This window comes from Peromyscus californicus, unplaced genomic scaffold (assembly GCF_007827085.1).
Source record: "Peromyscus californicus insignis strain IS unplaced genomic scaffold, ASM782708v3 Scaffold_3__1_contigs__length_106647218, whole genome shotgun sequence".
NCBI lineage: Eukaryota > Metazoa > Chordata > Mammalia > Rodentia > Cricetidae > Peromyscus > Peromyscus californicus.
Genome location: NW_026294551.1, coordinates 76,319,674 through 76,463,852, shown reverse-complemented (window position 1 = coordinate 76,463,852; position 144,179 = coordinate 76,319,674). Strand labels below are relative to the sequence as shown.

Here is a 144,179-nt window from a genome sequence, read left to right as displayed (position 1 = left end):
AAACCAAGTATTTTATTGATGGTGATTCACTGTGAAAATGCTTTTTCTTTATGAAATAAATTAAATATAAATATGGCCTGAAGACAGTTATAAATTAGGAACTCTGAATGAAACCAGTGACAGTCTCAAACATTGGAAGCCCTAGAATAGAACTTCTCTCAGGCAGAGAGCCTGGGTCCTGCTCCCCTCTTCCCCCTTCATTTCTGCATTGTCTCCTTCCAGCACCTAATTCAGAGCCCAGTGGGTGAGGACAGGACACTGAGCACTAAGTCAGACTGCAGTGAAAACAGCACTAATGAACTCAGTCCTTGGTCCATTATTTTCTTCCCTGATGTCTGCCTGGTCCATTCTTACCATGGCAACCTCTCCTGACATGAAGCACCTGTCCTTATCCTAAGATCATCTATATAATAATGAATTAGATGCCATATGTCATAAGCCATTAGAAAGCACACACACTTCTCAACTCCCATTTATCTACCAAGTTAAACCTGCAGTTCCCATGACTTAATTCCCTTGGTGGAAAGTGAGGAAAACAGCGTTTTGAGTTACAATAAAACATAATCATGAAGTACTTCCAAATTAAGTCTTGCCCTCTCCACTTTTATTTTATTTTATTTTTACTTTTAAATCCTCTTCCTGATGGATTTAGTACCCGAGATAGAAGGTCATTTCCTGCATTACCAATGATTGTCTCTCATAGATACAACTTATGGCATCTAAAGAACACAAGAAATTCTAAAGTATTGGTGCCTGAGAGAACACTCCCCAGTGTGTGACAAGACAAAGCATTATATTAACAGTGACTATGCATATGAACTACTAGAGGGCCATTCTCTTTACTCCTGCTCCAAGTGGGAACATCAGATGAACTGCCACAGAACAAATTTAACAGTGTGGTTATATCCCAATACTTTCTTCTGCAGAAGAAGTATATCCCATTACTTCTTCTTGGGATGATGGCCCCTCAGAGGACAGCTAGGATTTAATCCTTGAATGAACACTGTCATCAACAATGTCAAACTTGTCCACGGCTTGGGGATGCACTGTAGATTGAAAAGTCTCATTCTGGTAAGCATGGAAGACGACTGAGCTGTGGAGAGAGTTGTTGAAAAAAGAACAAGCAAGTCACTTTTCAGGTCTGAGCAGAGTTTTCATTTATGATTTAGCAAGACTGGGTATTCAGGAGGGCAGGAGCCCCATTCCCAAAACGGTAACAGGGAATGAATAGCACCATATAGGGACCTGATATTAATTCATAGAAAAGTTTGCTTAATAAACATCAGACAAATTAAGAAACATTAAAACAAAAATAATTCATATTGGCATCAATCTGGATACTCATGTAATAGAACACAAATGTGGAAAATCTAAAAAGACAGAGACCTAACATCAAACTGAGTTACCTGATCAAGATATGCATTTTGGAACTGGGCTAAGAACTGAATGACTCATGTATTTACAGCTTAGGATTGTGACACTTTAGAAAGGGTTAGGAAGGTCTGGTGACCCATGCTAGATCCCTGGATCCTTGGAAAAGTGGAAGGAGAGAACCTCCTTCACAAAGTTGTCCTCTGGCCTACACAGGTGCCATGGAACCTGTGTGTGTACACACACACACACACACACACACACACACACACACATACACACACACACAGCCACCACCACCATCTCCTACCACAATAAAAATAAATAAATTCTTGTTTAAAAAAAGAAATGGTTTTGAAATCTGCATAGCATCTGCATGCTCTAACACTAACACAGATGGAGAAATATGTAAAGCATCAAAGCAGGGCCTTTCCACAGGGGCTGGTGGTCTGGGAAATGGCTACAAAGTCTACAGTACAGTGCACACTCATATACATCACTTGCACAAAAACATCAGGCATAGTAGGGAAAGGAACTAATTTGGAGAGAGAGCTGCTGGTGTCTGTGGACCGTCCTTTCCCATCAGTTGGGAGAGGGGCTTTTACTCTGGTAGACACGGAGGCTGCTGTGTGAGCTTCCTACAGCTCATGAAGCAGCAAATCAGAGAAGAAAACAGACTGACTAACTCATGGGCAGTGTTTTGACAGAGTGGAGTTTTGTCTTTTATATAAAGGCCATCTCTGCTACTGAAATGTAGAGCCAATGGCCATCTCTACTACTGAAATGTAGAGCCAATGGCCATCTCTACTACTGAAATGTAGTCTCAACGGCCATCTCTACTACTGAAATGTAGAGTCAATGGCCCTCTCTACTACTGAAATGTAGGACCAGTCAGTCACATGAAGAACACCTGTGCAGAGAGTTACAAAGAAGATGGGACAAAGCTTTTCTTTGAGTGGGTCAATAGCACATGGACAAGTATGGAAACAACTTAGGGTCAGAAAGCTCAGATGAGCCAATGTGACAACTGACAGAAAACAGTCTTTTTATTTTGTTTTGTTCTTCATTTTTGTATTATGGGTTTTATATGTTTTCCCCCCTTTTGTTGAAAGAGAGAACATAACGTAGGGTGGGTAGGAAGTGGTGTCATCCAAGAAGAGTTGGTGGGTGGAAAGGAACATGATGAAAATAAGTAATATGAAAAACACTTTAATTAAAAATAAGTAAATAGGGCTGGAAAGATGGCTCAGAGATTAAGAGCACTGACTGCTCTTCCAGAGGTCCCGAGTTCAATTCCCAGCAATCACATGGTGGCTCACAATCATCTGTAATGAGGTCTGGTGCCCTCTGCTGGTGTGCAGACATACATACAGACAGAACACTGTATAAATAATAAAAAAAAGAATAAGTAAATAAAAAAGGGAACAGAATGGGTGAAAGAGGAGGAGAAAAGGAAAAGAAAGAAAGGAACACGGAGAAATCTACAGACTACAAGTTCCAAAGCAGTGGACATAAGCCAAGACAACTTACACTTCTGGCTTCCTCTTCTTTCTCATGTGTCTGCACTCTGAAATGGAGTGAGGGGAGTTAGGAGGAGTGGAAAGGGAAATTGAACATGTCATCAAAAACATTCATATTTTTTTCTAATCAAGGGTATTGTTTTTAATTGAACACTTCCCCAACAACCATGGGAGGCTCATTCATTCCTGTGCCCCACAGGAAGTATCTTCTTCGTTCGAAGATTGGTGCACTCACCCATATAGCATTCCTAACTCTCTAGAATGGCACTGGTAAATTGTCTTTCACTGAAAAAGATGAAGTCTAGGTTTGTAAATTAGCTGCTGGAGAACAGGCTAAATGTGAAATCTCCAGGTGACCTGAGACACAAGGTCCTATTAGTGATCTCTTCCATCAAGGACCCTTTAAAAATGTCACTAAAGCAGCACTATACTGGCCTTGGCTCCTCCCATAATGTTGCTCAGGAAGTGTGTACCACTTATTCCTCACTCTCCACTTCCTGTCAAAGACTCCCAGTAGCCACACTCCCTCAGGGGTGAATAAACAACTTTGGGCTAAGAAAGTGAATGTATCTGTAGTATTTTATGCAATTTATATTCCCTTTTTAGACATTATCTTACGACTTTAGGTTAAGCTAGCCATGACCTGTGATCTTTCCGTATCAGTAGCCTGAGTCCTGGGATTATAGGCAGATGTCCCCAGGACCAGATTAAATGATCATTATGAATAAACAAGTTCTAAATATTGGAGGGAATCATCTTGAAAGCTGGCAGCCATATTCTTGTTCTCTATTTTCGGTCCAGTCATGGGAAACAGGGCAGTAATGAGCTTATGTGTGGGGTCTTGAACAGTTGACAGCTGGAGGTATTACACAGGGAGTGGACTACGAAGACATAAACACTGGTCATGAGGTCTGGCTTCCATCCTCAAAGAACTCTGGTTAGCATTAGTCATGTAGTTTCCTCTCCTAGTGTTTCATTTGCCTCTTCTATTAAATAGGTGTTCCAGAACACTCATAAATATCATCATGGGGAAAAAAACAGATTCCAAGGCTAGGAGAAAGTACAGCCTAGGTTTTGTAATGATCTGTTGCCATCCAGATTTCATCCTGTGCCACAAACTATTGTTCCACAGTCTCTAATTTCTTTTTCTTTGAAGATCTCTCTCTCTCCTCTCTCTCTCTCTCTCTCTCTCTCTCTCTCTCTCTCTCTCTCTCTCTCTCTCTCTCTCTCTGTGTGTGTGTGTGTGCGCGCGTGTGTGTGTATGCTAGAGCACTCAAGTGTGCCTGTTCCTGTGCAAGTATGTGCACTAGAGTTCAGAATCCTAATAAAATAGGAGGTATCTCATGGAGGCATCCAATGGAGCTGTAGTTAAGGCAGTCATGACTCAACCACGCAAGAGCTGGGATGGAACTCACATCCTCTGTAAGTGCAATACATGGTCCTAAGTGCTGAACCATCTTTCCAGGCCCATATTAAATTTATTTAAGGAAAACTTGAGTTTAATTTTTCTGTTGACATGACCAACAATTGAAGCATAAAACATAAGGTTGTGAGCACAGCTCATGGATGGTGGTGGAAGAAGGATAAAAAGGCCAACACTGGTCTCAGCTACACTGTAAGTTCAATGCCAGCCTGGGATGTACAAGACCCTGTCTCAAAAACTCCAAAGGAAACAAATCAAACAAACAGTGGTACTTAAGAAAAGAGCCACCAGTATTTACATTTTATAATTTATATGAAACAGGAATCTTGATGATACTGTAACAGTACTCACTGAGCATTTCACAAATGTTAGAAACAATCTCAGTGCACAGTAGGTTCTAACATATCCCTGTGATCCAGGGGGGACTACAATATATACCTTAGATTGGGGAACACAGAGGAGTCGTGTGAAATGTGAACTCCATGGCATATGGAGTTGCTTGAAGGCCATCAGAGTGGCTGAGAATCCTTGTTCTAGTTCCTTGATCTGGGAAACCCACATGAAACATACTGTCTTCTAGCAAAGGGCTAAAGAAGACAGAGGAAGTGCCATCTTGAAAGAAATGTGGGAAGACTCCATTGGCAAGAAGAGCTATGGAGTTAGCATTTTCCTAGGGTCAAAACCTATGCCATTCTCCCTAGTCACTGCACTGCTTTATATGGCCAGTCTCAGAAGAAAGTGAGGACCAAGCTCTAAGCACTCGGAGACAGGCACAGGACCTCTTTGCTTTAGAGGTGAAAGTCCAACAGGACCCCCACTTTGCTCGGTGGATTTAAAGAGCCTTTGCACCATGCTCCAGGGGTAAAAGATTTTGCTCTGTCAACCTTCCTTGGATTTTGTCATCATTAATCAGGAAGACCCACTCCCATTGCTAACACTGAAAGCTCGGTAGAGTTACTCACTTATGATCATCAGGATGCTTGTGAGAAGAAGCAGCACAACAGACACAGCGATGCCAATATAGAGGCCCTTGGTGTGGATCTTCAGGGGGTTTGGTGTGGGGACCACTTCCTAAAGAAACATCAATCATTGAAGAGGCACCAAATGAGATGAGCAGAAAACCTGTCCTGGCCCTCAACCTAGACTTTTCCCTCCATTTTCTGTGACTACTCTAGAATATGCAAGTAAGTGGGAGTGTGCATCTGGACTCCCAGTATTTGACAGGCAGAGGCAGAAGACCATCTGAGAGTTCCAAGGCAGTCTGGTCTACATAGCAGTTCTGGGACAGCCAGGGCCACGTGGAGAGAGCATGTGTTTAAATAAAATTGAGTAGAACATGCCAGTAAACTCAAACAACCTCAACTGTTACTAAGCTGTGCAATGTTAGACAATGCAAACTTCCAAGTGTCTAGAAGGATGAAAATGTTTTCTATGTGGTTTGAGGTAACAGCATGGTTGCATAGCTTGTGAGGGATTACATCTGCATTAATATTCAGTAGGTTATTCCTCCATTGAGAAAAACAGTGGCTCCTATCTAAGTCAATGCTCTGGTGTTGCTCATATGTGCTCATTTGCTGAGCCTGGTCTGTCCTCACAGATCCTAATTGTCTTGTAAAAAGCAATTCTGGATTCTTTTTTTTTTCTCTCACTTTGTAGCCATAGGTAGCCTGGAACTCTCTATGAAGACCAGGCTGGATTCTAACGCTGCGATACACATGCTTCTGCCCCCTAATCCATGGGTAGGATTAAAGCCATGGGTCTCTATGCCTGGCAAAATCAACATCTTTATAAACCATTCAGAAGAAGTTGCTTCTGGATGCAGCCTGATTAACCCCACGTGATTAGACAGAAATGCCGAATCTCTCCTAGTGCCCTGGTGCAGGTGATCAGGGATCAGCATATACTAGAATAAGCAGGAGACAGGCTGGGCAGCAGGTGAGGCCCCTCTAATGGCTTAGCACTCATCTACCAACCCTAAACAGAGCCCATGGGATGGATTTAACTGCAGGGAAAGGGAGGACCAGAGACCAGGTCTTTGCCCATGTATGAGCCTCGTCTCTGGAGTCACAATTCTGGCTCCTCTGCCTAATCAGGGAGACCATGGACAAGTTAGTTAAGCTCTGTGAACACGGTCTCTACATCCTCAAACATGTTCAGTGGGAAAGGGAATTCTCAGTTCCTTCTTGACAAACACTGTGGGGATATAAAATAATGTGTGTTGGTTTTGAGAGAGGGTCTCATGTATTCTAGGCTGGCCTGGCACTCACTATGCAGCCAATATGATGAACTTCTGATCCTCCTGCTTACATATTCTGAGTGCCTGGATCACAAGCAGGTCCACCATGCCCACGCAGACATTTACTTCATAACATTTTCCTGATTATGAATGGCAGCAGTGGTTATTCTTTCTCAATTATCTTCTCATATGTTTGTTTTCAATCTCTTCATGAAATAGAATCCAGGAAGTTGATCTACAGGTTTAAAATGTATACTGCTGTTGCTAGGCATGGGAATGCACATCTGTAATCCCAGGACTTGAGAAGTAGAGACCTGAGGTCCTAGAGTTCATGATCATTTTTAACTCCATAGAGCATTTAAGGCCAGCCTGGTCTCCAGGAGCCCCTGTCTCAAAAACAAACAAACCTGAAACCTAGACCCAAGCACACAAATGTGTCTCTGTGCACTGTTCTCACTGCACCTAGAGCCAGACTGACAGCTTCAGATCCAGATGTTGCTATTTCTTGTTTTGAATTTAATTCTAAAGTATTTCTTCTTGCTGGTAAAGATGCCTGCACTGCAGTTAATCGAGCTCAGCTGCAACTTTACCATGCAGGGTTGTGTTAAAAACAGTACAAGTCTGCTCAATTAGTAATACTTTCTACATGGCCCGATTGTTTCTGATACTGCACTAGAATACAAAAATACATGTTAATTTATTCTCCTCTAGTTAGCTCATTCTTTTTATTTTAACCATTAGAAAATCAGTCAGTTTCTTTCTTTCTTTGTCCTTACCTTCCTCTATTGCTTTGTAAAATATCTTTTATTGGATATCTCTAACAAAGTTGCTTCCTAACACCATTTTTTAGAGTCAAATTCTTCTCTTCTTTTCAATGTATTTATTATCATGCATTTAATACTGTCTGTCTGGGATCTTTTCTTTTTCTCCAGAGCTGAGGACTGACCCTTACTAGGCAAGTGCTCTACCACTGAGCTAAATCCCCAAACTCCTCTCTGGGATCTTTGAGACATGGTATCTCTAAGTAACTCAAGCTGACCTGGTAGTCCCGGCCATCCTGAAACTTGGTATCTCCTGTGTCAGCTTCCTGAATCCTATGATGAAGGAATAAACAACTATGCCTGACTCTTTTTCTTTTCTTCTATTTTTTTCTTCTTCTTTTGAGACAAAAGTCTGCGAACTAAATTGATTTACAAAGTCTTTAAATGCAACATGATTCCAGGAAGACAGACAAGTGAATCTCACTATTAACACAGGGAGGGATATGCTTACGGTGTGATTATTCCAAGGGCGGTGTGAAGATGTCACAGTATCGGTGTAAACTGCTCAAAAAGAATGAAAATTGTCATTAGAAAAATGTTCGATTTGCATTATAGACACTACACATATTCACAATAGCTTCTATGATAGATTGAAACTTAAATAACATGATCAAAAACCACAGACACGCAGAGATCACAATAAATACTAGTATTTTGTTAAATTTATCTAGGAAGTTGTATATCTTAACCTTTCTGTTCTGGCTTCATGGAAAACTCTCTCCTCTCCTCCTCCTTCTCCTCCTCCTCCTCATTCTCTTCTTTCTCCTGCTCCTGCTCCTCCTCCTGCTCCTCCTCCTCCTCCTCCTTCCTTTCTCTTCTCTCTCTCTCTCTCTCTCTCTCTCTCTCTCTCTCTCTCTCTCTCTCTCTCTCTGTAGATAATACATGTAAATGCCCATGTATATCTACAAATTTAAGGGAACCAGAGCACTTAGTTTTGGAACAGTCTAAGGTCTCACCTTGTCTATACTTCCATATTAGCTAAGGATAGTAAGTGCACAAAGACCATACACACACACTGAAAGGTCAGGATGACTCTGCTCCGAATCAGTGGAACTACCATGACATCCATAACAGCTTGTGTGTATTCTTATCCAATGTATCAGTGTGCCTTGGCTTGGATCAGAATTGCTTCAGCAGTCACTTATAATATATCACCCACAAGTTGACGTGTCACACATGATGTGAAGATTGGGATTTCGTGTGGCAGGAGAGTCACCAAACTCCATTCACATATTGGGGTGTTTCTGAGATACCATTTTTTTAGAACAAATTATAATTTTTATGCTTTCTAAAATCTATATGTACAGCATTCTTATTCTGTTGAATTACAGCAATAAACAAATGCTTTACATCCTAACAGTAAGCCCCCAGGTTTCATTTTATTCTTGAAAAAGCACATGTCAGATGATTATACATTTGCAATTTTAGCAAATGACAGACATATCTGTTAGCAGCACACACATACAGGATGCCCAAACAATGAGTGAAAGTAGTGCAGGTCTATGAAGTCCCAATTACTGCCAAGGGCTTTGCCCAGCGTGAGTGAAGTTGGATGACTCATAGGCCTCCTCAGTTCTCACATTATAGTGCTTACATTTTTACTCACTGGAGGCTTACTTCCAAGGAGCCAAAGGTAATTACTAGGTTTAGGTACCATCTACAGTCTGAGCTCTGCTTGTGACCTAGGACCTTAAGTAAGACCTTCCAGGTATAGGAAGAGTAAGTGACTCAAATATGAAACAAGATAAAATTTTAATTCAACACTGGCAGGCATGGTGGCAACCACCTTTTATCACCAGAGGCAGAGGCAGGAAGATCTCTGTGATGTCAAGGCGAGCTTGATCTACATCATGAGTTCTATACCAGCCAAGTTAAGATCCTATCTCAACAAAATAAAACTCAGAGAATACTGCCCCAGCTGGTCACATGATCATGTCAGCTGTCACTACTTTTCTAAATCTCTGTTTTCCATGAAGTCAGTAACTTATGCATGTTTTCCAAACTCAGCCCACGATCCCATCCTCTGAAGCAGACAGAAACTAAGCATTGAAAAGTTCTGTCAATCCTGAGAGATCTCGCAGTTCTCCAGTGTACGCAGCTGCCTGCAACAAAGTGGTTTTCTCATAAATCCTATTCTCTAAAATCCCAATTATATCCTAAAGCCTTCTGTAACCTCAGCTTGTAGCCCAGTCCCTCAGAGTCATCCTGGTTGATGTACCCACAGGCCAATGGGAGGCAAGGAAATCAACACCTCCCACCAGATAGCAAAACAAAACAGAAAATCGGTGACCCTTTGGCTGCTCACAGAATCCAGCTTTAACCTCAGGGGACGGATGGGTTGTAGGAAGCTTTATGTGCCTCTAACTGCTACTTTATCTTCCCTCCTGGATGTAGAAGATTTGGACCCACCTTGTCTTTGGATGCCAATCTTTTTCCCATCTCTAAAAAACTATCCATTGCTATTAAGTCTAAATTCATTTCTGTGGGAATTTGAAGTATGAACTTTAGGGTACTGGCCAAAGCACATGCATAAAATTTATTTTATATTAAATTGCATGTATATGCATATGCCACCTGTGTATAGGTTTCTGCACTTAATTGCAAATGCTTATGAAGACCAGAGGTCTCAGATCCCCTGGAAGTGGAATTACAGGCATTTGTGAGCTGCTCAACATGGGTGCCTGGAACCAACTCAGGATGTCCTCAAGAACAATACTTGCTTTTAGCTATGGCGCCATCTCTCCAGCCCAAGCTTGAACATGCCACCTTTCCTAAGGACTTTAACTCTAATGTGTAAAATCATCAGTATAAAAAACATCTTTTTGAATTTTCCTGTTTCACAAATAAATTAAAAGATCCTTGAAGCAAAAGGGAGACTTATGGAGTCTTCTTCAGTGAAGATTTGAATACAGGGCAAACCTTCCAAACATAAATCTCAGAGCCCATGGCAGGAGGTCTGACCCTGGACTCAGAAGAACCAGCTTCCAACCCAAGTGAACAGGGACACAGTCTGAGCCACTTTCTGTCTTTATAACTTCCACCATGAACTTTCTGACTCTGTCAGTTCCTGTCACTATAAAATAGGGACAGGTCACAGCTATATAGGACACAAGTGTCTGAGAATTAAGCACAGCATCATAAAGCAAGTAGTATACTGCTTAATGCTCAGGAAATACCAAATAATAGCTTCCCTGAACTATGGCCTCAGCTGGATGGACGAATTCCAGAATGGATGTAAAGGGTCAAGAGTCTCCCTACCCTGACACTAGTTCTCAGTCATTCTTTAGTTTTTCATCAGAAAGTCATATCCAGTTGGACCAGATTCCCACCATCCTCATCAGCTATCCTAGATCAATTATCTACCTGTTTGGCTAATAGTGAATCCTCAGAGAATCTCATATAGAGAGACAGGTGTCCTCCATGTTCAAATTCTTACAGCAGAGCAGAGGGCACATGTAAAAAGTTTGGAGAATCACAGGCATTGTGAAGTCATTGTTTGGAACCCATCTGAGAACCCTTCACCTAGATCATACTTATGACTGCCTTGCTGTCCAGTATGTCCTACATCACCCCAGGAGAAGGCCTCTGATTGCTGAACCACATTGGGTTTTACCTGGTTTTGGAGTCTGTGTGTTTGCTGGTGGTGGAGGAGTAGAAGTAGAGATTCTGGTTGATTTTGGAGCATTTGTAGGTCTTGTTGAAGCAGTTGTGTGTTTTGTGGTAGTTGTGGATTTGATGGTTGTTGAGGGTCTCCTTGGGGTAGTTGTGGGTTTTGTGGTAGTTGAGGGTCCCCTTGGAGTAGTTGTGGGTTTTGTGGTAGTTACTGGTCTCCTTGGAGTAGTTGTGGGTTTTGTGGTAGTTGCTGGTCTCCTTGGAGTAGTTGTGAGTTTTGTGGTTGTTGCTGGTCTCTTTGGAATAGTTGTGGGTTTTGTGGTAGTTGCTGGTCTCCTTGGAGTAGTTGTGGGTTTTGTGGTTGTTGCTGGTCTCCTTGGAGTAGTTGTGGGTTTTATGGTAGTTGCTGGTCTCCTTGGAGTAGTTTTAGGTTTTGTGGTAGTTGCTGGTCTCCTTGGAGTAGTTGTGGGTTTTGTGGTAGTTGCTGGTCTCCTTGGAGTAGTTGTGGGTTTTCTGGTTGTTTTTGGTCTTCTTGGAGTAGTTGTGGGTTTTGTGGTAGTTGCTGGTCTTCTTGGAGTAGTTGTGGGTTTTGTGGTAGTTGCTGGTCTCCTTGGAGTAGTTGTAAGTTTGATGGTTGTTGAGGGTCTCCTTGGAATAGTTGTGGGTTTTGTGGTAGTTGCTGGTCTCCTTGGAGTAGTTGTGGGTTTTCTGGTTGTTTTTGGTCTTCTTGGAGTAGTTGTGGGTTTTGTGGTAGTTGCTGGTCTCCTTGGAGTAGTTGTGGGTTTTTTGGTTGTTTTTGGTCTTCTTGGAGTAGTTGTGGGTTTTGTGGTAGTTGTGGGTTTCCTAGGAGTAATTGTGGGTTTTTTGGTTGTTTTTGGTCTTGGAGTAGTGATGGGTTTCCTTGGAGTAGTTCTGGGTCTCTTTGGAGTAGTTCTGGGTCTCTTTGGAGTAGTTCTGGGTCTCCTTGGAGTAATTCTGGGTTTCCTTAGAGGTGTTATGGGACTCATTGGAGTAGGTCTGGGTCTATTGATAGGTTTGAATCTACCTGTAAGTCTCCTTGAAGAACTTGTTGGAACTCCTGAATTTAGAAATCAATGTGAAAGTAAGGGTCAGCCAAGCAAGAAGAAAGAAGAGCCTTCACTCCACCCACTCTCTAACACACCAGGGAGAGGCTGTCCCCAGAGAGGCTCGTCTCCTGCACTTCTGTTCTTTGTCATTGACCAACTAGGATGGGGCAGGACGGGGCACTGGAGATAGGCTCATCAATAGGAGGCAGCTGCACAGACAACATGGAGCTGAGCACAGAGCCCATGTTCCTAAGGACACACTGTATAAATGACAGGTGTCAGGTCCTCAGATATCTCTAAGCATCTCTGTGACACTGAGAGGGTATGGAGGACTGGGACTGCTCTCAGTGGTGACTGACTTCATCCACAGACTACAGACTCAGTGTGTTCAATGCAGTCAGTTCTGAGAGGACACACCACATAGCATTGCATCATAAGGCTAACTAGGCTAGTTGGCCCATAGGAGTTCCCGTGCAAGGCCCAACACTAAATGATTTGCACATTTGTGTAGAGAAGAGACACAGTCATCTATGGTTTCTTCCAATCTAAGAGAATCAGTGTGAATATTCCTTATCCAAAAATTTTTGGTACCAGGAGTTTCAGAATTTGGATAATTCTGAAAATTTTATAAAATTTACGTATAGCTCACAGACAGGACTCAAGTCTAAATGTGGATAGATGTAGCATTCATATGCATATACTTTATATGCATAGCTTATAGCTTATAGGTAGGTTTATAAACTATTGATATTCTGTGTATGAACACTTCATGGCTTTGAATTTTCCAGGTAGATTACCAAGGCAATGCCCAAGAGGTTTCAGATCTTGAAGCACTGTAGATCTGATAGTGAGACAAGGCAGGTTTAACCTGTAATTCTCAAATAAGAAAAATCACAAGTGCTGAGTGAATCCAAACAGCTTACTGGTGTTCTGAGAGTGCACAGAAATCCCAGACTGGAATTCAGGGAAGGCAGTGCTAGGAAGGACAGTCCGTGGAGAAGTCCAGAAGGTACCCACAGTACTTTTGTCAGCCGACAGTTTCCACCTAAGCAGCTTCTGTCCATCCTAACTCTGCCAACTACAAAATAAAACCCCAGGAACTGGGAATAACTCCTTTGAATTGAGTTTTCTCTTTTTTTTTTTTTTTTTTTTTTTTTTGGTTTTTTGAGACAGGGTTTCTCTGTGTAGCTTTGCACCTTTCCTGGAACTCACTCTGTAGCCCAGGCTGGCCTCGAACTCACAAAGATCCGCCTGGCTCTGCCTCCCGAGTGCTGGGATTAAAGGTGTGCACCAAAAGGAATGTGTTCACTTGTTACATGCAGGAAACTAGTGGAAGTACAGTTCAGTCTGCTTTTAAAATTTAAAAAAAATTGTATTTCTGTTGCTCTCCCTGTCTCTGTCTGTCTGTCTGCCCAGCCCCCCGCCCCCGTGTGTGTGTGTGTGTGTGTGTGTGTGTGTGTGTGTGTGTGTGTGTGTGTAATTTTCCATGGCCAATGTGTTAAGGTCAGAGGACAACTTGAAGGAGTTGGTTCTCACCTTCTACCAAGTAGGCTGTAAGAACTGAACTCAGGTAATCAAGCTTGACCAAGGCACTTTTACCCACTGTTGTGGTTTGAAAGAAAATGGCCCTCAAAGGGAGTGGCACTATTAGGAGGTGTGACTTTGTTGGAGTAGGTATGGCCTTTTTGAAATAGGTGTGGCCTTGTTGGAGGGAAATGTGTCATTGTGGAGGCAGGCTTTGAGGTATCATACCTATGCTTAAGCTACACCCAGTGAGATAGTTGATTTCCTGTTGCCTGCCTGCAGGTCAAGATGTAGGACTCTCAGCTCCTCCTCCAGTACCATGTCTGCCTGCGCATCATCATGTCACACCATGATGATAATGTAAGCAACCCCAATTAAAAGTTTTTCCTTTATAGGAGTTGCCATGGTTATGGTGTCTCTTCAGAGCAATAGAAACCATAGCTAAGATACCCACTGAGCCATCTCACTGGCCATCAAGCCCCTTTCCTATAGAGGGCCAGATAGTAAGTGTCTTGGACTCAGGAACTGTCAGTCAGCTTGAAAATCACTGCTGACAACTTAGCAAGGAGTGGGTGTGGCTGTGCTGCAGTAAAACTATTCACACTATTGGTTTCAAACTATCAGATTGCTGAACCAGTCTAACGTGTGGGCAGAGGCCTGAGCACAGTACACACCTTCCCTGGAGAGTATAAATCTCTGAAGTGGAGAAAAGCAAGCATGTGAACAATCTAGTCAGATCACTATGAGAACAAACCCAGGAAAGAATCACCAGCTCAGGACCTTTCCTTCTCTTGCTCTGGGGCATTTTTTCTCCCATGTAGATGGGAAAATCTAAAGGAGCTGATGAGGGTCCCAGGACACCTGAAGAGGAAGCTCGTTGTGTTAGAATCACAAGAAATTATTTTTTAAAAAACGGTGGTTAAAAGATAAAGCAGAGTGTCATTTTTGAACCCCTTGACTAGCCAGAGGACTTTTAAACACTGGCCTGTGAAATAATTTCTACACTTGAGAACAGCTCACTGTAAGTAATTTCAAGCAGCTGGACATTGTGGAACAGGCTTTTGATCCCATGGGTCAAAAGATAGGCAGTTGGATCTATGAGTTAGGCTAGTCTGACCTACTTGTGGAGATCCTGACCCTCTATACGACACGGTGAGATTCAATGTCAAAAATAAATAGATACTAAATAAGAAAGTAAGTAAGAAACTGAAGAGGCTGAACAATTGCAAAATGATATTGTGGATTTTAAAAAACGGAGGCAAGTTAGAATGGATGTCTATTGTCAGTGTAAGCCAAGGAGGTCAGGGAATATCACCAGAAGGTACATCCTCATGATTCAGCTCCTTCTATGAAAAGGGTGTTCACATCAAAAAGGAAACTTTAAGAACTGGGGCTTTTATGAATTTCTCACTAGTAATCACTGAACAGGTGTTGGAAGACAAATACTTTCCCTTGTGGCCATTTTTGTGTATAAAATTTTTGTAACATGATGTGAGGACTCTTTTTAAAGCTCAAGGCAGGGCAGACATGGAGTGGAACTCTCCATCTATGATGTAACCTGCTCTCAGTAAGGTCAGCTGACCTTCGTTGAAGCCAGCTCATCTGCACAGCAGCATCCTACATTGCGTGCTTTTCAGGTCAGCTGTAAAGCATTGTTGTGCTTTACAGTGTTGAGGACAGGTATTTTGGCAGGGTGTGGTAACCCACGCCGCCAGTACTTGGGAGGCAGAGGAAGGTAGATCTCTGTGAGCTCCAGGCCAGCCCAGTCTACAAAAGGAGTTCCAGAACAGCCAGGGCTACACAGAGAAACCCTGTTAAAACAAATAAACAGAAACAGGAGTTTCAATATCACAAGATAGTAACTCAGAGGCAGAGGATCCCTTTCATTCAAGTCACTTCGGCTTAAATGAAGTTCCCCACAGACGGAGTGGAGGCAGTTTTATGGACCAACATGACTGTCCCAAGTACAGTTAGGACCTGGGTCCTGACTTAGCTCATGATCTTGAATTAAGGTTGATTTTAGGGCTTAAACAAATAAATAAACAAGTTGGTGGTACACAACTGTATTATCAGGACCAGAGTGCTATAGGCTAAAGAAGAACCAGGAGGGCATGGCCATCAAAGGACAGCCTGAGATACATGAGACTATGTCATTAAAAAAATAATAAAAAGCAAGTGTTTGATCACAAGCATGTTTATAAGAACCTTTGTTTCCTTGTTCTAGGAAAAGAACAAATTACTAGCAAAGCAACAAGGCACACTTACCTGGTTGAACTTGCAGTGAGGTGGTCAGTCTCTGTACACCATTCCACCCCTTCATTTCCACCCGACAGCAGTAGAGACCACTGTCACTCTCAGTGACATTCTCTATCATCAAGGACACATCTCCTTGAAGAAGCTGCCCCTTCAGCTGGTAGCGATTGTTTGTCCGATAGTAGATTCTGTGGCCATCAGTCCGGATAAGTGTTTGTCCACATGTGTCAGAAGCACATGCCCCTCGGCCCCAACACATGGATGAGAGTCCATTAGACACTGGATAAGTACACGGCAGTGTCACAGGGTGACCCACCACTCCGTGCACTTCTGGGAAAGAATCCACGGCAGCTGTGATCAAAGGGTGGAATTGGAGAATGAGTACTCAACAGTTTCCTATAATTGATTCTACTTCTTCGATTCTTTCCCATTTTCCTTTTTTGGCTCAACTGGGGACTAAACTTGGGGCATAGATATGGGAGATAAGTGCTCTATCACTGTGCTCCAACACCAGCTCTTCTTTGCATTTTTCTTTGTAGAGTTTTTATAGCTTAACCTTTCCATGATAAACCATTTTCTGTTAGCTTATTCTTCTTCAGTGTGATTATGTAATGGTCATGTGTGTGGATAAAGCAACTTACTGCACTGTATTATATTCACACTGTATCTTTTTAATTCTTTTTGTATTTTCCTTTCTTTCCCTTCTTTCTTTCTTCTTCCTTCCTTCCTCCTTTTCTTTCTTTCTTCCTTTCTTTCTTTCTTTCTTTCTTTCTTTCTTTCTTTCTCTGTCTCTCTGTCTCTCTCTCTCTCTCTCTCTCTCTCTCTCTCTCTCTCTCTCTTTCTTTCTTTCATTCTTTTTTCTTTTTGTGACAGAGCTCACTAGGTAGTTCTCACAGGCCTAGAACCCTCTATGTAGAATAGGCTAGCATAAAACTCATAGAGATCCACCTAACTTTATCTTCTGACTGCCAGAATTAAAGGCATGCACCACCATGCCTGACCTGTTGGTTTATTTTTAGACAGGGTCTTGCTCTGTAGCCCAGGCTGGCTTGTACTTTTACAACTGCTTTCCCAGAAGCTGTGCATGATGATGGGTGCCTGTCAAACTGGAATTCTAAGGTGAAGTCAGGAAACTAGTGAATTCAAGACCAACCTGAGCTTATGAGACCGGCTCTCAACACCCCCAGCCCCCCCCCCCCCACCGCAACTTCCCTCAGTGCTACTGACAATGAAATCACTGACTTTAGCCACCTCTCCTGTACAAAGAGCAGGGCCCAGGGTTTGTTTCCAGCATTGTGGGTAAATGGCAGAACTTTACCAACTTCAAAATCAGTTTTCAGAATGGCTTTTGTTTACTCACATGGTTTTCATTGGTTTTTTGAGAGAAGGTCTTGCTATGTAACCCTTGACTGGCTTCAGTATTTAGAACTCTGTGTGTAGACCAGGCTGCCTGAATTCACAGAGATCTGCCTGCCTCTCCTTCCCCAGTTCTGGGATTAAAGATGTGTACCCCCAGGGCAAGCTCAGGATGGGTTTTGTAATACCATCAGGAGGACCGGGGCTTTAGCATCAGTTCTTTAAAAAATTAAGGAAAAAAACTGAACAAGGACCCCATCTTATACGTTGGTAACATTCCAGAAACTGAACAACATTCACTTGTAAAGTGAGACCACAAAATTGGAATGTTAAATCAAGAAATAAACCATACAGCTTTTAAACCTAAAATAATAGTTTTAATATGTATCTGTTGAGATGATCGATTAAAGTCTCTGTTTCCAATTGCCTCCAGTAAGGGAGAGCTGAGGGCTGAAGAGGCAGCTCAAGGGTACCAGGCTCTCCTTACCCATGACAGCCCCTGGTTGGATCTCAGCACAGGAATAAACAAATAAGCAAACAGCACAAAACTGTGAACTGCGAGATTCACTCACTAGTCACCTATATTCAGGCCTAGGTCATGAGTGTGGGATCTAGTTGGAGAAAGCACGTTCCTTATTCTATAAAATTAGTGTGTGACAGGTGTACATATCTCACTAGGACACTAATTACTTGATTTTGCCTAATACTTTTTTTAGGATCAGAAATATAACACATGCTATCAAAAGAAAACTATAGAAATTTCTGATAAGAATTAACAACCTTCCACAATCTCACTTCCTAGAGGTCAGATTGTAAAATTTGGAATATATAGCATGTGTAGAGAGACTCACACCTATAATCTTAGCTGTTGGGAAGCTTGAGGTTATTCTCAGTTGTCTATTGTGTGTGGGGGCAGCCTAGGCTACCTTAGACCTTGTCCCAAAAGAATTAATATTCAATTCACTATCTACCCCTACATCATAGAATTTTTTCAATTAGGATTTTTTAATTAAATAATTGAAAATGAATGTGTTTTTCTTTTTAAGGTATATAGGCCAAGTGAAGGTTTGGTGCTCTTTCGTGTCTTTTCTTTAGCTCTCAGGCTTTGACTATAGCATGCACATACATGTACTCACCGTTACTTGAATGTAACATGCATGTACATATATTCACCCCTTACCTGACAGACTCGTGGATCTTATTTTTTAGTCATAAATTTTGAAATTCATGTAGGTTAAGATATTTCTTTGGAGTTGCAGTTTCATGCTGGTTTTTTAATCACTACATAACCTGTAATATAGAGCCCAGGGAAATGTGTCTTCTGAACCTCTGTCCTCCTAGCCATCCCCTAGTTCACCTCTCACTTACCTGGGAGAAGGAGTAAGAGGACTGAAATGAGGGCTTGAGGATGCATCATGATGTTGACCTGAAGGACAATGAGAAGACACTCTGGTTGGCTGTCACTCAACCACACTGTGTCTGAGGTCTCTTATCCTGAATGTATGAATCACATAGGCCACGGTTTGGAGGAGATATTCTGGGTTTGAATCATGTTAGTGTGCAATATCGTTGGGACTCAAAGCTGAACTTGAACTCCTGATCCTATGACTCCATCTCCCAAGGGCTGGGATAGAAAGTATTTGCCAACATGCTAAGGTTTATTTCTTTCTAAGTTTAAATGATAGAAGTACCAGTTGTGGGAGCTGGGTATATGAGCTGGTAGACAGCGGGCTAGTGTTTTTGAACCCCTAGTTCCATCATCCACATCAAATCAGAATTGTGCTGTATGGCTGTAATTTAAGAACTTAGGAAGTAGAGGATCAGAACTTCAAGGTTATCATTAGGTACCTCTCAATTTGGAGGCCAGTCTGGGATACACAAAGGCATGTCTTAAAAGAAAACAAAAACATAAGACCTAAGGATTTTATGTATGTCATATTAGCAATCAGTAGGCTAAGAAAAGAGGATTGCAATGAGATTCAGGCCAATCTCGGCTGCAAAGTAAGTGTCCAGCTCCAAACTGAACAGAAATCCCGTAACAGTGTGTGTATGTGTGATCTGAAGAGTATTCAAGCTAGTATTGAATTCACCATCCTCTCGCCTCAGCTCTTGAGCTGCTTTCTCGACAAAGCAGAAGCAGAGTTTTACTGAGCAATGGAAGGGTGGAATCCAGGACCTAAGAAAATGGTGTTGGCTCAGACATGAGTGGGGTCCCAGGGTGTCTGCAGAAGCTGTGGGCTGATGGCTTCCACACTGAAAGAAGAAGCTAACCAAGGGCCAGAGAGATGGCTTAGTGGGTAACGCCACTTCCTGCTAAGCTTCACAGCCTGAGTTAGATCTTCCCCCAAGTACTGATTGGCAAAAGAATAGAATAGACTCCTGAATGCTGTCCTTTTACACACACACACACACACACACACACACACACACACACACCTGAAATAAGAAGAAAGTTCAGAGTAAGACTTCACAATTGTGAGGATCTAATCAGTATCCACTGGGGCATATTTGCTATACTATATGACTTGTTTTAAGGTCCCATTATGCACAGGGGAGGGTTGGAGGGGTGGGAGGGGCTTCAGGACAGTGAAAATACAGCCAGCAGCACCTGGGTGGTGAGAAGCACATGTCAGGACAGACAGACAGCCCAAGAAGAAGGACCCCAGCCACCAGCAGCTCCTGCCTTGGGGAGGAGTGGAGGAACCCCTTTAACAGATATAAACATTTAAAATACAGTTTTAAAGCTTTTCTCTAAAATTTCCCCCATAGTTAAAGAATTCAGTGACTTCCCAGTCATTGGACAGCAAAGGCCAAGTCTAAAAGCAATTTATCTTCCGGGACAGACACTCCTTTCGCATCTCCAACATTCCAACTAAAGCAAAATTTAGTTACTCCTGCCCTTGGCTACCTCACCGTTAACACAAAAGTTCAAATGTCTGCAGCCAACTGAGGTTCTTCCTCACACTGCATACAGATATTTTGAACAAAATCTAATCTGCAAACCAGAAGAGTCAATGAAGAACACTGCAATATATCTATGCCCTCACCTCCCTGGTCCCATTTCTATATTCTATATTATGTATTACTTATACAGACCAGGAGTACCAAACTGCTTTCTACAGTTTTCTTCTTATCTCTCATATTAACTTTGCTTAAGAAGGCTTTAATAATAGCTCATCTATGAAATTCCATTATTCCATTTAAATGAGGATCCACCTTCCAAGAATCTGAAGAACTCTATTGGATGCTAAGTTGCCCTAATGTCTAGAGACTCGCCCCCCCTCCCCCGTTGTCCTAATGTCCCACATACAATCCCACATCATCCCATATGTACTTCCATATGGTACAGAAACTCCACAGAGCACTATCCTGATTGTCCAGCATGAGTCTATAGAAGACCCGGCTTACCTGTTAATTAAGAAAGAGTGGAAACTTCTTGTCAGTTTGTCCTTCCAGTCCTCTGATGCTGAGGCATGTTTCCAGAACTATTTATGGATAAAGAGGAGGCTCTCTTACAATTCCATCCTTATCTCTTGGCCACAGTTTCACCTGTTCTGTGTGAAATTGAGTCTCTCCAGTTCCCCAATCCACCTACTAGATAGCATCTACTCACTGATACAAACAGACTAGAGGAGGACATCAGTGGGTGGGAGCATTGCTAATGTGGCCCTGAGCTGTGTCTCAAGCTGCAGCAAAGATCTTCACTTGAGGTGTGACTCTAGGCCTGGGGACCATGCTGCTTTGGAGATGGCTGGGGAGTGGAGGGACTTTAACACCTGGACCAACCCTCTCAATTTACAGCTGAATAAAGTGCTCCAGAAAGAAAAATTAACTGTAGAAACCAGGAGTCCTTGGAGCAAGAGCAGAAGGGACACCTGCTCTTATTGTACCCATTGGTCTGCCCTTCAACTAACATCTTTCTAATATGTTTACTAGCAGCCCGTACTCAGAATGGAACAGAAGAAAGAATACATCCAGCCCACTGTGTACAACTACTTCCCCATCCAGCAATTAGAGAGCAAAATGTTGTTCAAGCAAGTGTTTCTAGAAGCAATTATGAATTTTGAGGCTGTCCTCACTCCTGAAAATCAAATAAGCAAATTAACTAACAACCAACCAATGATGAATGATCTTCTTAAGACTCTGAGAACAAGGGCACAGAATTGTTTGGGGCTAAAACTTCTGGCCCATCACCATCTATGTGGTGTAAGATGCTGCCCCCACACCCATTGTGGGGGAAGACAGATGAGTCACAGGGATTTAATAACATAGGCATAACTAAATGGAGTTAGGACAATCATTTCAGTTTTAAGTTGGGTGTTGGTTTTTTTTTGTTTGTTTGTTTCTTGTTTTGTTTTGAAACAGGTTCTCACTATGCAATTCAGGCTGGCCTGAAATTCCCTTGTAGTCAAAGATGATCATGAACTGATCCCTCTCCTCCATTGCTGCTGGATCACAGGTGTGTGCAGCCTCCCTAGGATTGTGTTGTACTGGAGATCCAATCCAGGGCTTCATGCATGCCTGGAAAGTCCTCTAAAACTGAGCTGTTTCAGTCATATTGCCTTCCTGTCTGCTTCTAGGATTTCTCCTGGTCCGTGCACCTATTCCATGGCTGTTCTGTTTTTTAGGACACTTCTCTCTGATGATTTGAAAAGCTGCCTCATATCTTTCAGTCTCCAGCTTAAATGTGTTGTCTATAACAACAAATCCCTAGTCCAGTTACTGTCATTACAAAATAACTCTTATCTCAAAAGTGGTCACTAATAGCATGCCACACCTTAGGAGCCTACACAAGGCTTCACTTGGGGCTTTTATGTGTACCAAATGGGAAGTGTACACTGAATTCACAAGACTTAAAGTGGAAGAATGTGAACATTTCTTAGTGATTTGCCTATCTAGTCCATGTTGAGATTAAAATACTTATAATGCATATGGATAATGCTGTCTAGACTCCAAGGCCTCCCACAGCTCCTGAGCCCTCAGCTGATGCCTGGAACACCTGTACAAAGTGTATGCTGTAGTATGTCAAATAGTCTTGGATGGGGACTTTACACAAGGTCCATCTGCTTAACAACAATATATATTTATGAAGAATATCTGAATTTTACTGGTACTATGTTATGTAAAATATTTTCAAGAAATACAAGTGAAAAAAAATAACCTATTTCCCAGGAACCCAGTTTTGTAAAATCATCACAACTCAATGGCAAAACACATACATGCATATGTTGGTATGTTTGAATGCCATGGAAAGAGTCCACCAAACTCTTTAAAGTATTAGGTAGTGTAACAGAATGAAAGAAAGTTTTTAGTTTGAAGCTCTATTCTCTTCTTCTATATTTGTGAAAAAATTAATTTATTTATGTGTGTGTATTTGTGTGTGTGAGTGTGCATGTGTGTTTGTGTGTGTGTAGTTTAGTATATGCATGTGCACCACATGCTTGGATGAGCTCACAGATATCAGAAGAGGGCCTTGGATTGTCTGGATCTGGAGGTACAAACAGTTTTAAGCTGTCATGAGGGTGCTGGGAACTGAACCTAGGGCTCTCTATCACCGAGCCAGCCCTCCATCCCTGAAGTTCTATGTTTCTGTATCATTCGAATATTTGAGAAGACTCACTAATATACTAACATAGCTTAAATACAGGTTTCATTTTTTAAGATTTTTAAATACATGTATGTGCTCTTGTGTGCATGTGTGCCTGGTGCCTGTGTGCCTGGTGTGTGTGTGTGTGTGTGTGTGTGTGTGTGTGTGTGTGTGTGTGTGTGTGTGAGTGTGTGTGTGCCACAAATATGAATTCCTTTGGAGGTCATAAGAAGGCATCTGTTTCCTTGAAGCTGGATTTACAGGACATTTTGAGTCACCTGGTGCGGATGCTGGGAGAACAGGTCATTTCCTCTAAAAGAGGGACAACTGCTCTGAGGTGTGAGGACAGATCTCCAAAGCCATGGTAAGTACTTTAAGCTTTAAATAAACACACAAACGAGTGGCCCCTTGCCCCAGGCTAGAGTCTGTTCTCAATGAAAAGCAAACTGAGCAACAGCACGTGTCACTGACTGCTCCCTGACACACGTGCAATGCCATCAGCTGTCTCACTCAACTGCCCTCGTGTGTCTCATATGATGGGCTGTACCCTCCAACTAAGAGAAATTTTTATTTCTCCCTTATAGAATTAAAACAAAATAATTTTTTTTTAATTTATTTTGCAATACAATTCAGTTCTACATATCGGTCACGGATTCCCTTGTTCTCCCCCCTCCCGTCCCCCTCACCTTCCCCCCAACGCCCCCCCCCCCCTTCCCATCTCCTCCAGGGCAAAGCCTTCCCCACAGACTGAGGTCAACCTGGTAGACTCAGTCCAGGTAGGTCTAGTCCCCTCCTCCCAGGCCGAGCCAAACAATCCTGCATAGGCCCCAGGTTTCCAACAGCCAACTCATGCAATGAGCACAAGATCTGGTCCCACTGCCTGGATGCCTCCCAAACAGATCAAGCCAATCAACTGTCTCACCCGTTCGGAGGGCCTGATCCAGTGTGGACCACTCAGCCATTGGTTCATAGTTCATGTGTTTCCATTCATTTGGCTATTTGTCCCTGTGCTTTATCCAACCTTGGTCTCAACAATTCTCGCTCATATAAACCCTCCTCATTCTCGTTGATTGGACTCCCAGAGATCCACCCAGGGCCTAGGAAGAAGCAAAGTGCTAGAGAGGCCCACAGAAATCCACAAAGATACCCACACAACAGACTGCCGGCAATGGTCGAGAGACAGCCCGAACTGACCTACTCTGGTGATGGGATGGCCAAACACCCTAATTGTTGTGCTAGAAACCTCATCCAACTACTGAGGGATCTGGATGCAGAAAACAAAATAATTTTTAATGGCAAGTCTCTCGACTATGTATGCATTGTTACAAAGAAGGAAGGTCATTTTCATTAGCATGGTGGAGTTTTCTAAGCTTAATTCCAATCCTCCCCTTCTTCTAGGAAGACAGATTATCCCAGGATGACATCAGCAAGCTTGTGGAAGGACGGAAGATTCCATGAATACAAAGGCTGCACTGAGACACACATATTCTCAACCAGTAGAAATGCCTTCAGTCACCATGTTTTATCTGGGGCACGGCTGTCATGTGTATCCTTCCGGGATGTCCTCAGTTCATTTGTTTTGAACAACTGCTCCATCTGACCATCCTTCTTCCACAAGAGTCTGTTGAATTTAAGCAACGGTAAGGCCAAGGATTTGTGTTTCTAGAGAAAAGGGAAAAGGAGGACAAGTTCAAGAACTCCTCCCTGTGTCCCTCAGAATGTAGTGGCAGCAGGGCTGCTCCTTGCTCACTGGGTTTTGCTGCAATCCCTTTCTGGGGACTTGAATTCCCTTCTGCATTCTGACTTCCTAGAGGGAAAACTTCATGACTTTCTATCGGTGGTGCACAGCTTGGGTTTGCAATGCAGCAGGCCTGTGCTCATCCTTCCCATCCCAGCACAGACCCTGGTTTTACCAACTGTGAGTCAAGCTTTGTGTAGACTCCTAGGGTATGGCATGGTATTAGTGACTAATTTTGATACGAGGGGTAGATTATAATAAGCTATCCAAGAAATAAACTGGACTAGGGATAAACAGATTGTTGCTATAGACAACAAATTTAAGATGGAAAGTGAAAGATACGAGGCAGGTCTTCAGACCATCAGAGAGAAGGATCCAAAAAAGGGAACAGGCATGGAATAGGTGCAGGGACCAGGAGAATCGGGCTGTCCTAGAAGCAGAGAGGAAGCCAGCCAGTGTCGCTGAAACAGAGAGGATGAGGAGGGGTTGGCAAAGGCAGGACAAAGGCAGTCCCTCCAGGCAATGGCTGAAAGGTCCTCAACAACGGAGAAGGTGAATGTGATTGATAATCTTTTTGTTTGTTTGTTTGTCTTGGAACTCACTTTGTAGACCAGGCTGGCCTCTAACTCACAGAGATCCTCCTGCCTCTACCTCCCGAGCACCACCAACACCTCGCCTGATAATCTTAGAGAGTGGAAATTCTTAGGCTGCCTTGTGACAAGTAAGGACAATTAGAAGACCAAGATAGAGTAGAGGCCCCCAGTTAGGACACTGATTCCTAGAACTGGGAGAGAAGAAAGGAGTGAGATGAATGGACATAAAAATTGCTGGGATTCCAACAGAAAACTCGTGAGAAATGCTCGGCCTAGATGATTTACTTGATGAGATTCCACTTTGGGCATCTGTTGTTGTTGCTTGTTTGTTTATTTTTTTGCTCTGCAGCTCTGCTCCTCATGCACCAGCCTCCTGACTATTAGACTACAGGTGTGCACCCTCATGCCCACTTTAATAGGATTCTTCAAACAAACTTGAAAAGCAAAACCAAAATTGAAAGGACCATGCTGAGATAAAAATTCAGATTTCTAGGGACTGGAGTGTAACATAGTAGAGTGTCCAACATGGACCCAGTCCTGGGTTCAATAGCATGGTGGTCCCCACCTGTAATCCCTGGTACTTGGGAAGTAGAGGCACATTATCAAAAGATCAAGGTCAACAGGGACTACAAAAGACTTTGGGGACAGCATGAAGAATAAGAGACACTGTCTCAGAAATTTTGTTGGTTTGATTTCTAACATGATTGCTTTGTAAAAACATATGCATCTAGGTATATACTCACTGCTGCATTTGTTTAAAATATGTTATTGTTTCATAGTTATAGTGTTTTAAAAAGTATCACACTCATTGACAAACCAAGTTCATCTCTAGAATTCTAACCTCAATAACATTTAAGTGCGCATAGGCTTGGTATATAGCATATATCTTTCAACCACATTGAAATGGAAAAAAAAAAACCCAAAATATCTATGTATAGGGAATTGGTTGAATAGACCACATACATTTATTTTACCTCACACTACATATTCATTTAATGAAATATGCTATCCAAGAAAAAAAGGGGAAGCTACAGTATGTGATCATTTTGGGGTAAACAGACAAACAAAGGCTTATGGGAGGTGTGCTGTGGGTCACAGGATCTAATAGATCCTAGCCCCATGTGTCTGCTGAGTACAGTGAAGTAGCCAGTCAGGGTTGAGATGTTATAAATGTGAAATGCACATTGAATTCCCAATGCTTGCAATGAACGAGTGTGGATTCTTCCTAGTGAATTTTCTCTCTACTCCGTGTTGACGTGACCAGACTCACAATGCACTCTGAATTAAAGAAAGTCTGTTTTTAAAAGTAATGGCACCTATTTCTATTTATAGATATTTATTTATTTGTGTGTGGATTAAAGTGGGAGTGGATGCACACGTGTGTGCATGTGGTATGGATACCTGCAGATGCAAGACAGATGAGGGTGTCTAGTGTTCTCCTCTATCACTCTGCCTATTGCTTTGAGTCAGGATCTCTTCCTGAACCAAGGCCTCCTGAGTTTTTGATCACACTGGAAGCCAGAAAACCACCGGGGTTTCTGTCTTCCCCTCTCCACTTTAACATTGGTATTCGGATGTTCCTGGGATTGGGTCTTCTTATGTGGATGCTGCGATGCTCAGTCTGGTCTCCATCATTGTGAAGCAAGTACAAGGAACTGCTGAGCAATCTCTCAGGAACTATAGACTGTTTGCTTTCAAAATGGATAGTAGAAAATTAAAACTGCTTACATGTAGTCCTCATTGTGTTAGTATTAGAAATAGTCTAGAAGTACAAAGCAATTCCATAGATCTCTCTTGGTGGGTGAGGGGATGCTAAATGGGAAAGACAGAGAATGAAGGGATCCCAATTAAAGTAAAACTCTATCTTTTTTGGAAGTTTGCTTGGCTGTTTTTTAATTATTTTGAGATAAGATCTGTTGTAGCCCAGGAACCTCAGTCTCTGTGGCTGAGGCTGATCTTAGACTCTTGATCTTCCTGCTCTGAAGCACCTGATTTCAAGTATGTTTGTCTTTTTACTGTATTTTGTATTTTTTTAATATTTCAGTATAGATTAGCATAATCTTTGCATGTTACTTATTTAGTTACCTACTTTTATCTACTTATGTATATTATGGAACTATGTTCCCACTCCTGGTGTTTATTTCAAATGAGTCTCACTATGTAAACCAGGCTGACACCATACTACCAATATCTCCACCTAGTGCTAAAATTTCACTCCTGTGCTGGTACTATACTCATGTGCAGTCACACCCAGTTAAAACATTCACACTTGAGAAACCAATCCCAGGACAGCCAGTAAGGAACATGGTTCAGTTAAAAGTATCATGCTACTCTCTTTCATATAGATCACGGTTCCATGGGGTGTACGATGCTGACATTAGAGAAAACTGGACGATTACAGGGACACTTGCAAATTTGCTGCAGATCCAAATTATTTCAGGATAAAAAGCTGAACAACAGCAACAAGAAAATAAACAATCCAAGGAGATCTGTATCTTCCCAGGCTACTGTAAAGCAATTAGCTTCCATCAAGCTGCCCTGCCCAGAGTGTCCTTGTGACACCTTGACTGGAAAGAAGCAGCTAGAACGGTGTGAAGTGTCAGATTTCGGAGTCCTTACCTGAACTTCCAGGATGGTGAGGCTGCTGCGAGTGTATGGGGAACTTTTAGCCCTAGGAGGATGGTTGATGTCATTGTTGGAAGGAACAGTGAAAACTGCAGAGAACTTCACTGAGGCCTGGAGCAGACTGGCCTTGAGGCCCCTCACCCTCAGCACTGAGCCTTCCGTCCACCACAGCTTAGTCAACAGCAGGTCAGGAGAGTTCAGCTAAAGTCTATGGTGAACTTTCCCATAACCAAATTACTCCAGCCCAGCAGGGGGTGATGATGTAGAAGTCTACTGTAGAACAAACACATAGGAAACCGTCTTCCTAGATCTGCCCAGTCACTTTCACTTTTTACTGAAGAGTTTTATGTCACGTTCAGCTCACAGCTGAGCAGTAATGACATCTGTATGTCACAGATGGCAGGAGGGAGACACAGGGATGGTCATAGCAATGATGCTTATAACAGCACATGTTGGCAACATGCTAAATGTCTACCTGTGGGAAACTAGTAAGCAAATGTGATGTATCCATGATATAAATCGTGAACCTGATTGATCAACCCAGTGTAAAATACTCTCAGCCACAACGCTACTAAGAAAATCAAGGTGCAGGGGGCTGGAGAGATGGCTCAGCGGTTAAGAGCACTGGCTGTTCTTCCAGAGGTCCTGAGTTCAATTCCCAGCAACCACACGGAGGTTCACAACGATCCGTAATAAGATCTGGTGCCCTCTTCTGGTCTGCAAGCATGCATGTAGGCAGAACACGCATAATAAATAAATAAATCTTTAAAAAAATGAAAATAAAAAATAAAACCAAAAGAAAAGAAAATCAAGATACAGATCCATACATGTAAAAAGGCTCTTCTATGTGCCTATATTTCCATGAAACAGCAAAGTGTGCAGAAGCTTTTTATTTTTGAACTTTAGGAGGGGGGAACATGGGAATGGGAATAGTTGGGAAAGGCAATCATAATTCCATACACATCTTACATGGCTTGACTGTTTTCCTATATAGTCATTTACATATAAATTCATTATAAAGTAATTAATATTAAACAATAGAACAAAATGAACAAGCTTCTTATTTGTCAAGTGTCTTTATTCACTGTGTTGAGAGAGACAGAGACACATACAGACACACACAGTGAGAACCACACAGACAGAGATTGATTGGTTGATTGGTGACTCCATTTGGGCTAGAAAACAGACCATATGATCAAATCCCAGATAGGTAGGTCATTTTTCAGGACAACAATGCCCATTTTTATGACTGTCAGCTTCCCTTATCCCTGTCATTCTACATTCACAGAACTGGTCCACAATTCTCCCCACCATGGTGGTTCTGCACAGGAAGACTCAGGACACAATGCATGGGAACTGGGAGCAGCACAATCTCACAGATTCTGACTCCAACCAACAAGCCTGGAAGCGCTGCAGTTCTCTGCATCCAGTCTGACCTCCAACTAATATCATACAACCCAGGCTGGGATGGAAATCATGGCAGTCCTCCTGCCTCAGCTTCCTGAGAGCTAGGATTACTGGTTGAACCATTATCCCTGACATGTTCGTTTTTTGAGAAAATGTCTCATTGCTCAGAATGACCTGGAAATTGCTTATGTAGCTCAATCTAGCCTCACCCTTTTAATTCTCCTGTCTCAACCTCCTGAGTTCCAGGTTTACAGCCATGTGGAATCTTAGTAAGTATTAGGTGCATATTATATACAACCACATAATAATGAACCCTATTTCCAGAGCCGTGAGAAAGCATACACACCTCTAATGGTGACATTAGACTCGACTCCCATCTATTTATCTATGAGAAAAATTAAAACTTGGATTTCCCATGATTTCATTCCCTCAGGGAAGGGAAGAAAAGTGACATTTTGAGTTATAATAAAATAAACATGATATAATCACAAGGTGCTTCTAAATTAAGTTCCCTCTTTTAATTTTATAATCCTATTCTGTCTTAGAGATGGTTTTAGTAACCAAGACAGAAATCCATTTCCTGAATTACCAATAGTTGTCTTTCATGGACACAAGGATTATAGCTCTAAGGAAAACATCAAAGTCTAAAGTGTCCATGTTTGAGAGAAAACTCTCCAGTGTCTTGAGAGACTATCATGATGTCAACAGTGAGTGTGAGTTGAGACAGCTCCAGGGCCATCCTCTCCACTAATGGTGGCAAGTGGGGACACCAGATGAGCTGACACAGAAAATAGCCCTGGAGATTAAAGGGTGTCCAGTGTGGTCATATCCAGTTGCTGTCTGGTGCAGTAGCTCAGGACTTGTACGTGCCACCCAGTGTGACCCTACATCTCAAGTGTCCACTAGCAAATATTGAAAGTACCCTCTGCAAAGGGAGGCTATTCTATATTGTTCATAAATGTATTGTCCCATTCTGTGGGCTCTCTTCATCTTATTTATTTATTCATTCATTTATTTATTTTTTGTTCCTCTTTCTACTTACTATTGTTATACTTAAAATATTTTATTTTTAATTTATTCCTTGGTAACTTCTTACATGAATACAATATTTAGATCCTATTTGCTTCCCTTTCTCACACTTCTCTAAAATTCCTACTCATCCTTGAATTCTTCAGGACCACCTGATCCTCTTTCCACTTCATGTCTTTTGTTTTACTTTTCAAGACAGTTTCTCTGTGTAGCCCTGGTTGTCCTGGAACTGTCTTGGTAGACCAGGCTAACCTCAAACTCAGAGATCCACCTCCTTTTGTTCCCCAAGTGCTGTGATTAAATGCATGTGTCACCACACCCAGCTTCACATATATTTTTATTAACCCAGAGGCTAATTACTATGGTCCATTTGCACATGCATACGGGGCCATCCACAGGAGAATGGATAACCTACCGGGTGCTATACAACTGAAGAAAATTGACTCTCCTTCCCTAAGGATTTCTCAAATGCTCAAAAGCTCAATTGCTCATGGGCTTCAGGCATCTCTCCCTGGCCATGCTGGCTTGGTCTCATGCAGGTCTTGTCAGGCAACTACAGTTGCTGTGTCTCCTAAGTGAGACGTCTCCGTCACATTTAGAGGACACTGTCTTGCAGCAGTCTGCCCCAACCTCTAGCTCTTACAATCTTTCCATCTCCTCTTCCACAATGTTCTCTGAGCCTTGGGGAGAATGGGTGTGATAAAGATGTCCAGTTGAGGGCTGAGCTGCACAGTCACTTATTTCCCTCACTTTAACCAGGTGTGAGTCTCTGTATAAATCACCATCTTAATACTAAGTCCCTTTGAAAGAATAGCTGTAGGTTTCCCCAAGGACCTAGAATTTCCCCAGCCATGGGTTCTTAACCAGGATTACAATACCACCCTCTCCATATTCTTGATAGCATTCTTTGACACACTAAAGGTTTACATTTTGACAAAATCCAACTTAACTATTATTTCAGTTGTTCATGCTTCCAGTATTATAACCAAGAACCATTTCATAATCAAAAATATTGAAATTCTTCCTTAAAAATCTAAACCCTTCTTGTATGGAAAATACAAAATAAAAATCAAGTGAAAGCTTTAATAAATGTTGGGTAGATCAGTGGCAGTACAAAACAAATCCAGGCTGCTGTAAGCCACCTTGCCCTCTGTGCTGGCTACCCTGCCAGTACCCCGGGCATGCCCACAGGCAGCACTGTGGCCCATGCTGACAGCACTGGACTAGGGTGGCATTTTGGCAAGGCTGTCAGGTGGTAGATGACCAGCTGTAGTGAGCAAGGACGTGCTCCTTTGTTCAACAGGGCATCTCTCCCATACGTGCTGCTGCCACTGCATATCCAGTTCTCTCCACCATGCAAGCTGCGCCATTCCATCATCTTTTTGCCCCCCTTGCTCCACAGCGTGAAATTTCTATCTTTAAAAAAAATCTTTTTATTTACTTATGTATTTATTTTATGGATGAGTGCTCTAACAGCATGTATGCATTTATGCAGCAGATGGCATCAGATCCCCCTAGAGATGGTTGCTGAGAATTGAACTCAGGACTTCTGGAAGAGCAGCCAGGGCTCTTAATTGTTGAGCGATCTCTCCAGGCCTATGAAGTTTCTGTCTTAAAAAGCAGGGGCCTGTGAGGGCAGGAGAGATGCTCAAGTGGGTATCATACACAGCCTGGAAGTTCCAAATCCCCAGTCTTTACAACAATGAACAATAGATGCCCCCAGGTTCTGCCCCACCCACTGGCTCAGACTCAGTAGTACCAAACTCCGGTCTTATTGATAGTTGATGAGGTCTGTCAGGACTCTGAGGCAAGGCTCCCTCTCTCCCCTTTCTTTCCAGCCTGAACTCAGCCTCTTGATGTCTGTACCAGTCAGTGCTTGCCTGGTCCTCATGCTTTCCACAGCTGTATCTCTGGGCCTTCCCTCACTGTAGACTGCAAGGCTAAACTGAGACCTGTGTTTCATGATGGCTCCTGGCTGAGGGACTCTGAGTCATAAGGTGGGCAAAATGGGATTTTTATCTACCACTGAGCCATCTGCCAGAGGAATCAGTTCAGTCAAAACCCACAGCTGTGTTTGAAGCTTGTGAGGGCTATGGGCTTGTCCTGTGGAATGACAGATTATCTCTCCTCTGGCTTTCTTTTGGAAGCAGTTTCTACTCCCTCTCCTCACCAGGAAACTGCACAGCTGAGACTCACGGTTTCCATACTTCTCTATATTGCTTGCCCTTCTCATTTTCCCTTTCAGAGAACCTTTCCCTTTCCCGGTGGACTTCTGAAGCCATGTATTTCCTTATTTGAGATAAAGTTTGTTTTTTATTATTGTAATTAACTTCTTCACAGGCTCACAAGGATGTAGTCTCTAGTTGACCATCTAACCCGGAAGTCCCTCCACTCCTTGATACTTACCTAAAGCACTTGAAAATCAAACAAACAAACAGCCTGCACCTGAATATTTAGAGCAGCTTTGAGTTTCCAGAACTTGGAAGTCCCAAACCGTCTCTCAACAGCAGATGAATCAATGGGCTTTAGTACACTCAGACAATGAAATTAATGTATTCATCTATAAAATCAGCTGTGCTGGGTATGGCCATGCATACCTGTTACCACAGCACTGAAGACTCTGAGGCAGGAGGATCACAAGGTACAGGCTAGCCTACTATATAGGAAGAAGCCATGTCAAAACAGTAAAAGCCCAGGGTTGGAGAGGGCTCAGCAGTCAAGGTAACTTGCTGTTCTCACAGGAGACACTTGATTATATTTTCAGCATCCACATGAGGTGGATTCACAGTTCCAGAGGATTCCATACTGTTTTCTGGCCTCCTTGGGCAGATGTGTGAACACCCATACCCACATACACATTAATAAGAATAAATAAAAAATTTAAAAATAGAAGGACCAAACAAACAAGAACCACAAACAAACATAAAAAAAGAAGAAAAATGATGGTAGAGATTTAGGAGAGGGAGGGATGACTGGGTGGAACACAGTGTTTCCAGGCCCGTCACACTGTTCTCCATGAGGCAATAGTAGTGGACACTTGTCATTATACAATTGTCAAAACTCAGGACGCACTACAGCAAGAGAAAGAAGCCATGGACTTCCGTTGACAGTTGTGCCTATGTTAGCTCATCAGTTGTGATATATACCATGATGACGGGGATGCGGATGCCAGCAGGGCTCTCTCTTCTCTTCCCCCTCCGACTCCTCCCCCACGCCAGTGATGAGTCTGTCTGTGTGTATTGGATGGGGAAGGTGGGTTTATGGAGAATCTCTGTCCTTTAAACCCAGTTTTGCTGTGGGTCTAAAACTATTCTTTTTTTTTTTTCTTTTTGTTTTTATGTTTTAAAAGACAGGGTTTCTCTCTGTGTAGCGTTGGAGCCTGCCCTAGAACTTGCTCTGTAGACCAGGCTGGCCTCAAACGCACAGAGATCCACCAGTCTCTGCCTCCTGAGTGCTGAGATTAAAGGCATGTGCCATCACAACCCAGCCTAAAGCTATTCTTAAGAAACAAATACTATTAAAAATATGACTTGATCATCAAAGTATTTTTAGGCTCCTACAGGTGCAGGAACTGGTGAAGACAGCCAGTCCGTATTAGCATTCTGCAAAAGAGAATACGGGTAACCTTTGAGCATTTCATCTAGCACAGTAGGGATTTTCTTTCTTGCTTTTCTTTTAATGATTTTTATGTAGAAACATTGAGTTCTTTGAGGGCTCAGGGACGGAGTCAGCTAACAGCTGTGCCTCAGCTTCTTGGCAAGCCTCACAAAGACACGGGAACATTTAGACTTTTCCAATACCACCTCCTGAAAGTCAGACATGGGACAGGTCTGCTGTCACAGGCTTCATGGCCTTTCCCCTACTTGGTTGTACACCTGTCCTCACCCGTTGTTGATATTGTCCTGTTTCATGTTGTGCATTTTATGTTCTTCTGCAGGACCTAACTGAGACATCCTGAAAGCATTCTGTCCTCAGTCCTCTCCTCTCCCAGGCTCCCTAGATCAGTGGATTTTTCTCTGAGCCACACACATAAATCATCTAAAATGAAACACTCAGGACACCAACAGCTGGCATCTGAGATCCCAATTACTGGGTCAGTGGGCAGTTTTCAGCTCTCCAGGTGACTCAGCTGAGCAGCCAAAGTTGCAAACTACAGGTCTTGATGAGCCCTTGACATTTCCCCAAACTTCTGCACTCTCCTCCAGATAAACCACAAAAGCAAAGTGACATGAATGTATAAAAGAGAATCATAAATACAAACACATGGAAAAATTAAAATTAAATAAATAATATTTATAAATATTATTAATTTATATATTTTAAATAGATAAATAAAATTAAACAAATAAAAAATTAAATAAATAAAAAGTATAATACTACTTTTAAAACCAAGTTGTAGACCATCATAACCCCTATACCATCATCACCCCAAAGCCAGAAGTTTGGTCTCAGCTCCTACTAAACACAAAGTAGATAGGGTCAAGTTTCCTATCCCATGTCTCTTCTTCAGGCTCCTTCTTAGTCTTAGATGACCATACAGCCTGTAGATTACCATTTTCCTTCCCTTCCTTTCTAGAAAACTATTATAATCTCCAATATAAGATGCTGTGTAAATAATTTACCTTTCCCCTACTGCCCTATACCCAAACCAAGCTAGCTACCCTAGAACCATGCTGCCGAAGCAAATCCTGGTATTAACAGCCTGTACTAAGTAGCAGATATAAATCTTTAGTATATTAAAGTGCTGTTTTGTGAGAGTGGAACTTCTCCCAAACAGACGTGCTCCTGGGTCCCTTGTCATCCAGCCCCTTGAGACTCTCTGCCCACCTCTCTAGTCTCACTCCTCCCCATCCTCCTGGTTCCCATGATGGCAGACAGACTGAATCTTTAGTCCTGGGGACACAGCTTCTCCTCTGAATACTCCAGCTTTCCCCAGTGCAGGGGCCTCTGTACGTGGTAGATTTCTTTCAGGAGACATTCCCTTGGCTACACATGCCTTTGGTTTCATCTCTAATATCACTCTTTCCTAGGGACGGTCCCGAGACTGGGCTAAAGCTGTTCCCTCTGACACAGAGATTCCCTGCAGCGCAGTCACTCAGTAGACAGTTCTAGCAGCCACAACTACAGGGTGTGATTGGTTCCCAGTGGGGAGACTAGATTCTAAGGTCTCTGCTCATCCCTTATGCCACTTTCCTAGTCCCAAATGTCATGATTGGGAAGCTGAGTGTTGTCAGGACATCATCTTCTCGGAATAAACAGCAGATCAATGGACCAGAATTGATGTCCTTTTCCATCTATTCCCTCCTGTCCTGAATCTTCTCAGGAACTAGACTTCATCTAGGACCCTAGCTCCAGCCCTGGGAAGGATACCTGGTTCCTGATTAAATCATGGAAAATATTAACACAATATACCCATGTCCTGTGAGCCTACACATAGTAAGGTGGAGATGTGTGGACCAAAGGAATTGGTGAGCTTGAAAAAATAAATGTGAAGTCAGTTTTTCAAAGTGAAGAAACAGTTTCTGTTAGTGAAAAGTGCACATGGCTGAAGTCAGACAATTACTCAATACCCCATCTTCATTCCTCTCATATTTATGCACACAGCTCTCAGAGAAGGACTGGTTCTGTTGCTTCATAAGATGTGTGAAGTTTCACAAAGTTTAAATGTACAGTCAAGATGGGCATGCCACCACATATTTTTAATCCCAGAGCTCAGAATTTGAAGTCAAGAGAATCTCTGGACATTGAGACCAGCCTGGTCTACATAGGGAGTTCAAGGCAACCTGGGGCTATACAGTGAGACCATATCTCAAAAAAAAGTATAACTGTTAAATTATTAACAACTCCACAGCAGATTATAGGTAAAAAACTCAATGGTGTATTGAAATTTAAGGTTTAAAAGAAAATTCAATAAAATCAACAAGACTGATACTTTAATGGGATTATTAACAAAATTCATCTTGGATCTTTCTATCAGTCCTCTCAACTGATGATTTTTTTCCTATAGTATAAACAAAACCACAAATACCAACTATATAAAAGGGAAACATGATTATTTAAAGATGTATCAGACACATACAAAGTAGATTCCTGGTTGTAAAAATACAAAAATCATTGCCTCAGCTCTAACTCAACATCAGCATTTACTACATCTGTTAGGGTTGTGATGTGCATTCTAGAATGGTTTCCACTGCTCAAAGACTTCTCACCACTCACCTCTCATCAATGACCACTGTTCACCAAGGGATGGTGAACATGTGTGGACATGATAACAGCAAACAGACATGGAGGTAACCCTATTGTTACTCCTGACAGTTAGCATTGGAGCCCACATAAATGACCTGTTTTCCACTGAGTCCCACATGCTTTCACAGAATTTCACTAGTCACCATGCTCCTGAGTTCAAGCAAGATTTCGAAATGCTAGGTGGGACAGCCAGACAGATTTCCAGACCCCTTCATGTCTATCAGGCGTCTCTAGGAAGACTGAAGAGCAGAGCAGACATCACAATCTCAGAGTCCTGCAGTCACCAGACAGGAACCAGGAAGGAGGCAGGAGAGTGCAGGGGCAGATGGCCCCATCTAGTGGCCTCATCACTCTAGAACCCAGGCTGATCTTGACAAATCTTTCTAGAAAAGCTAGAAATCCAGGCTGTCATTTCAAAAGGCCGATTTTGATATGTGATTGCCTCAAATTTAAGAAAATTAAGAAATTAAGAAACAGCACTGTACACCAAAGAAACCATCTCAAAAAACCAAAAAATAAAGAGTGTAGAAAAAGAAAAAAGAATAAAACACTGTAGTTTAAACACAATCATTTTTAGAGCAGACAAGAGAAGCTCCATTTCGCAAACCCAGAATGCAACTTCCCACCATCTGTGCTCCTCAAGAAAGCCCCAATCAGATACATATTCATTTCCTAGAACTCTGTGGAACAGCAGTGGACTGTGGACTGAGATCCAGCATCCTGTTCTCCTATGGGCTGAGTGTCTCTAACTGGAGTCAGGGATTACTCAAACTGTATTAGAAATTAATACCCTCTTGAAAATCTGCTCTTCTCAACAAGCAAACTGGCAACAAATATACCAATATACCAACACAACAGACTTTGTAACTCTAGCAAAACCAAATATTTCCTTGATTGTGACAAACTGATCCACTATGGAAAAAGCTTTGTCTTTCTGAAATAAATTTAAATCTGAAGAAAACTATAAATTTAGAATTCTGAATGAAGCCAGTGAAAGTCCCAAACTCAGTCACTCCTGGAACAGGACATCTCTCATCCAGAGAGCCTGTGTCCTGCTCCCCCCTTTCCCTCAATGACCCCATTGATCTCTCATCAATGACCACTGTCCACCAAGGTAAGTGTGGACATGATAACAGCAAACAGACATGGAGGTTACCCTATTGTTACCACTGACAGTATTGGAGCCCATATAAATGACCTGTTTTCCACTGAGTCCCACATGCTTTCACAGAATTTCACTAGTCACCATGCTCCTGAGTTCAAACAAGATTGGAAATGCTGGATGGGACAGCCAGACAGATTTCCAGACCCCTTCATGTCTATTAGGTATCTCTAGGAAGACTGAAGAGCAGAGCAGACATCACAATCTCAGAGCCCTGCAGTTACCAGACAGGAATCAGGAAGGAGGCAGATGAGAGGACTATGGCCATTTCTGCATTGCCTCCTTCAAGCACCTAATTCAGAGTCCAGTGGGTGAGGACAGGACACTGAGCACCAAGTCAGACTGCAGTGGAAACAGCACTAATGAACTCAGTCCTTGGTCCACTATTTTCTTCCCTGATGTCTGCCTGGTCCATTCTCACCATGGCAACCTCTCCTGACATGAAACACCCATCCTTATCATAAGATTAGCCACATAATAATGTATCATATTTCCAGAGCTATGAGAAAGCATAACCAACTCTAATGGTGACATTAGAGTTCCTTCTATTTATCTATTAGGGAAATTAAAACCTGCACGTTCCCATGATTTTACCCCTTGGGGGAGGGTAAGGGAAGTGACATTTCAAATTACAATAAAATATTTAACATGATCATCAAATACTTGTAAATTCAGGATGCCCCTCCCACCTGTGCTTATAAATTATTTATTTTTATTTTACATGCATTGATGTTTCGACTGCATGTGTATGTCTGTGTGAAGATTCTGGATCCCCTGGAACTGAAGTTACAGACACTTGTGAGCTGCCATGTGGGTGCTGGGAATTGAACCAGGGTCTTCTGGCAGAGCAGCCAGTGTTCTTGACCACTGAGCCATCTCTCCAGCTCCTACTTTTTCTTTTTTAACTTTTCAATCCCATTCCTCTCTTACTAGTTTTAATAACCAAGGCATCAGTCCATTTCCTATACTATTGATGATTATGTTCATCAAAGGAAACACAACATTCTAAAATGTTCATGTTTGAGAGAATGTGCTGTAGTGTTTGGAGAGACTGAGGCAGTGTGAACATAAGAATTAAGATGATGTTAACAGTGAGTTTGAGTATAAACAGTTGACGGTCACCCTCTCCACCACTGCTGGATGAATCGACACAGAAAATAACCTTGGAGCTGTAAAGGGTGTTTGCACTGTCCAGTTCAGTTGCTGTCTTTCCAATCTCAGACAGAAGGCCCCTCAGAGGGCCCCTGGGACTCATTCTGTAGAGTAATGACTGTCTTCATTTATGTAGACATTGTCTTCAGCTCATGGCCACACAACCACTGTGTTCTGTAAAGCTCCCATCTTAGAGACACGGAATGCTACCAAGCTGTAGAGAGAGATATTGAAGAAAGAACAAGAGGTTACCTTTCAGGTCTGAGCAGGACTTTCATTTATGATGTATGCTCAGGACTCCAGGAGCCCCATTCACAAAAACTGTAACAGTGAACAATGCCACACAGGCCCCTGGCAATCCACACAGGCCCCTGGCATTAAGTAGTGGAAAAGATTTTTTTCTTCCTTTTTGTTTTTGTAATAAGCATCAGACTAACTAAGAATTTTTCTAAAGCAGCTCATATATATTCAATATACTAAAATAATAAAACACAAAAGTCAGAGATCTAGAGACACATATCTAGGCATCAAACCAAGGTACCATATCAGGATGTTTATTTGGAACTTGGCTAGGAACTGGATGTCTTGGGTATTTACTTTGCACTGTGACACTTTAGAAAGGGTTAGGAGAGCCTGTGACCTGAGTGAGATCCCTAGAGCCCTTGGAAAGGCAGAAGAAAAGAGCTCCACAGTGTTGTCCTCTGACCTCCACAGGTGCCACGGAACATGCGTGCGCGTGCGCACGCGCACACACAAATCATGCACACACACACACACAAATCATGCACACAATAATACAAAGATTTCTTTATTTAAAAAGAGAGAGTTTTGGAACATGCACAGCATCTACATCCTCTGACACTAAGCATGGAGTAGAAAGACATATCAAGTAACACAGCAGTGTCTTTACACTGTAGGTGGTGGTTTGTGGCACAATTTCAAAGATTACTGTATGACACACATTCACAGACATCACATGCACACAAACATCAGGCACTGGACTGAAAGGAATTCTGGGAGAGCACTTCAGGTGTTTGTGGCTGGCCCACTTCAACAGCTGTGGAAGGGGCTTCACTTGGTGAGCTCATCCTGTGTCGCTGTTCATCAGGGCAGGCACAGTGGACTGACATTTGAGCTTCTAGAACTCATAGAGGAGCAAATTAGAGAAGAAAACAGAGGATCTCTGGGATGATGTTTTGACACAATGGAGTTTTGTCTTTTGTACACAGCGGCCATTTCTACTACTGAAATGCAGAACCACAATGCACGTCTCCAGTTGGCCACATAAGGAACATGCCTGTGCTGAGAATTACACAGAACAAGAGAGATCCAGCTCCACTCTGCCTGGGCCAGTCACACATGTAGGGAAACAGTGTGATATAACTGACAGAGAAAGTCATGAGAGAATGTCCATAGTATGTCATGTAGTGGTTAGTTTAGTTTTGTGGCTTTTTTTCTTGCTTTTGATTTATTTATTTGTTTGTTTGTTCGTTCATTCGTTTGTTCATTCATTCATTCATTAATTCATTCATCCACTTGGTTTTGTCAGGGTCTCACTATGTTGCACTGGCTATCCTGTAAATTCCTACATAGACCAGACATTCTTGGACTCATAGAGATCCACCCACCTCTGTCCGCTGAGCTGGAATCAAAGGTGTGAGTCTCCACACCTGGTGTTATTTACTTAGTTGTAGACAGGGCATTGCTAGAAGTCTGGGCTGGACATTAACCTACAGTACTCCTGAATTAACTCATTGAGTGTTGAAGTAACAGGTGTGTGACACCTCCCCAAACTTCTCCCCCTCTTCTTTATGTGTTGTGTCTTCTCCAATGTTTTCTTTTATATTAAGTGATTAAAAAGTAACATTGGGGGTTGAAGAGATGACTCAGCAGTTAAGCATGGTCCTTGCACAAACAGGAGAAGCAGAGTTCAGATGCAGGCCCCAGGTAACAGGTAGAACATCGCCAGCATCCCTGTAAGCCAGCACTGAGGGAGACAGAGGCAGGAGGATCACTGGGGCTTTTGGACCTTGCAAAGTAAACAATGTGAACTGCAGGTCCAAGGGAGACTCTGCCTCAAAGGACAAAGTGAGGGACAGAGAAGGACACTCATTGTCCTCCTCTGGCCTCCATGCATGTGTATTTGAACACACTCGAGCCTGTCCTCTCCATGTCCCTGTCCCTGTCCCTGTCCCTGCCCCCACCTCTGCCTATCCCTATCCCATCTTTCTCTCTCATATACACAAATAAGAAGTTTAAATTAAATTTTTGAAAAAAAGATACTTTACTAACAGGAACAAGACTAAAATCATGCTGTGTTCATCCAACTCTTACGATTATTTCCATTCTATATTCAGAAAGTCCAATTTATGTTATTTATATATTTTTTAACCAGTTAGATTTATAAGCATGGGATTCGGAGGTTGAGGCCAGTGTAGTATGACCTCATATTTATGGACCTGTTTTTGATCTATAGGATGAAGCTAATAATAGTTCCTACCTTATAGATTTATTACTGTGAAGGGAAGGTATGATGGACACTTACTAAGAACTACCTGTGTCAGACACTTCTAAGGACCTGACACTGGACAAGGCCCAGTCTATGGCTTGGCTCTTATGCTTAACATAGACACAGGTAAGTCTATGAATGGCAGCCTGAAGGACATGGAATTAGACTGAAAGGCATAGTCCTGTGGACAGCCTATCTTTAGACAAATTAAATAGACTAGATTGTTATAAACATGTTGCACAGAGGAGGTACAGGGGGCTGACACTGGAGAGACTAACAGAGCTCCCCAAGTGTAGTAAACTGAGGAGCCTGCAAGACATACAGTAGTATAGGGAGTGAAGGGGACTGGTGTGGAGTGTGGAGACACTGGCCATACCACAGTTCTGTTACACTTCTGGCATCCTTAGAAATGATCTTCCTCTCAAACTTCTGCTCCCTTGGACTTCTTCAAACAGCCCACCACCTAATCCCATCACCCCCATCATACTTGCCTGAAAGTTCCTAAAAGAACATTTCTACTAGCTTACATGCTCTGTGATACACTTCATCAGTTTTTAATAGAATAGGAACTCAGTGAAAGAAAACACTGAGGAAACAAGAGTGGATCAACTCCTTCAACACCAGCTCCAGGAAGCAAAACGTAGAACTCAGCGACTACCTATAAGACATGAGTATCAAGGGCCTTCTGTTCGTGTCCTATCGTAAATGCAGGAAATACAGATTGAGAAATGAGGGCAACAAGAAAGGGACTCATTAAACTTTCTTTGGGCATCCAACTTATAGAATGGGGGCCAAGCATTGTGGAACACACCTATAATTCCAGAGTGAAAGCATCTGAGGCAGGAGGATTGCAGGTTCCAGCCTGGTCTGGTCTACATAGGAAGTTCCAGGCCAGTCTGGACTACTTAGTGAACCCTATCTCAAATCAACCAACTAATCAATGAATCTATTAGTAAAGAATGATTTAGTAACAAAAGAAAGCATAGAGATCTAGGATGTGGTGGCACACGCCTTTAATTCCAGCATTCAAGAGACAGAGGCAGGTGGATATCTGTGCCTTTGAGGCCAGTCTAGTCTGCAGATCGAGTTCTGGGACCCATAGAGCTCACAAAGGAAACCCTGTCTCAAAAACAGAAAGAAAGAGAGAGAGAGAGAACACAGAGAGACATTCTCAAGATTGTTAGTTTAAAAAGAATCAACACAATCCACGCCAACTTACCTTAGAGACCCCGACTTCTTTTTCATAAGGATGTACCCTAAATTAGGGTAGGAAGAGGTGGGAGAAATTGAAAGAAAAATTGAACATGTTATCAGAAACATTCATGATAATTTCTCCTATTCAAGGATCTTGTTTCTGTTTTTGATTGAACTGTCCCTCTGGTAACTTTGGGTAATTCCTTCCTGCACCCTGCAGGAAGAATATTCTTTCCACTCATTGTTGGGGATATTCATCCATATTGCCTAATTTGATAGAATGAGATTAGTAAATTATTGTTCACCGACACCAACAATGGGCTGCTAGAGAACAAGTCCATAAGGGAGGAATGAACAATTTTGGACTAAGGAAGGGAACACATTTGTGGAATTTTACTTCATTATTACATAATTCTCCCTTTTAGACATGATCTGATATGTAGCCCAGGCTAGCCACAGACTTGTAAATGCTGGTATTATAAACACATGACACTAGATCCACCTTAAATAATGATTTAGGATGAACAGCTTTAAATAATTAAGGGAGACATCTGAAATCTGACAGGCATATTCTTATTCCCCACTTCCTGTGAAACAGTCAGTAATGGTCTCATGCATGGTGTTTTGTAAAGTTCATGGCTGAAGTTCTTACACAGGGAATGGACTACACAGAGAGAAACACTGTGTGCAGATGAACAACTCATGGAAAGGGCCACGTAGGCCTGGGTGCCACCTTCAAATAGTCTGTTCAGCTTTAGTTAGGGGGCTTCCTACCAATGTCTCAATTGCCTTTTCTACTAACTATGTTCCAGAACATCCAACAGTATCATCATGGGAAACAAGCAAGATCCCAAGAGCAGGAAAGGAGAGAACACATCAAAGTTCTTACAGTGTTCTAAAAATTCTCAAACCTATCCAAAATCTCTTGTGTCATATTATGTAATTTATTTTATGGAAACTATAATGTTTCCCTTTTGTCGATGGCAACAACTGAAAGACGAAGGACAGAGTTGGGAACAAGAGTGCAGGCAAGCACTGCAGCCTATCCCCGTAAGCCCAGCACTTGGATGTTGGAGGCAGGAGGATCTGGAGTGGAAGGTCATCCTCAGCGACCTTTTAAGGTCGGTACCAGTATGGACAACATGAGATCAAGTTTTACAGAGTAGGAATCTTTGGAGACATAGCAGCAATGGTTCAAGATCACTGAACAGAGCACTCACCAGGTACCAAAAATCACCTGAAGAGTTTTGTGGGTCCTAACACATCCCTTGGGGAGTACATGGGTTACCCTGTGTGTCTTGGATGTGGGGATATGGAAGCCATGTGAACTCAAAACCCCTGTGACATGTGCACTTGCTAAAGACCGTCAGAGAACCCTGGCTCTCCTTCCCTGGGGACAGTTGTGAAATTACTTACTGGTGACAGCCAGGGTGCACACAAGCAGCAGCAGCAGCAGCAGCAGAGCAGCGATGGAGATGCTGATATAGAAGTCATTAGTCATGTTCTGCTGCTTCTGTGAAGGGATCGATTCCTAAGGAAACAACAAATAAAAGAGCAGTAGCAATAAATAAACAGCGGTAAACACAGGGGCAGCAAGTGAGAGGAACAGAAAACATGTGCTTGACCTTAACCTAGACTCTAGGTCCTAGAGCTTAGTCTTTATTGGCCTGTGGCTAGTCTGGAATATGCAGGAAGAACCAAGGATCTGAGGTGGTAATGGGCAGTGCAACTCCAAGACAGTGTGAATTCGGTGTCTTTGATGATGGTGGAAGTGTATTCTGTGTTGTTCGAGGTGATTACATGGATGGATACCTCAGTTACAATTTTAACTTCATGCTTAATGTAGGTTCATACATCATGTATGTGATTATGTCTGCTTTAATAGTCAATAGGCTATTCCTGAAATTCCATAAACCATCCTATGATATTAAAAGAGAAAAAAAGAATAGCCCATTGCTAAGTTAACTTTCTCTCGGTGTGCTCAGCTCCTGGTCTGGTCTTCCATTACAGACCCTACTTGTCATGTAAATGCAACTCAAGAATCCACATCTTTATAAACGTGTAATACCAAATGGTCAGTGTGGAAACATATACACACAAATAGCATATAGACTAGTCAGGTTATATTAATGTTTATAGGAATACATATAGGTATTAAATATGAATATATGTAATATATAATACATATATACAATTGCTAGTCATATATTAACAATTACATATATTATATATTAATATATTACAGACTATATACTTATATAATATACAATATATAACATTAAATATTATATGTGCTAATATATTATATATATGTAACTATTTAAGGAATAGAGACCATGAATTAGAAAGAAAGCAAGAAGTGAGTACATGGAAGGGTTTGAAGGGAGTTGAGAAAAAAATAAACCATATAATTATATCTAATAACTTTCTAAAAATAGTAGGAAGACTCTTTTCATGGATGCAGCCTGAACACCGTGTGATCAGACAGAAATGCAGAATCTCCCCTAGTGCCCTGGTGCAGGTGATCAGGGATCAGTACATACTGAATAAGCAGGAGACAGGCTGGGCAGCATGTGAGGCCCCTCTAATAGCTTAGCACTCATCTACCAACCCTAAACAGAGCCCATGGGATGGGTTTAACTGCAGGGAAAGGGAGGATCAGAGACCAGGTCTTTGTCCATGTATGAGCCTCCTCTCTGGAGTCACAATCCCAGCTCCTCTGCCTAGTCAGGGAGACCATGGACAAGTTAGTTAAGCTCTATGAGCTCTGTCTCTACATCCTCAAACAACCTGTTCAGTAGGGTTCTTAGGAAAGGTATTCTCAGGTACTTCCTGACAAATGGTGCGGGGATATAAAGTAATATCTGTTGGTTTTGAAAGAGGGTCTCAATGTACCCTAGGTTGACCTGGCACTCACTAGGTAGCCATTATGATGAACTTCTGATCCTCCTGCCTACATATTCTGAGTTCCTGGATCACAGGCAGGTCCACTGTGCCCATGTGAACATTTACTTCATTTTATTTTCCTGATCATGAATGACAACAATGGCTATCTTTTCTTATTCATCTTTGAATATTTTTTCAACCTTTTCATGGATGGAGTCTTGAAAGTTGATCTACAGGTTTAAAATGTAGGATGATTTGCTAGGCATAGGGGTGCACACCTGTAATCCCAGTACTTGGGAAGTAGAGACAGGAGGTCCCAGACCTCATGATCCTTCTCATCTCCATAGAGAATTCAAGGTCACTGTTGTCCCCAGGAGCCCCTGTCTCAAAAAACAAACTAAAAACCTAGACACAAGCACACAAATGTATCTGTGTGCACTGTTCTCAATGCACCTAGAGCCAGACTGACAGCTTCAGAGACCAGATGTCGCTATTTCTTGTTTTGAATTTAATTCTAAAGTATTTCTTCTTGCTGGTAAAGATGCCTGCACTGCAGTTAACCAAGCTCAGCTGCAAATTCACTATGCAGGGTTGTGTTAAAAAACAGTACAAGTCTGCTCAATTAGAAATACTCTCAACACAGAATGATGGTTTCTGATATTGCACTATGTTAATTTACTCCCCTCTAGTTAACTCATTCTTTTTTTAACTTAACTTTTAAGCATAGAAAATCTCACACTTTGAATGCCAGGTGGTGGTAGCACATGCCTGTAATCCCAGCACTTGGAAGGCAGAGACAGGCAGATCTCTGTGAGTTCAAGGCAGCCTGAGCTGAGAGTGAGTTCCAGGACAGACTCCAAAGCTACACAGAGAAACCCTCTCTCAGAAAAAAAATAAAAAATCTGAGGCTTACAATAGAGAAATTGTAGGAAAAAAATCATGCAAAATTAAGAATGTCTAAGACCTTAATAGGTTAGTTATGTGGAGATTTGTGTGAAGAAAAAAATATCATCAATGGGCTCTACAAAGAATGGTTACTGGGTAGAAAAATAATATAAGGGGACCCTAGATAAACTTGAATTCAAACATTCTATATAAGCGTCAACTCTTATTTTCTTTATTTTTATATATTTATTAATTTATTTATCTACAGTTTTTTAAACAGGGTCTCACTATGTAGCCCAAGTTGCCTAACAGTCCAGACTGGTCCTAAACTTCTGATATCTTGTTTTAACTTTCTGAGTTCTAAGAATAAGGAAGATACCACTATATGTGACTCCTTTTTCTTTCTTCTTTTTGATACAAATATCTGTGAACTAACTTTACAGACAGAATCTTTAAATATAAATAGTTTCCCAGAAAATATACCAGTGAATATGGCTAATAAATTGGTGAGGAATATACTTACAGGGTAATTATTGCAAAAGTTGTCTGAGGATGTCACAGTGTAATTCAAATCTGCTCAAGAAGAAGGAAAATTAATTATAATTACAAGAATTTAGATTTTCTTTTCTACATCTGTAAGTATTGCCCACAAGGTGTCTTATACTGTATGAGGGTTAGGATTTAATATGGCAGAAGATTCATTGAACAGCATGTTTTGAATATATTTGAAGTACATTTGAAATGTCTGTTTTATAACAAGGAATCTATTGTTTTCATTGTTTCTCTGTGTCTATATATGAAACACAGAAACCTATATCAGACATACATAAGGTTTGTAACATCCTGACAAGGAGCCCCTTCACTGCATTTTACAGATGGAGCAGCAGACATCAGATGACTCCATATTTCTAATTTTAGCAAATGACAGACATCTCTGCTGGCAATGTACACGCAGTGCCACACAATGAGTGGGAACACTACAGGTCTATGGGAGTCCCCAACTACTGCTAAAACTGGCCTGCCCAGCAGAATAAGGTTGGATGACTCACAGCCCTCCTTATTTTCACATTATTGTGCTTACATGTTATTCAATGGGAGAGCTCTTCCAAGGAACCAAAGGTAATGACTAGGTTTAGGCAACATCTACAGTCTAGGCTCTGTTTTTTGACTTAGGCTCTTAGTAAGACCTTCCAGGAATAATGGTTCGAAACCTGGCTTTTAGAGCCCTTCTCTTCCATTCCTGAATATAAGAAATATCCCTGAGAAATCCACATCACAACATTGTTTGTGGAAGAAAAATATTCAAATATATTTGCTGTAAATGACATCTTGGAGCACTGATTCGAAACCTATAGCAACAAGGGGATGGAGTACTTCTTAGCAATCTCCAGAGACCTGACTTGAGAGCCACCACATCACATATATACTCAATGTAAAGAAACCTAAGTGCTCTGCATAGAGAAGTCCATACACATGCCTCAGTGTGCCCTATTCCTTTCCTAAGCATCTCTCTTCGTAATGACCAGGTGCTTAGGACCTGTTAAATATCTTCAACACTCCATCACATTGACTGTCCCTGACATTATTTTCTTCAGAGAAGACATACAGCTTAGATTGGCCTCAGTGGAGGAGCTTATGCGGAAAGGACCAATTGAGGATGCTGTGGGGAGGTAGAATGGAGCTGTGTCTCTGTCCCTGCCACCACTTACAATGTCAGATCTATATTGTTGCAGAGGGTGCCTATTCTTCACCAGCTTCATCAAGATCTGGACCTTCAGAAAGGCTTAGTTGCCTTTAGCCTACTGGCTATGGGTGGGTTAGGACTTCTGTTGGTCTCTTCTGTGTCAAACACACAGATTGCAAGCCCAACGCCACTTTGAGATCTTTGGCAGCAGTTAACTCTGCAGCTCACACATGATTGAGCCTATATGGTAATGAGTTCAGAGATGGGTAATGCCTGGGGGGCACTGACAAACCTAAGACAGAGTGCCTGTGTGGCCTGGGCAGGTGTCTCCATGACGGGTAAGGTGACCTGCTGACGTCCCACGCAACCTAAGTCAGAAGCTCATTTATTAGTAAAAGGGGGATCTGTAGGGCCCTGGCCCCCATTTTGGGTAACTGTTGCCTTGCTTGCTGACCTTGACCTTGATATCCTCCCTATGCCAATTCCCTGCTGGGTTCCACCCTCCTGAACGCTTAAGGGAAGTTCCTTGTCTGTGTATCCTGTATAATGGGCGTTAACAGCTTAGATGCAAGATTGTAAACCATTGGTAGTGAACTTCTGCCGTCTGGGGTTCTCCTATTGTGCTGTAAGCCTGTCTTTAAGACCTTAAGACCTCCTCCCTCCTTCAATAAATGGCATTTGGCATTAAAAAAAAAAGATCTGGACCTTCCAATGGGATAAGGAAAGAGAACTTAGTTACCTGCAAGAGCATAGGATGGGGTTTCTGTCACCTCAGCTGTTGTCTGATGTGGATAAAATGTAGTGGGTTCTGGAATGAGAACAATGCAAGAACTGTTTCAGCTTTGGAGTTTGGCCCCCACCAAGGAAAATAGAAACAAAACTTACCATCACCTCCCACAGCCTCCTAAACAGGAATGGCTCCTTCCTACTCATTTCTGCATCAGCTGACTCCTCTGAGAAATGTATCCAAAGATGGGCACTGTCTGAGCAAGTGATCTGTGTCCTAATATTCTGGACAGCTTTATCAGGATTCAGAACTGTCTCACACTTTCCATTCTAGACTCCTGAACTCCTCTGACACATACAGTCAATATTAACACATGGAGGATTGAACACTCAGTTAAGATTACAATTTATCAAGACAAGGGTCATTTTACCTTCTAGGAAAGGGACCTGAAGTTTCAAAGTTTCTCACTACACACTTCACTGCAGGCCTTATTCTTTTTTTGTTTGTTTTGTTTTTTGTTTTTCGAGACAGGGTTTCTCTGTGTAGCTTTGCATCTTTCCTGGAACTCACTCTGTAGCCCAGGCTGGCCTCGAACTCACAGAGATCTGCCTGGCTCTGCCTCCCAAGTGATGGATTAAAGGTGTGCGCCACCACCACACAACTGTGCATCTAGCGCCCAGCAGGCCTTATTCAAGCCCCAGATAATCCACACTTCTTTCCATGGAGATGAGCTCACTGAACAACACGGAATAGACGGACCATTTCATCACTGAGTTCTTCTCAAGATAGCAGCATCATTCTGGGGATGGATCCTACTCTGCAGCCTGCCTGGTGCTGTGGAATCCCCCCACCCGCCTCTCTCTCTCTCTCTCTCTCTCTCTCTCTCTCTCTCTCTCTCTCTCATATATGTATATATATATATATATATATATATATATATATACATACATACATACATATATAATCTTTCTCATGGTTGGTTGATTGTTGGTTGAATGACTGAGACAAGGTCTCCTGTCCTCCACTCATTCCTGTACTAACAGTGACTTCCTGTGTTTTCTGACTCATCTTCCATTGCTCACCAAAGGCTTCCACATGGAACACCCTAGTACAGCTTACATTTCCCTTTTCTTCTGGAGTCCGTATGTTGTTCTCACCCACAGCTCACTTCACCTGCAGAGCTGAGCACTTGCCTCTCTGGGATCCTCTAAATACTTCCCTTTTCAGAACAAGGGAGGATCTTGGAGTAAGTTAGTTGTGGCCAGACTGGAATACCTAAACCTGGACTTCTCATGGCTCCTCAGAGTCTTTCTGGATCCCCTACCTCACTACAACCTGATCTTTACACTTGATCAACACCCTCCTGTTCTGCACTACTGTCCTCTTTTGCCCTGACACTCAAACATGTGAGAGGATGTGCTGTGGGATGGTTTGTATGTCAAATGTGTTGCTGATTGGTCAATAAATAAATCACTGATTGGTCAGTGGCCAGGCAGGAAGTATAGGCGGGACTAACAGAGAGGAGAATTGAGAGAACAGGAAGCTGGGTGATAGAGACACTGCCAGCCGCCACGATGAGAAACAGCTTGTAAAGATGCTGGTAAGCCACGAGCCATGTGGCAAGGTATAGATTAATGGAAATGGATTAATTTAAACTGTAAGAACAGTTAGCAAGAAGCCTGCCACGGCCATACAGTTTGTAACCAATATAAGTCTCTGTGTTTACTTGGTCAGGTCTGAGCTGCTGTGTGACTGGCGGGTGACAGAGATTTGTCTTGACTGTGGGCCAGGCAGGAAAACTCTAGCTACAAGGATGTGACTGTCCTTCTGAACTAATGACAGGACAACACAAATGTCAGACGTTCACACACAACAATTCAGTTGTTGATAAAAGGCATCATGAGCTTAAATTCCTTCCCTAGCCTGGGTCACTTTCTCCTGTTCTTAATACATCACATCCTGTATTCCATGAATAGTATCTTGGACAACTAGGATGAGCACCCGAGGTGGATGTGAGGATATGTGTCCTTTTTACAGTAGCCAGAATGTTTGCCTTCTCCCTGGACTGGACAGTCAACCCTCAACTGCAATTCTTTAGTAAACTAACAATAAAACTACAAAATCATATTAAACAACTCCGAGGACGTCATCTGGGCTCATGGCCCAATGTTTCTCTTAAATCTCAGTTTCCAGTCAAGTCAAAAACCTGCCCATGCTCTCCAAACTCAGTTCACGAGCCCATCCTCTGAAGCAGGCAGATACTAAGCACTGAAAAGTTTTGTCAATCCTGATAGATCTCACAGTTCTTCAGTGTGTGCAGCTGCCTGGAAGAGAGGGTTGTTTTCACCAATCCTTATGCTCTAAAATCCCAGTTATAACCTAGAGGCCTCTGCACCCTTGGTGTGTAGCCCAGTCCTTCAGAGTCCTCCTGCTTGAAAGTACCGGAAGGCCAATGAGAGGACAGGATATAAATACCTCCCATCAGATTACTCTAACAACAACAACAACAACAACAACAACAGAAAACTGTGTGGCTTCCTCGGCTTGTCAGGATGCAGCCCTACCTCAAGGGATGAACACATTTTAGGAAGCTTCGAGAACCCATCTCACAGCTATCTTTTCACTCCTGGATGTAGAGGGTTAGGACATAAAGTTGCCTTCAGGATGGCAAACTTCTCCCCATCTGTAAGTCAGGTTACTACCCATTAATATTAACTTTACCTGTAGGCAATTTGAATGAAGTATGAACTAACTACATGACCTCACTCAAAAGCATGAGCATGTTAAATCATTTCGTAAAGCCTTTGAATGTGATGTGTTTTTTCATCCCTACAAAGGACTCATATTGCACTTTTCATGCTACATGAATAAATTGAGATCCTTAAAGTAAACTCTATAAGGCACCCATTGCCTCTTTAAAAGGGTGGAGTTAGGATGCCTTGCTAGTGAGGATGTGGAAATACAACAAACCCTCCAAGTATCCATGTTCATGACAGAGGTCTGACCCTGGAATCAGAAGAACCAGCTTCCAACCCTAGTTAACAGGGACACAGTCTGAGCCACTTTCTCTCCTCATAACTTCCACCATGAGCTTTCTGACTCCGTCAGTTCCGGTCACTATAAAATAGGGACAGGTCACAGGTATGTAGAATAGAAGTGTCTGAGAATTAAACGCTGCATCAGGAAGCATGCAGAATACTGCCTGATGCTCAGGAAATGCTAAACAATAGCTTTGTTGAACTATGGCCTCAGCTGGGTGGCCCAATTCCAGAATGGATGTAAAGGGTCAAGAGTCTCCCTATCCTGACCCTAGTTTTCAGTCAGTCCTTAGTTTTTCATCAGAAAGTCATGTCCAGCTGGACCAGATTCCCACCATCCTCATCAGCTGTCCTAGATCAGTGATCCATCTAAGTCTGGCTAGAAGTGAATCACCTGGGAATCTGATATGGAGAGACAGGTGTGCTGCATGTTCAAGCTCTTGCAAAGCAGAAGGTGAATGTAACTTATGACTGGAAAATTACAGACTTTGTGAAGCTGTTTTGGGCTCAGCTAAGAACTCTTCACCTATATTATACTTCTGACTTGACTCAGTGTCTGTGTCCTACCAACTCTCATGAGAAGGACTCTGGGTCCTGAACCCAATGGGTTGTACCTGCTGTGTGAGTCTGCATGTGTGTTAGTGTTGGAGGAGAGGTGGAGACTCGGGGTGATGTGGGTACATGGGTGGGTCTTGTTGAAATAGTCGCGGTACTTGCTGTAGTTGTGGTTCTTGCTGTAGTTGTGGGTCTTGCTGTAGATGTGGGTCTTGCTGTAGATGTGGGTCTTGCTGTAGTTGTGGGTCTTGTTGGAGGACTTGTAGGAATTTCTTGCATTTAGAAATTGAAACAAAGAAGAATCAGTCAAGCAAGAATAGACAAGTGTTTCTGTTGTAACACTCATGAGAGGCTGTCCCCAGAGAGGCTCCTCCTAAACTTCTGTTCTTTGTCATTGACCAACTAGGACTGGGCAGGACCAATAGGAGGCAGCTGCACTTATCACATGGAGCTGAGCACAGAGCCCATGTTCCTAAGGACACACTGTATAAATGACAGGTGTCAGGTCCTCAGATGTCTAAGCATAGCTGTGAGACTGTGAGGTTATGAGGGGCTGGCACTGCTCTCAGTGGTGACTGACTTCACCCACATTTCCAGGCCCAGCATGTTCATTTCAGTCAATCCCCAGAGGACACAACACACAGCCCTGCATCTTAGCATGCAGATCCCACACAAGCCCCAACTAAATGGGATTTGCACAATTGGGTAGAGAGTGGATATTGTCTATGGTTCCTTCCAATGTAAGACAGACAAGGTGAATACCCCTTATCCAAAAATGCTGGGCTTAGTTTGAGAATTTAAATCTTGCTTAAATATTTGGAGTATTTGCATATAGATAATATCTTATGGGTAGGGCTCAAGTATAAACATGGATTGATGTAGCGTTCATATAATTACTCTTTACCTATATAACTTAAAAGGTAGCTTTATAAACTGTGGATAATTCTGCGTATGATACTTTCATGATGTTGAGTTTTCAAGGTGAATTATCAAGTCCATACTCAAAAGGTTCCAGATTTTGGAGCATTGAAGACTTGGAATGTTTGGATTAGGCAGGTTCAACCTACAATTCACAAATCAACAGGATCCAAAGCACTGTAAGGATCCAAACAGCTACTGATGGTGTGTGCAGAGTTCCTAGACAGGAACTAAGGCAAAGTGGTGCTGGGATCACACAGTCAGCCAGGACTCATGCTGTCTGTGTCAGCAGACACATGTGTTTCCTGTAAGTAATCTCCTTTGATCTTGATTGTGCTAACTACAAAATGAAACCTGGACAATGAGAACTAAATGCTTTAAAAACTCTTCTTTACCTTGAATACAATGTAGTCCCTTAATATAGTGTGTGTTTACCTTGACATAAAGAAAACACTGCAGTGTTCCTACTATGCGTAGGGAAGTATTGGGTGTAGAGCACCCCCTTAAATTCAATATAATAATTTATTCATTTATTTGTGTGTTTGTGGGATGTCACAAATGTGGATGCCAGGGGATAACTTTTCAGAGTCTGTTCTCTCCTTCCACCATGTGGGCCCAGGGATTGAACTCAGGTCATGAAGTTTCACAGTGGGCACCTTTCCCCACTGAGCCATCTCACTGGCCCTCAAGCCCCTTTTATGTAGAGGGTCAGATGGAAAGATTTTTGTTTCAGGAACATAAAAACAGGAGTTCAGGAGCAAGCACTCATGTCAGTCAGTGTGAAAGTCACTGCTGACAACTTAGCAAGGAGTGGGTGTGGCTGTGCTGCAGTAAAACTATTCCCAGCAGCAGGGGGTCTATTTCTAACCTGGTCTGGTCAGTTTTCTGATCCAGTCTAATGTGTGGGCAGAGGCCTGAGCACAGTACACACCCTCCCTGGAGAGTATAAATCTCTGAGGTGGAGAAAAGCAAGCATGTGAACAATCTAGTCAGCAGATCACTGTGAGAACAAAGCCAGGAAAGAATCACCAGCTCAGGAGCTTTGCTTTTCTTGCTCTGGGCATTTTTCTCCCAGGTAGATGGGGAAGTCAAAGGGGCTGATGAGGGTCCCAGAGCAGCTGAAGAGGAAGGTCTGTGTGTTTAAACCATGAAAAGATGTAGACTTGGTTGTTAAAGGGGGAATCAGAGTTGCTGGCTCACTTCTGGACTCACTCAGTGGTCAAACAGTGACTTTGTAAGCACTGACCTGTTAACAAATTTCTAAGCTTCATAAAACCTTCAGTTAATCAACTGAAATTAGTAATTTTCTGGTGACATGCCATGCCTATCCCCCTTCTAGGGCTGGAAATATAACTCCACAGTTTTAGGCAGGAATGTGTGGTAGACAAGTGCATTTCCCAAGCTACAACCACAGCCCTCACTTGGTTATTGTGCGTTTGCAGTTCTAGGGACAGAACCCAAGTCTTCAGGCATGCTCGACAAATTTCTAGACACCCAATAAGGCAGTTTTTTTTTTTTACTGATTTCTCTCTCTGTCTCTCTCTCTCTGTCTCTCTCTCTCTGTCTCTCTCTGTCTCTGTTTCTCTGTCTCTGTTTCTCTGTCTCTGTCTCTGTCTCTCTGTCTCTCTGTCTCTGTCTCTGTCTCTGTCTCTGTCTCTCTCTCTCTCTCTCTCTCTCTCTCTCTCTCGTGTGTGTGTGTGTGTGTGTGTGTGTGTGTGTGTGTGTGTGTGTGTGTATTTGAATGCGGGTTTATTCTCATGTGAGTGGGTTCCTTTGAAGGCCAGAATCATTTAACTTCAGCCAGGTAAGTAATATAATTCCACACCTGTGATAGGCTCTTAGCACCTTATGTCTCTCCCCCAATGCCATCTCTATACATCTTTCTTTGCACATGCTATGACCAGCTTCTTCTGGCTTCCCTAAGTTGCCTCTCAGGCATAGTTTTCCAAGGCAGCTCCTTGCCCTTCAGAATGGACTTCATCCTAAGGAGGTGTGGTCGCACATGCCCATTATCTCAACACTGGGGAGGCTAAGGCATGAGCAAAAAGTTCCAGATCAACCTGATTTACAAAGCAAGGCCTAGTCTCAATATCAATAAATCAGTCAATCAATAAACAGAGATCCAGAAAAATGGTTCAATGGGTAGAAGCCCTTGACTCGCAAGCCTGGCCAGCTGACTTACATCCTGAGAACTCACACAAGGATATAACGATAGTACCAACCACACAAGTTAGTCCTCTGGCAAATTCATCATGGTATGCAAACCCACTACATACACATCATTCACACACAGCCACACAATAATAAATGCTGTAAGGATTCTGTTCTTAATTACGTCACCAGCCTGCGATGGTGTCCCAGACTAAAAAACGGGTGGGCCCTCTGTGCGTTCCTTTTCCCTTTCAGCTCTCTTCCCTCTGCATGGTCTCTCTGTTTCTCTGGTCCTCTCTCTCTCTCTCTCTCTCTCTCTCTGTCTCTGTCTCTTTCTCTCCTCTCTCCCTCTCTCTCCCAATAAAGCTCTAGAAAGGTAACTATGGCTCATGACTCCAGCACTCTCCTCCGTGGTGGCTGCCAGGTACTGGCCTTGCTGAGAGAATGGCACCCAGTGTCTGCTTTGATATGTTAACAAGCACCTTAGTTAGTCTTCATCCTGAGACCTAGCAGCTAACACCTCCACCACTAACAGATCTAACAAGTCAGACTGTCTCCTTGCTCTGGGGACCAGCCTGAGACTCCTCAGGGGGAATGCTGAGAGGGTTATTCTGCAGGCTGCTCTCTGAAGAGGATCCTCTGTAGACCTGCCATTCCAGTCATGGCAGCTATTTCTCTCTCTCTCTCTCTCTAGTTCTCCCTCTCTCTCTCTCTCTCTCTCTCTCTCTCTCTCTCTCTCTCTCTCTCTCTCTCTCTCTCTCTCTCTCTCTCTGTCTCTCTCTCTTACACACACACAATCCTGTTCTTAATGAAACTCCTCTCCAGGTTGTAAAGAGAAGGCCCTCCTTCCCTGGAAGCCTCTTCACACCCCATCAAGGGATGAACCTCATAGATGGTATTGTTTCTGTCTAATGCTCTCCCTCCCTGCTGGGGGTCTGACCTCGGCCTTGGGGCCTCCTCATTCTAACAAAGCTCATTGGAGGGAACTGTGTGTCAGCGTCATCTATGGACTAGCTGCTGCTGCTCATCTGTTACTACACTGCTGAGTGACAGTGAACAGGTGTTGGAGGGAACCCTCTTCTATGTGGACATTTCCATTGTTCAAGCAACAAATTGTGTGACAAGATATGAGACCTATTTCAAAGGCCCAAGGCAGGGCAGACAGGGAGCAGAACTCTCCACCTATACACAAATGTATTTATAGCAACCTTCGGTTTCCTTCTTAGAGGAAAACAGAAAATATTAGCACACAGAGGACTAGGGTCACTTGAAGAAATAAACAAAGGAAATAAAGAAAGCTTACCTGGTTTGATTTCCAAGGAATAGGTCACATAACGAAAGGATCCAGGAATCTCCACTATACAACAATATGGACCACTGTCACTCTGAACAGCATTCTCTATTGTCAAGGACACGTTTCCTTCTGAAATATGCCCCTTTAGCTGGTATCGGCTGCTCCTCTTATAGGAGACTTGATATCCATTGGTCCAGATAAGCGTTCTTGCACAGTAAAAAGACTTACATTCCCCGAGGCCCCAGCATGCGGTAGTGACTCCCCCATTTGTTGAGTAAGTACATGGCAGTGTGACAGGGTGACCCACCACACCTTCCACTACTGTGTAAGAACCCAGAGCACCTGTGATGGAAAAAAGAAGAGAGGGGGAAGAAATGGAGAATTAGTACCCAACATTTTCCTAAAATTTTGTTCATATTTCTTTTCAGAAAAATTACGGTAGGGGTTATTGAACTGGAATTTAATTTAGGGTATTATGAAACTGAGGCAAGTGCTGTCCACTGAACTACAGCTCCAGCCCCTCTTTATCATCGGTGTTTTGGGAGTTGAGGAGGGGCTGGAGGGAATGACAACTTAATGTTTGTTGTTACCATTGGGTTTTCTAAGCCAGGGTCTCACTTTGTAGCTTTGGTTGGACTGGAACTTGCTGCATAAAACAGACTTCAAACTCCCAGAGCTTGGCTGCCTCTACCTCCCCAATCCTATGATTGCATGTCCAGTTTTACAGCTTGAATTTGAAGACTGTGAACAGTTGTCTCTTAGCATATTCTTCCTCAATTTGATCACTTAATGGACCCACTTGAGAACAAAACAACTTCTTGGTGGTATGATATTCATGCAGCTTTTCTTTTCTTTTCTCAACTTCAGTGAGTGACTTTCTTTGGAGAGAGGGTTTTTTATACCTCATCTGGCTCAAAATCATGATCCTCCCACCTCTGACTCCTAAGTGCTGAGATATTAAACATATGCCACTGAGACCAGCTCAAATGTTTCATTTTTTAAAATTCAAAACTTTCTATATCAGAAGCTGGGCAGTGGGTAATGCTTTTAAACCCAGAACTCACTTGTAAGCCCAAAACTCACTTGTAAGCCCAGAACTCAATTGTAAACCCAGAACTCACTTGTAAGCCCAGAACTCACTTGTAAGCCCAGAACTCAATTGCATCCAAGAACTTGGGAGGTAGAAGGGGGGAAGATGAGGAACTCAGGGCCAGCTTCAGCTAACTAGTGAGTTGAAGACAGGCCTAGGATTTGGAGACCCTGTCTCAAACCATCCCTCCTCCTCCCCCACAGTGCTATGACAACAAAATCACTAAGTCTTCCCACCTCTCCTAATCAAAGAGCAGAGCCAGGGCTTTGGAAAAGCATTGTTGGCTTCAAGGCAGAACCTTAGTAACTTCAAAGTCAATCTTCAGGAAGGAGAGACTGAGGCTTGTTCTGAATTTTATGATTGACCCTTAAAACACACACAGACACATACACGCACATAGATACACACACACACACACACACACACACACACACACACACACACACACACACTCACACTCACATAAACTAAGCAGAGGTCCTTTCTTAAAGGTTGGTGACATTCCAGAACTTTGCAAGACCTACTAACTTGCAAAGTAAGACCACATACTCAGAAAATACACAACCAATAATGTAATGGTACAATTTAAAAACTGAAATGCTTAAATATAATTCTTTTGGGGATGATGGAATAAAAATCTAATACCAACAGCTTCTACAGTGGCCTTTAAAGGAACTTTGAGGGCTGAGGATACAGCTCAAGGATACAGTGCGCTAGCCCATGCTAGCCCCTGTGTTGGATCCCAGCACAGGAAACAAACAAATAAACAAACAAAAGCACAAAACAATGAACTGTGAGATTCCTAACCACCTATATGCAGACCTAGGCTGTGAGTTTGGGACATGGTCTAGAAAGTGCGCTCCTTGTTCTATAATGAGTGTATACCTTACTGGGACACTCATTAGTTGATTTTGCTAAATACTGTTTTTTTTTATGTTTGTTTGTTTGTTTGTTTTCTTCGAGACAGGGTTTCTCTGTGTAGTTTTGGTGCCTCTCTTGGATCTCACTCTGTAGCCCAGGCTGGCCTCGAACTCACAGAGTTCCACCTGGCTCTGCCTTCCGAGCGCTGGGATTAAAGGCGTGGGCCACCACCGCTTGGCCTCTTTTAGCTCCTTTGCTCTTTGGGGGCCCACCACCCAACTCCCAAATAAATCATTGAAGTCTTATTATTACTTATGAATGCCTGGCCTTAGCTTGGCTTATTTCTAGCCAGCTTCCCTTAACTTATATTTTCCTGTCTACCTTTTGCCTCTGGGCTTTTTCTTTTTCTTCTGTATATTTTACTTTCACTCTTACTCCATTGCTCACCATGTGGCTGGGTGGCTGGCCCCTAGTGCCCTGTTCTTTTTGTTCTCTTGCTCCTTTCTTTTTCTCTCTTTTCCTCCTTCTATTTATTCTCTGCCTGCCGATCTTCCTATCCTTACTCCTGCCTTGCTACTGGCTGTTCAGCTCTTTATTAGACCAATCAGGTATTTTAATAGAAGCACAGCTTCACAGGGTTAAACAAATGCAACAACAACAACAAACCGCAACACATCTTTGCATCATTAAACAAATGTAACATGTCTTAAAAAATATTCTACAACAAAATATCTTATGATCACAAATAAAATACATGCTATTACAATTAAGTCATTGAAATATATTTTATTTCTCACCGGTGATCTTAGCTCTCTATAGGTAGAGGCAGGAGGATCAAAGGTTTGAGGTAATCCTCAGCTAGCTATAGAGTTGGAGGCCAGCCTGGACTAACTTAGACCCTGTCTCAAAATCAATTGTATTATTCCTTCTATCCCCCCTTTCATAGAACACTTTGCATTAGAATGTTTTTAAGTTAAATATATGAAAACGGTTTTAAAAAGCAAAAATACACAAAGAAATGTAATGAAGGCTGACTTTGAGTAGTCATCATGCATGGAAAGCTCTGTTTCCAATTTTTTATTAACCTTTGACTATAACATGCATGCATGTGCACTCACCATTACTTGTCCCTCACATGCATGCATGTGTTCTCACCTCATGCCTGACATGTTTTTGGGGATCATGTTTATTTAGCCATGAGTTTTGAAATTCATACAGGTTAAGAAAGTTCTTTGGAGCTACAATTTATCCTGGTCCTCTGCTCACAACATAAGCCATAATCAAAAAAGCCCGAGGATTGTCACCTCTTCTGCCAGCTCTAGCCTTCTCAGCATCCCCCAGCTCACCTACTCACTTACCTGGGAGAAGTAGTATGAGGCTTGAAATGAAGACTTGAGGATGCATCATGGTGTTGACCTGAAAGATAACGAGAAGACACTGGTCAGCTGCTGCACTCAGCATACTGTATCAGGGCATGGCTTCACTGTGACTATGAATCACACAGGCCTTTCTGCTAGGGACCCCTGTCCTTCCAAACATCCTCTTCTCTCCCAGTCCTTCCTCATATTCAGCCAGCAATCTCGCTTCTGGTCATGAGATAGATAAGGCAGCAAACACAGATAACTGAAGGCAGAGACAAGAGTGTGTTCTCTAGTAGAACTCTAAGCAGAGACCAGCCTTCTAATGGCAAGGATGCACTTGCCCCCTAGTGGACACAGAGCTGTTTCTGCTCAGAGCTACTGTGGTTAGTCCCTGAATCTCAACCAAAAAACACCAGCAAGATGGACTGAGAGAGACTGTAAAGCATCTCTCATACTTCCACACATAATGACTGAGACCACATCTTCCTGGGGCATGTCTAGAGATAACTAGAAAAGCACTAGGTACAGATCAATATCTACCATTCACAGAACCCACCCATGCCTAGATTTCCTAGAGGTAAAATAGCACCAGTGTCTACTTAGATTTTGTAGAATCTGCTGTGAAGGAAACAATGGTGTATTTACTCACAGAAACCAAATCCTCCCAGAATCCCTAGACCTGCTACTTTTAAGACCATTTATGAATGATGTTACCTGTCTTCAGATTCCAACATCTGGATTTCAATGTTTGTTTCTTAATTGGTTTTTACTCATAAAAACATGAGTAAACCTGCCTAGTACTTCATTAACTCCACTTCCGGTCAAAAGATTCCATGACTTCCTCTCAGAGAGTAAAGTGTGCCCTGTTACCAGCCTTAAAGATAGCAATGGTTTTCATGAAGCCTCCATGAGATCAGCATCTTCAGGCCTGGGCCCCGCACTATTCACACTAACAGCCCCTGTACTGAGAAGAGATCAGAAAACTAATGCTGCCAGCTCCAGTGAAACAATGACTTTCATGGACATTCTGAGAATCTTACTTCTTTATTACAAGAGAACTTCAGAACATACAAAACCAACACAAGACACTATTTTACATTTTGACACATAGTTGGTAGAAAATGGTACCAACCATTCTATCCCTTTAGAGTTCTATTGAGAAAGGATCATGTACTTGGGCATTCATGGTCTCATACTGTTGGCTACCTTTACACATGCTCACTGTCACTGAGCTATCTCACAGGGTTTCCTATGGCCTACTCACTCATAAAATGAAGGGACAGACAGTCCTAGTTAATAGCTTTCCAGGTTCCCAAAGGAAAACTTCTCCATGTGCTGGAATACAATTGAGTAACTAGGTGGGGTCTACCATGGAGTAAGCACCTTGCTGGTAGCTTGAAATCCTTTTATTTTGTCTTTACATGCTTAATGAGAACATACTAGAGTCCACCTGAGCCAACAAATTTTGAACTGTAGTTCTCCGTAGAATCCACACTGTGAAGATCCTGCAGAGAGACTGTGGAAGGATGGAAAGTTGTAGTTCAAGAGTCTTAAATAGCATAAATTTTCTCTGGTCCTCTCAGTACCCATTTTTTTAGCAACCTCTGCATCTCAGCTAATATCCTTGTGACAATCAGAAAAGTCTGTGGAAAATATACTGTTACATTTTCACACAGGCACCTTCCACCAACCCTAAACCTAAGAATTTTAGAACATCTGAAATGTATGGAAGAGATTTCTGGCCAGGCTGTTGTGTCATACATCTTTAATCTACAGCCTGCAGAGGCAGGCTGATCTCTGTGGGTTTGAGGCCAGCCTGATCTCAAATCAAGTTACAGAACAACCAGGGCTGCACAGAGAAACTCTGTCTCAAATCTTAGAGAGAAAGAGAGAGAGTTCTGTGTTCTGCTGTGTCCCATCTGCCTGATGGTCCACCAGTATACTTGGTAAATTCATTAATTTATGACTTCCTTTTGTTTGGGAACTATGAAATTTCGTGTAACCTCTTCCTCAGTGGAACTTGATAGTCATGATAAAGTAACCTATCTATACATGATATACTAATCTATACATGATAAACTAAATGTGTTCTGAGCATCGGTCACTCCAATTTGGATCACAATAACCCATTATTTCCTTTGGAAAAAGAGCAGCATTTTTCTGATTTTTAAAAATTACATTTAAATATTCTTTATGTCAGGCAGAGAATGAGCATATTATGGGACACATGTGGTCAGAGGACAATTATGTGGAGGAGGTTCTCTCCTTCTTTAATGCCAGTTTTGAGGGTTAAATCCAGGTCCCCAGGATTGGTGATAAGAGCCTTTATCTACTCTGGCATCATCTCTTGGGCTCAAGGGCTGCATTTTGCAGTCAAAGCTAGGAGAAAAAATGTTACAGTGGCTCACACAGAATTAAAACATGCCTCTTTCATTGGAAAAGCAAAATGTTTCAACACTAGTTTTTCTGTGACCTATGACCAGGCCAAATCAGAATGAAAATTAGAAGCATTTTTGAAAAGATTTTTATTACAATGCAGCTATTATTAATAAAATAATATATTTTAAAAATAAAATAATAAATATTAATAAAAGAATGGGGGAGTATGATTCAGCACAATAGGGATGTAAAATATCCAGAATTGTGCAAGCAACTTACACGGGTATGTGAGCAACTAACAAATAAATTCACAAACAATGAGACAGATGGTAAATGTGTAATCAGACCATGTCATGTCCCACCGACAACCCTAACTCAGCTCTCTCAAGGAGCAGGGAGCCAAATTCTTACCCAGTGTTTTTACAAAGTTCCTGACTAGGCTCAAATTTCCTTTCCTGACTCTTGTTCTATAGTCATGTGGGCTTCATTTCCAATTCATCTCAAAGGTCTGTCCAGGTGGTATTTGTCTTGGCTCTTGTTCCTTAACCCCACAGACAGTTTTCACTTTTTCTTACTGATCCCTGCTTAAAAGTCTGGGACATTTCCCATGGATCACCTGCAGTCTAAAGCAGCCATCCTGCCCCTCTCCCGATCTCAGTTGCTTACAAAAAGTTCGAGTTAAAACTCATGACAATCTTCCTGACTCATGTCTGCTCATCAATGGAAACTTCTCTGATAAAGGCGTCATTATGTCTGAGCTCTGTACAGTATTGTATCCAGATTTAGCACTTAAAATGTGGCTAGTACTAGTGAGTGAAAATTTTTTTGAGATAGGGTCTCTATATATACCCTTGGCTGTATGAGAACTCACTATGTAGACTAGGCTGGCCTCAAACTCACAGATCTTTTGCCTCTGCCTCCCCAAGTATTGAGATTAAAGCTATGTGCCAGCACATCCAGATAGATTGAGTAAATTTTTAAAGATTCATTTTTATTATTTCTTAAATTGTGTATGTCTCTGTGTGGCTATGAGCACCTGGCAGGTGCCTTCTGAGCCCCAAAACATCAGATCCCCTAGAACCAGCATTACAGGCAGTTCTGAGCCACCTGATGTGGATGGTGGGAACTGATCACACATCCTCTAGAGGAGTGTATAGGCTTTTACCTACTGAGCCGTCTCTCCAGCCTCCAGTTGAGTAAACTTTACTTTATTTTTCCAACTAATTTGATTTTAATCATTAAGATATTGCACATGACTACAGTGCTGGATGGCACCCAAGTGTAGGTTATATTTTCCTTTGAGGCAAATTAAGTGTGATTAGAGAGATGAACAAAATGGAAATTTAAGGGTTTGTGAGAGATGACTCCATCATTCAGGGTTAGCAGGGTAAGAGGACAGGAGGCAATATCTTAAAAATTGACATGTGAGAGTCAGGGGTAATGGCTCTATCTGTGATCCCAGCACTCATAAGATTGAGGCAGGAGGGTTGCCATGAGTTTAAAGGCAGCCTGGTCTACATAGTAAGTATCAAGCTAGACAAGGCTATAGAATAAGACCTTATCAATAAAGGAAAAAGCAACATGTAGCATACTTGTGTAATTCCAGCATTGGAGAGACTGAAGATTGGCAATTCTGAGCTAGCCTGGGCTATAAAAGTTGAAAAATACAAAGAAGCAAACCAAGGTAAGTGACAGGAGAGGCGAAGAGCTTAAGGGAGACAGGTGAAGGGCAGAAGGTGTCAGAAGTGAGGAAAGGATGAAGATGGGAGCTGAGGAGCTGAGCCATTAAATACCACAAATCCTTAGGGGTGGATTTCCCCACACCAGCCCATGGGCTCCCACAAGAACAGCCACTGTGCCCTAATGTTCACAGAAGACATAATCCAGTGGAGTTTCTTACTATTTACTTATTGCTCTTGTCATAAACTCTCTACTACTGTCTGTGAACGTGTGCAGGCCATGGCACTCATGTGAAGGAGAAAACAACTATCAGAAGATGTTTCTCCCCTTACACCATTATTAGGATTCCAGGATCAAACTGGGGTGTCAGGTCGGCCAGGCACCTTGATCCCTTAGTCTTGTGAGGATGATGGAAGTTTTCTTTGTTAACTAGAGCTTTGCAGTCTTCCTGAGTCACTACATTTTAGGGTCAACTTTGGCATTCTCTGAAAGTTACTCATCACTTGCAGGGGAGTACTGTGTGATGACAGGACTCAGGTATGAGACCAGAATTCCCAGTTCCTTACTAAAGACCTTCATTTGTGGGAATATGGGGATAGCACATTGGCAAAACCCACCTCAACTTGGCCTCTGCTGCCCTCTCTGAAACAGTTCAACTGCTTGAATTCATGTTATTTTCACCAAAGCAAGACCCCATTGGCCCCCTGCACTACTAGGTACTCACTGAATCACTCTGTTGCACCTCAACCCCGCCACTTTATCTTAGGCCACTATCTATAAGCAGACTCCTGAAATCCTTTCTAAATGGTCTCCTAATGTCCCATAGCCCTCTGTCAAGCCTGCTTACCATGTAAGTCAGCCATTTCCCTTCACTTCCTACTCACATTAGAATGCTAATATTAAGACTGGAGAGATGACTCACAGTAAAGAGGGTCTACCACTCTTGCAGAGGACTGGAGTATGGCTCCCTCCCAGCACCACCCTCAGGTCGGTCACAACCACCCTTAACTCCAGCTCCAGAGAATCTGACAGTAGAGAAGGCTTCTGCATCCATATGCATACATCCATACAGTCACACGCATATACACATAATTTAAAACAATTATAAATCAGAACGGTAGGTAGATAAAACTATAAGATATTCATGTTTACTATAGCAAACACTACTAAAATACTAAATTTTTATTCATTTTACATTTATTGCATAGCTACAGAGAATTATATATAATTCTATGAATTTTGTATATATCTGGGAATCAAAGACCCTGAGCTCATGAAGTCTGTATTTATGTAGAAAGGTAATATGTTAAGAAAAACATTTTAAAAATGTAATTCAGCAGGTAGCTCAGAGAGGTTAAGGAGTTCACCCTCAGTCACACAGGAGGAGGCTGCAGACAGACAGCAGTCTTAACCATCTTCCTCTTGGATGAGCAAGTGAACAAAGGGGAAAGACACAGACAGCAGACAGCAAGCCGCGGGAGCTTTAGTGTAGGATGGAGGGCGGGGTGCAATTCAAACTTGGTTTGCCAGGCTACATGGACTTTGTAATGCTTTCCCAGAGAAGGTGGGATGTGAGCAAAGCTGAAGAAGATGAGGCCAACCAGAGAGAGATGTCACAGGAGAATAAAGAGGGAAGGCAAAGGTCCAGATGCAGGGGAGTGCCTGGGGCAGGGGAGGGGGCAGGGAAGGATAGCAACGTACAGGATCAAGAGGCAGGCTGGGTATGGGACTCAGGAGACAATTCTTGAGGTCTCTCCTAATCACAAGGATACAGTCATTGCTCTGGTTTAGGGGTGACAGGACCTGGTGCCCTCTGGGGACTGCTCTAACTGCTAGGCTGACAAGCAAAGACACCTTAGGGTTCATGGCAGGAATTCAGTGTGGAAGAGACAACAGAAGGCAACATGATCAATGAAACCAAGACACTCATGTCAGTGTGCCCAGAAGGCAGAGCAAACTCGGCTTCCTGTAGGCTGGGAGTCTAAAGAGGATGAGTTCCTCAGGCCTGAGCTGTGCATGATGGGAGGGGTTGTCAGCAGGGAAGGGAGGAGCTGCTCCCACCACAGGGTTTGGAGGAGATATTCTGGGTTTTGATCATGTTCAATGTGAAATATTTGGGGCCACATAGAGGAAGAAGGTCTGGGATAAACATACACTTTGAGTAAGTGGCTTAGAAATGGTGTTTGAGAGGCAGAAGCCTGAACTAGGTGGGTGTACTGGGGAAAGCCTGTGCTGATGGGGAATGCCTTTACTGAGGCTGTTCAGGTTTTGTGTGTGCTGAGACAAGGCCGTGGGCATGGCCTTCCTTCAAAGGGGCAACAGGGAAGACGTGTCCATGCACAGGCACAATCAGCTTAAGGAACAAGAGCATAAAGGCAAGGAGGACCTGAAAGTCAAGGTTAAACAATTGTAAAGTCACCATCAATGATCCCAAGTCAGCGCTGCAAACGTCAGGGTCAGGTTGGTCCAGAGGACCTTGCACCTGCAGGGCCGGCGACCTTCCCGTGTTGGAGACATCAGTGAACATGGATGTAAGGAAACAGAAAACAAGGCAATAGCAGGAAACCCAGAACTAAGGGTCTGTGGACTGAAGCTCTCTCCTCTCCACACAGCAGATGTCTAAGCAGCTGGACATGAGCTCAAGACCCCTAAGACTGTGACCTTGACTGAGTAGAAGAGCATCCTGATGGGGGAGGGATAGAATGCTGAAGGCCAGAGCCAAAGTTATCTCAAGGTATCTTAGATCTTTGAATAGCCATTAGCTACTAGGTTTAGCTTCTAGCAATCTAGCTTTAGATAAAGCTTGTAATGCAGGCTGGGTTGGCTTCAGCCAGCTCCACCCACTCTGAGGCTGGGAAGGCACTAAATGCAACATCTTGTGACCAGAAATCTCTGTGCCTTGCTGTAGCCCCCACCTCACCTCGTGACCCACCAGAATGGTTGGCTGGGTTTTGATTTAGTTATTGTTGTAGCATCTTACTGTACCTTGTCTCAACATAAAGTGGGAAATAAGTTTGAGAGACCGGATTCAGAGGTCAGCGGCAGAGAGACCCTGGTTTCTGTCTCCGGCACACAGAAAACAGTCACATCAAAGAGCCAACTATGGTGGCACATGTCTTTATGCCATAACCAGGAGGCAGAGGCTCACAGATCTCTGTGAGTTCCAGGCCAGGCAGAGGTACATAGTGAGACCCTTTGCAACAAATAAACAAATACATAAAGCTATTAGAGAGAAGGAAGTTCATATAAATTTTCCCATTGTGGAGTGTCACTCATGGTGAATTGATGTCCCATAGCCATGGTCATTCAAATTTGGGTCATAATCAACTATTTTATTGCCATCTTAGACAAGAGCCCATATTTTTATATAGCCAGAGCTTGAAAACACACACACACACACAAACCATGGACACAGGGAAACATGCGTGCACACACACACACACAAACATACAACATGGACACAGGGAAACATACATGCATGCACACAGACACAGAGACACACACACACACACAGACACACAGACACACACACACACACACACAGACACACACACACACAGACACACACACAGAAAGAAACAGGTAGGGTAGCAGGCAGTGATCAAAAGGTTTGTCTTTTTTTTGTTTTGTTTTTTTGAGAAGGGTTTCTCTGTGTAGTTCTGGCTGTCCTGGACTGTATACCAGGCTGGCCTTGAACTTACAGAGATCTGTCTGCCTCTGCCTCCCTACTGCTGAGATTAAAGGTGTGTGCCACCACCATTTGTTGAGTTTTGTGACTTTTGTACAAACTCTCCAGTAGCCCACTCTGGCCTCTAGCTCACACTGAAGCACAGATGATTTTGATCCCCTCCTCCTCCCTCTGTCTCCCAGGGGCGGGGATTTGCCAACGTGCTGGGATTAGGTTGTTTTTTTTTTTTTTGGTTTTTTAGACAGGGTTTCTCTGTATAGCTTTGCGCCTTTCACGGAACTCACTTTGTAGCCCAGGTTGGCTTCGAACTCACAGAGATCCGCCTGTCTCTGCCTCCTGAGTGCTGGGATTAAAGGCATGTGCCACCACCGCCCGGCCTGGGATTAGGTTTTTTTAATGATAGAATGAACAGTTTAGAAATGGGGGAATAGTCCAGCTCGTAGACAGCTTGTCTAGTGAGCAGGAAGCCCTGAGTTTGATCTTCCTCATCAGATGAACTGGGTCTCGATGTGTATGTCAGTAATCATAGCAGCAGAGAAAGGGAAGATCGGAAGTTCAAGGTCATCCTCAGCAATGCTTCAGTTCTGAAGAAAGCCTGGATTACAAAAGGCCCTGTCTCCCCAGGTGGTGGTGGCCCACTCCTTTAATCCCAGCACTCAGGAGACAGGCAAGCAAATCTCTGCAGTCAAGGTCAGCCTGCTCCACAGTACCTGGAGAATGAGAGCCAGACAGACAGACAGCCTGAGAAGATGGAGTTCTCCAAATACAAGAGGCTGCATTCTGGGGAAGGAGTGCACCAGTTTTCAACATAAATAAACACCTTTTTAAAATCTTCTCAAACTTTTCTCTAAATCTCTCCCCCAACACTTACAGAACTCAGTCATTGAAAGATTAAATCCAGGGTTGAGGATTTAGCTCAGCAGGGGGTGCGTGTGTGATGTGGGGTGGGAAGAAAGATTAAATCCAGGAGCGATGGTTCAGTGATTAAGAGCACTGGCAGCTCTTCCAGGTCTTGGGTTCAATTCCCAGCACCCACATGGCAGCTCACAAGTGTTTGACTCCAGTCCCAGGGAACTCGATACTCTCACACATACATAACATACAGACAAAACACCAATCAATGCACATGAAATAAAAATAAAGAAATCATTAAAAATTTAAAAAGAAAAAAAATGAACACCGACTTTAAAGGCTGCCCAGCAACCCACAGTGGCCACTCCTGTCCCACTTCAACACTCCAACTAAAGCAAAACTTTCTATTTCCGGCCTTGCTGAGCTCCCAAACCGAACACAGAACCTCAACTCCCAGCAGCTTTTGTGGGGTTCTTCTTTTCCACCAAACACATTCTTTCTTCAAATATTTTTACTTTGCAAACCACAAAAACCAAGGAGGAAGACTGCAAATATATCTACCCCTAACTTCCCCTGTCCTATTTCCATGCTAGATATAATACTACATATCACTTACAGACATGGGCCTAAATGTATACGGCTTAATCTGAAAGTACCTGACTGTTTTCTACAGGTTTCTTCTTATTTCTCATATCAACGTTGCTTAAGAAAGGCTTTAATAGGTCCTGGAGAGATGGCTCAGATGTTATGAGCACTGGGTTCAATTTCCAGCACCCACATGGCAGCTCACAACTGCCTATAACTCCAGTTGCATGGGATATGGCACCCTCATTCATGTAGGCAAAACATCAAAGCACATAAAATAAAAATAAATTATCTTTTTAAAATAGAAGGCTGTAATAGCTCATCCATGAAAGACCATTATTCCATTTAAATGAGGCTTTACCTTCCACTAATCCCAAGAACTCCCTTGGATGCTAAACTGCCCTAGTGTCTAGAGACTCACCCCCAATTGTCCTAATGTCCCGCATACAATCCCACATCACCCCATATGTTCTTCCATATGGTCCAGAAACTCCAAGGAACACTGTCCTGATTGCTTCTCTCCAGCATGAATCCGCAGAAGACTGTACTTACCAGTTAGGTAGGAGAGCTGCAGCTTCTTCTAACCCTCTGATGCTGATAGAATTCCAGAGCTGCCGATGGATAAAGACAAGTCTTTCCCATAATTCCATCCTTATCTCCTGGTTACACCTCCAAGTATCTTGTTTGAAAACTAAGTCTCCCTGGTTCTACAATCTTCTGCAAGTATCTATTCACTGACTTAAAGACACTGAAGAAAACACTTAAGCCAGGCGGTGGTGGTGCACACCTTTAATCCTAGCACTCAGGAGGCAGAGGCAGGAGGATCTCTGTGAGTTCGAGGTCAGCCTGGTCTACAGAGCGAGATCCAGGAAAGGCACAAAGCTACACAGAGAAACCCTGTCTCGAAAAACCAAAAGAAAAGAAAACACTTAAAATAGCACTCAGAAAGCAGAGGCAGGTTGATCTTGTGAGTTCCAGGCCAGCCTGGTCTATATGGGGAGTCTCTTTTTCCAAAACAAACAAAGAAGCAACCACAAAAACCAAGAATGAAATTTCTGCTAGACTATCTCTACAGCTCCACCAAAGGCCTTCACTGGAGTTCAGATTCCAGGCTAGAGATAGATCATGCTGATTTTGAGATGGTTCCTGCATTAAGGGAATTTAAATACCTGGACAAAATTTGCAGATGAAGGACACTGAAAGGCAGAAGGAAGAATAGAGAATAGATAAAGCCAAGGTTCTGGTGCAGAGGCAGAAGTGAAAGCTGACTAATTATACCCACTGATCTGCTATTCAACTAACACCATCCTGATAAACGTTTATTTGCAGCCCATGGTAATAGTGGAACAGTCTAAGCAAATGAAGCTAGAGTCTCTGCTTGCAGAAGTGTAGGAAGAGAGGCTGCCAACTTCCAAAGCTGAGCTTCTCCATGTCCTGATGCCCCTTTCCAGTGTACTACCTGGCCTATGCAGGCCTCCAGAGTTGGGTAGTTGTGCAAGACAGTGTTGTGGGTGTTCACTAGAGAACACTGCTAAGACATGGGCTTAAGCCGATAGAAAGCCTTTATTAGCTGGTCTGTGACTACACTGGGTACTCGGGATCCCAGGGTAGCACGGAGCCTTTTGCAGGATGTTTTGAAGTACAAAAACCATGCTGTGCTGTCAGAGCCAGCCAATGAGTCAACTAGGGTAGCTGAGTAGGGCTTGAGGCTGAGAAAGTTACAAGGTCAAGTATAGACGGAGACAGAAAATTGTTATACCCAGATTGCTGGCACCTTCAAAAGACCACCACAGAGACCAAATGCCATATGCCAAAGCAAAGAGCCTTTTTTTTTTTCACACTTGGAGTTTGGACTCTTTGTCTGTTCGATACAGAGGTGTGAGCAGAAATCTCTGACTGAGCCCAGGCAGGGTAGCATTTTATTACAGCAGAGGTTGGGGTAAGGGAATTTCTAGGGCCCAGGCCCCTGATTGGCTGACCTTTGTCTAGAAGTATCTGTAAAAGGAAAATAGGTGTGTGTTAGGCTGAGGGACATCTGAGGATCTTATTTAATGGTTGGAATGTATGGGATGTCAGTTACTTAGATGCTGGCCCATCCCTGGGTGGGGTCAGTTGATGGCTTTTCCTGGATCCAGGTATTGCCTGCCAGTAAACCTGTCACAGAAGCTGTCTGGGCCTCTTAACTCTGTCATGGCAGTTAGTCTGGGAGCGATCCACAGGTTCTCATCTTCTGTGGAAACAGAAGCAGAACCTCTTTTTCAAAGCAACATATCCTTTAGATGAATTTTGAAGTCAAAATACCTTTAAATATATATATAATATATATTATATATATAGGTCTAACTATATATATAGTTATATATAGTTAATACATAGGTTTATATATATGATAATATATAATATATATAAATATAATTTAACTCAGCAGCCTTTACACTCAAATGTAGATGTAACCAACGGTCTTATTAAATAAGAAACACAGAGCCAATTCAGAGAAGAAAGCCAAGAGGTCAGAGCTAAGAGCCTCACCCTTCCTGATTCAGGGATCCTCTTCAGCCAAGAGAGCTCTCCGAAAAAGGACCTACTTCCTGTGTGTCTGTCTTTATAGTCTTTCTGTTCTGCCTTCTCATTAGTTGTAAACCCAAACATGTGACTGCCTCGTCACTGCCTGTATGTACCGCCCTCCAGGTCCTTAAAGGCGTGCGCCACCGCCACCACGCACTTGCTATGGCTCTAATAGCTCTGACCCCCAGGCAACTTTATTTATTAACATACAATTAAAATCACATTTCAGTACAAGTAAAATACCACCACACTCAAATGTCTTTCTGCGATAAAATTCCCAAAGACAATATAATCCAGACTCTGTGTGATTTCCATCTTTAAATAGTTTATTTTTATTTTACTTTACTGTCTCTTTAAAGACTTTATTTTTTAAAATTATCTATTTCTTTATATAACTGTTTATCCTGTTCTCTTCCAAGCCTATGTACATTTTTACACAAATGTAAACCATTTAGAGTTTTATTCCATATGAATCTGTCTTATCGTGAATCTATAATCCTTCTCTGATTAGGAGAGATTTTTAGCTGTTAAACTGTGTGGTGACTTCAGCTGTTGACTTTGCGTCCCTCAGCTTTCCAACATGGCAGAGGTATGTTTACCGCTGACTCTGGGAAGCAGTGGGTTTATCCCTCCATGCAGCAGCACGTAGACCAGAAACTTTTTTTCCCTCTGTACTAGCAAAAGTTAATTCCACCATGCAGTGTGTTGCACAGCTTGGAGACAACTCTGTGTATGGAGGCGGGAATCTGCATGTGTAGCTCAAGACCGACTAGTACAGTAAGTTTTCTCCAGTCCAGAGTTCCTTCAGTGTCCCACCCCACCCCCCACCCCCGCCCCGTGGTCCTTCTAGCACTTATAAAATAATCATTCAGAGGCTTAATATTATTTACAAACTGTATGTCCTACAGCAGGCCTCTTGCTAGCTAGCTCTTGAATCTTTAATTAAACTATTAATCTATGTTTTGCCATGTGTTTACCAGTCTGCTGGCATGTTGCTCCTTGGGCAGCAGGCTGGTTTCCCCTGGACTCTGCCTTTCTCTTTCCTGTCTCCCTCCTTGGATTTCCCACCTGCCTCTAAGCTGCCTTGCCATAGGCCAAAGCAGTTTAATTATTAACCAATGGGAACAACAGATATTCACAGTGTACAGAAAGACATCCCCCAACACCATACTGTTACCACCACATAGCAGGAAGTTTGGTCTCAGCTCCTACTGAACACAAAATAGATAGGGCCAAGTTTCCTATCCCATGTCTCTTCTTAAGGTTCCTTCTTAGGCTCAGATAACCACATAGCTGTAGATATAATTGTAATTGGTCTTATTAAATAAGAAACACAGAGCCAAATGCAGAGTTAAAATCCTAATGCAGGGACTTAAAGTTCTTGTCATATAGGTCCTTCACTTGCTTGGTTAGTGTTACCCCAAGGTATTTTATGTCATTTGTGGCTATAGTAAAGGGTGATGTATCTCTGATTTCCTTCTCCGCTTCTTTGTCCATTGTATATAGGAGGGCTACTGATTTTTTTGAGTTGATCTTGTATCCTGCTATGTTGCTGAAGGTGTTTATAAGCTGTATCAGTTCCTTGGTGGAATCTTTGGGGTCGCTCAAGTATACTATCATGTCATCTGCAAATAGGGAAAGCTTGACTTCTTCCTTTCCAATTTGTATCCCCTTAATCTCCTTATGTTGTCTTATTGCTCTGGCTAGAACTTCAAGTACCATATTGAATAAGTATGGGGAGAGCGGACAGCCTTGCCTCGTTCCTGATTTTAGTGGAATTGCTTTGAGTTTCTCTCCATTTAATTTGATGTTGGCTGTTGGCTTGCTGTAATGCTAGAGAGGCCCACAGAAATCCACAAAGATACCCACACAACAGACTGCTGGCAATGGTCGAGAGACAGCCCGAACTGACCTACTCTGGTGATGGGATGGCCAAACACCCTAATTGTGCTAGAAACCTCATCCAACTACTGAGGGATCTGGATGCAGAGATCCATGACTAGGCCCTGGGTGGATCTCTGGGAGTCCAATTAGCGAGAATGAGGAGGGTTTATATGAGCGAGAATTGTTGAGACCAAGGTTGGATAAAGCACAGGGACAAATAGCCAAATGAATGGAAACACATGAACTATGAACCAATGGCTGAGGGGTCCCCACTGGATCAGGCCCTCCGAATGGGTGAGACAGTTGATTGGCTTGATCTGTTTGGGAGGCATCCAGGTAGTGGGACCAGGTCCTGTGCTCATTGCATGAGTTGGCTGTTTGAAACCTGGGGCCTATGCAGGATTGTTTGGCTCGGCCTGGGAGGAGGGGACTAGACCTACCTGGACTGAGTCTACCAGGTTGACCTCAGTCTGTGGGGAAGGCTTTGCCCTGGAGGAGATGGGAATGGGGGGGGGGGGTTGGGGGGAAGGTGAGGGGGATGGGAGGGGGGAGAACAAGGGAATCCGTGACTGATATGTAGAACTGAATTGTATTGCAAAATAAATAAATAAATAAATAAATAAATAAATAAATAAATAAATAAATAAAAATCCAAATGCAGAGATCAGAAAGCAGTAGCCAAGAGCTAAGACCACCTTCTTACCACTCACTGCCGTCCTTCCCCTGAGAAAGAGACCTTCTGCCTGTTTGTCTGTATTTTTATTGCCTTTCTGTTCTGCCTTCTCATTGGCTGTAAACTCAACCACAAGAATTTCTCTTCACTGCCTGTCTATACAGACCTCGAAGTCTCTATGGTTCGTACTTGGATTAAGGGTGTGTGTTACCATGCTGGCTGTGTTCTTGAACACACAGACTCGGCCTGCCATGTGATCGGGATTAAGGGCATGTGCTACCACTGCCAGACTTCTGCTTAATGGCTATGACCTCTGATACCCAGGCAACTTTATTTATTATCACAGAAATAAAATCACATTTCAGCACAAATAAAATATCACCATACACAGCCTGTAGATTATCCTTTCCATTCCCTTTCTTTCTGAAAACCTTTCTCTTTCCTGTCTCCCTCCTTGGATTTCCCACCTGCCTATTATAATTTCCAATATAAGATTCTATGTAAACAACCTTCCTTTCCCCTACTGCTCCATACCCAAAACAAGCTAGCTTCCCTAGAACCATGCTGCTGAAACAAATTCTGTCATTCAAACACAGCGTGTACTAGGCAGTAGGTATAAATCTTTAATATATTACAGTGCTGTGTTTTCAGAGAGTGGGACTCCTGTCAAACAGATGTGCTCCTAGGTCCCTTGTCATCCAGCCCAGTGAGACTCTCTGCCCACTGCTCCAGTCTCACTCCTTTCCACCCTCCTACCTCCCTTGATGGTAGATAGAATCTTTAGTCCTAGGGACGGTCCTGAGACTGGGCTAAAGCTGTTCCCTCTGACACAGAGATTCCCTGCAGCGCAGTCACTCAGCAGACAGTTCTAGCAGCCACAACTACAGGCTGTGATTGGTTCCCAGACCGGGGGACTAGATTCTAAGGTCTCTGCTCATCCCTCATGCCAGTTTCCTGGTCCCAAATGTCATGATTGGGAAGCCAAGTGCTGTCAAGACATTGTCTTCTCGGAATGAATCAGCAGATCAATGAACCAGAATTGATGTCCTATTCCATCTATTCCCTCCTGTCCTGCAACTTCTCAGGAACTAGACTTCAGAAATGGACCTTAGCCCCAGCCCTGAGAAGGGCACTTGGCACCTGCTTAAATTGTGGTAAATATTAACCAAATTTCGAATGTCCTATGGTCCTATACATAGTAAGGTGGAGATGTCTGGTCAAAATGAACTAGTGTACTTGAAAAAAAAAATGACAAGCCAGTTTTTGAAGTGAAGAAACAACAGTTTTTATTAGTGAAAGTGCACACAGCTGAAGTCAGACAACTACTCAATATCCCATTTTTATTACTGTCCAATTTATTACACAGCTCTCAGAGAAGGACTGGTTCTGTTGCTTCATAAGATGTGTGAAGTTTCACAAAGTTTAAATGTGTAGTCAAGATTTGCACGAAGGTGTCACACACTTTTAGTCCCAGCTCTTGCGATGCAGAGGCAAAAGGATCTCTGTGAGATCAAGGCCAGCCTGGTCTATATAGATAGGGATTCCAGCCAAGTGGGGGCTACACAGTGAGACCCTATTCTAAAAATTAAAAAATAAAAAATAGTATAATTGTTAAGTATTGTAATGAGTTGTTTTACAGAAGATTATGGGTAACAGAATCAATATTACCTTCAAAGTTCAAGATTAAAAGAAAATTCAAGCCGGGCGGTGGTGTTGCATGCCTTTAATCCCAACATTTGAGAAGCAGAGGCAGGTGGATCTCTGTGAGTTCGAGGCCAGCCTGGGCTACAGAGTGAGTTCCAGGAAGGGTACAAAGCTACACAGAGAAACCCTGTCTTGAACCCCCCCCCAAAAAAAAAAGAAAAGAAAAAAGAAAAAGAAAAGAAAATTCAAGGCTGAGTGGTGGTGGCACATGCCTTTAATCCTAGCACTTGGGAGGCAGAGGCAGGCACATCTGTGTGTTTGAGGCAAGTCTGGTCTATAGAGCAAGTTCCAGGACAGGCTCCAAAGCTGCATAGAGAAACACTTTCTCGAAAAACAAAAACAAAAACAAAAACAAAACAAGGAAATTCAGTAAAATCAACAAGACTGATTTCTCTGTGGGAATATCAACAAAATTCATGTTGGATCTTTCTATCAGTCCTCTCAACTGATAATATTTTTCTATCATATAACAAAAATACAAACACCAGCTATATTAAAGGGAAACATGGTTATTTTAAAGACATATCAGACAGCATGCAAAATATGTTTGTGGGTACAATATGAAAATCACTGACTCAGCTCTAAGTGGACATTGGCTATTACTACTACATCTGCTAGGGTTGGGATATGCATTCTGGAATGTTGTCCACTGCTCAAAGACTTCTCACCAGTCCCCTCTCATTGCAATGACCACTGTCCACCAAGGTAAGTGTGGACATGATAACAGCAAACAGACATGGAGGTTACCCTATTGTTACCACTGACAGTTAGTACTGGAACCCATGTATATGGGTTCTCTCCTATGGGCTGAGTGTCTCTAACTGGAGTCAGGGATTACTCACACTGAAATAGAAATTAATACCCTCTTGAAAATCTGCTCTTCTCAACAGACTGGTAAAAAATATACCAATATAACAACACAGCAGCCTTTGTTAACTTTAGCAAAACCAAATATTTCCTTGATTGTGACAAACTGATCCACTATGAAAACTGCTTTGTTTTTCTGAAAAAAATTTAAATCTGAAGACAACTATAAATTTATAGAAATTTAGAACTCTGAATGAAACCAGTGATAGTCCCAAACACTCTCACTCCTGACACAGGACTTCTCTCAGGCAGAGAGCCTGGGTCCTGTTCCCCCTTTCCCCTTCATTTCTGCATTGTCTCCTTCCAGCACCTAATTCAGAGTCCAGTGGGTGAGGACAGGACACTGAGCACCAAGTCAGACTGCAGTGGAATCAGCACTAATGAACTCAGTCCTTGGTCCATTATTTTCTTCCCTGATGTCTGCCTGGTCCGTTCTCACCATGGCAACCTCTCCTGACATAAAACACCCATCCTTATCCTAAGATCAACCACATAATAATGCATCATATTTCCAGAGCTATGAGAAAGCATAACCAACTCTAATGGTGACAGAGTTCCTTCTATTTATCTATTAGGGAAATTAAAACCTGCACTTTCCCATGATTTTACCCCTTGGGGAGGGTAAGGAAAGTGACATTTCAAATTACAATAAAATAGATAAAACATGATCGTGAAATACTTCTAAATTTAGGATGCCATCCCACCTGTGCTCACTTTTTTAAAAAAATCTTTTCAATCCCATTCCTTTCTTAACAGTTTTAATAATCAAGGCAGGAGTCTTTTTCCTTTATTACAGATGCTGTGTTGACTAGAGGAACAACAAAATACTAAAAAGTTCATGTATGATAGAATATACTGCAGTGATTGGAGAAACTGAGGCAGTATTGATATAAGAATTACGATGATGTTAACAGTGAGTTTGAGTACAAACAGCTGAGGGTGAACCTCTCCACCACTGCTGGATGAATCGACACAGAAAGTAGCCCTGGAGCTGTAAAGGGTGTTTGCACTGTCCAATCCGGTTGCTGTCTTTCCAGTCTCAGGCAGAAGGCCTGTAGAGGGCCACGGGGACTCATTCAGTAGGTTAAGGACTGTCTTCAATTATGTAGACACTGTCTTCAGCTCTGGACTGCACATCTGCTTTGTTTTGCAAAGCTCCATTCTTAGAGATACTGAATTCTACCACTGCAAAGAGAGATGTTGAAGAAAGAACAAGAGGTCACCTTTCAGGTCTGAGCAGAACTTTCATTTATGATGTATGCTCAGGACTCCAGGAGCCCCATTCACAAAAAGTATAACAGTGAACAGTGCCACATAGGCCCCTCCTATGACGTCATAGAAAAGTTGAATAGACATCAGACTAATAAAAATTATTTATTTATTTATTTATTTATCTATCTATCTAACTATCTATCTATTTATTTATTTATTTATTTATTTATTGGTTTTTCAAGACAGGGTTTCTCTGTGTAGCTTTTTGTGCCTTTCCTGGAACTCACTCTGTAGCCCAGGCTAGCCTCGAACTCACAGAGATCAGCCTGCCTCTGCCTCCCGAGTGCTGGGATTAAAGGCGTGTGCCACCACCGCCAGGCAAAAATCATTTTTTTTAAAAAAGCAGCTCATATTGGAGTTCTTCAAGATACTAATACAACAAAACACAAAATGGGAGACCTAGAGAGACAGATATCTAGGCATCATACCAAGGTACCATATCAGGATGTACATTTTGGAACTGGACTAGGAAATGGATGACTTGTGTATTTACTTTGCACTGTGACACTTTAGAAAGGGTTAGGAGAGCCTGTGACCTGAGAGACATCCCTGGAGCCCTTGGAAAGGCAGAAGGAAAGAGTCAGCTCCACAGTGCTGTCCTCTGACCTCCACAGGTGCCGTGGAACCTGCACACACACACACACACACACACACACACACACACACACACACAGGCATGCACACATGCATGCACACACATGCACATCGTGCACACAATAATACAAAGTTTTCTTTAGTGAAAAAAAAAAGGGTCTTGAAACCTGCACAGAATCTAAATTCTCTAAAACATTAAACATGGAGTAGAAAAACATTTAAACAACAAAGCAGTGCCTTTACACTGGAGCTGGTGGTCTGTGGCACAATTTCAAAGACTACGTGTATGACACACATTCACAGACATCACAAGCACAGAAAAATCAGACACTGGACTGAAAGGAATTTGGGGAGAGCACTGCAGATGTTTGCAGCTGGCCCAATCCAACAGCTGTGGGAGGGGCTTTACTTGCAGAGCTCATCCTGTGCCCATGTTCATCAGGGCAGGCACAGTGGACTGACATTTGAGCTTCTAGAACTCATGGAGGGGCAAACCAGGAAAGAAAACAGAGGAACTCAGGGGTGATGTTTTGACACAATGGAGTTTTGTCATTTGTACACAGCGGCCATTTCTACTACTGAAATGCAGAACCAAAATGAGCGTCTCCAGTTGGCCACATAAGGAACATGCCTGTGCTGAGAATTACACAGAACAAGAGAGATCCAGCTCCACTCTGCCTGGGACAGTCACACATGTAGGGAAACAGTGGAGGGTCAGGACACTCCTGAGTCAGTGTGATATAACTGACAGAGAAAGTCATGAGAGAATGCCCAGAGTGTGTCATGTAGTGGTTACTTTGGTTGTGTGGCTTTCTTTATTGCTTTCGATTTATTTGTTTATATTTTATTCATTCATTCATTCATTTGTTCATTCATTCATTCATTTGGTTTTTGTCAGTGTTTCACTATGTTGCCCTGGCTGTATTGTTACTTACTACATAGACCCTACTGGCTTGTACTCATAGAGACTCAACTCCTTCAACACCAGCTCCAGGAAGCAAAACTAACACCTCAGTGACTACTTATAAGAGATGAAGATCAAGGGCCTTCTGTTCCTGTCCTACCGTAAATGGGGAAAATACAGAATGCAAAATATATCTCTGAGAAATGAGGGCAACAAGAAAGGGACTCATTAACCTTTATATTGGGATCCAATTTACAGAACGGAGGCCAAGCATTGTGGAACACACTGTAATCCCAGCACAAAAGAGTCTGAGGCAAGAGTGTTGTGAGTTCCAGGACAGTCTGAACCACATAATAAGACCATGCCTCAAATCACCCAAACAATCAATGAATCAAATAGTAAAGAATGAGTAAGTAGCAAAAGAGAACATAGAGAGAATTTCTAAAGATTGTTAGTTCACAAGCTCATAAGAACTCACCAACATTAGACTGACAGCTGTGGAACCTACATGGGACCAGACTAGACCCTCTGCATGGGGGAGAGAGATGTGTAGCTGGGTCTGTTTGAGGGGCCTCTGGCAGTGTGATTGGGATCTATCCCCAGTGCATGAGCTGCCTTTCTGGATCCCATTACCTACAGTTGGACACTTTGCTCACCCTTGATGCCCTGGGGAGGGGCTTGATCCTGCCTCAACTGAATGTACCAAGCTTAGCTGTTCCTCCCCACCCCCCTGGGATTACTTACCCTTTTGGAGGAGGGAATGAGGGGTGGGAAGGGGAGAAGGTAGGGGTGGGGGGGCAGAGCAGGAGGAGGGATTGGAGGGGGATCTTTGGTTGGTATGTAAAATGAATAAAAAATTTAAAAAAATTGTTAGTTCAAAAGAAATCAACACAATCCATGCCAGCTTACCTTGGAGACCCTGACTTCTTTTTCATAAGGATGTACCCTAAATTGGGGTGGGAAGAGGTGGGAGAAATTGAAAGGAAAATTGAACATGTCATCAGAATTACTCATGATATTTTCTCCTAATCAAGGATATTGTTTCTCTTTTTGATCGAACTGTTCCCTGGTAACTTTGGGTAATTCCTTCCTATACCCCACAGGAAGGATATTCTTTCCTTTCATTGTCTGGTATATTCATCCTCATGGCCTAATTTGATAGAATGAGATTGGTAAATTATTGTTCACTGAGACAAACAAAGAGTCTGGACTCTTTTCTAATGAGCTGCTAGAGAACAAGCCAATAAGGGAAGGATAAACAACTTAGAACTAAGGAAGGGAATTAAATTCCACATTGTGGAATTTTACTCCATTATTACATAATTCTCCCTTTTAGACATGATCTGATATGTAGCCCAGGCTAGCCACAGACTTGTAAATGCTGGTATTATAAACACATGACACTAGATCCACCTTAAATAATGATTTTGAATGGACAATTTTGAAATAATTAAGAGAGACATCTGAAACCTGACAGGCATATTCTTATTCCCCACTTCCTGTGAAACAGTCAGTAATGGGCTCATGCATGGTGTTTTGAAAAGTCCATGGCTGAAGTTCTTACACAGGGAATGGACTACACAGAGAGAAACACTGTGTACAGATGAACAACTCATGGGAAGGGCTTAACCATTGAGCCATCTCTCCAGCCCCCCTTTACATTTTTAATGCAAATGTCTGGGAACTAATTTTACAGACAAAATCTTTAAATACAAATTGTTTCCCAGAAGACATATAAGTTAACATGGCTAATAAATTGGAGAGGACTATACTTACAGTGTAATTATTCTTTGAGGATGTCAAAGTGCTCTTCCAATCTGCTAAAAAAGAGAGTTAATATTGAATATGGCAGGAGACACCCTGGACAGCACGTTTTGAACATCATATATTTGAAGTACATTTGAAATGTCTATTTTATAACAAGGAATCTATTGTTTTCATTGTTTCTCTGTGTCTATGTATGAAACACAGAATCCTATGTCAGACATACATAAGGTTTGTAACATCCTGACAAAGAGCCCCTTCACTGCATTTTACAGATGGAGCAGCAGACATCAGATGACTCCATATTTCTAATTTTAGCAAATGACAGACACCTCTGCTGGCAATGTACACACAGTGCCACACAATGAGTGGGAACACTACAGGTCTATGGGAGTCCCCAACTACTGCTAAAACTGGCCTGCCCAGCAGAATAAGGTTGGATGACTCACAGTCCTCCTCATTTTCACATTACTGTGCTTACATGTTATTCAATGTGAGAGCTCTTCCAAGGAACCAAAGGCAATGACTAGGTTTAGGCAAGATCTGCAGTCTAGGCTCTGTTTTTTGACTTAGGCCCTTAGTAAGACCTTCCAGGAATAATGATGTGGAACCTGGTATTTCTAACCCCTCTCTCCCATTCCTGAATGTAAGAAATATCCTTCAGAATCTACATCACAACATTATTTGTGGAAGAACATTATTCAAATATATTTGCTGTACACTACATCTTGGAGCAGGATTCAAAACCAACAGAAGCAGGAGGGATGAGGTATTTCTTAGCAATCTCCAGAGACCCGACTTGAGACCCACCACATCACATTTATACTCAGGTGAAGAAACCTAAGTGGTCTGCATGGAGAAGACAATAGTGTGCCTCAGTGAGCCCTATTCCTTTCCTAAGCATCTCTCTTTGTAATGACCTGGTGCTTAGGATCTGAGTTAAATATCTTCAACACTCCATCACATTGACTGTCCCTGACATTCTTTTCTTCAGAGAAGCCCCACAGCTTAGTTTGACCTGAATGGAGGTGTTTGTGGGGAAGGGACCAATTGAGGATGCTGTGGGGGGGGGGGGGGGCAGTAGAATGGAGCTGTGTCTCTGTCCCTGCCACCACTTATAATGTCAGGTCTGTATTGTTGCAAAGGGTGCCTATTCTTCACCAGCTTCATCAAGATCTGGACCTTCCAAGGGGATAAGGGAGGAGAACTTAGTTACCTGCAAGAGTGTAGGATGGGGTTTCTGTCACCTCAGATGTTGTCTGATGTGGATAAATTGTAGTGGGTTCTGGAATGAGAACAATGCAAGAACTGTTTCAGCTTTGGAGTTTGGCCCCCCCACCAAAGAAATAGAAACAAAACTTACTGTCACCTCCCCCAGTGCCTCCTCCAGCCTCTAAGCAGGAATGGCTCCTTCCTACACATTTATGCCTCAGCTGACTCCTCTGAGAAATGTATCCAAAATTGGCACTGTCTGAGCAAGTGATCTGTGTCCTAATATTCTGGACAACATTATCAGGATTCAGAATTGTCTCACACTTTACATTCTAGACTCCTGAACTCCTCTGACACATACAGTCAATATCAACACATGGAGGATCGAACACACAGTTAAGATTACAATTTATCAAGACAAGGGTCATTTGACCTTCTAGGAGAGGGACCTGGAGGTTTCTCTCTAACCCCCTAACTGCAGGCCTTATTCAACCCCAGATTATCCACACTTCTTTCCATGGAGATGAGCTCACTGAACAACATGGAATAGACAGACCATTTCATCACTGAGTTCTTCTCAAGGTAGCAGAATCACTCTGGGGATGACTCTTACTCTGAAGCCTGCCTATGGAATCCCTCTCTCTTTCCTCTTTGTCTCTGTTTCTCTCTTAAATTTATTTACTTATTGGTTGGTAATTTGTTGAATGACTGATTGAGACAAGGTCTCCTGTCCTCCACCCATTCCTTTACTAAGAGTGACTTCCTGTGTTTTCTGACTCATCTTCGTCCTCTAAATGCTTCCCTTTTCAGAACAAGGGAGGATCTTGGAGTAAGTTGGTTGTGGCCAGACTGGAATACCTAAACCTGGGCTTCTCATGGCTCCTCAGGGTCTTTCTGGATCTCCTACCTCACTACAACCTGATCCTTACATTTGAACAACACCCTCCTGTTCTGCACTACTGTCCTCTTTTGTCCTAACACTGAAACATGTGAGAGGATGTGACTGTCCTTCTGAACTAATGATAGGACAACACAAATGTCAGATGGTCACATGTTACCCAATTCAGTTCTTGGTAAAAGGCATCATGAGCTTAAATTCCTTCCCTAGCCTGGGTCACTTTCTCCTGTTCTTACAATCTCACATTCTATATTCCATGAATAGTATCTTGGACAACTAGGATGAGCACCTGAGGTGGATGTGAGGATATGTGTCCTTTTTACAGTAGCCAGAGTGTTTGCCTTCTCCCTGGACTGGACAGTCAACCCTCAACTGCAATTCTTTAGGAAATCAACAATAGAAATATAAGATTATATTAAACAACCCCCAAGAAGTGACATGGACTCATGGACCAATACTTCTTCTACATCTCAGTTTTCCATGAAGTCAATAACCTGTTCATGTTCTCCAAACACAGTTCACGAGTCTGTCCTCTGAAGCAGGCAGATACTAAGCATTGAAAAATTCTGTCAATCCTGAGAGATCTCACAGTTCTTCAGTGTGTGCAGCTGCCTGGAACAGAGGGTTGTTCTCACAAATCCTTGTGCTCTAAAATCCCAGTTATAACCTAGAGGCCTCTGCACACTTGGCATGTAGCTCAGTCCTTCAGAGTCCTCCTGCTTGAAAGTACTGGAATGCCAAAGAGAGGACACGGAAATAAATACCTCCCATCAGATTACTCTAACAACAAAAAGGTTGTTTTTTGTGGCTTTTTCTCTTGTCAGAATCCAGCCCTCTCTAAGGGATTGGACAGATTTTAGGAAGCTTTGAGAACCCTCTAACAGCTATCTTTTCACTCCTAGATGTAGAATATTAGAACCCTAACTTGCCTTGAGGATGGCAAACTTCTCCCAATCTGTAAGTCAAGTTACTACCCACTAATATTAACTTTACCTGTAGGCAATTTCAACGAAGTTTGAACAACATGGCCTCACTCAAAAGCATGAGCATGTTAAATCATTTCCTAAAGCCTTTGAATTCAATGGGTGTTTTTTTTTTTTCATTCTTATAAAGGACTTACATTGTACTTTTCATGCTACATGAATAAATTGAGAGATCCTTAAAGTAAACTTTATAAGGCATCCACTGCCTCTTTAAAAGGGTGGAGTTAGGATGCCTTTCCAGTGAGGATGTGGAAACAGTATAAACCCTCCAAACATCCATGCACATGGCAGAGACCCTGGAATCAGAGAACCAGCTTCTAACCCAAGTTAACAGGGACAGAGTCTGAGCCACTTTCTTTCCTCATAAATTCCACCATGAGCTTTCTGAGTCTGTCAGTTCCTGTCACTATAAAATAGGGACAGGTCACAGTTATATAAGACATAATTATCTGAGAATTAAATTTTGTATCGTAACGCAAATAGCATTTGGCTTGGTGCTCATGAAATGCTAAATGATAGCCTCCCTGTACTATGGCCTCAGCTGGATGGCCCAATTTCAGGATGGATGTAAAGGGTCAAGAGTCTCCCTAACCTGACCCTAGTTCCCAGGCAGTCCTTAATTTTTCATCAGATAGTCATGTCCAGCTGGACCAGATTCCCACCATCCTCATCAGCTATGCTAGATCAATGATCCACCTAAGTCTGGCTAATAGTGAATCCTTGGGGACTCTGATATAGAGAGATGGGTGTCCTCCATGTTCAAGCTCTTGCACAGCAGAAGGTGAATGTAACTTATGACTGGAAAATTACAGACTTTGTGAAGCTGTTTTGGGCTCAGTGAAGAACTCTTCACCTATATTATGCTTCTGACTTGACTCAGTGTCTCTGTCTTACCAACTCTCATGAGAAGGACTCTGGGTCCTGAACCCAATGGGTTGTACCTGCTGTGTGAGTCTGCCTGTGTGTTGGTGTTGGAGGAGGAGAGGTGGAGACTCGGGGTGATGTGGGTACATGGGTGGGTCTTGTTGAAAACATCAAGGGTCTTCCTGCAGTTGTGGATCTTCCTGTAGTTGTGGGTCTTGCTGTAGTTGTGGGTCTTCCTGTAGTTGTGGGTCTTGCTGTAGTTGTGGGTCTTCCTGTAGTTGTGGGTCTTCCTGCAGTTGTGGGTCTTGCTGTAGTTGTTGGTCTTGCTGTAGTTGTGGGTCTTCCTGTAGTTGTGGGTCTTCCTGTAGTTGTGGGTCTTGCTGTAGTTGTGGGTCTTCCTGTAGTTGTGGGTCTTCCTGCAGTTGTGGGTCTTGCTGTAGTTGTGGATCTTGCTGTAGTTGTTGGTCTTGTTGTAGTTGTAGGTCTTCCTGTAGTTGTGGGTCTTCCTGTAGTTGTGGGTCTTGCTGTAGTTGTGGGTCTTGCTGTAGTTGTGGGTCTTCCTGCAGTTGTGGGTCTTGCTGTAGTTGTGGGTCTTCCTGTAGTTGTTGGTCTTGCTGTAGTTGTGGGTCTTGTTGGAGGACTTGTGGAAATTTCTGGATTTGAAAATCAAAATAAACAAGCATCAGTCAAGCAAGAATAGGCAAGTGCTTCTGTTGTAGCACCCATGAGAGGCTGTCCCCAGAGAGGCTCCTCCTGAACTTCTGTTCTTTGTTATTGACCAACTAGGACTGGGCAGGACCAATAGGAGGCAGCTGCACTTATCACATGGAGCTGAGCACAGAGCCCATGTTCCTAAGGACACACTGTATAAATGACAGGTGTCAGGTCCTCAGATGTCTAAGCATAGCTGTGAGACTGTGAGGTTATGAGGGGCTGGCACTGCTCTCAGTGGTGACTGATTTCACCCACATTTCCAGGCCCAGCATGTTCATTTCAGTCAGTCCCCAGAGGACACAACACACAGCCCTGCATCTTAGCATGCAGATCCCACACAAGCCCCAACTAAATGGGATTTGCACAATTGGGTAGAGAGTGGATATTGTCTATGGTTCCTTCCAATGTAAGACAGACAAGGTGAATACCCCTTATCCAAAAATGCTGGGCTTAGTTTGAGAATTTAAATCTTGCTTAAATATTTGGAATATTAGCATATAGGTAATATCTTATGAGTAGGCTCAAGTATAAACATGGATTGATGTAGCTAGCATTCATATAATTACACTTTACATATATAGCTTAAAAGGTAATTTTATAAACTGTGGATAATTCTGTACATGATACTTTCATGATGTTGAGTTTTCAAGGTGAAATATCAAGTCTATCGTCAAAAGGTTCCAGATTTTGGAGCACTGTAGACTTGGAATGTTTGGATTAGGAAGGTTCAACCTACAATTCACAAATCAACAGGATCCTAAGCGCTGTAAGGATCCAAACAGCTACTGATGGTCTCAGTGTGCAGAGTCCTAGACAGGAGCTAAGGCAAAGTGGTGCTGGGATCACACAGTCAGCCAGGACTCATGCTGTCTGTGTCAGCAGACACATGTGTTCCCTGTAAGTAATCTCCTTTGATCTTGACTGTGCTAACTACAAAATAAAACCTCAGCAACAAGGAATGATTGCTTTGAAAACTCTTCTTTACCTTGAATACAATGTAGTCTCTTAATATAGTGTGAGTTTACCGTGACATAAAGAAAACACTGCAGTGTTCCTACTATGCATAGGGAAGTATTGGGAGTAGAGCACCCCCTTAAATTCAATACAATAATTTATTCATTTATTTGTGTGTTTGTGGGATGTCACAGACGTGGATGCCAGGGGATAACTTTTCAGAGTCTATTCTCTCCTTCCACCATGTGGGCCCAGGGATTGAACTCAGGTCATTAGGTTTAGCAGTGGGCACCTTTCCCCACTGAGCCATCTCACTGGCATTTAAGCCCCTTTTATGTAGAGGGTCAGATGAAAGGATTTTTGTTTCAGGAACATAAAAACAGGTGTTTAGGAGCAAGCACTCATGTCAGTCAGTGTGAAAGTCACTGCTGACAATTTAGCAAGGAGTGGGTGTGGCTGTGCTGCAGCAGGGGGTCTGTTTCTAACCTGGTCTGGTCAGTTTGCTGATCCAGTCTAATGTGTGGGCAGAGGCCTGAGCACAGTACACACCCTCCCTGGAGAGTATAAATCTCTGAGGTGGAGAAAAGCAAGCATGTGAACAATCTAGTCAACAGAACACTGTGAGAACAAACCCAGGAAAGAATCATCAGCTCAGGAGTTTTGCTTCTCTTGCCCTGGGGCAATTTTTCTCCCAGGTAGATGGGAAAGTCCTAAGGAGCTGATGAGGATCCCAGGACCTGAAGAGGAAGCTCTGTGTGTTTAAACCACGAGAAGATATAGACTTGGTTGTTAAAGAAGGAAACAGAGTTGCTGGCTCATTTAGGGACTACAGTGACTAAGGGTGACTTGGTAAGCACTGACCTGCTAACGAATCTCTAAGCTCCATAAAACCTTCAATTAATGAACTTAAATTAGTAATGTTATGCTGTAATGACATGCCTATCCCACTTCTGGTGCTGGGACTCTAACCCCAGAGTTTTAGGTGGCAATGTTTGCTGGACAACTGCCTTCCCAAGCTACAACCACAGGCCTTACTAGGTTATTGTGTTTGCAGGTCTGGGACATAACCCAAGGTTTCAAGCATGCTAGACACACAGCCCCCAAGGCAGTTTACATTTTTTTTAGGGATTTATCGTGTGTGTGTGTGTGTGTGTGTGTGTGTGTGTGTGTGTGTCTGTGTTTGTGTGAACATGGGTTTATTCTCATGTGAGTGGGCACCCTTGGATGTCAGAATCATTCAACTTCAGCCAAGTTAGTAACATAATTTCGCACCTGTGATAGCCACTAGGGACCTTACATCTCTTCCCCAAAGCTGTCTTTATACATCATTCTTTCATAATCTATGACCAGCTTCTTCAGGATTCCTTGAGTTGCCTCTTAGCCATGGTTTTGAAAGGCAGCTCCTTGTCCCATCAGAATGGACTTCACCTTAACAAGGGATGGTGGCACATTTCTATAATTCCAACACTGGGAAGGCTAAGGTGTGAGCAAGAAGTTCCAGGTCAGCCTGATTTACAAAGCAAGGCCCAGTATCAAAATCAAGAAATCAGTCAATCAATAAACAGAGATCCAGAAAAAATGATTCAATGGGTAGAGGCCCTTGACTTGCAAACCTGGTCATTGACTTACATCCCTAGAACTCACATAATATCATAAAGAGAGTACCAAGCCCAGCAGTTTGCCCTCTGGCAAATTCATCATGGTATGCAAACCCACCACATGTACATCATTCACACACAGCCACACATTAATAAATGAAGTTTTAAAAATCCAATTGAGGAGGCCGGAGAGATGGCTCAGAGGTTAAGAGCACTGACGTCTTTCAGAGGTCCTGAGTTCGATTCCCAGCAACCACTAGATGGCTCACAACCACTTGTAATGAGATCTGGTGCCCTCTTCTGGTCTGTAGTCATACATGATGTATACATAATAAATAAATAAATCTTTTTTTAAAAAGTGGCTGGAACTCTGTTCATAGCAGCACTATTTGTAATAGCCAGAAGATGGAAACAACCTCCATGCCCATTAACTGAAGAATGGATTAAGAAAATGTGGTACATACACACAATAGAGTACTACTCAGCAGAGAAAAACAATGACCTCATGAAATTTGCAGGCAAATGGATGGAAATAGAAAATATCATCCTGAGTGAGGTAACCCAAACCCAGAAGGTCAAACATGGTATGTACTCATTCATAAGTGGAATCTAGATATAAAGCAAAGAACAATCAATTAGACTGCAACCCACAGAACCAGGGAGGCTATATATATAGCAGAGGCAACCCTAGGATGACTGTGGCTTATAATAAGTTTGGTTTTACTCAATTACTGGGCAAGCTTCAATGAAACATTTCACTATTAGGATAAGAATTTATACTGTATCAAGCTGATAATAGAAAAATAAATAAATTAATTTAAAAAACGTGGCTGGAGAGATGGCTCAGAGGTAAAGAACACTGGCTGTTCCTCCAGAGGTCCTGAGTTCATTTCCCAGCACCTATATGGTGGCTCACAACCATCTGTAATGAGATCTGGCTCCCTCTTTGGCCTGCAGGGATACATGCAAACAGAACACTGTATACATAATAAATAAATAAATCTTTTTAAAAAAAGAGTACTTTTTAAAAAAAATCCATTAAACACAAAAATAAATGAATGCATGGATGTATAACAAAATCTAGAAGCTGAAAGACTACAGAATGTTCTTAATTAAAAAATATAGAGACAGATTGTTTCTAGTATATCTATTATTGATTTCCTTTGTCTGTGTGAACCCTTAAATAAAAAGAGATTAGGAGCCGGGCGGTGGTGGCGCACGCCTTTAATCCCAGCACTCGGGAGGCAGAGCCAGGCGGATCTCTGTGAGTTCGAGGCCAGCCTGGGCTACCAAGTGAGTTCCAGGAAAAGGCACAAAGCTACACAGAGAAACCCTGTCTCGAAAAACCAAAAAAAAAAAAAAAAAAAAAAGAGATTAGGAACATCATCAGAAGCCAGGAAGTCCTCATGAGCCTATTGTTTTAGTCAGTGCAAAAAAAAAAAAATTAGGATATGTACATCAAGGAGGTGTAAAATCTGGTTCTCGTGGTACACTTCTTTAATTCCAGTACTCTGGAGGCAGAGGCAGGGGGAGCTCTGTAAGTTCAAGGCCAGTCTGGTCTACAGAACTAGCCAGGACTATACAGAGAAATTCTGGAAAAAAAAAAAAAAAAAAAAAAAAAAAAGACCAAAACAGAACAGAAAGAAAGGAAGGAAGGAAGGAAGGAAGGAAGGAAGGAAGGAAGGAAGGGAGGAAACAGAGAAAGAAACAAAGACAAAGAAAATGTAATGATCCCAGATTTGGGGTTTCATAAACTTCTGTTAGAACATGGGTTTGCACCCTTAGACCAGATCCCACAGTCTGAATAGATCAAGCCCTACCTTCCTGCTGCTCTGACATAGTTAGAGGCTGTCTGCTATGTGCCCTAACAGCAGCCCTGATTTACGGACCTAATCAACATCTGGCTGTTTGATACTCTATGTCACTTATGCTATGGTGACTAAATCACATGATAGGAAACTTTCTGAATGAAGAAAAGAAATAAAGAAATAAAAGGAAGATGGTGGAGAAGATTTACTGTAGATATGAGGGAGAAAACAGACAGAGGCATCCAGAGGGTCCTGAGTGAACATGACCAGCAAACTGAACTCCCCATGTGAGGAGAGGGGAAAGCTAGGAGCCAAGAGTGCAGGCCAAGAGGTCAGAACCCAAAGGGGCCTGTCTAGCCAAAATGACTGGGCTACATAGGGAAGAGCAGCTGGGGGAGGGGCAGCCCAGCCCAGTCCCTGGGCTGGAGAATTTATGGAGGGGGCAGGTTGTGCCAGGTACTGGCCTTGCTGAGAGAATGGCACCCAGTGTCTGCTTTGATATGCTAACAAGCACCGTAGTTAGTCTTCATCCTGAGACCTAGCAGCTAACACCTCCACCACTAACAGATGCAACAAGTCAGACTGTCTCCTTGCTCTGGGGACCAGCCTGAGACTCCTCAGGGGGAATGCTGAGAGGATTATTCTGCAGGCTGCTCTCTGAAGAGGATCCTCTGTAGACCTACCATTCCAGTCATGGCAGCTATTTCTCTTTCTCTCTCTCTCTCTCTCTCTCTCTCTCTCTCTCTCTCTCTCTCTCTCTCTAGTTCTCCCTCTCTCTCTCTTACACACACACAATTCTGCTCTTAATGAAACTCCTCTCCAGGTTGTAAAGAGAAGGCCCTCCTTCCCTGGAAGCCTCTTCACACCCCATCAAGGGATGAACCTCATAGATGGTATTGTTTATGTCTAATGCTCTTCCTACCAGCTGGAGGTCTGACCTCGGCCTTGGGGCCTCCTCATTCTAACAAAGCTCATTGGAGGGAATTGTGTGTCAGCGTCATTTATGGACTAGCTTCTGCTGCTCATCTGTTACTACACTGCGGGGGGACACGTGAACAGGTATTTAGGGAACCTTCTTCTATAGGGACATTTCCAGTTTTAGGCAACAAATTGTGTGATAGGATGTGAGACCTATTTCAAAGGCTCAAGGCAGGGCAGATAGGGAGCAGAACTCTCCACCTATACACAAACATATTTATAGCAAACTTCAGTTTCCTTCTTAGAGGAAGACAGAAAATATTAGCACACAGAGGACTAGGTTCATTTGAAGAAATAAACAAAGGAAATAAAGAAACCTTACCTGGTTTAACTTTCAAGGAATAGGTCACAAAATGGAAAGATCCAGGGATTGCCACTATACAACAATATGGACCACTGTTACTCTGAACAGCATCCTCTATTGTCAAGGACACAATTCCTTCTGAAATAAGCCCCTTTAGCTGGTATTGGTTGCTCCTCTGATAGGTCACATAGTATCCATTGGTCCAGATAATCGTTTTAGCACAATAAAACAGCTTACATTCGCCAAGGCCCCAGCATGTGGTAGCAACTCCCCCATTTGTTGAGTAAGTACATGGCAGTGTGACAGGGTGACCCACCACACCTTCCACTACTATGTAAGAACCCAGAGTACCTGTGATGGAAAAAAAAGAGAGGGGGAAGAAATGGAGAATTAGTACCCAACATTTTCCTAAAATTTTGTTCATATTTCTTTTCAGAAAAATTACGGTAGGGGTTATTGAACTGGAATTTAATTTAGGGTATTATAAAACTGAGGCAAGTGCTATACACTGAACTACAGCCCTAGTGTGAGGGCCTAGACTTGACTTTACAGGCTCTACATTAGGGAAAGGGTCACCATCTCAGACCATCTGCTGTACTCAGTTCCATGAACCACCTCAGGAATGTGGTTCTGAAGATATCTAGATAACCCTGCTGAGTAGTTCAGATAATCCTGTTCAGTGGGTTGTGGTTCCGCCAAAAGTCTAACTCAATGGTTTTAAATGTGGTTTCACGCCCAAAGTCTAGACCAATAGTTTCAAAAATTTACCTTGTGCCATATCCCTTCTACCCAATCCCAAGTTGCCAATTCCTGGCTTGTGGTTTTTCCCTATAAAAACTCTCTACACCTGGGCTCATGGCTGCCCCCCACATTTCCTTCTATCTGCCTGGTGGTGGCCCAAGGTGAACCTGAATAAAAGGACTCTTAATGTGCTTGCATCGGAAACCTGCTGCTTGGTGGTCTCTGGGTGTTTTGAGAAACAGGTACAACACTAGCCTTCTTTATCATTGGTGTTTTGGTGTGAATGTGTGTGTGTGTGTGTGTGTGTTGTTGGGGGGAGGGTTGGAGGGAATGACAATTTAATGTTTGTTGTTATCATTTGATTCTGAGCCAGGATCTCACTTTGCAGCCTTGGCTGGCCTGGAACTTGCTGCATAAAACAGACTTCAAACTCCCAGAGCTTGGCTGCCTCTTACCTCTCCAATCCCATGATTAAATGTCCAGTATTACAATCTGAATTTGAAGACTGTAAACAGTTTCCTCTTAGCATATTCTTCCTTAGTGTGATTACTTAATGGGTACATTTGTGAACAAAACAACTTGTCTGTTGTATGATATTCACAAGACTTTTCTTGTCTTTTATGTTCTTCAGAGAGTGACTTTCTTTGGAGACAGGGTCTTTTTATACCTTGTCTGTCTCAAAATCAAGATCTCCCACCTCTGATTCCAGAATTCTGGGATAGTAAATATTTGCCACTGAGACCAGCTCAAATGTTTCGGTTTTGTTTTTTTTTTAATTTAAAACTTTTTATTTCAAAATCCAGGCCATGAGTAATGCTTGTAAACCCAGAACTCACTTGTAAACCCAGAACTCACTTGTAAACCCAGAACTCACTTGTAAACCCAGAACTCAATTGTATCCTAGAACTTGGGAGGTAGAGGGAGGAAGATGAGGAATTCAAGGCCAACGTCAGCTAACTATTGAGTTGAAGGCAGGCCTAGGATTTGGAGACCCTGTCTCAAACCATCCCTCCTCCTCCCCCACAGTGCTATGACAACAAAATCACTAACTCTTCCCACCTCTCCTAATCAAAGAGCAGAGCCAGGGCTTTGGAAAAGCATTGTTGGCTTCAAGGCAGAACCTTAGTAACTTCAAAGTCAATCTTCAGGAAGGACTGAGGTTTGTTCTGAATTTTATGATTGACCCTTAAAGCACACAGACACAAAGACACAGACACAGTCAGACAGACAGACAGACAGACACAGACACAGACACAGACACACACACACACACACACACACACACACACACACACAAACTAAGCAGAGGTCCCTTTTTAAAAGTTGGTGACATTCCAGAACTTGACTAAGACCTACTAACTAGTAAAGTAAGATCACATAGAAAATACACAACTGGGCTGGAGAGATGGCTCACAGGATAAGAGCACTGACTGCTCTTCCAGAGGTCCTGAGTTCAATTCCCACAACCACATGGTAGCTCACAACCATCTGTAATGTGATCTGGTGCCCTCTTCTGGCCTGCAGTCATACATGCTGTATATATAATAAATTAAAAAAAAACCTGAAAAAAAAAAGAAAAAAGAAAAAAATACACAACCAATAACATAATGATGCAATTTTAAAACTGAAATGATTAAATAAAATTCTTTTGGGGATAATGGAATAAAATTTCTAATACCAACAGCTTCCACAGTGGCCTTTAAAGGAACTCCGAGGGCTGAGGATGCAGCTCAATGACACAGTGCTTGGCTAGCCTATGCTAGACCCTGTGTTAGATCCCAGCACAGGGAACAAGCAAATAAACAAACAAAAGCACAAAATAATGAACTATGAGATTCCCTAACCAATCACCTATATGCAGCCTAGACTGTGAGTTTGGGACATGATCTAGAAAGCACATTCCTTGTTCTATAATGAGTGTATTTCTTACTGGGACACTCAGTACTTGATTTTGCCAAATACTGTTTTGGTTCTTTTCTTACTCTTTTAGCTCTTTTGTTCTTTGGGGGCCCACCACCCAGCTCTCAAATAAATCACCGAAGTTTGGTTTTAAAAAGCAAAAATACACAAAGAAATGTAATGAAGGCTGACTTTGAGTAGTCATCATGCATGGAAAGCTCTGTTTGTAATTTTTTATTAACCTTTGACTATAACATTCATGCATGTGCATTCACCCTTACTTGTCCATAACATGTATGCACATGCAATCATCCTTACTTGTCCATCACATGCATGTACATGCAATCAGCTTTACTTGTCCATAGCATCCATTCATGTGCTCTCACCTCATACTTGTCTATCACATGCATACACACACACTCACTCTTAACTTGTCCATCACATATATGCACATGCACTCAATCTTAACTTGTCCATCACATGCATGTACATGAAATCAGATTTACTTGTCATAGAATCCATACAAGTGCTCTCACCTCGTACTTGTCCATCACATGCATGCATGTGCACTCATCCTTACTTGTCCATCACATGAATGCATGTGTTCTCACCTCATGCCTGACATGTTCTTGGGGATCATGTTTATTTAGCCATGAGTTTTGAAATTCATACAGGTTAAGAAAGTTCTTTGGAGCTACAGTTTATCCTGGTCCTCTGCTCACGACATAAGCCATACTCAAAAAGGCCTGAGGATTGTCATCTCTTCTGCCAGCTCTAGCCTCCTCAGCATCCCCCAGCTCACCTACTCACTTACCTGGGAGAAGCAGTATGAGGCCTGAAATGAGGACTTGAGGATGCATTATGGTGTTGACCTGAAGGACAATGAGAAGACACTGGTTAGCTGTGGCACTCAGAACATTGTGTGGGGGCATGGCTTCACTCTGACTATGACTCACACAGGCCTCTCTGCTAGGGACGTCTGTCCTCACAAACAGCCTTTTGTTTCCCAGTCCTTTCCCACATACAGCTATCAGAGAAAACTGAAGGTAGAGACAAGAGTGTGTTCTCTGGTAGAACTCTAAGCAGAGACCAGCCTTCTAATGGCAAGGATGCACTTGCATCTCAGTGGACTCAGAGCAGTGTCTGCTCAGAGCCAAGGTGGTTAGTCCCTGAATCTCAACCAAAAAACACCAGAAAGACAGACTGAGAGAGAATATGAACCATCTTTCATACTTCCACACACTATGACTGAGACCACATCTTCTGGGGGAATATCTATAGACACAGAAGAGCACTGGGTAGAGATCAAAACCTGCCATTCACAGAGCATCTCCATGCCTAGATTTCCTCCTAGGTAACATATCACTAATGTTTGCTCAGATTTTGTAGAATCTGATGTGAACAAAGTGATGGGCTATTTACTCACAGGCACCTAATCCTCCCAGAACCTCTAGGGCTGCTACTTTTAAGCCCATTTATGAATGATGTTACCTGTCTTCACGACGGCATATGAAAAGCCTAACATGTTGCCAGTGCAATCTGTGCTGGAGGTACTCCAGAATGAGGATATCAACCCCTCCGGACTTGCCCCACTGGATAATCTACTAAGCCTGCCTTCTGTGGGCCAGGGAGAAAACAACCCTTTTGTCCCGAGGGCAGACTTTATGGCGTATGCATGTCACGTTCTCACCCATCCCACTGTTACTGGTTCTTGTGATCCTCCTACTCTATCTGCTCTTCATGATTTTCTTTCTCTCTCCTGTGGTGGTTTCCATGAAATTAGAAATGATATTGAGATTGTGACAATGGCAGGAGTTAAAGCTGTTATGCAGGTCATGGGAAAAACCCAGAAGGCTGGTGGCAGAAAACTGTAGATGGAGTGACATATAGAACGGATAGAAGACAAGAGTTGTCCAGAACTAGTCAGAAGACAACTTGATGAATTACAGAGTGATGAAGAAGGACTTAGGCTGAGAGGAAGCTGGCAGTCTGGTATCTTAAACCATTGCTTGTATTTCTGTGCTTTCAGAGAAACCACAGTAGATGGCCTCTGAAGTGATAACCTCAGATGTTCTGATAATTATTAACCTGCAAAAGAATAAGCTGCTGTGACTTGGCTTTCTTCCTGGGAACTTCTATGTACAATCAAGGGGCACGGGGTACACTTAGCTGATTTCCAAAAAGAACTTTTGAAACTATTGTGAAGAACCCAATCTCCTGTTGAATTTTCTCACCCCATCTCCTTGTATTATTACAATAAAAGACTGGGGTTGAGTCAGATCAGGAGAAGGCGGAGAAGACGCACACCTCCACATCTGACAAGAGTCGTCAGCTTGCACCAACTCGTGTGTCTGAGTCTTTACTTGCACCTGCTAGACATCCCTGCCCTTCGAGACCCTCGAAACTGCTGACCCTTGTTTCCCGGCATTTTCAGATTCCAATATCTGGATTTCAACATTTGTTTCTTAATTGGTAAACTATAAAAACATGAGTAATCCTGCCTAGTACTTCATTAACTCTGCTTCTAGTCAGGAGATTCCATGACTTCCTCTCAGAGAGGAAAGTGTGCCCTGTTACCAGTCTTAAAGATAGCAATGGCTTTCATGAAGCCTCCATGAGCTCAACATCTTCAGGCCTGGGCCCCGCACTATTCACACTAACAGCCCCTGTACTGAGAAGAGATCAGAAAACTAATGCTGCCAGCCCCAGTGAAGCAATGACGTTCATGGACATTCTGAGAATCTTATTACTTCTTCTTCTTTTCTTTTTTTTTTTTTTTTTTTTTTTTTTTTTGGTTTTTCGAGACGGGGTTTCTCTGTGTAGCTTTGTGCCTTTCCTAGAACTTGCTTTGGAGACCAGACTGGCCTTGAACTCACAGAGATCCTCCTGCCTTTGCCTCCTGAGTGCTGGGATTAAAAGTGTGCGCCACCACCGCCCGGCTGAAAATCTTACTTCTTTCTTATAAGACAACTTCAGAACACACAAACCCAACACAAAACAGAAGTATTTTACATTTTGACACATAGTTGGTAGAACATGGTACCGATCATTCTCTCCCTTTAGAGTTCTATTGAGACAGGATCCTGTACTTGGGCATTCACGGTCTCACACTGTTGGCTCCCTTGACACATGCTCACTGTCACTGAGCCATCTCTCAGGGTGTCCTATGGCATACTTGCTCATAAAATGAAGGGAACAGTTTTTTAAATTTTATTTTATTAAGATTTATTTATTTATTATGTATACAGTATTCTGCCTGTATGTGTCCCTGCAGGCCAGAAGAGGGCACCAGATCTCATTACAGGTAGTTGTGAGCCACCATGGGGTTGCTGGGAATTGAACTTGGGACCTATAGAAGAGCAGTAAGTGCTCTTAACCATTGAGCCATCTCTCCAGCTGGGAGCAGACAGTTGTAGTTAACAGCTTTCCAGGTTCCCAAGGGAAACTTTCTCCATATTCTGGAATTCAACTGAGTAACTACGTGAGGTCTACCATGGAGTAAGCACCTTGCTGGTAGCTTGAAATCCTTTTATTTTCTGTCCCTACTTGATGCTTGAGGAGAACACTTGAGTCCATCTCAACTACTAAAGTTTGAGCTGTAGTTCCCTGTAGAATCCACACCGTGAAGATTCCACAGGGAGACTGTGTGTTATGCCCATGGGGAGCCTAGAGACTGTATCCCAAATACAAAAGCAAAGAGCCTTTATTCTCTTCAAGCTCTGAGCTTGGTCTCTCTGTCCAATGCAGAGGTGAGAGCAGAGAGCCCAGGGCTCAGGTGGGGTAGAGTTTTTATCAGCAGAGGTTGAGGTGAGGGGTATCCAAGGTTCAGGACCCTGACTGGCTGACAATTGTCCAGGGGGTATCTATAAAACAAAAAAGGTGTGTGCTAGACTCAAGGACATCTGGCCACCTTATCTAATGGTTGGAATGTTTGGGATGTCAACTACTTCCTCATCCCTGGGTGGATCCATGGGTGGTATCAGCTTAAGACTTTTCCTGGATCTGAGTGTTCCTGACCGTAAGTCTGCCACAGAAGCTGTGTCTAGGCCCCTGAGCCTGTCATGGCTGGTGTGTGGTCAAGCTGTTTTGGGGCCCTCCACATGTGGAAGTGTAATAATAGTATAAATTCTCTCTGGTTCCCTCAGTAGCCATTTCCTACCAGCCTCTGCATCTCAGCTAACATCCTTGTGACAATCAGGAACAATCTCTAGAATGTACTAGTACATTTTCACACAGCCAGCTTCTGTCCCTAAAGCTAAGAGTTTTAGAACTTCTGAAATCTATAGAAGAGATTTCTGGCCACACTGCTATGGGCCACAAAAAAATATATGAAGTAGGAATTCAGCAGATTATGACAAAGCTGTACCTGGAAGAGTTAAGAACTCTTCCAGAAGATAAAGCCAAGGCTCAAGGGAGTCTTGGTGATATTCGCTTTTGAATATTGGCCTTTCCTGCTATGAATTTCTTGTGTGCTATTGTAGCTTTTCCATCATTCACTGGGCACAATTTCCCCTATAATTAAAGTATTTGTATAACTTTCTCCAACTGTGCTAACAATAGACACAGTCAAAAATCCCCAATTTCAGGCCTTTCTGTAATTAATGTCATTAGCAGCATCCAGCCGGCATCATTGTGGGACAGACAAAAGTATCTTATCTGAGTTACTTCACAGACTCTCTAAGAATAGACTTAATAATCCAGACTATCCGTTTGAGAAGGCCTGGCAGATGTGCTAATTAAGCTTAACCTTCTCCTTTCAAAAGTCTTATCTCTAGTTTTAGATCTACTTTTTAACAGAACTATAGGGTTTCTACTTACAGGTACATCAATTTGTGACTCAGGTTGCCTAGCCACGGATTGCATTCCCCTGCCCTGCCAGAAAATGGCAGTAGCCAAGACAGCTTGGACAGATAAGGGACCAAAAGAAAATAAGGCAATTTTCTTTTCTTTTTTTCTTAAATATTTATTTATCTATTATGTATACAATGTTCTGTCTGCATACATTCCTACACCCCAGAAGAGGGAACCAGATCTCATTATAGATGGTTATGAACCTCCATGTGGTTGCTGGGAATTGAACTCAAGACCTCTGGAAGAGCTGCCAGTGCTCTTAACCTCTGAGCAATCACCTCTGAGCAATCTCTCTAGCCCGGCAGTTTTATTTTCACTTGTCACTGTTGGACTCCTAACACTTTACCTAACTACTTCTAAGAATATAGTTTGAGCATATAAATCCCCTTTGCTTAGATATTAACCAAATTTAGCCCTTAGTTGATTCATTTCCATATTAGTCACTTCCCTTTTGGGTTGCAGATGATGGCTGGAAATTACTGCCCTTTTTTTGTTTGTTTATTTGTTTTTTTTTCGAGGCAGGGTTTTTCTGTGTAGCTTTGTACCTTTCCTGGAACTCACTTTGGAGACCAGGCTGTCCTCGAATTCACAGAGATCCGCCTGCCTCTGCCTCCTGAGTGCTGGGATTAAAGGCATGCACCACCACCACCCCGCAATTACTGCTCTTTTGTGTGAATCTTATTGCCCCTCCTTTTGACCCTGAGGGAATTCCAGCCTGGTGACCTTGCCTTACCCAGGGCATTGCTATTGCATGGATATATAACTGTAAATCTCAGAGAGTAGAGAGAGAACTAGATTGGAGAAGAATTAGATTAGAGAACTAGAAGAACGAGAAAGAGGATGAGGAAGAGCCAGGTGGGAAAGAACAAGATGAGGAAGAACAAGATGAGAAAGAAGTAGATGGATGAGAACCTAGATGGAGCCGAACTAGATGAAGGAATTATTATGATAGTACTTAGGGGAAACAGCAGAAAAAAATGTAGAGAGAAATCAGGCAAGAAAGGAGCTAAATAAGAGAGCAGAATAGAAGCTGTGTAGACAGAGAAATGACTCAGAAAAATAAAGAAAATGGACTAAAGAGTTTCTTGTACGTAGATTCATTTCATATTGTCTAAGATTAGATTATCTGCTGGTTGTAGATTCTTCCACAGGCCCTGGGAGAAGGTTATCGATGGGCTGGACCCCAACAGACTTTGTTATCACACATCTTTAATCCACAGCCTGCAGAGGCAGGCTGATCTCTGAGTATTTGAGGCCAGCCTGATCTACAAATCAAGTTACAGAGCAACCAGGGCAACACAGAGAAGCTCTGTCCCAAAAACTCTCTCTCTCTCTCTCTCTCTCTCTCTCTCTCTCTCTCTCTCTCTCTCTCTCTCTCTCTCTCTCACACACACACACACACACACACACACACACACACACACACACACACACACAGAGTTCTGTGTTCTGTTGTGTCCCATCTGCCTGATGGTTCCACCAGTGTACTTGGTAAATGCATTGATTTATGACTTCTTTTTGTTTGGGGACTATTGTAGCTAGAGTTTTCCTGCCTGGCCCACAGTCAGGACAAACCTCTCTCACCTGCCAGTCCCACAGGTACTCAGACCCAACCAAGTAAACACACAGAGACTTATATTGTTTACAAACTGTATGGCCTTGGCAGGTTTCTTGTTAACTGTTCTTATATCTTAAATTAACCCATTTCTATTAATCTGTAAGTTGCCAAGTGGCTCGTTGCTTATCGGTATCTTAACATCTCATGGCGGCAGCTGGCAGCGTCTCCTCACTCAGCCTTCCTGTTCCCAGAATTCTCTTCTCTGCTTGTCCCGCCTATACTTTCTGCCTGGCTACTGGCCAATCAGCATTTTCTTTATACAGAGCGATATCCTCAGCAGACTATAAAAATTTATGTAACCTCTTCCTCAGTGGAACATGATATTCATGATAAAGTAACCTACCTACACACCATATACTACTCTATACATGATAAACTAACCGTGTTCTAAGCCTTGGTCACTCCAATTTGGATCATAGTAATCCCTTATTTCCTTTGGAACAAGAGCAGCATTTTTCTAATTTTTAGGAATTACATTTAAATAATTGTGTCAGGCAGTGGATGAGCATACTAGGGACACACATCATTAGAGGACAGCTACGTGGAACAGGTTCTCTCCTTCTATAACGCCAGTTCTGGGTTGAACTCAGGTCCCCAGGATTGGTGATAGGAGCCTTTATTTACTGTGTCATCATCTCACGGGCTCAAGGGCTGCATTTTGCACAGTCAAAAGCTAGTAGAATAAATGTTACAGTGGCTCACACAGAATTAAAACATGCCTCTTTCATTGGAAAGACAAAATATTTCAACACTACTTTTTCTGTGACCTATGACCAGGCCAAATCCCAATGAAAATTAGAAGCATTTTTGAAAAGATTTTTATTACAATGCAATTATTATTAATAAACTAAGGATGGGGGAGTATGATTTAGCACAATAGGGATGTAAAATATCCAGAATTGTGCAAGCAACTTACACGGGTATGTGAGCAACTAACAAATAAATTCACAAACAGTGAGACAGATGGTAAATGTGTAATCAGACCATGTCATGTCCCTCTGACAACCCCACCTCAGCTCTCTCAAGGAGCAGGGAGCCAATTCCTTACCCAGTGTTTTTACAAAGTCCCTGCCTAGGGCTCAGATTTACTTTCCTGACTCCTGTCCCACAGCCACTTGGCCTTTCTTTCCAATTCATCTCGAAGGTCTGTCCAGGTGGTGTTCTGTCTTGGCTCTTGTTCCTTAACCCCACAGACAGTTTTCACTTTTTCTCCTTTCTTACTGATCCCTGCTTAAAAGTCTGGGACATTTCCCCTGGATCACTTGCAGTCTAAAGCAGCCATCCTGCCCCTCTCCCAGATCTCAGTTGCTCATGGCTATCAAGTCCTTGTGTCCATGAACCTCCATCCCTGTGGCTGTGATGGCCTGGTCTCTGCATCTCTCCCCTCCTGGCCAGTGCCAACAAGCAGAACCTTTGTTGTTGTTTCTCTTTGTTTTAGCAGAGCTAACAAGAATTTATTAAGGAAAAGTGAAAAGGAGCTCCAAAGAGTGGAGAAGCCCCAATTGAGGAATACTGAAATATTCTAGGAGCCCCCCTCCTTTTATTTGAGACAAGGTTCCCCCTTCCCTCACTCCTTCTCTCTCTCTCTCTCTCATACACTATACTATATATACATACATACACTATATATACATATACTGTATATACATATATACACACTATATACATACTCTATCTATCTACCTACCTACCTATCTATCTATCTATATTGCCAGAAACTCACAAAAAGTTCAAGTTGAAACTCATGACAATCGTCCTGCCCCCACCTCCAGAATGTTGAGATTACAGGTGTGTGCCACCATGTCTAGTCATCAATAGAAACTTCTCTGATGAAGGTGTCATTATGACTGTGCTCTGTACAGTATTGTAGCCTGTTTTAGCTCTTAAAATGTGGCTAGTACAAGTAAGTAAAAATTTTTTTGAGATAGGGTCTCTAAATATACCCTTGGCTGTATGAGAACTCACTATGTAAACTAGGCTGGCCTCAAACTCACAGAGATCTTTTGCCTCTGCCTCCCAAGTATTGAGATTAAAGCTATGTGCCATCATGCCCAGCTAGATTAAATTTTTTAAAGATTCATTTTTATTCTTTTGTAAATTATATATGTCTTTGTGTGGCTATGAGCACCTGGCAAGTCCTGCTGAGCCCAAAAACATCAGATCCTCTAGAACTGGCATTACAAGCAGTTCTGAGCCACCTGATGTGGATGGTGGGAACTGATCACACATCCTCTAGAGGAGCTGTACATGCTCTTACCTGCTGGGTCATCTTTCCAGCCTCCAGTTGAGTAAACTTTACTTTATTTTTCCAACTAATTTGATTTTAATTATTAAAATATTACACATTACTACAGTGCTGGATGGTACCCAAGTATTGGTTATATTTTCCTTTGAGGCAATTTAAGTGTGGATAGAGAGATGAACAAATGGAAAATTAAGGGTATGGAGAGATGACTCCCTCATTCCGGGTAAGCAGGGTAAGAGGACAGGAGGCAATATCTTAAAAACTGACATGTGAGAGTCAGGGGTGATGGCTCTATCTGTGATCCCAGCACTCATAAGACTGAGGCAGGAGGGTTGACATGAGTTTAAGGGCAGCCTGGTCTACATAGTAAGCTTCAAGCTAGACAAGTTTATCGAGTAAGACCCTATCAATAAAGGAAAAAGCAACATGTGGTATAGTTCTGTAATCCCAGCATTGGAGAGGCTGAGGCAGGAGGATTCGCAATTCTGAGCTAGCCTGGGCTGTAAAAGAGGAATAAAATATAAAGAAGCAAACCAAAGCAAGTGACAGGAGAGGCTAAGAGCTTAAGGGAGACAGGTGAAGGGCAGAAGGTGTCAGAAGTGAGGAAAGGATGAAGATGGGAGCTGAGGAGCTGAGCCATTAAATACCACAAATCCTTAGGGGTGAATTTCCCCACACCAGCCCATGGGCTCCCACAAGAACAGCCACTGTGCCCTAGTGCTCACAGAGGACATAATCCAGTGGAATTTCTTACTAATTATTTATTACTCTTGTCATAAACTCTCTACTACTGTCTGTGAACGTGTGCAGGCCATGGCACTCATGTGAAGGAGAAAACAACTGTCAGAGGTTGTTTCTCCCCTCCCACCATTATTAGGATTCCAGGATCAACTCGTGTATCTGCTCAGCCAGGCACCTTGATCCTCGAGCCTTGTCAGGATGATGGAAGTTTTCTTTGTTAACTAGAGCTTTGCAGTCTTCCTGAGTCACTACATTTTAGGGTCAACTTTGGCATTCTCTGAAGGTTACTCATCACTTGAAGGGGAGTACTGTGTGATGACAGGACTCAGGTATGAGACCAGAATTCCCAGTTCCTTACTAAAGATCTTCATTTGTGGGAATATGGGGATAGCACATTGGCAAAACCCACCCCAACTTGGCCTCTGCTGCCCTCTCTGAAACAGTTCAACTGCTTGAATTCATGTTATTTTCACCAAAGCAAGACCCCATTGGCCCCCTGCACTACTAGGTACTCACTGAATCACTCCATTGTTCCTCAACCCCGCCACTTTTTCTCGGGCCTCTATCCATAACCTGAAATCCCCTCCAAATGGTCTCCTAATGTCCCATAGCCTTCTGCCAACACTGCTTACCATGTAAATTAGCCATTTCCCTTCACTTCCTACTCACATTAGAATTCTACTATTGAGACTGGAGAGATGGCTCACAGTAAAGAGGGTCTACCACTCTTGAAGAGGACCGGAGTATGGCTCCCTCCCAGCACCAACCTCAGGTGAGCAACAACCACCCTTAACTCCATCTCCAGAGAATCTGACAGTAGAGAAGGCTTCTGCATCCATATGCACACATCCATACAGTCACACACATACACACATAATTTAAAATAATAATTATTAATCAGAAAGGTAGAGAGTTAAAACTACAAGATATTCATGTTTACTATAGAAAACTCTACAAGAATACTAAATGTTTACTGATTTTACATTTATTGCATAGCTACAATGAATTATATATAATTCTATAAATTTTGTATATATCTGGGAATCAAAGGTCCCTGATCTCATGAAGCTTGTATTTTTTGTTTGTTTGTTTGTTTTTTGGAGACAGGGTTTCTCTGTGTAGCTCTGGCTGTCCTGGAACTCACTTTGTAGACCAGGCTGGCCTCGAACTCACAGAGATCCACCTGGCTCTGCCTTCCGAGTGCTGGGATTAAAGGCGTGTGCCACCACTGCCCGGCATGAAGCTTGTATTTATGTAGAAAGGTAATATGTTAGGAAAAACATTAAAAATGTAATTCAGCAGATAGCTCAGAGAGGTTAAGGAGTTCACCCTCAGTCACACAGGAGGAGGGCTGCAGACAGACAGCAGTCTTAACCATCTTCCTCTTGGATGAAAAGTGAACAAAGGGGAAAGACACAGACAGCAGACAACAAGCCGCGGGAGCTTTAGTGTAGGATGGAGGGGTGGGTGCAATTTTAACTCGGTTTGCCAGGCTACATGGACTTTCTAATGCTTTCCCAGAGAAGGTGGGATGTGAGCAAAGCTGCAGAAGATGAGGCCAACCAGAGAGAGATGTCACAGGAGAAGAAAGAGGGAGGGCAAAGGTCCAGATGCAGGAGAGTGCCCATGGCAGGGGAGGGGACAAGGAAGGATAGCAACGTACAGGATCAAGAGGCAGGCTGGGTATGGGACTCAGGAGACAATTCTTGAGGTTTCTCCTAATCACAAGGACACAGCCATTGCTCTGGTTTAGGGGTGACAGTACCTGGTGCCCTCTGGGGACTGCTCTGACTGCTAGGCAAACAAACCAGGACACCTTAGGGTTCATGGCAGGAATTCAGTGTGGAAGAGACAACAGAAGGCAACATGATCAATGAAACCAAGACACTCATGTCAGTGTGCCCAGAAGGCAGGGCAAACTGGGCTTCCTGTAGGCTGGGAGTCTAAAGAGGATGAGTTCCTCAGGCCTGAGCTGTGCATGATGGGAAGGGCTGTCAGCAGAGAAGGGAGGAGCTGCTCCCACCACAGGGTTTGGAGGAGATTTTCTGGGTTTTGGTCATGTTCAATGTGAAATATTTGGGACCACATATAGGAGGAAGGTCTGGGATAAACATACACTTTGGAGTAACTGGCTTAGAAATGGTGTTTGAGAGGCAGAAGCCTGAACTAGGTAGGTATACTGGGGAAGCCTGTGCTGGTGGGGAATGCCTTTACTGGGGCCATTCAGATTTTGTGTGTGCTGAGGCAAGGCCGTGGGCATGGCCTTCTTTCAAAGGGGCAACCGAGAAGAGATGCCCACACATAGGCAGAATCAGCTCAAGGAGCAAGAGCATAAAGACATGGAGGACGATGGGTGTTGGTGGCGCACGCCTTTAATCCCAGCACTTGGGAGACAGAGGGAGGTGGATCTCTGGTAGTTTGAGGCCAGCCTGGTCTACACAGCGAGATCCAGGAAAGGTGCAAAAGCTGCACAGAGAAACCCTGTCTCGAAAAGAAAAAAAAAAAAAAAGACAAGGAGGGTCTGAAAGTCAAGGTCAAACGTGGCAAAGGCACTGGCATAGATCCCAAGTAGAGCTGCAAAGGTCAGCAAAGGGTAAGGTTGGTCCAGAGGACCTTGCACTGCAGGGCCGGTGACCTTCCCGTGTTGGAGACATCAGTGAACATGGATGTAAGGAAACAGAAAACAAGACAACAGCAGAAAACCCAGAACTAAGTGTCTGTGGACTGAAGCTCTCTCCTCTCCACACAGCAGATGTCTAAGAGCTGGACATGAGCTCAAGATCCCTAAGACTGTGACCTTGACTGAGTAGAAGAGCATCCTAATGGGGAAGGGATAGAATGCTGAAGGCCAGAGCCAAAGTTATCTCAAGGTATCTTAGACCTTTGAATAGCCATTAGCTACTAAGCTCAGCTTCTAGCAATCTAGCTTTAGATAAAACTTGAAAGTCAGGCTGGGTTGGTTTCAGCCGGCTCCACCCACTCTGAGGCTGGGAAGGCACTAAATGCAGCATCTTGTGACCAGAAATCTCTGTGCCTTGCTCTAGCCCTGACCTTGTGACCCACAGGTGTGGTTGGTTGGTTTTTTATTTATTTACTTATTTTTGTATTCACTAAATACAAAATGTGGTACATATACACAATGGAGTACTACTCAGCAGAGAAAAACAATGACAGCATAAAATTTGCAGGCAAATGAATGGAACTAGAAAATATCACCCTGAGTGAGGTAACCTAGACCCAGAAGGGCAAACATGGTGTATACTAACTTTCGGTTAAGCGGCGGCGCTCGTGGCCATGCTGACGAAAGAGAACGCTGGGCATATTGGTGACAGAAGAATCATGAGCCATGCTTACCTTTCTAGAGCTTTATTGGGAGAGAGAGGGGCGGGGGGGGGAAGAGAGAGAGAGAGAGGGAGAGAGAGAGAGAGAGAGAGAGAGAGAGAGAGAGAGAGAGACACCATGGAGGGGAGAGAATATGGAAGGAGAGTGCAGAAGGCAGAAGGCAGGAGCACAGAGGGCACGCCCCCTTTTGAGGCTGGGATACCATCACAGGCTAGTGACGTAATTAAGGACATAATTCTTACATCCCAGACTTTCACTTATTATATATAAAAAAAAAAAGGCAGGTAGATGGGAATAGGGGCATCGTTTCTCTCAAAAGCTGGTTCCAGCTGACTACTGGATGTTGGTTGGCTGTTGGGGGAATGGGGAAGGGGAGTCTTCCATGGAAAATGTAGTCATGGGTCTTGCTGCTGTTGTGAGTCTTAATGTAGTTGTGGGTCTTCCTGTAGTTGTGGGTCTTCCTGTAGTTGTGGGTCTATTGCAGTTGTGGGCCTTCCTGAAGTTGTAGGTCTACCTGAAGTTGTGGGTCTTCCTGTAGTTGTGGGTCTTCCAGAAGTTGTGGGTATTGCTGTAGTTGTGGGTCTTCCGGTAGTTGTGGGTCTTCCTGCAGTTGTGGGTCTTGATGTAGTTGTGGGTCTTCCTGTAGTTGTGGGTATTCCTCTAGTTGTGGGTCTTGCTGTAGTTGTGGGTCTTCCTGCAGTTGTGGGTCTTCCTGCAGTTGTGGGTCTTCCTGCAGTTGTGGGTCTTGCTGTAGTTGTGGGTCTTCCTGCAGTTGTGGGTCTTCCTGTAGTTGTGGGTCTTGTTGGAGGACTTGTGGACATTTCTGGATTTGAAAATCAAATAAACAAGGATCAGTCAAGCAAGAATAGGCAAGTGCTTCTGTTGTAGCACCCATGAGAGGCTGTCCCCAGAGAGGCTCCTCTCCTGAACTTCTGTTCTTTGTCATTGACCAACTAGGACTGGGCAGGACCAATAGGAGGCAGCTGCACTTATTACATGGAGCTGAGCACAGAGCCCATGTTCCTAAGGACACACTATATAAATGACAGGTGTCAGGTCCTCAGATGTCTAAGCATAGCTGTGAGACTGTGAGGTTATGCTCTCAGTGGTGACTGACTTCACCCACATTTCCAGGCCCAGCATGTTCACTTCAGTCAGTCCCCAGAGGACACAACACACAGCCCTGCATCTTAGCATGCAGATCCCACACAAGCCCAACTAAATGGGATTTGCATAATTGGGTAGAGAGTGGATATTGTCTATGGTTCCTTCCAATGTAAGACAGACAAGGTGAATACCCTTTATCCAAAAATGCTGGGCTTAGTTTGAGAATTTAAATCTTGCTTAAATATTTGGAATATTAGCATATAGGTAATATCTTATGGGTAGGCTCAAGTATAAACATGGATTGATGTAGCTAGCATTCATATAATTACACTTTACATATATAGCTTAAAAGGTAATTTTATAAACTGTGGATAATTCTGTACATGATACTTTCATGATGTTGAGTTTTCAAGGTGAAATATCAAGTCTATGGTCAAAAGGTTCCAGATTTTGGAGCACTGTAGACTTGGAATGTTTGGATTAGGCAGGTTCAATCTACAATTCACAAGCCAACAGCATCTAAAGCGCTGTAAGGATCCAAACAGCTACTGATGGTCTCAGTGTGCAGAGTTCCTAGACAGGAGCTAAGGTAAAGTGGTGCTGGGATCACACAGTCAGCCAGGACTCATGCTGTCTGTGTCAGCAGACACATGTGTTCCCTGTAAGTAATCTCCTTTGATCTTGACTGTGCTAACTACAAAATAAAACCTCAGCAACAAGGAATGATTGCTTTGAAAACTCTTCTTTACCTTGAATACAATGTAGTCCCTTAATATAGTGTGTGTTTACCTTGACATAAAGAAAAACCTGTAGTGTTCCTACTATGCGTAAGGAAGTATTGGGAGTAGAGCTCCCCCTTATATTCACTACATTAATTTATTCATTTATTTGTGTGTTTGTGGGATGTCATAAATGTGGATGCCAGGGGATAACTTTTCAGAGTCTGTTCTCTCCTTCTACCATGTGGGCCCAGGGATTGAACTCAGGTCATGAAGTTTAGCAGTGGGCACCTTTCCCCACTGAGCCATCTCACTGGCCCTCAAGTCCCTTTTATGTAGAGGGTCAGATGAAAGGATTTTTGTTTCAGGAACATAAAAACAGGTGTTCAGGAGCAAGCACTCATGTCAGTCAGTGTGAAAGTCACTGCTGACAACTTAGCAAGGAGTGGGTGTGGCTGTGCTGCAGCAGGGGGTCTGTTTCTAACCTGGTCTGGTCAGTTTGCTGATCCAGTCTAATGTGTGGGCAGAGGCCTGAGCACAGTACACACCCTCCCTGGAGAGTGTAAATCTCTGAGGTGGAGAAAAGCAAGCATGCGAACAACCTAGTCAGAAGATCACTGTGAGAACAAAGCCAGGAAAGAATCACCAGCTCAGGAGCTTTGCTTCTCTTGCCCTGGGGCATTTTTTTCTCCCAGGTAGATGGGAAAGTCCTAAGGAGCTGATGAGGATCCCAGGACCTGAAGAGGAAGCTCTGTGTGTTTAAACCAGGAAAAGATGTGGACTTGGTTGTTAAAGGAGGAAACAGTTGCTGGCTCATTTAGGGACTACAGTGACTAAGGGTGACTTTGTAAGCACTGACCTGCTAATGAATCTCTAAGCTCCATAAAACCTTCAATTAACGAACTTAAATTAGTAATGTTATGCTGTTATGACATGCCTATCCCATTTCTGGTGCTGGGACTCTAACCCCAGAGTTTTAGGTGGCAATGTTTGCTGGACAACTGCCTTCCCAAGCTACAACTAGAGGCCTTACTAGGTTATTGTATTTGCCGGTCTGGGACATAACCCATAGTTTGAGGCATGCTAGACACATTTCTACACAACCCCCAAGGCAGTTTACATTATTAAGGGATTTATCTGTGTGTGTGTGTGTGTGTGTGTGTGTGTGTGTGTGTGTGTGTGTGTGCCTGCGTGAATGTGGATTTATTCTCATGTGAGTTGGCACCCTTGGATGTCAGAATCATTCAACTTCAGCCAAGTTAGTACCATAATGTCACACCTGTGATAGGCACTAGGAACCTTACGTCTCTTCCCCAAAGCTGTCTTTATACATCATTCTTTCATAATCTATGACTAGCTTCTTCAGGATTCCTTGAGTTGCCTCTCAGCCATGGTTTTGAAAGGCAGCTCCTTGTCCCATCAGAATGATTTCACCCTAACAAGAGATGTGGCACATTTCTATAATACCATCACTGGGGAGGCTAAGGTGTGAGCAAGAAGTTCCAGGTCAGCCTGATTTACAAAGCAAGGCCTAGTATCAAAATCAAGAAATCAGTCAATCAATAAACAGAGATCCAGAAAAATGATTCAATGGGTAGAGGCCCTTGACTTGCAGACCTGGTCAGCTGATTTACATCCTTAGAACTCACATAATATCATAAAGAGAATACCAAGCCCAGCAGTTTGCCCTCTGGCAAATTCATCATGGTATGCAAACCCACCTCATGCACATCATTCACACAGCCACTCAGTAATAAATGTAGTTTTAAAAATCTAATTAAACACAAAAATAAATGAATGGATGGATATATTACAAAATCTAGAAGCTGAAAAACTACAGAATGTTCTTAATTAAAAAATATAGAGACTGATGGTTTCTAGTGTATCTATTATTGATTTCCATTGTCTGTGTGAACCCTTAAATAGAAAGAGATTAGGAACAGCACCAGAAGCCAGAAAGTCCTCGTGAGCCTATTGTTTTAGTCAGTGCAAAAAAAAAAAAAAAAAAATTAGGATATATACATCAAGGAGATATGAAACCTGGTTCTCGTGGTACACTCCTTTAATTCCAGTACTCTGGAGGCAGAGGCAGGGGGAGCTCTGTAAGTTCAAGGCCAGTCTAGTCTACAGAACAAGTTCCAGGATATCCATGACTACACAGAGAAACTCTGGAAAAAGAAAAAAACAGAAAGAAAGGAAGGAAGGAAACAAGGAATGAAGGAAAAACAAAGAAAGAAGGAAAGGAAGAAAGAGAAAGAAAGGAAAGAAGGAAGAAAGAAAGAAAGGAAGGACAGAAGAAAGAAAGAAGCAAAGAAACAAAGAAAGAAAGAAGGAAAGAAAGAAAGAAAGAAAGAAAGAAAGAAAGAAAGAAAAAAAAGGTAAGTATTTCAGATTGGGGGGGTTCATAAACTTCTGTTAGAACATGGGTTTGCACCATTAGACCAGATCCCACAGTCTGAATAGATCAAGCTCTACCTTCCTGCTGCTCTCTGACATAGTTAGAGGCTGTCTGCTATGTGCCCTAACAGCAGCCCTGATTTACGGACCTAATCAACATCTGTCTGTTTGATACTCTATGTCACTTATGCTATGGTGACTAAATCACATGATAGGAAACTTTCTGAATGAAGAAAAGAAATAAAGAAATAAAAGGAAGATGGTGGAGAAGATTTACTGTAGATGTGAGGGTGAAAACAGACAGAGGCATCCAGAGGGTCCTGAGTGAACATGACCAGCAAACTGAACTCCCCATGTGAGGAGAAGGGAAAGCTAGGAGCCAAGAGTGCAGGCCAAGAGGTCAAGAACACAAAGGGGCCTGTCTAGCCAAAATGACTGGGTTACATAGGGAAGAGCAGCTGGGGGAGGGGCAGCCCAGCCCAGTCCCTGGGCTGGAGAATTTATGGAGGGGGCAGGGTGTGCCAGGTACTGGCCTTGCTGAGAGAATGGCACCCAGTGTCTGCTTTGATATGATAATAAACACCTTAGTTAGTCTTCATCCTGAGACCTAGCAGCTAACACCTCCACCACTAAAAGATGCAACAAGTCAGACTGTCTCCTTGCCCTGGGGACCAGCCTGAGATCCTCAGGGGAAATGCTGAGAGGATTATTCTGCAGGCTGCTCTCTGAAGAGGATCTCTGTAGCCCCATCATTCCATTCATGGCATCTCTCTCTCTCTCTGTCTCTGTCTCTCTCTCATTTCTGCTCTTAATGAAACTCCTTTCTGGGTTGTAGATAGAAGCCCCTCCTTCCTTGGAAGCCACTTCACACCCCATCAAGGGATGGACCTCATAGATGGTATTGTTTCTGTTAATGCTCTCTCTCCCTCCCAGCTAGGGGTCTGATCTTGGCTTGAGGTCTCCTCATTCTAATAAAGCTCATTGGAGGGAATTGTGTGTCAGCGTCATTTATGGACTAGCCGTTGCTGCTCATCTGTTACTACACTGCTGCGTGACAGAGAACAGGTGTTGGAGGGAACCCTCTTCTATGTGGACATTTCCAGTGTGCAGGCAACAAATTGTGTGACAAGATATGAGACCTATTTCAAAAGCCCAAGACAGGGCAGACAGGGAGCAGAACTCTCCACCTATACACAAATATATTTATAAAAACTTTCGGTTTCCTTCTTAGAGGAAAACAGAAAATATTAGCACACAGAGGACTAGGGTCACTTGAAGAAATAAACAAAGGAAATAAAGAAAGCTTACCTGGTTTGATTTCCAAGGAATAGGTCACATAACGGAAGGATCCAGGAATCTCCACTATACAACAATATGGACCACTGTCACTCTGAACAGCATTCTCTATTGTCAAGGACACGTTTCCTTCTGAAATATGCCCCTTTAGCTGGTATCGGCTCCTCCTCTTATAGGTGACTTGATATCCATTGGTCCAGATAAGCGTTCTAGCACAATAAACAGATTGACATTCGCCAAGACCCCAGCATGCGGTAGTGATTCCCTCATTTGTTGAGTAAGTACATGGCAGTGTGACAGGGTGACCCACCACACCTTCCACTACTTTGTAAGAACGGAGAGCACCTGTGATGGAAAAAAGAAGAGAGGGGGAAGAAATGGAGGTTAGTATCCAACATTTTCATAAATGTTGTTCTTATTTCTTTTCAGAAAAATTACCGTAGGGGTTATTGAACTGGAATTTAATTTAGGGTATTATGAGGCAAGTGCTGTCCACTGAACTACAGCCCTAGTATTGTGAGACCAAAATGAGCCATCTTAGAAATAAGACCTAAATGCTTTCACCCTAAAACTAAGGCCTAAGATTTCTCCTTTTAGGTACAGGTCATGAGTTACTAGAATAGGCCATGAGTTACTAAAACCAGTCAGTGCAGATTCCAGAAACCAGGAAGTGTAAAGGTAGAGAGTCACAAGGTAGTTGTGAGGTAATGACTGCTGGACTATGGAATGTCCTCTCCCTAGTTTCCAGGGTAACTGACCACAGAAATCTCCCCACCTGAGGGCAGCCAATGAGAAATGGTGGCAGGTAACCACTCCCTTAGAAATAAAATTAAGCCATGATTTCTAGAAAGCCCCTAGAAGCGAGCCAATCAGAATTGTACCCGTACTAGCACCCCTAAATGATGTACCCTTGTGTTTTTTGCCTTTAAAAACTGAGCTTGCAAGAGGTGGGCACTTCCTACAGCCTCCACTGTGTTGGATCTGTTGGATGAAGTCCCTGCCTAGGCTTGTATATCCTGAATTAAACCTTGCTTTTGCATTCTGGCATGCTCATCTTTGGTGGTCTCTCTGGGGGTTGCGATCTGGGCACAACAGTGTGAGGGCCTAGACTTGACTTTAAAGGCTCTACATTAGGGAAAGGACCACCATCTCAGACCATCTGCTGTACTCAGTTCCATGAAGGACCTCAGGAATGTGGTTCTGAAGATATCTAGATAATCCTGCTGAATAGTTCAGATAATCCTGTTCAGTGGGCTGTGGTTCCCCACCAAAAGTCTAACCCAGTGGTTTTAAATGTGGTTTCACGCCCAAGGTCTAGACCAATAGTTTCAAAAATTCTCCTTGTGACATATCCCTTCTACCCAATCCCAAGTTGCCAATTCCTGGCTTGTGGTTTTTCCCTATAAAAACTCTCTACACCTGGGCTCATGGCTGCCCCCACATTTTCTTCCATCTGCCTGGTGGTGGCCCAAGGTGAACCTGAATAAAAAGACCCTTATGTGCTTGCATCGGAAACCTGCTCCTTGGTGGTCTCTGGGGGTTTTGAGAAACAGGTACAACACTAGCTTTCTTTATCATTGGTGTTTTGGTGTGAGTGTGTGTGTGTGTGTGTGTGTGTGTGTGTGTGTGTGTGTGTGTGTGTTGTTGGGGGGGTTGGAGGGAATGACAACTTAATGTTTGTTGTTATCATTTGGTTTTCTAAGCCAAGATCTCTTTGCAGCCTTGGCTGGCCTGGAACTTGCTGCATAAAACAGACTTCAAACTCCCAGAGCTTGGCTGCCTCTACCTCTCCAATCCCATGATTAAATGTCCAGTTTTATAATCTGAATTTGAAGACTGTAAACAGTTTCCTCTTAGCATATTCTTCCTTAGTGTGATTACTTACTGGGTACATTTGTGAACAAAAAAACTTGTCTGTTGTATGATATTCACAAGACTTTTCTTCTCTTTTATCTACTTCAGTGAGTGACTTTCTTTGTAGACAGGGTCTTTTTATACCTTGTCTGTCTCAAAATCAAGATCTCCCACCTCTGACTCTTGAGTTCTGGGATAGTAAACATGTGCCACTGAGACCAGTTCAAATGTTTCATTTTTTTTAATTTAAAACTTTTTTTTTCAACAGCCAGGCTGTGGGTAATGCTTGTAAACCTAGAACTCACTTGTATACCCAGAATTTGGGAGGTTAAGGGAGGAAGATGAGGAATTCAAGGCCAACTTCATTAATAAGTTGAAGACAGGCCTAGGATTTGAAGACCCTGTCTCAAACCATCCCTCCTCCTCCTCCCCCACAGTGCTATGACAACAAAATCACTAACTCTTCCCACCTCTCCTAATCAAAGAGCAGAGCCAGGGCTTTGGAAAAGCATTGTTGACTTCAAGGCAGAACCTTAGTAACTTCAAAGTCAGTCTTCAGAAAGGACTGAGGTTTGTTCTGAATTTTATGATTGACCCTTAAAACACACACAGACACATACATGCATAAAGACACACACACATGCACACACACACACTCACACTCACACATAAACTAAGCAGAGGTCCCTTTTTAAAAGTTGGTGACATTCCAGAACTTGACTAAGACCTATCAGCTAGTAAAGTAAGGTCATATAGAAAATATTCAAACAATAATGTAATGATACAATTTAAACACTGGAATGCTTAAATATAATTCTTTTGGGGATGATGGAATTCAATTTCTAATACCAATAGCTTCCAAAGTGGCCTTTAAAGGAACTCTGAGAGCTGAGGATGGAGCTCAATGTTACAGTGCTTGCTAGCCCGTGCTAACCCCTGTGTTGGATCCCAGCACAGGAAATAAAGAAATAAACAAACAAAAGCACAAAAAACAACTGTGAGATTCCCTAACAACCTATACACAGGCTAAGGCAGTGAGTTTGAGACATGATCTAGAAAGCACGTTCCTTGTTCTATAATGAGTGTATGTCTTACTGGGACAGTCAGTATTGATTTTGCCAAATACTGTTTTGGTTCTTTTCTTACTCTTTTAGCTCTTTTGCTCTTTGGGAACCTGCCACCCAACTCCCAAATAAATCACACGGAGTCTCATTATTACTTATGAATGACCGGCCTTAACTTGGTTTATTTCTAGCCAGCTCTCCTTCATTTAAATTTTCCTGTCTACCTTTGTTTCCAGGATTTTTCTTTTTCCTACTTCTGTAAATCTTACTTTCATTCTTATTCAATGGCATGCTGTGTGGCTGTGTGACTGGGAGGCTGGCCTCTAGTGCTCCTCTCCTTGTTTTCTTGCTCCAAGAGTATCCCTACCCTCACCATAGTTCTCAGTGTTTCCTTAGTTTTTCATCAGATAGTCATGTCCAGCTGGACCAGATTCCCACCATCCTCATTAGCTATCCTAGATCACTGATCCACCTAAGTTTGGCTAGTAGTGAATCCTTGGAGAGTCTGACATAGAGAGATGGGTGTCCTCCATGTTCAAGCTCTTGCACAGCAGAAGGTAAATGTAACTTATGACTGGGAAATTACAGACTTTGTGAAGCTGTTGTTGGCCCAGCTAGAGAACTCTTCACCTATATTATACTTCTGACTTGACTCACTGTCTGTCTCCTACCAACTCTCGTTAGAAGGACTCTGGGTCCTGAACCACAGTGGGTTGTACTTGGTGTGTGAGACTGTGTGTGTGTTGGTATTGGAGGAGTAGAAGTGGAGACTCGGGGTGATATGGGTACATGTGTGGGTCTTGTTGAAATAGTCATGGGTCTTGCTGTAGTTGTGGGTCTACCTGCAGTTGTGGGTCTTCCTGTAGTTGTGGGTCCTCCTGCAGTTGTGGGTCTTCCTGTAGTTGTGGGTCTTGTTGGAGGACTTGTGGACATTTCTGGATTTGAAAATCAAAATAAATAAAGATCAGTCGAGCAAGAATAGGCAAGTGCTTCTGTTGTAGCACCCATGAGAAGCTGTCCCCAGAGAGGCTCCTCTCCTGAACTTCTGTTCTTTGTCATTGACCAACTAGGACTGGGCAGGACCAATAGGAGGCAGCTGCACTTATCACATGGAGCTGAGCACAGAGCCCATGTTCCTAAGGACACACTGTATAAATGACAGGTGTCAGGTCCTCAGATGTCTAAGCATAGCTGTGAGACTGTAAGGTTGTGAGGGGCTGGCACTGCTCTCAGTGGTGACTGACTTCACCCACATTTCCAGGCCCAGCATGTTCATTTCAGTCAGTCCCCAGAGGACACAACACACAGCCCTGCATCTTAGCATGCAGATCCCACACAAGCCCAATTAAATGGGATTTGCACAATTGGGTAGAGAGTGGATATTGTCTATGGTTCCTTCCAATGTAAGACAGACAAGGTGAATACCCCTTATCCAAAAATGCTTGGTACCCAGAGTGTGATAATTTAAATCTTGCTTAAATATTTGGAATATTAGCATATAGATAAAACCTTATGGGTAGGCTCAAGTATAAACATGGATAGATATAGCATTCATATTATTACACTTTACATATATAGCTTAAAAGGTAATTTTATAAACTGTGGATAATTCTGCACATGATACTTTCATGATGTTGAGTTTTCAAGGTGATTTATCAAGTCTATGGTCAAAAGGTTCCAGATTTGGGAGTATTGTAGATTTGGAATGTTTGGATAAAGCAGGTTTAATCTACAATTCACAAGCCAACAGCATCCAAAGTGCTGTAAAGATCCAAACAGCTACTGATGGTCTCAGTGTGCAGAGTTCCTAGACAGGAGCTAAGGCAAAGTGGTGCTGGGATCACACAGTCAGCCAGGACTCATTCATGCTGTCTGTGTCAGCAGACACATGTGTTCCCTGTAAGTAATCTCCTTTGATCTTGACTGTGCTAACTACAAAATAAAACCTCAGCAACAAGGAATGATTGCTTTGAAAACTCTTCTTTACCTTGAATACAATGTAGTCCCTTAATATAGTGTGTGTTTACCTTGACATAAAGAAAAACCTGTAGTGTTCCTACTATGCGTAAGGAAGTATTGGGAGTAGAGCTCCCCCTTATATTCACTACATTAATTTATTCATTTATTTGTGTGTTTGTGGGATGTCACAAATGCGGATGCCAGGGGATAACTTTTCAGAGTCTGTTCTCTCCTTCCACCATGTGGGCCCAGGGATTGAACTCAGGTCATTAAGTTTCACAATGGGCACCTTTCCCCACTGAGCCATCTCACTGGCCCTCAAGTCCCTTTTATGTAGAGGGTCGGATGGAAGGATTTTTGTCTCAGGGACATAAAAACAGGTGTTCAGGAGCAAGCACTCATGTCAGTCAGTGTGAAAGTCACTGCTGACAACTTAGCAAGGAGTGGGTGTGGCTGTGCTGCAGCAGGGGGTCTGTTTCTAACCTGGTCTGGTCAGTTTGCTGATCCAGTCTAATGTGTGGGCAGAGGCCTGAGCACAGTACACACCCTCCCTGGAGAGTGTAAATCTCTGAGGTGGAGAAAAGCAAGCATGCGAACAACCTAGTCAGAAGATCACTGTGAGAACAAAGCCAGGAAAGAATCACCAGCTCAGGAGCTTTGCTTCTCTTGCCCTGGGGCATTTTTTTCTCCCAGGTAGATGGGAAAGTCCTAAGGAGCTGATGAGGTTCCCAGGACACCTGAAGAGGAAGCTCTGTGTGTTTAAATCATGAGAAGATGTGGACTTGGTTGTTAAAGGAGGAAACAGTTGCTGGCTCATTTAGGGACTACAGTGACTAAGGGTGACTTTGTAAGCACTGACCTGCTAATGAATCTCTAAGCTCCATAAAACCTTCAATTAATGAACTTAAATTAGTAATGTTATGCTGTAATGACATGCCTATCCCACTTCTGGTGCTGGGGCTCTAACCCCAGAGTTTTAGGCAGGAAAGTGTGCTGAACAACTGCCTTCCCAAGCTACAACCACAGAACTTACTAGGTTATTGTGTTTGCAGGTCTGGGACATAACCCAAGGTTTCAGATATGTTAGACACATTTCTACACAGCCCCCAAGGCATTTTACTTTTTTTCAGTGATCTCTCTGTCTCTGTCTCTGTCTGTCTGTCTGTCTCTCTCTCTGTGTATGTGTGTCTGTCTGTGTGTCTGTGTGTCTGTCTGACTGTATGTGTCTTGTCTGTGTTTGTGTGAACGTGGGTTTATTCTCATGTGAGTTGGCACCCTTGGATGTCAGAATCATTCAACTTCAGCCAAGTTAGTAACATAATGTCACTCCTGCGATAGCCACTAGGGACCTTGCGTCTCTTCCCCAAAGCTGTCTCTATGCATCATTCTTTCATAATCTATGACCAGCTTCTTCAGGATTCCTTGAGTTGCCTCTCAGCCATGGTTTGGAAAGGCAGCTCCTTGTCCCATCAGAATGGACTTCACCCTAACAAGGGATGGTGGCACATTTCTATAATACCAACACTGGGGAGGCAAAGGTGTGAGCAAGAAGTTCCAGGTCAGCCTGATTTACAAAGCAAGGTCCAGTATCAAAATCAAGAAATCAGTCATTCAATAAACAGAGATCCAGTAAATTGATTCAATTGGTAGAGGTCCTTGACTTGCAAACCTGGTCATTGACTTACATCCATAGAAGTCCCATAAAATCATAAAGAGAGTATCAAGCCTAGCAGTTTGCCCCTGGCAAATTCATCATGGTATGCAAACCCACCACATGCATATCATTCACACACAGCCACACATTAATAAATGCAGTTTTAAAATTCTAATTAAACACAAAAATAAATGAATGGATGGATGTATAACGAAATCTAGAAATGAAAGTCTACAGAATGTTCTTAATTAAAAAATATAGAGACAGATTGTTTCTAGTATCTATTATTGATTTCCTTTGTCTGTGTGAACCCTTAAATAAAATGAGATTAGGAACAGAACCAGAAGCCAGGAAGTCCTCATGAGCCTAATGTTTTAGTCAGTGAAAAAAAATCAGGATATGTACAAGAAGAATATGTCAAACCTGGTTCTTATGGTACACTCCTTTAATTCCAGTACTCTGGAGGCAGAGGCAGGGGAAGCTCTCTAAGTTCAAGACCAGTCTAGTCTACAGAACAAGTTCCAGGATATTCATGACTACACAGAGAAACTCTGGGGACAAAAAAAAAAAAAAAACCAGAGAGAAAGGAATGAAGGAAGAAAGAAAGAAACAAAGAAGCAAAGAAACACTGAAAATGTAATAATTCCAGACTGGGGTTTTCATAAACTTCTGTTAGAACATTGGTTTGCATGATCCCACAGTCTGAATAGGTCAAGCCCTGCCTTCCTTCTGCTCGCTGATAAAGTTAGAGGCTGTCTGATATGGGCCTAACAGCAGCCCCTGATTTATGGACCTAATCAACATCTGGCTGTTAGATACTCTCTGTCACTTATGCTATGGTGACCTAAATCACATGATGGGAAACTTTTTTCCTGAATGGAAAAAAAAAAAAAAGAAATAAAAGAAGATGGTTGGGGGCTGCAAAGATGGCTCAGCAGTTAAGAGTACTAGCTGTTCTTCCAGAGGTCCTGAGTTCAATTACCAGCAACCACATGGTGATTCACAACCATCTGTAATGAGATCTAACGCCCTCTTCTGGCATGCAGGCAGAACATTGTATACATAATAAATAAATAAATATTTAAAAATAAATTTAAAGAAAAAAATGGTGGAGAAGATGATTTATTGTAGATATGTGGGAGAAAACAGACAGAGGCATGCAGAAGGGTCCAGAGTGAACATGACCAGCAAACTGAACTCCCCATATGAGGAGAGGGGAAAGCAAGGAGCCAAGAGTGGGGGTAAAGAGGTCAAGAACCCAAAGGGGCCTGTCTAGCCAAAATGACTGGGTTACATAGGGAAGAGCAGCTGGGGGAGGGGCAGTCCAGCCCAGTCCCTAAACTGGAGAATTTAGGGAGGGGGCAGGGTGTGCCAGGTACTGGCCTTGCTGAGAGAATGGCAGCCAGTGTCTGCTTTGATATGTTAACAAGCACCTTAGTTTGCCTTCATCCTGAGACCTAGCAGCTAACACCTCCATCACTAAAAGATGTAACAAGTCAGACTGTCTCCTTGCTCTGGGGACCAGCCTGAGACTCCTCAGGGGAATGTTGAGAGGATTATTCTGCAGGCTGCTCTCTGAAGAGGATCCTCTGTAGACCTTCCATTCCAGTCATGGCAGTGCTCTCTCTCTGTCTCTCTGTCTCTGTCTCTGTCTCTGTCTCTGTCTCTGTCTCTGTCTCTCTCTCTCATTTCTGCTCTTAATGAAACTCCTCTCCAGGTTGTAAAGAGAAGCCCCTCCTTCCCTGCAAGCCACTTCACACCCCATCAAGGGATGAACCTCATAGATGGTATTGTTTCTGTCTAATGCTCTCTCTCTCTCCCAGCTGGGGATCTGATCTTGGCTTGAGACCTCCTCATTCTAATAAAGCTCTGTGGTGGTATTTTATTTGTACTGAAATGTGATTTTAATTGTATGTTAATAAAGTTGCCCAGAGGTCAGAGCTATTAGAGCCATATCAAGAGCGTGGTGGTGGTGGTGGTGGTGGTGGTGGTGGTGGTGGTGGCACACGCCTTTAATCCCAGCACTTGGTAGACAGAGCTAGGTAGATCTCTGTGTGTAAAAGAATACAGCCAGCATTGGAGACACATGCCTTTAATCTCAATCCCAACCATAGAAGACCTGGAAGTCTCTACAGACAGGCAGTGACGAGGCAGTCATGTGTTTGAGTTTACAACCAATGAGAAGGTAGAACCGAAAGTCTTTATAAAGACAAACACACAGGAAGTAGGCCCCTTTCGGAGAGCTCTCTTGGCTGAAGCAGGAAGGGTAAGGCTCTTAGTTCTGACCTCTTGGCTTTCTTCTCTGAATCGGCTCTGTGTTTCTTATTTAATAAGACGGTTGTTTACATCTACAAAGCTCATTGGAGGGAATTGTGTGTCAGCGTCATTTATGGACTAGCCACTGCTGCTCATCTGTTACTACACTGCTGCGTGACAGAGAACAGGTGTTGGAGGGAACCCTCTTCTATGTGGACATTTCTAGTGTGCAGGCAACAAATTGTGTGACAAGATATGAGACCTATTTCAAAGGCCCAAGGCAGGGCAGACAGGGAGCAGAACTCTCCACCTATACACAAATATATTTATAGCAACTTTCGGTTTCCTTCTTAGAGGAAAACAGAAAATATTAGCACACAGATGCTGTGGGATGTTCTGTATGGCAAATGTGTTGCTGATTAGTCATTAAATAAAACACTGATTGGCCATTGGCTAGGCAGGAAGTGTAGGCGGGACAAGGAGGAGAATAAAGCTGGGAAGTGGAAGGCTGAGTCAGAGAGACACTGCCAGCTGCCACGATGAGAAACAGCATGTGAAGATACCGGTAAGCCACGAGCCACGTGGCAAAGTATAGATTAATAGAAATGGGTTAATTTAAGCTGTAAGAACAGTTAGCAAGAAGCCTGCCACGGCCATACAGTTTGAAACCAATATAAGTCTCTGTGTTTACTTGGTCGGGTTTGAGAGGCTGTGGGACTGGCAGGTGAGAGAGATTTGTTCTGACTGTGGGCCAGGCAGGAAAACTCTAGCAACACACAGAGGACTAGCGTCACTTGAAGAAATAAACAAAGGAAATAAAGAAAGCTTACCTGGTTTGATTTCCAAGGAATAGGTCACATAACGGAAAGATCCAGGAATCTCCACTATACAACAATATGGACCACTGTCACTCTGAACAGCATTCTCTATTGTCAAGGACACGTTTCCTTCTGAAATATGCCCCTTTAGCTGGTATCGGCTCCTCCTCTTATAGGTGACTTGATATCCATTGGTCCAGATAAGCGTTCTTGCACAGTAAAAAGACTTACATTCCCCGAGGCCCCAGCATGCGGTAGTGACTCCCCCATTTGTTGAGTAAGTACATGGCAGTGTGACAGGGTGACCCACCACACCTTCCACTACTGTGTAAGAACCCAGAGCACCTGTGATGGAAAAAAGAAGAGAGGGGAAAGAGATGGAGGTTAGTACCCAACATTTTCATAAATTTTGTTCTTATTTCTTTTCAGAGAAATTACGGTAGAGGTTATTGAACTGGAATTTAATTTAGGGTATTATGAAACTGAGGCAAGTGCTGTCCACTGAACTACAGCCCTAGTGTGAGGGCCTAGACTTGACTTTACAGGCTCTACCTTAGGGAAAGGGCCACCATCTCAGACCATCTACTGTATTCAGTTCCATGAAGGACCTCAGAAATGTGGTTCTGAAGATATCTAGAAAATCCTGCTGAGTAGCCCAGATAATTATGTTCGGGTTCCCCACCAAAAGTCTAACCCAATGGTTTCAAGTGTGGTTTCACAACCAAAGTCTAGACCAATAGTTTCAAAAATTCTCCTTGCACCATATCCCTTCTACCCAATCCCAAGTTGCCAATTCCTGGCTTGTGGCTTTTCCCTATAAAAACTCTCTACACCTGGGCTCATGGCTGCCCCCACATTTCCTTCCATCTGCCTGGTGGTCTGGCCCAGGGTGAACCTGAATAAAAGAACTCTTATGTGCTTGCATCAGAAACCTGCTCCTTGGTGGTCTCTGGGGGTTTTGAGAAACACTACAACACTAGCCTTCTTTATCATTGGTGTTTTGGTGTGAGTGTGTGTGTGTGTGTGTGTGTGTGTGTGTGTGTGTTGTTGGGGGGGTTGGAGGGAATGACAATTTAATGTTTGTTGTTATCATTTGATTCTGAGCCAGGATCTCACTGAGAAGCCTTGGCTGGCCTGGAACTTGCTGCATAAAACAGACTTCAAACTCCCAGAGCTTGGCTGCCTCTTACCTCTCCAATCCCATGATTAAATGTCCAGTATTACAATCTGAATTTGAAGACTGTAAACAGTTTCCTCTTAGCATATTCTTCCTCAGTGTGATTACTTACTGGGTACATTTGTGAACAAAACAACTTGTCTGTTGTATGATATTCACAAGACTTTTCTTGTCTTTTATGTTCTTCAGAGAGTGACTTTCTTTGGAGACAGGATCTTTTAATACCTCATCTGTCTCAAAATCAAGATCTCCCACTTCTCATTCCTGAGTTCTGGGATAGTAAACATGTGCCACTGAGACCAACTCAAATCTTCCTTCCTTCCTTCCGTTCTTTCTTTCTTTCTTTCTTTCTTTCTTTCTTTCTTTCTTTCTTTCTTTCTTTCTCTCTTTCTTTCTTCTTTTTTTAAATTTAAAACTTTTTATTTCAAAAGCCAGGCTGTGGGTAATGCTTATAAACCCAGAACTCACTTGTATCCCAGAACTTGGGAGGTAGAGGGAAGAAGATGAGGAATTCAAGGCCAGCTTCATCTAACTATTGAGTTGAAGACAGGCCTAGGATTTGAAGACCCTGTCTCAAACCATCCCTCCTCCTCCTCCCCCACAGTGCTATGACAACAAAATCACTAACTCTTCCCACCTCTCCATTCAAAGAGCAGAGCCAGGGCTTTGGAAAAGCATTGTTGGCTTCAAGGCAGAACCTCAGTAACTTCAAAGTCAATCTTCAGGAAGGAGAGACTGAGGCTTGTTCTGAATTTTATGATTGACCCTTAAAGCACACACAGACAGATACATGCATAAAGACACACACACACACACACACACACACACACACACACACACACACACCACACACATACACACACACACACACACACACACACACACACACACACACACACACACACTCACACATAAACTAAGTAGAGGTCCCCTTTTAAAAGTTGGTGACAATCCAGAACTTGAGCAAGACCTACCAACTAGCAAAGTAAGACCACATAGTCAGAAAATACGCAACCAGTAATGTAATGATGCAATTTAAAAACTGAAATGATTAAATATAATTCTTTTGGGGATGATGGAATTCAATTTCTAATACTAATAGCTTCTAAAGTGGCCTTTAAAGGAACTCTGAGGGCTGAGGATGCAGCTCAATGATACAGTGCTTGACTAGCCCATGCTAGCCCCTGTGTTAGATCCCAGCACAGGAAACAATGAAATAAACAAACAAGCACAAAATAATGAACTGTGAGATTCCCTAACCACCTATATGCAGGCCTAGGCTGTGAGGTTGAGACATGATCTAGAAAGCATGTTACTTGTTCTATAATGAGTATATTTCTTACTGGGACACTTATTACTTGATTTTGCCAAATACTGTTTTGGTTCATTTCTTACTCTTTTAGCTCTTTTGCTCTTTGGGACCCACCACCCAACTCCCAAATAAATCACCCGGAGTCTCATTATTACTTATGAATGACCAGACTTAGCTTGGCTTATTTCTAGCCAGCTCTCCTTAATTTAAATTTTCCTGTCTACCTTTGTCTCTGGGCTTTTTTCCCCCCTACTTCTGTAAATCTTACTTTCACTCTTATCCTGTGGCTCACTGTATGGCTGGGTGGCTGGCCTCTAGTGTTCCTTCTCTCCTTGTTCTCTTGCTCCTTTCTTTTTCTCTCTTTTCCTTCTTCTATTTATTCTCTCTGCCTGCCAGACTTCCTATCCTTTCTCCTGACAATCAGGTGTTTTCGACAGGCAAAACAGTATAGCTTCACAGAGTTAAACAAATGAAATATAAAGAATACAACACATGGTCACATCATTAAACAAATGTTCCACAGCATAAACAAATGTAACATGTCTTAAAACAATATTCTACAACAAAATACATTTTATGATCACAAATAAAATACATGCTACTTTAATTAATACACAGAAATATATTTTATTTCTCACCAGTGATCTCAGCTCTTTGGAGGTAGAGGTAGGAGGATCGACAGTTTAAGTGATCCTCAGCTATCTATAGAGTTGGAGGCCAGCCTGGACTAACTTATACACTGTCTGAAAAACAATTATGTTATTCCTTTTTTCCTCCTTTTCAAAGAATACTTTGAATTAGAATGTTTTTAAGTTAAATATATGAAAATGGTTTTAAAAAGCAAAAATACACAAAGAAATGTAATGAAGGCTGACTTTGAGTAGTCATCATGCATGGAAAGCTCTGTTTGTAATTTTTTATTAACCTTTGACTATAACATTCATGCATGTGCACTCACCCTTACTTGTCCATAACATGTATGCACATGTAATCATCCTTACTTGTCCATCACATGCATGTACATGCAATCAGATTTACTAGTCCATAGCATCCATTCATGTGCTCTCACCCCATACTTGTCTATCACATGCATGCACACACACTCACCCTTACTTGTCCATCACATATATGCACATGCACTCAATTTTAACTTGTCCATCACATGCATGTACATGAAATCAGATTTACTTGTCATAGAATCCATACAAGTACTCTCACCCCATACTTGTCTATCCATGCATGTGTGTGCACTCATCCTTAACTAGTCCATCACATGAATGCATGTGTTCTCATCTCTTGTCTGACATGTTCTTGGGGATCATGTTTATTTAGCCATAAGTTTTGAAATTCATACAGGTTAAGAAAGTTCTGGCCGGGCGGTGGTGGCGCACACCTTTAATCCCAGCACTCGGGAGGCAGAGGTAGGTGGATCTCTGTGAGTTCGAGGCCAGCCTGGTCTCCAAAGCGAGTTCCAGGAAAGGCGCAAAGCTACACAGAGAAACCCTGTCTCGAAAAAAAACCAAAAAAAAAAAAAAAAAAAAGAAAGTTCTTTGGAGCTACAATTTATCCTGGTTCTCTGTTCACGACATAAGCCATAATAAAAAAGGCTTGAGGATTGTCATCTCTTCTGCCAGCTCTAGCCTCCTCAGCATGCCCCAGCTCACCTACTCACTTACCTGGGAGAAGCAGTATGAGGCCTGAAATGAGGACTTGAGGATGCATCATGGTGTTGACCTGAAGGACAATGAGAAGACACTGGTTAGCTGTGGCACTCAGCACACTGTGTGGGGGCATGGCTTCACTCTGACTATGACTCACACAGGCCTCTTTGCTAGGGATGTCTGTCCACCCAAATCCCCTCTTCTTTCCAAGTCCTTCCTCACATTCAGCCAGCAATCTCACTTCTGGTCATGAGATAGATAAGGCAGCAAACAGAGAAAACTGAAGGTAGAGACAAGAGTGTGTTCTCTGGTAGAACTCTAAGCAGAGACCAGCCTTCTAATGGCAAGGATGCACTTGCATCTCAGTGGACTCAGAGCAGTGTCTATTGAGAGCTACAGTGGTTTGTCCCTGAATCTCAACCAAAAAACACCAGCAAGATGGACTGAGAGAGAATATGAAGCATCTTTCACACTTCCTCACACTATGACTGAGACCACATCTTCTGGGGGATATCTATAGACACAGAAGAGCACTGGGTAGAGATCAAAACCTGCCATTCACAGAGCATCTCCATGCCTAGATTTCCTCCTAGGTAACATATCACTAATGTTTGCTCAGATTTTGTAGAATCTGATGTGAAGAAAGTGATGGGCTATTTACTCACAGGCACCTAATCCTCCCAGAACCTCTAGGGCTGCTACTTTTAAGCCCATTTATGAATGATGTTACCTCTCTTCACGCCAGAGACAGCATATGAAAAGCCTGACATGTTGCCAGTGCAGCCTGTGCTGGAGGTACCCGAGAATGAGGACATCAATCCCTCTGGACCTGCCCCTCTGGATAGTCTACTAAGCCTGCCTTCTGCGGGTCAGGGAGAAAACAACCCTTTTGTCCCAAGGGCAGACTTTATGGTGTATGCATGTCTGTTGGGCCCTAACCCCGGTTCCTTGGGTAGCTGTTGCCTTGCTTGCTGACCTTGATCAGATGTCCTCCCAATGCTAATTCCCTACCAGTTTCCTTCCTCCTAAACAGCTTACTGGAGGTTCCTGTTTGTGTATCCTTCATATTTGGTGTAAACAGCTAGGATGAAAGAATGTAAAACATCTGTAGTGAACTTCTGCCCTCCGGGGTTCTCCCACTGTGCTGTAAGCTTGTATTTAGGGCCTCTACCCTCCTTCAATAAAGGACATTCTACTGAGACGAATGACCCACTGTCTTGTCTCTGTTTTAAACCTCAGCTCCTTGCTCAGACATGGTGAAAGGGTAGTAGCACGGGCGCTACAAGTGGAGGTCCCACCAAGATCCGAGAAAGAAGGGACATGCTGAAGGACACCCAAAGAAAGCCTGGCCAGCATTTTAAAAGAAGGTAAGTGGAAGTGAATTGTTATGGGTACAGGTAGTTCGCAGTTGCTCCTGGAGGAACAGTTAATTGGACTGCTGAAGCAACAGGGCACCACCATTAAGAACAGGATGGCTAAAGATTTCATTCAGATCCTCCAGAATGTTAGTCCCTGGTTTCTGGTCTCTGTGGGATTTAATATACCAGATTGAGAACAGGTTAAGATGGACTTACAAAAATACTTGCATAAAGGAGGGCCTGATTCCTTACCCTTAGCTACTTTCTCTTTGTGGCGCTTGGTTAAAGATGTGTTGCTTAGTGATAATGTCAAAGTTCAAGAACAATTATCTTAATCTAAAGCTGTGTTGGAAGAGGCTCAGGTAGTGGAGGCTTTCAGATCCCTTCAAACTTATGATGTTTCTGACTCTGTAGCGTCGTCTTCAGAGGGTGATGATGTAGAAGTCAGATTAGAAAAGGATACTAGATGCTTAAGAGGGAAATTACAGAAAATTTCTTACAAGGATAACCCTGACTTTTGCAGCATAGAGGTCCTTCCTTCCACACCCATAGAGGGGTTAATGGGGGGAGTTTCTTACCCAGTTATAGAGACTCAAAATGCTCAAGGTCAGAGGCAAAGAGAACACAATCCCCTAGATTTTAAAAGCTTCAAACAACTTAAGGAAGCTGTAATGCCATATGGGCCCCATGCTTCTTTTATCACAGTACTTTGTAGCGCCTGTGCTACCACCCATTCACCATGTCTGAGCAAGGGGCTGAGGATTCAAAACAGAGACAAGACAGTGGGTCATTCATCTTAGTAGAATGCTGAATGCCATTTACTGAAGGAGGGAAGAGGCCCTAAATACAGGCTTACAGCACAGTGGGGGATTACCGGAGGGCAGAAGTTTGCTACAGATGTTTTACATTCTTGCATCCTAGCTGTTTATATCAAATATGCAGAATACACAAACAAGGAACCTCTGGTAAGCTGTTCAGGAGGAAGGAAACTGGTAGGGAATTAGCATAGGGAGGACATCTGATCAAGGTCAGCAAGCAAGGCAACAGCTACTCAAGGAATGTGCGTCAGGACCCAACAATACTTAAATCTTTTTCTGCCTTAAATTGTACCCCTAGAGATTGGATGCAGTTGTTTTATGCTGCTCTCTCTGGGGGGGGGGATTATTTAATTTGGAGGAGTGAGTTTCAAGAACATTGTTAAACTACAGCTAATAGGAATGCCGCTGTGGGCTTTCTGGCTTGCAATCTTGAGATGCTCACGGGTGCAGTATGCCACTTTACAAGCACAGATTTTGTATGATCCCGCAGTTTATGCACAGATTACCAGAGCTGCTACCAGAGTATGGAAAGGGCTACCTAATAAAGCTGCTGGCAAACAACTAACTAAAGTCATTCAGGGGCCATCAGAACCATTTGCAGAATTTGTAGATCATCTGCTTCAATTAGCAGGTAGAATATTGGGGGATGCTGATCAAGCCATGCCTATAGTAAAGCAATTGGCCTTTGAAAATGACAATAAACATTGCAAGGAGGCCATTAGTCCCCATAAAAATAAAGGCTTAAATGATTATCTTAAGATGTGTAGAGATGTAGACGGGTATCACATCATGGGACAGGTAATAGCTTCAGCCATGAGGGGGAAATATTCTGGAGGAGCCCACCAAAAAACCTGTTTTGGATGTGGCCAGCAAGATCATTTTAAGGAATATTGTCTTTGAGCCCAAGCAGTGGCAAAGACACCGGGACTTTGCCCCTGATGTCAAAAGGGCCATCACTGGAGTAATGAGTGCCGATCTAAGGTTGACACTCAGGGAAATCTGTTACCGCCTTTAGGAAATGGGCAGCAGGGTCCACTCTGGACCCCCCACAGCCAGGTGTACAGAGCCCTGGATACACCAGTCCCAACCCCAGTTTCCCACCATCCTATCCAGTTCACTCCTCACAGAAATACCTTTCTGTCCAAGACCTTATCAGAGGCACCCCCAGAAGCACAGGATTGGACCTCTGTGCCTCTTCCAGGGCAGTATTAATACCTCAGATGGGCCCCCAGGCTCTCAGTACTGGAGTCATGGGTCCACTACCCGCAGGATCTTTAGGACTGATTCTGGGCAGGACAAATGCTCTTATGCACGGTATTAGAGTAATTCCAGGAGTGATAGATGAAGACTCTGAAGGAGAAGTAAGAATCATGGTTGAGGCTGGAAGGGGGTGACAGTTATTCCCCAGGGTGCTCGCATAGCACAGTTGCTTTTGATGCCTTGCTTTCAAACTAATAATCCTTTTCTTAAACCACATAGAGGTGAGGGTGGAACTGGCTCTACGGACCCTCTAGCCTGCTGGGTTTCCACCTTAGAACAAAGACCCATGCTAAATTTAAAAATTAATGATTGCAATTTTCAGGGTCTTTTAGATACTGGTGCTGACACTTCAGTTATCTCTATGAAACATTGGCCCAAAGCATGGCCCCTTAAAGATTCCACCTCTAACCTACAGGGTATCGGCACAGCTCAGATGCCATTACAGAGCAGGCTACTCTTAAATTGGAAGGATAAGGAAGGTCATGAAGGAACTTTCAACCCTTTGTGCTACCTAACATTCCAGTGAACTTATGGGGATGGGATGTGTTAGAAGGTATTGGAGCAGTGCTTACTACACAGCCTGTACAACAGATGCTGAAGAGTCAGGGCTACTGCCCGGGCAGAGGCTTAGGGAAAATGTTGCAAGGAGACCCACTCCCTGTGGCAGACAAAAGCTGTGTCACTAGATGTTCTGGGGATACTAGAGGACTAGGGCTTTTTCCATAGGGGTCACTGCACAGCAGCCTTCGATAATACAACTGATAAAAATCACTTGGAAAAGTGATGACCCTGTATGGGTGGAACAGTGGCCCCTTACTAAAAAAAAAATTGGAGGCTGCGAATGCATTAGTTAAGGAACAGTTAGATGCTGGACATATCATTCCTTCAGCTTCACCCTGGAATACACCTATATTTGTTATTAAAAAGAATTCAGGAAAATGGAGGCTATTACAAGATCTTAGAGCTGTAAATAAAACCATGCTTCTCATGGGAGCAACACATGCTCCTGTGGCAATTCCTAAACATTGGCATTTAATTGTGATTGACTTGAGGGATTGTTTCTTCACCATTCCTTTACATCCCGAGGTCAGTCCTTGCTTTGCTTTTAGTGTTTTATTGGAAAATCTCCACGAACCTTATCAGAGATATCAGTTGGTGGTTTTGCTCCAAGGAATGGCCAATAGCCCTACTATATGTCAAATTTATGTGTCTTTGGCCATAGCTCCAGTTTGAAAAGCTTTTCCAGATGTTAATATAATTCACTATACGGATGATATTTTATTGGCTGCTGAAGGCAAAAAAACTTGTTTTTGATGCCTTTTCTAAATTACAAGATGTTCTTAGCCTGGCTAATTTACAAATAGCCCCAGAAAAGATATCTTTTCCCTATCATTATTTAGGTCATGAATTGTTACGCACAAGCATACATCCATAAAAGGTTACTCTGTGTACAGATCAGCAATGCAGCTTAATGATTTCCAAGGCTTTCTGGGAGATATTCAATGGCTTCAGCCCAATTTAAAGATTCCAACAGGTCACCTTTGTCCTTTGTATGATCTTTTATCTCCCCATAAATTAACAACTAAAGGGTGTACAGCCCTACAACGTGTACAAGAGGCCCTGGAACAGGCTCACATACAATATATAGATCTTTCATCTCCCTTATTGTGTTTGATATTTTGTTTTTCTCATTCACCTACTGGAGTGTTTTGGCAAATAGGTTCTATTCTATGGGTACATCCCCCAGCTTCTCCAGTGAAAACCATTACTCCTTATCCTCAGGCTGTTGCTCAGATTATATTTAAGGGAATCAAGATTAGTGTTCAAACTTTTGGTAAGGAGCCAGATATTGTGGTGACCCCATACACTCAATCTCAAATAGCATGGTTGCAAACTAATGATAATGATTAGACCATATTGACATGCTCCATGCAGGGTCAGTTTGATACTCACTACCCTCCAATGATGTGTGTCAATTTTTTAAATTGCATCCTCTTATATTTCCCAAGATAGTACAGATGACTCCTTTTCCTCAGGCCCATGTGATATTTACTGATGGCACTTCACGTGGTTTTGCTGTGGTAGTTTCTGGTCACATAGTAAAGAGAATGAAAGTCCAGGGCACTTCCACTCAGATGGCGGAGGTACAGGCACTGTTGCTTGCTTTACAGATATTTTCTGATGAACTTGTAAACATTTATACTGATAGCCAATATGTGTCACATGCCATTGTGCCTTTGGAGACAACAGCCTACATACCACCATCTCTCCCATTCATGAATATTTATTACAAGTGCAAGGACTTATTTGGTCCCACTCAGATAACCTTTATGTGGGTCATCTTAGAGCTCATACTCAATTACCTGGACCTCTAAGCGAAGGTAATCAGAGGGCTGATGTCGTTACTCGTATGGCTGTCACATTAATTTGTTCTGCCTTTGAAAAGGCTACTCAATTGCATCAACGCTATCATCTTAATGCTGGATCTCCCCATCATCATACGGGCATAACCCAGGAACAAGCCATCCAGATAGTTAAATCATGTCCTATTTGTGTTGAATTTTTACCTGTTCCTCATTTGGGAGTTAATCCCTGAGGACTTTTACCTAATCATGTGTGGCAAATGGACATCACACACGTGCCTTCCTTTGGAAAATTACAATATGTTCATGTGTCTATCGATACATATTCCTCTCTAATTTTAGCCTCTGCTCATTCAGGTAAGAAGGTTAAGGATGTAAAGAATCATTGTCTTCATGCTTTTACTTTTATGGGAGTGCCAAAATGCATAAAGCCTGATAATGGTCGTGCCTATAGCAGTATGGGGTTTTCAAAATTCTGCCAAGATTTTTCTATTGTTAATAAGACTGATATTCCCTATAATCCTCAAGGACAGGCTATAGTAGAATGCTTACCATTGTACCTTAAAAACACATTTTGCTAAAGTAAAAAGGGGGGATCTAGGGGCTCATCTTTCCTCTCCACTTTCTATTCTTTCCCTTGTTTTATGTATTTTAAATTTTTTATCCGTGGATTCTGCTGGAATATCCACTGCAGATAAGCACTGAAGGGCTCCTGTTGCAAATCATCCTCTGGTGTGATGGAAGGATCTTTCTACTGGCACTTGGAGAGGACTCAATCCAGTGCTGGTATGGGCCTGGGGGTCTGTTTGTGTCTTTCCACAGGACAATGAGGTTTCTTTTTGGGTTCCTGAGCACTGTGTGCACCCTGTGGCTGCTGCCAAATCCCAACATGGCAGAGACTTATTAGGCCTTCATGAAAAACTCTCCCCTTCTGATGCCAGTGGGGACTGAGAGCCCAATATGGCCAGCCTTGGCAAGCATTAACGTAAGCCTAGGAACTGTAGCCATGGGGTTGGATTCTTTAGAAGGTAATATATGGTAACTGCTTTTTCAAGTATGTTTGAGAATGTATCACCCAGGCACCTTGGAGATTAAAAGGTAACCCTAACATTTGGTAATATGGTCACTGACCTCCATTTAACAGTACCATGCCAGCTAAGCCTTTTCATTTTCACAATCCTCTTCAAGCTGGTGTAGTACCTACCTTTTTAGGAATGGCTCTGTGCAACATTTATGACCTCCTGTAATTCATTTAGTCCCATTTGAATATACATTAAAATTTGTGAGCCTGAAATGTAGCCATTATGAGACCATTAGTTCTGCTCCTTGTGTGCTGTCTCTGTTTTTCTTTGTGGCTCTTAATTGTTCTTTACAGAGCAGCCAGCTTAAGTCCTTCTGGGATCAAGAAAAATGGGCCTTGGTGGTTCGTGTTCCTGGAGTTGGGTCCATGCCAGTGGACCATGGCAGTAAGACACAGATGGTGCTCACACACTCGAGAAGAGAATTTGACTTCACTGTGGTTGTTGTTGCTACTACAGCGGTAGCAGGCACTGATGCTACTGTTTCTGGGATTGCTATTTCACAGTTGGTTACTACAGCTAGTATAGTGGAGACTCTGGCAGTAAAAGTAGCTACCACAATTAATTACTCCTTCATTCTATTGGGTATGATAAATTTAATTCAGCAGTAATATACATTTCAATTGGCTTTGGAAGTTATAAAATTAATAAAACTCAAGTTCCACTTACTTTTGGGATACCATCTTAAAAGGACTCCAAATTGCAGTAAGGCTCATTAAGGAAGGGAATGTTTCAATTGCCCTTAGCCTACTGGCTATGGGTAGCTTAGGACTTTTGTTGGTCTTTTCTGTGTTGAAAGCAGAGATTGCAAGCCCAGCGCCACTTTGAGATCTTTGGCAGCAGTTAACCCTACAGCTCACACATGGTTGAGCCTGTATGATAAAGAGTATTCAATGACGGGTAGTATCTGGGGGGCACCCACAAACCTAAGACAGAGAACCTGCATGACCTGGGCCGATGTCTCAATTACGGGTAAGGTGATGTGCTGACGTCCCGTGTAACCTAAGACAGAAGCTCATTTTCTTTTTAGTAAGGGGGGATTCTGTTGGGCCCTGACCCCCATTCCTTGGGTAGCTGTTGCCTTGCTTGCTGACCTTGATCAGATGTCCTATCTATGCTAATTCCCTGCCAGTTTCCTTCCTCCTAAACAGCTTACTGGAGGTTCTTTGTTTGTGTATCCTGCATATTGGTGTAAACAGCTAGGATGCAAGAATGTGAAACATCTGTAGCAAACTTCTGCCCTCCAAGGTTCTCCCACTATAAGCCTGTATTTAAAGCCTCTTCCCTCCTTCAATAAAGGGCATTCTACTGAGATGAATGACCCACTGTCTTGTCTCTGTTTTAATGTTCAGTCCCTCGCTTGGACATGGTGAATGGGTAGTGCGGGCACTACCAATGTCATGTTCTCACCCATCCAACTGTTACTGGTTCTTGTGATCTTCCTACTCTATTTGCTCTTTATGATTTTCTTTCTCTCTCCTGCATTGGTTTCCATGAAATTCGAAATGATATTGAGGTTTTGACAATGGCAGGAGTTAAAGCTGTTATGCGCCGGGCGGTGGTGGCGCACGCCTTTAATCCCAGCACTCGGGAGGCAGAGCCAGGTGGATCTCTGTGAGTTCCAGGCCAGCCTGGGCTACCAAGTGAGTTCCAGGAAAGGTGCAAAGCTACACAGAGAAACCCTGTCTCAAAAAACCAAAAAAAAAAAAAAAAAAAAAAAAAAAAGCTGTTATGCAGGTCATGGGAAAAACCCAGAAAGCTGATAGCAGAAAACTACAGATGGAGTGACCTATAGATAGGATAGAAGACAAGAGTTGTCCAGAACTAGTCAGAAGACAACTTGATGAATTACAGAGTGATGAAGAAGGACTTAAGCTGAGAGGAAGCTGGCAGTCTGGTATCTTAAACCATTGCTTGTATTTCTGTGCTTTCAGAGAAACCACAAGTAGATGGCCTCTGAAGTGATAACCTCAGATGTTCTGATAATTATTAACCTGCAAAAGAATAAGCTGCTGTGATTTGGCTTTCTTCCTGGGAACTTCTATGTACAATCAAGGGGCACGGGGTACACTTTGCTGATTTCCAAAAAGAACTTTTGAAACTATTGTGAAGAACCCAGGAAAATTCACCTGTTGAATTTTCTCATCCCCTATTTCCTTGTATTATTACAATAAATACTGGGTTTGAGTCAGATCAAGATAAGGCAGAGAAAATGCACATCTCCAGATCTGACAAGACTCATCAGCTTGCACCAACTCGTGTGTCTGAGTCTTTACTTGCACCTGCTAGACATCCCTGCCCTTCAAGACCCTCGAAACTGCTGACCCTTGTTTCCCGGCATTTTCAGATTCCAGTATCTGGATTTCAACATTTGTTTTTTAATTGGTAAACCATAAAAGCATGAATAATCCTATCTAGTACTTCATTAGCTCTACTTCTAGTTAGAAGAGTCCATGACTTCCTCTCAGAGAGGAAATTGTGCCCTGTTACCAGCCTTAAAGATAGCAATGGCTTTCATGAAGCCTCCATGAGCTCAACATCTTCAGGCCTGGGCCCCGCACTATTCACACTAACAGCCCCTGTACTGAGAAGAGATCAGAAAACTAATGCTGCCAGCTCCAGTGAAGCAATGATTTTAATGGACATTTTGAAAATCTTATTTCTTTATTATAAGACAACTTCAGAACATACAAAACCAACACAAGACACAACTATTTTACGTTTTGACAAATAATTGGAAGAACATGGTACCAACCATTCTGTCCCTTTAGATTTCTATTGAGGAAGTTTCATGTACTTGGGCATTCACTGTCTCACACAGTTGACTACCTTCTTGACACATGCTCACTGTCACTGAGCCATCTCACAGGGTTTCCTATGGCCTACTTGCTCATAAAATGAAGGGAACAGACAGTTGTGGTTAATAGCTTTCCAGGTTCCCAAAGGAAACCTTCTCCACATTCTGGAATTCAACTGAGTAACTATGTGAGGTCTACCACGGAGTAAGCACCTTGCTGGTAATTGAAATCCTTTTATTTTTTGTCTCTACCTGCTTGAGAAAAACACTTGAGTCCATCTCAACTACTAAAGTTTGAGCTGTAATTCCCTGTATAATCCACACTGTGAAGATCCTGCAGGGAGACTGTGTGTTATGCCCAGATATTAAGATATTGCACATGACTGCACTGCTGGATGGTATTCAACTATAGGTTATATTTTCCTTTGAGGCAAATTAAGTGTGGATAGGAGAGATGAACAAATGTAAATTTAAGGATATGGAGAGATGACTCCTTCACTCAGGGTTAGCAGGGTAAGAGGATAGGAGGCAATCTCTTATAAACTGACAGGTGAGAGTCAGGAATGATGGCTCCGATCTGTGATCCCGGCACTCAAAAGACTGAGGCAGGAGGGTTGCCTTAGTTTAAGGGCAGCCTGATCTACATAGTAAGCATCAAGCTAGACAAGGTTATCGAGTAAGACCCTATCAATAAAGGAAAAAGCAATATGTGGTATAGTTCTATAAAACCAATATTGGAGAAGCTAAGGCAGGAGGATTGGCAATTCAGAGCTAGCCTGGGCTATAAAAGATGAAAAATACAAAGAAGCAAAACCAAAGCAAGTGACAGGAGAGGCTAAGAGCTTAAGGGAGACAGGTGAAGGGCAGAAGGTGTCAGAAATGAGGATGAAGGATGAAGATGGGAGCTGAGGAGCTGAGCCATTAAATAACACAAATCTTTAGGGGTAGCTTTCCCAACATTAGCCCATGGGCTCCCACAAAACCAGCCACTTAGCCTTAAGGCTCACAGAGGACATAACCCAGTGGAATTTCTTACTAAATATTTATTACTGTTGTCATAAACTCTCTACTACTGTCTGTGAACGTGTGCAGGCCATGGCACTCATGTGAAGGAGAAAACAACTATCAGAGTTTGTTTCTCCCATTCTACCATTATTAGGATTCCAGGATCAAACTGGGGTGTCAGGTTGGCCAGGCACCTTGATCCCTTAGTCTTGTCAGGGATGATGCAATTTTTCTTTGTTAACATTCAGGAGGAGGGCTGCAGACAGACAGCAGTCTTAACCATCTTCCTCTTGGAAGAACAAGTGAACAAAGGGGAAAGATAGACAGCAGACAGCAAGCTGCAGAAGCTTTAGTGTAGGATGGAGGGGGTGGGTGCAATTCTAACTTGGTTTGCCAGGCTACATGGACTTTCCAGTGCTTTCTGCTGTGGGATGGTCTGTATGTCAAATGTGTTGCTGATTGGTCAATGAATAAATCACTGATTGGCAGTGGCCAGGCAGGAAGTATAGGCGGGACTAACAGAGAGGAAAATTGAGAGAACAGGAAGCTGGGAGGGGAGACACTGCCAGCCGCCATCAGGACAAGGAAGATGTAAAGTACCGGTAAGCCACAAGCCACGTGGCAAGGTATAGATTAATAGAAATGGATTAATTTAAGCTGTAAGAACAGTTAACAAGAAGCCTGCCACGGCCATACAGTTTGAAACCAATATAAGTCTCTGTGTTTACTTGATCGGGTCTGAGGGGCTGTGGGACTGGCAGGTGAGAGAGTTTGTCCTGACTCTGGGCCAGGCAGGAAAACTCTAGCAACAGCTTTCCCAGAGAAGGTGGGATGTGAGCAAAGCTGAAGAAGATGAGGCCAAACAGAGAGATGTCACAGGAGAAGAAAGAGGAAGGGCAAAGGTCCAGATGCAGGAGAGTGCTCATGGCAGGGGAGGGTACAGGGAGGGATAGCAATGTACAGGATCAAGAGGCAGGCTGGGTATGGGACTCAGGAGACAATTCTTGAGGTCTCTCCTAATCACAAGGATACAGCCATTGCTCTGGTTTAGGGTGACAGTACCTGGTGCCCTCTGGGGAATGCTCTGACTGCTAGGCAAACAAACAAGGACACCTTAGGGTTCATGGCAGGAATTCAGTGTGGAAGAGACAACAGAAGGCAACATGATCAATGAAACCAAGACACTCATGTCAGTGTGCCCAGAAGGCAGAGCAAACTGGGCTTCCTGTAGGCTGGGAGTCTAAAGAGGATGAGTTCCTCAGGCCTGAGCTGTGCATGATGGGAAGGGCTGTCAGCAGAGAAGGGAGGAGCTGCTCCCACCACAGGGTTTGGAGGAGATATTCTGGGTTTTGGCCATGTTCAATGTGAAATATTTGGGGCCACATAGAGGAAGAAGACCTGGGATAAACATACACTTTGGAGTAACTGGCTTAGAAATGGTATTTGATAGGCAGAAGCCTGAACTAGGTAGGTGTACTGGGGAAAGCCTGTGCTTATTGGGAATGCCTTTACTCAGGCTATTCAGGTTCTTTTCATTCTGAGGCAAGGTCCTGGGGCCTCCTGGGGATTGTTATGCCCAGATAGCCTGGAATAAAGGCTCTTTGCTTTTACATACAGGATTTTAAAAGCAAAGAGCCTTTATTTCAAGCTTAGAGCTTGGACTCTGCCCGGTACAGTGGTGAGAGCGGAGAGCCCCAAGCCCAGGCAGGGTAGTGGTTTTAATCATAGCAGAGGTTGGGGTGAGAGGATTTCTAAGCTTCAGGACTGTGACTGGCTGACATTTGTCTAAGGGTGTCAGTCAAAGGGAAATAGGTGTGTGCTAGGCTCAGGGACATTATCTAAGGTGATAATTATCTAGGCTCAGTGATCTTATCTAAGGGTTGGAAATCTGGTGATCATATCTAATCATATCTAAGGGTTGGAAGGTTTTGGGTTATCTGGTACTTCCCCTTAGATGCTGGCCCATCCCTGAGTGGATCCCTGGGTTGTGTTAGCTTATGGCTTTTCCTGGATCTGGGTGTTTCTGCCAGTAAGCCTGTCACAGAAGCTATGTCTAGGACTCTAAGCCTGTCATGGCAATTATGTGGTCAAGCTGTTTTGCCACCTTCCACCCCCCCCCCCCCACAGGAATGACCTTCCTTCAAAAGGGCAACAGGGAAGACATGTCCACACACAGGCAGAATTAGCTTAAGGAGCAAGAACATAAGCACAAGGAGGGCCTGAAAGTTAAGGTTAAACAATTGTCAAGTCACCATCAATGATCCCAAGTCAGCGCTGCAAACGTCAGGGTAAGGCTGGTCCAGAGGACCTTGCACCTGCAGGGCCGGTGACCTTCCCGTGTTGGAGACATCAGTGAACATGGATGTAAGGAAACAGAAAACAAGTGAATAGCAGGAAACCCAGAACTAAGGGTCTGTGGACTGAAGCTCTCTCCTCTCCACACAGCAGATGTCTAAGAGCTGGACATGAGCTCAAGATCCCTAAGACTGTGACCTTGACTGAGTAGAAGAGCATCCTAATGGGGAAGGGATAGAATGCTGATGGTCAGAGCCAAAGTTATCTCAAGATATCTTAGATCTTTGAATAGCCATTAGCTACTAAAGCTAGCAATCTAGCTTTAGATAAAACTTTAATTGCAGGCTGGGTTGACTTCAGCCGGCTCCACCCACTCTGAGGCTGGGAAGGCACTAAATGCAACATCTTGTGACCAGAAATCTCTGTGCCTTGCTGTAGCCCTGACCTTGTGACCCACAGGTGTGGTTGGTTGGTTTTATGATTTATTTAGTTGGCTATTTTTGTAATATCTTACTGTACCCAGGCTGGCTCGGAGCTTGTTCTGTCTCAGGTTGGTCTCTCACTTATAGAGACCCTCCTCTTCAGAATGCTGAGATTATAGGCATGACCCAACACACCCAGTCTTTTCTCTGTACTTTGTATAAACACTGACTCTTGGCTTTCACTTCTGGGCCTGTCAAAGTCCATACTTGGCCTCGAAGTACAGGCCTGTAACCCCAGTTCTAGGAGGCTGAAGCCAGAGGATCATGAGCTTGAGGCCTATCTAGTTTCCCTGAGTAACTTAGTAAGACCCTGTTTCAAAATAAAAAGTGGGAAAATGAGTGTGGGAGACTTGAGTTAAAGGTTAGTGGCAGGGACTCTGGTTTCCATCTCTGTCATACAGAAAAGTGTCATAGCAAAGACACAGAGCTAGGTAAGGTGGCACCCACCCTTACTCCACAACCAGGAGGCAAAGGCTCACAGATCTCTGTGAGTCCCAGGCCAGGCAGAGGTACATAATGAGACCCCATCACAAAACAATAAACAAATAAATAGATATATCTGTTAGAGAGAAAGGAGCTCATATACATTTTTTCATTGTGGAGTGTCACTCAGGGTGAATTGATATCCCAAAGCCATGGCCACTCAAATTTGGATCATAATCAACTATTTTATTGCCATCTTTGACAAGCACTCATATTTTTATGTGGCTAGAGTTTGATAATACACACATATAACATGGACACAGGGAAACATGAATGCACACACACACAAACACACACTGTTAGAATTCCTAGCCATTCCCCCAGCTACATGACCATGCAAGGCAAGATGCTTAGTAATCCTATGGCCTTACGTAATCCATGGGCAGTGTGATTGTGTAATCTATGCCCATGCGTAGCATAGCTATGTAAGCCCATATATGCATGCTGGGCAAGGGGGAAACCTGTAAAAGCGAGTTCCACCTATTTCTTCTCTCTCTTTTCCTGCACGGTCATTCCATAGGTCTATGCACACCCTTTCTATTCCTTTCCCTTAATAAACTCTTAGAGTGGGTTTTGTTGTGCCTAGTGGTTTATCTCACACAGTAAACAGAGCTGCTTAATCAATAACATTGGTGTCGTGACTTGGATGTATGGTAACTCTTTCTGTTTGTCTGTTCACTGGCAGAAGTTAGATAATTTCCCTAAAATATTGAGGTTCAGTGAGCCATTAGGTGACCCTTTTTTTTATTGTTGTCTAAGGGATATTTAGGCCATTTTTTAGTGCACAGGCAGACAAGCTTAGAGGTCTCTAAGTAAGGCATTAAACTTAAGAGTTTCCAGAAGACATCCCAGAGGAGAGGTGGGACTAATAGGGTTGGAAGCCTTGTTTCCAATGGCTACAGCAGAGAGAAAAAATAAAAAAAATTAAAAAACAAACATGATCCAAAGGCTACAATCTCAGGTGTCCCTGAGATCAAGCAAAGACTGGCAATTTGCACATGTCATATAATGCTTCATCAAGCAAGAGAATGAGAGCCTTTTACCCTCACCCCAGGAAAATTCCTCCTCATACACAGTGACACAGACAGGGCCCTGCTTTTTTAAGTTCCAAAGGACACCAGTATCAACTGCCTTGTTACCAATTCCAGAAGAATAAGGTTTCACCCCACAAGTTTTTCCTTCCTGGCTCCCTCTCCTCTCTTTATTAACCATATTCTGCTTTATCAGTTTTCCTCTGTGTCTCTAATAACATATTCAACCTTCTAATTAACTACTCAGGTAATTGTTACAGGACCACCATAGAATCGGAGGCCAAGGACTATCAAATATACCCAGGCATTAAGAAACAGTAACAGTCCAGAGGTATTCACACAAACTCAAAAGGGTCTGTACTCTGAAAACAAAACAAAACAACAACAACAACAACAACAAAACCCCAGACTTTAATGTAACAATCTGTTACTGTTAAATGCTTTCAGCAATTGATCACCCGTGTCTCCTGGATGCTAAACTAATATAATAAAGAAAACAGGTACCTTGAGGTTTATCTCAGATAAGGCTTATCTCAGGTATCTTAGCTATCCTGGAACTTGCTCTGTAGACCAGGCTGGCCTGGAACTCACAGAGATCTGCCTTACTCTGCCTCCAGAGTGCTGAGATAAAAGGTGTGTGCCACCACCGTCTGTCGAGTTTTGTGACTTTTGTACAAGCTCTCCAGTAGTCCACACTGGCCTCTAGCTCACACTGAAGCACAGATGATTTTGATCCCCTCCTCCTCCCTCTGTCTCCCAGGGGCGGGGATTTGCCAACATGCTGGGATTAGGTTTTTTTGTGTTTTTTTTTAATGATAGAATGAACAGTTTAGAAGCTGGGGGAATAGTCCAGCTGGTAGACAGCTTGCCTAAGGAGCAGGAAGCCCTGAGTTTGATCTTCCTCATCAGATGAACTGGGTCTCGATGTGTATGTCAGTAATCATAGCAGCTGGCAAAGGGAAGCTCAGAAGTTCAAGATCTTCCTCAGCAATGCTTCAGTTCTGAAGAAAGCCTGGATTACAAGAGGCCCTGTCTCCCCAGGTGGTGGTGGCCCACTCCTGTAATCCCAGCACTCAGGAGACAGAGTCAGGCACATCTCTATAAGTTCCAGGCCAGCCTGCTCCACAACTACTCCACACTATCTGGAAAGTGAGGGGAAATACCAGGTCAGACAGCCAGACAGCCTGAGAAGATGGAGTTCTCCAAATACAGGAAGCTGCATTCTGGGGAAGGAGTGCACCAATTTTCAACATAAATAAATACCTTTTTAAAATCTTCTCAAACTTTCCTCTAAATATCTCCCTCAACACTTACAGAACTCAGTGACCTCCCAGTCATTGAAAGATTAAATCCAGGAGCCAAAGAGGTGGCTCAGTGGTTAAGAGCACTGGCAGCTCTTCCAGAGGTCTTTGGTTCAATTTCCAGCACCCACATGGCAGCTCACAAGTGTTTGACTCCAGTCCCAGGCAACTTGACACTCTCACACATACATGACATACAGACAAAACACCAATCAATGCACATGAAATACAAATAAATAAATCATTAAAAATTTATAAAGAAAAAACCCAAAAAAACAAAAAAAACCAAAACACCAAACTCTAAAAGCTGCCCAACAATCCACAGTGTCCATCTCCTTTCCCTCTCCAACTAAAGCAAAACTTTTCTACTTCTGGCCAGGCCAAGCTCTCAAGCCTAACACAGAACCTCAACTCCTGGAAGCTCTTATGAGTCTCTCCTTTTGCACCAAACAAATTATTTCTTACAATGCTTTTTACTTTGTAAACCACAAAAGTCAAGGAACAAGATTGCAAATGTATCTATGCCCTAACTCCCCCTGTCCCATTTCCATGTTATATATAATATTACACATCACTTACAGACACCAAGAGCACCAGACTGTTTTCTACAGGTTGCTTCTTATTTCTCATGTTCACTTTGCTTAATAAGGGCTTTAATAGGGGCCTGGAGAGATAGCTCAGATGTTAAGAGCACTGAGTTCAATTTCCAGCACCCACATGGCAGCTCACAACTGCCTGTAACTCCAGTTGCATAGGATATGGCACCCTCATTCATGTAGGCAAACACCACTGCACATAAAATAAAAATAAATTATCCTTTTAAAATAGGTTATAATAGCTCATCTATGAAAGTCCATTATTCCATTTAAATGAGGCTTTACCTTCCACTAATCTGAAGAACTCTCTTGGATGCTAAGTTTCCCTAATGTCTAGAGACTCACCCCCCATTGTCCTAATGTCCCAAGTACAATCCCATATCATCCCATATGTACTTCCATATAGTCCAGAAAGTCCACAGAGCACTATCCTGATTGCTTCTCTCTGGCATGAGTCTGCAGAAGACTGTACTTACCATTTAGGTAGAAGAGCCACAGCTTCCTGTTACAGTTATGCCTAGATGGTGGGGACCCCCAATAGACCACCACGGAGACTGAATCCCGTATAAAAGCAAAGGGCTTTTATTTCAAAGCTGAGAGCATGGACTCTCTGTCTGACAAAGTGGTGAGAGCAGAGAGCCCTAGCCCAGGCGGGGGTAAGGTTTTTATCATAGCAGAGGTTGGGGTGAGGGTATTTCTAGGGTTCAGGACCCTGATTGGCTAACGTGTTTGGCTAGGGGTATCTGTTACAGGGAACTGGGTGTGTGCTAGGCTCAGGGACATCTGGAGTTCTTACCTAATCTTATCTAAGGGTTGGTACATTTTGGAATGTCTGATACTTCCCCCTAGATGCTGACCCATCCCTGAGTGGTGCTAGCTTATAGCTTTTCCTGGATGTGGGTGTTGCCTGCCGGTAAGCCTGTCTGTCACAGAAGCTGTGTCTGGGCTTCTAAGCCTGTCATGGGAGCTGTGTGGTCAAGCTGTTTTGCAACCTCCCTCGC

General features: G+C 42.9%; 3 protein-coding genes across 5 annotated transcripts; all 3 read right to left on the bottom strand.

Moving 5' to 3' along the window:
• Positions 1-978: 978 nt before the first annotated feature.
• On the bottom strand, positions 979-18,600 carry LOC128122618 (hepatitis A virus cellular receptor 1 homolog). Its single transcript, XM_052758253.1, has 6 exons — positions 18,552-18,600; positions 15,840-16,178; positions 7,823-7,872; positions 5,277-5,385; positions 2,902-2,938; positions 979-1,093 (listed from the first exon to the last, which is right to left on the bottom strand). The coding sequence occupies exons 1-6, from the start codon at positions 18,598-18,600 to the stop codon at positions 979-981; spliced, it is 699 nt and encodes a 232-aa protein (XP_052614213.1).
• A 20,272-nt stretch (positions 18,601-38,872) lies between these two features.
• On the bottom strand, positions 38,873-59,921 carry LOC128122617 (T-cell immunoglobulin and mucin domain-containing protein 2-like). The gene is made up of 8 exons (XM_052758252.1): positions 59,873-59,921; positions 56,573-56,905; positions 52,260-52,472; positions 48,620-48,688; positions 46,720-46,769; positions 43,842-43,956; positions 42,451-42,487; positions 38,873-38,936 (listed from the first exon to the last, which is right to left on the bottom strand). Exons 1-8 carry the CDS (start codon positions 59,919-59,921, stop codon positions 38,873-38,875), a joined length of 930 nt encoding a protein of 309 aa, XP_052614212.1.
• A 15,544-nt stretch (positions 59,922-75,465) lies between these two features.
• Positions 75,466-126,374, bottom strand: LOC128121893 (T-cell immunoglobulin and mucin domain-containing protein 2-like). Of its 3 annotated transcripts, XM_052756962.1 has the most exons (8): positions 126,326-126,374; positions 122,173-122,505; positions 116,316-116,408; positions 85,321-85,533; positions 82,503-82,571; positions 81,299-81,342; positions 80,432-80,468; positions 75,466-77,937 (listed from the first exon to the last, which is right to left on the bottom strand). In XM_052756962.1, the coding sequence occupies exons 1-7, from the start codon at positions 126,372-126,374 to the stop codon at positions 80,454-80,456; spliced, it is 816 nt and encodes a 271-aa protein (XP_052612922.1). In that variant the 3' UTR covers positions 75,466-77,937; positions 80,432-80,453. The 3 variants fall into 3 exon arrangements, with proteins under 3 accessions (XP_052612922.1, XP_052612920.1, XP_052612921.1); XM_052756960.1 differs by lacking the exons at positions 116,316-116,408; positions 122,173-122,505; positions 126,326-126,374 and adding exons at positions 91,618-91,950; positions 95,054-95,147 and having other exon boundaries at positions 85,321-85,896; XM_052756961.1 differs by lacking the exons at positions 116,316-116,408; positions 122,173-122,505; positions 126,326-126,374 and adding exons at positions 91,618-91,950; positions 95,054-95,147 and having other exon boundaries at positions 81,299-81,339; positions 85,321-85,896.
• Between the last annotated feature and the right edge of the window lie 17,805 nt (positions 126,375-144,179).

Bases quoted from the DNA above. Each gene is read 5' to 3' on its own strand.
- LOC128122618 (XM_052758253.1), bottom strand. From the start codon at position 18,600: ATGATGCATCCTCAAGCCCTCATTTCAGTCCTCTTACTCCTTCTCCCA. The intron at 7,873-15,839 runs GTAAGTGTGCCT...CTTTTTGAGCAG, and splicing joins CTCACTGCAAGTTCAACCAG to TTTACACCGATACTGTGACA. The intron at 5,386-7,822 runs GTAAGCATATCC...ATGTTTCTTTAG, and splicing joins GCCCTTGGAATAATCACACC to GAAGTGGTCCCCACACCAAA.
- LOC128122617 (XM_052758252.1), bottom strand. From the start codon at position 59,921: ATGATGCATCCTCAAGTCTTCATTTCAAGCCTCATACTACTTCTCCCA. The intron at 56,906-59,872 runs GTAAGTGAGTAG...TTTCCATCACAG, and splicing joins CCTCATACTACTTCTCCCAG to GTGCTCTGGGTTCTTACACA. The intron at 43,957-46,719 runs GTAAGTATATTC...TTGTTTCCTTAG, and splicing joins ACTTTTGCAATAATTACCCT to GAATCGATCCCTTCACAGAA.
- LOC128121893 (XM_052756960.1), bottom strand. From the start codon at position 95,099: ATGCATCCTCAAGTCCTCATTTCAGGCCTCATACTGCTTCTCCCAG. The intron at 85,897-91,617 runs GTAAGGTTTCTT...TTTCAAATCCAG, and splicing joins TTCCTTGAAAGTTAAACCAG to AAATTTCCACAAGTCCTCCA. The intron at 82,572-85,320 runs GTACAACCCATT...TTCTCATTCCAG, and splicing joins CAGGCAGACTCACACAGCAG to AACCCACTACAATTTATCCA.